This window comes from Rhinatrema bivittatum, chromosome 3 (assembly GCF_901001135.1).
Source record: "Rhinatrema bivittatum chromosome 3, aRhiBiv1.1, whole genome shotgun sequence".
In the NCBI taxonomy this organism is placed as follows: domain Eukaryota; kingdom Metazoa; phylum Chordata; class Amphibia; order Gymnophiona; family Rhinatrematidae; genus Rhinatrema; species Rhinatrema bivittatum.
Window position 1 is genome coordinate 260,328,757 of NC_042617.1, and position 138,294 is coordinate 260,467,050.

At 45.2% G+C, this 138,294-nt stretch overlaps 2 protein-coding genes across 5 annotated transcripts; both read right to left on the reverse strand.

The window, feature by feature from the left end:
* Positions 1 to 16,341: 16,341 nt before the first annotated feature.
* Positions 16,342 to 45,821, reverse strand: GRASP (general receptor for phosphoinositides 1 associated scaffold protein). Of its 2 annotated transcripts, none has more exons than XM_029594521.1 (8): positions 45,662 to 45,821; positions 37,949 to 37,998; positions 37,049 to 37,103; positions 25,649 to 25,751; positions 24,527 to 24,620; positions 22,030 to 22,096; positions 21,869 to 21,935; positions 16,342 to 19,720 (listed from the first exon to the last, which is right to left on the reverse strand). In XM_029594521.1, exons 1-8 carry the CDS (start codon positions 45,791 to 45,793, stop codon positions 19,284 to 19,286), a joined length of 1,005 nt encoding a protein of 334 aa, XP_029450381.1. In that variant the 5' UTR covers positions 45,794 to 45,821; the 3' UTR covers positions 16,342 to 19,283. The 2 variants fall into 2 exon arrangements, with proteins under 2 accessions (XP_029450381.1, XP_029450382.1); XM_029594522.1 differs by lacking the exon at positions 45,662 to 45,821 and adding an exon at positions 45,487 to 45,655.
* Positions 45,822 to 66,667: 20,846 nt separating this feature from the next.
* ACVR1B (activin A receptor type 1B) lies at positions 66,668 to 121,527 on the reverse strand. Of its 3 annotated transcripts, none has more exons than XM_029594523.1 (9): positions 121,255 to 121,527; positions 85,431 to 85,670; positions 83,740 to 83,988; positions 78,422 to 78,652; positions 77,488 to 77,655; positions 76,058 to 76,214; positions 75,381 to 75,505; positions 75,066 to 75,196; positions 66,668 to 69,659 (listed from the first exon to the last, which is right to left on the reverse strand). In XM_029594523.1, the coding sequence occupies exons 1-9, from the start codon at positions 121,349 to 121,351 to the stop codon at positions 69,534 to 69,536; spliced, it is 1,524 nt and encodes a 507-aa protein (XP_029450383.1). In that variant the 5' UTR covers positions 121,352 to 121,527; the 3' UTR covers positions 66,668 to 69,533. The 3 variants fall into 3 exon arrangements, with proteins under 3 accessions (XP_029450383.1, XP_029450385.1, XP_029450384.1); XM_029594525.1 differs by having other exon boundaries at positions 121,398 to 121,523; XM_029594524.1 differs by lacking the exon at positions 121,255 to 121,527 and adding an exon at positions 121,205 to 121,226.
* Positions 121,528 to 138,294: the final 16,767 nt, after the last annotated feature.

A 138,294-nucleotide genomic window follows, 5' to 3' on the forward strand; every position in this document is an offset into this window, starting at 1 on the left:
CATTCTCTGGCAACAAATTCCAGAGTTTAATTGTGCGTTGAGTAAAAAAGAACTTTCTCCGATTAGTTTTAAATGTGCCCCATGCTAACTTCATGGAGTGTCCCCTAGTCTTTCTACTATCCGAAAGAGTAAATAACCGATTCACATCTACCCGTTCTAGACCTCTCATGATTTTAAACACCTCTATCATATCCCCCCTCAGTCGTCTCTTCTCCAAGCTGAAAAGTCCTAACCTCTTTAGTCTTTCCTCATAGGGGAGTTGTTCCATTCCCCTTATCATTTTGGTAGCCCTTCTCTGTACCTTCTCCATCGCAATTATATCTTTTTTGAGATGCGGCGACCAGAATTGTACACAGTATTCAAGGTGCGGTCTCACCATGGAGCGATACAGAGGCATTATGACATTTTCCGTTTTATTCATCATTCCTTTTCTAATAATTCCCAACATTCTGTTTGCTTTTTGACTGCCGCAGCACACTGAACCGACGATTTCAATGTGTTATCCACTATGACACCTAGATCTCTTTCTTGGGTTGTAGCACCTAATATGGAACCCAACATCGTGTAATTATAGCATGGGTTATTTTTCCCTATATGCATCACCTTGCACTTATCCACATTAAATTTCATCTGCCATTTGGATGCCCAATTTTCCAGTCTCACAAGGTCTTCCTGCAATTTATCACAATCTGCTTGTGATTTAACTACTCTGAACAATTTTGTGTCATCTGCAAATTTGATTATCTCACTCGTCGTATTTCTTTCCAGATCATTTATAAATATATTGAACAGTAAGGGTCCCAATACAGATCCCTGAGGCACTCCACTGTCCACTCCCTTCCACTGAGAAAATTGCCCATTTAATCCTACTCTCTGTTTCCTGTCTTTTAGCCAGTTTGCAATCCACGAAAGGACATCGCCACCTATCCCATGACTTTTTACTTTTCCTAGAAGCCTCTCATGAGGAACTTTGTCAAACGCCTTCTGAAAATCCAAGTATACTATATCTACCGGTTCACCTTTATCCACATGTTTATTAACTCCTTCAAAAAAGTGAAGCAGATTTGTGAGGCAAGACTTGCCCTGGGTAAAGCCATGCTGACTTTGTTCCATTAAACCATGTCTTTCTATATGTTCTGTGATTTTGATGTTTAGAACACTTTCCACTATATTTCCTGGCACTGAAGTCAGGCTAACTGGTCTGTAGTTTCCCGGATCGCCCCTGGAGCCCTTTTTAAATATTGGGGTTACATTTGCTATCCTCCAGTCTTCAGGTACAATGGATGATTTTAATGATAAGTTACAAATTTTTACTAATAGGTCTGAAATTTCATTTTTTAGTTCCTTCAGAACTCTGGGGTGTATACCATCTGGTCCAGGTGATTTACTACTCTTCAGTTTGTCAATCAGGCCTACCACATCTTCTAGGTTCACCGTGATTTGATTCAGTCCATCTGAATCATTACCCATGAAAACCTTCTCCATTTCGGGTACCTCCCCAACATCCTCTTCAGTAAACACCGAAGCAAAGAAATCATTTAATCTTTCCGCGATGGCCTTATCTTCTCTAAGTGCCCCTTTAACCCCTCGATCATCTAACGGTCCAACTGACTCCCTCACAGGCTTTCTGCTTCGGATATATTTAAAAAAGTTTTTACTGTGAGTTTTTGCCTCTACAGCCAACTTCTTTTCAAATTCTCTCTTAGCCTGTCTTATCAATGTCTTACATTTAACTTGCCAATGTTTATGCTTTATCCTATTTTCTTCTGTTGGATCCTTCTTCCAATTTTTGAATGAAGGTCTTTTGGCTAAAATAGCTTCTTTCACCTCCCCTTTTAACCATGCCGGTAATCGTTTTGCCTTCTTTCCACCTTTCTTAATGTGTGGAATACATCTGGACTGTGCTTCTAGAATGGTATTTTTTAACAATGACCACGCCTCTTGGACATTTTTTACTTTTGTAGCTGCTCCTTTCAGTTTTTTTCTAACAATTTTTCTCATTTTATCAAAGTTTCCCTTTTGAAAGTTTAGCACGAGAGCCTTGGATTTGCACACTGTTCCTTTTCCAGTCATTAAATCAAATTTGATCATATTATGATCACTATTGCCAAGCGGCCCCACCACCGTTACCTCTCTCACCAAGTCCTGTGCTCCACTGAGAATTAGATCTAAAATTGCTCCCTCTCTCGTCGGTTCCTGAACCAATTGCTCCATAAAGCTATCATTTATTCCATCCAGGAACGTTATCTCTCTAGCGTGACCCGATGATACATTTACCCAGTCTATATTGGGGTAATTGAAGTCTCCCATTATTACTGCACTACCAATTTGGTTAGCTTCCCTAATTTCTCTTAGCATTTCACTGTCCATCTCACCATCTGACCAGGTGGACGGTAGTATACCCCTATCACTGTAGTCTTCCCTGATACACAAGGGATTTCTACCCATAAAGATTCAATTTTGTATTTAGTCTCATGCAGGATGTTTATCCTGTTGCACTCTATGCCATCCCGGACATAAAGCGCCACACCTCCTCCCGACTGCTCCTCTCTGTCATTGCGATATAATTTGTACCCCGGTATAGCACTGTCCCATTGGTTATCCTCCTTCCACCATGTCTCCGAGACGCCAATTAAGTCTATGTCATCATTTACTGCCATACATTCTAATTCTCCCATCTTACTTCTTAGACTTCTGGCATTAGCATACAAACACTTCAAAGTTTGTTTTTTGTTTGTATTTCCATTCTGCTTTTTAATTGATAGGGATAAGTTCGAATTTTTTAGCTCAGGTGAATTTTTAGTTACAGGCACTTGGACTACTTTTCTAATTATTGGAACCTCACTGTCGGGATGCCCTAATTCTAATGCATCATTAGTATCCTTTAAAGATACATCTCTCCGAACCATACGCTGCTGAGTGACTGTCGGCTTTCCCCTTTGTTCTAGTTTAAAAGCTGCTCTATCTCCTTTTTAAAGGTTAGCGCCAGCAGTCTGGTTCCACCCTGGTTAAGGTGGAGCCCATCCCTTCGGAAGAGACTCCCCCTTCCCCAAAAGGTTCCCCAGTTCCTAACAAAACTGAATCCCTCTTCCTTGCACCATCGTCTCATCCACGCATTGAGACTCCGGAGCTCTGCCTGCCTCTGGTGACCTGCGCGTGGAACAGGGAGCATTTCAGAGAATGCTACCCTGGAGGTTCTGGATTTAATCTTTCTACCTAAGAGCCTAAATTTGGCTTCCAGAACCTCCCTCCCACATTTTCCTATGTCGTTGGTGCCCACGTGTACCACGACAGCCGGCTCCTCCCCAGCACTGTCTAAAATTCTATCTAGGTGACGCGCGAGGTCCGCCACCTTCGCACCAGGTAGGCATGTTACCAGGCGATCCTCACGCCCACCCGCCACCCAGCTATCTACATTCCTAATAATCGAATCACCAACTATGACGGCCGACCTAACCCTTCCCTCCTGGGCACTAGGCCTTGGGGAGATATCCTCAGTGCGAAAGGACAATGCATCACCTAGAGAGCAGGTCCTTGCTACAGGATCCTTTCCTGCTACACCTGGTTGGTGCTCTCCCATTATGAGACCTTCTTCCTTCAAGGCAGCACCAGGGCTGCCAGTCTGAAGTTGGGACTTGGCTACTATGTCCCTGAAGGTCTCATCTATATACCTCTCTGTCTCCCTCAGCTCCTCCAGGTCTGCCACTCTAGCCTCCAGAGATCGGACCCGTTCTCTGAGAGCCAGGAGCTCTTTGCATCGCATGCACATGTATAACTTCTCACCGGTGGGTAAAAAATCATACATGTGACACTCGATGCAAAAGACTGGGAAGCCCCCCTCTTGCTGCTGGACTGCTGCCTTCATCTCAATTTTGATCAGTTCCTAGTTAAGTTTTAGGTTGCTATGGGAGTAGGAATGTGTCTAAGTTCCTTTAAATGTATTAGTGAATTCACTATATGTCTGGTAGTGGCCTACTGGGGTCTGATCAAATTCTCAATAAAGTTTTTGTTGATGGGTTTTTTTTGTTTTTTTTGTGCAAGTGGCACCTGCCTATAAATTAAGGGATGAGCTTGGGGTGGGTGGGCGAGGGGTGGGAAGGTTGGGAATTTAGTTAGTCAGCCTGAGTGACTCACAGCTCCCTTGATTAACAAATGTTGTTCCCTATTCAAACCTAATCACACTACCCTCAACACCTTTCCAAGGTGAGTAACTGAGCTGAACTATTCAACTTTTTTACTTAGGTATACACTGCTCCTAGCTTATTTCTAGCTTCTGGCTACTTTTTTGTGGTTGGTTCTTTTTTTTTTTGTGGTTTTTTTTGTTTTTCAATACAATGCACTCAGTTATTATTAAATAAAACACTTAGCTCTTTAAAAGTCTGGAGGACACTTTAATAGTCAGGCAGACTTTTAAAAAATAAACACACTACCTACTGCTACCTTATTGACTGACTAAATACAAAGGGGCGGATTTTCAGAGCCCTGCTCGCGTAAATCCGCCCAAAACCGGGCGGATTTACGCGAGCAGGGCCCTGCGCGCCGGGAAGCCTATTTTACATAGGCCTCCCGGCACGCGCAGAGCCCCGGGACTCGCGTAAGTCCCGGGGTTCTCGGAGGGGGGCGTGTCGGGGGGCGGGCCCGGTCGTCGCGGCGTTCCGGGGGCGTGTCGGCAGCGTTTTGGGGGCGGGTACGGGGCGTGGCTACGGCCCGGGGGCGTGGCCGCACCCTCCGTACCCGCCCCCAGGTCGCGGCCCGGCGCGCAGCAGGCCCGCTGGCGCGCGGGGATTTACGTCTCCCTCCGGGAGGCGTAAATCCCCCGACAAAGGTAAGGGGGGGGTGTAGACAGGGCCGGGTGGGTGGGTTAGGTAGGGGAAGGGAGGGTAAGGTGAGGGGAGGGCAAAGGAAAGTTCCCTCCGAGGCCGCTCCGATTTCGGAGCGGCCTTGGAGGGAACGGGGGGAGGCAGCGCGGCTCGGCGCGCGCAGGCTATACAAAATCGATAGCCTTGCGCGCGCCGATCCAGGATTTTAGTGGATACGCGCGGCTCCGCGCGTATCTACTAAAATCCAGCGTACTTTTGCTTGAGTCTGATGCGCAAGCAAAAGTAGGCTGATCGCGCTTCTTTTAAAATCTACCCCAAACAGTCTAACTTGTTTATTCACTGCCAACCAACTGCTACCTTATTGACTGACTATTTAAAAATGCAAACAGTCTAACTTGTTTATTCACTACCTGACTATTAAAGGCACAAACACACTAAATAATATTCCCAAATAGTTAACTTTGCCCCAATACTTTTTAAAAAGTCAATGTCAATGTCCCAAGCAAAAACTTACTGATTCCTTTCAGCCACCAGCAAGGTGATCCTCTCCTCTCAGTAATATGAAAAATAGCCATCTTGGCGAAAAACAACTGGTAAAACTCAACCTGATTAGTGTTAGGTCCATATACATTAATGGAAGTAAGTGAAGTACCATTAAGAGCTCCCTTAAGTATCACAAATTGGCCATGTGGGTCACATTTGACTGGTGTATCTTTAGAGGCAGTGAGTGGTGGATTAAAATACACACCCCATGGCTTTTTCTCTACCCAATTTAGCATGTTCCACCTGGGAAAGGTGTGTCTCTTGGAAGAACCAAATTTGAGCTTATTGCTTCTTAAAATAGTGCATAATTATTTGCCTTTAATCAGAGAGGAAATACCCTGAACATTTAGGGAAACAATATTCAGCTGCATCCCTATCTAATAATATCAGAAAATGTAGGAGAGAGAGAGATATCCTCCCTATGAATGAAGGGCAGTAACTGAGCATGCCCAGACAACCTAAGTACCCCTACATTTTCACAACTAAGGATTTCCACTGCAGACCCCAAGTCTTCGTACACAAATCCCTATTTGCCATATACTCATATTGTGGAAAATCCCACATACATCCTGAAAAAAGAAACAAAAAACCCCCACAAACAGAACAATTGCAATCCACAATCGAACAAGTGACACTTGAAGACACTTTGCATCCACTAAACCAAGTACCCTATCAGAATAAAAGGTTGGTTGGTTTGTTTGTTTGTTTATTTATTTAAATGGTTTTATATACCGACAACCGTTTGCACATCGTGTCGGTTTACATGTAACTTACAACCAATGTATATATAGGCATTGCCTTTACATAGAACAGTAAACAGTAGAACGCAGTAGCAGAGCAACAACTAGATAGATTATTGTAACTCTATCTTACTAGGTCTCCTGTCCTCATCCATCAAACCACTGCAGATGCTCCAACATGCGGCAGCTAGAATCCTGACAAATTCCAGAAGAAGAGACCACATCACCCCCCTTCTAAAAAATTTACACTGGCTACCTATACAATTCGGAATTCTACACAAGTCCATCACCATCATCCATAAAACCATCCATTCCCAAGCCCCGCTCAACCTCCAAATTCCCCTCAGACTACACCTTTCATCCAGACCCATTAGAGAAGCCTACAGGGGTTCCCTGCTTGTCCCACCAACTAAATCTACACACCATCTAGCACTCAGAGACCGGGCCTTTTCTACAGCGCCTCTATCTGGAATACCTTACCACCCGATCTCAGACTGGAACCATGCTTATTAACATTCAGAAAAAGGCTTAAGACTTGGTTATTTAAACAAGCCTTTCCCGAGCCTAACTGAGTCCCTAATATCCATTAAGAGACCTTACTGCATAATGTAAACTATTTACTTCTGTAAAGATATTTATTATTCTTTTCTCCTCCTCCCCTAGTTCCACAAACCCTGTTATAATGTAACTTTTGTTTTTGTTTCCTCTGCACTTGTTAAATGTACAAAGTTATTGCACCCCCCTGTTATCTGTAAACCGGCAGGATATGATTGTATCATGAATGCCGGTATAGAAAAGTTCTAAATAAATAAACATAAGATGTGGCATGCTAGGTCAAACCCAGATCCATCAAGCCCAGTAATCTGTGTCCAACAGTGGCTAATCCGGGTCACGACCCAAAGATTAAATGCAGCCCTTGTTGCTCACTGCCAGAGAAAAGCGTAGCTTTCCCAAGTTTTCCTGGCTAACGATGGTTTATGGACTTTCTCCCCAGGAACTTGGGTGAACCCTTTTTAAACCCTGCTATGCAAAAAGCCTGGACCACCTCAGCCAGCAACAAATTGCATAGCTTGATTGTGTGTTGCTTTAAATCTGCTCCATGTTGGTTTCATGGAGGGTCCTCCGGACTTGGTACTATTTGATCATTCCCTGTTTACGTGTTCCCACCCACTCATGATTTTATACCTCTGTCATATCCCCCTCTATCGTCTCTTCTCCAGGCCGAAGAGCCCTACCTGTTTAGCTTTTCTTTGTATGAGAGCCATTCCGTCCCCTTTATTGCTTCTGCTGCCCTCTTCGGCATCTTTTCTCATTCCACTACGCCTTTTTTTTGAGATGTGGTGACCAAAACTGCTCGCAATACTCAGGGTGCGGTTGCACCATGGAGCGATACAGAGGAATTATGATACTTCCACATCATTTTCCATTTCTTTCTGAATAATTTCTACCAATCTATTTGCTTTTTTTTTTTTTTTAATGCCGCTGCACCCTGAGTTGAGGATTTCAATGCATTGGCCATAATGACTCCAACATCCTTTTCCTGGGTGGAGACTCCATCCAATTGGACCTGTTCAGTTTGGGGCTACGATAGCTGAAGGTTTGCTGATGGAAATGTGCACAGCTTTCCTTTTCTTTAAAAAGAAATCAGTGGGTTTGCCCTGTTATAGTATCTTCAAAAGCTTGCAAGAGAAAAGGAGCAGATTTCATTCTGTCCAGCCATGGAGCATTTGCGTTCCCTTCCAATCCCCTGCAGCCAGGGCACGCATAACTTGATGTATGTTGCTGTCTGTGTAGCTGAGGCTTAGTCAGGGGTTAGGAGTTCATAATAATAAAAAAGAATAATATTAAATAAGTTAATAAAGCAATGTTTAAGAGGCAGGGCAACAGGTTAAGGAGGGGTGAGGAGTAATCTGGAGGAGGAGTGAATTTAACAATTGGAGGGAAATTTTGAAGAGAAAAGCAGTTAGGAATTTGCCTTTCAGGTTCAGTGTGTGAAGGAGTGGCAGCATGGGCTGGTGCACATATAAGGAGGTTTCGGGCAGGTCCCAGCTGTCTGTTGCAGGGACCCTGAAGCTTGGTTTTGGCGAGGATAGGAGACGGAGCTCATGCAAAGGTATTAGACATTCTGGAAGAATTGCGGGGGTAATTTTCAAAAGGATTTACACACTTAAAACTGGGCTTTTGAAAATTGCTACAGTATATGCCATTAAATTGTCCATGTTTTACACACACAAGTGCACTTTAAGCTCGTAAATTAGCTTTTGAACATTGCTGCAATAGTATGTTACATTTCCACATCTAACTCCATTGAAAATTATCTCCTTATAGCCTTACACCCTTCCCACCACCCCCAACATTCATCCCATCTCATGCTGCCTGCCTTCCCTCAAAGCATTCATCCTCTCCTCAGATCCCCCTCCAAAGATGCACCCCAGGCAATAGGTATCTCCTCCTTCTTCCTCTGGACAACCCTTTCTCCCCATCCCCTTAAAGACTGGTAACATCCTGTGGGACACAGGACACCCCCAAGTGGGTGCCTCTTCTGCCTAATTGGAAATTGGGCTCCGGGTGGCTCTCTCTTCCTCTCTTTGCGAGCAGGAGCCCTGGAAGTACAGAAAGTTGCTATCATGTCTACGCCAGCTCTTCCCTCTCCTCTCTCCTGTCCTCCCGGAGCATCAGGTGCAGCCCTGCTAGGGACAGGAGTGGGCTGGAGCAGAGCAGCTCTTCTCTGCTCTGCTGTGCCTATATGCACTGGGGAAGAGGAGGAGGCAGGGTGCATCAACCACTTCATTCCACCTGCCATCTGACCTCGCTGGCTGCGCCAGTCCTGCAATTAGGTTTCCATTCACTATAGGAGGCAAGCACTAAGCACAGCAGTGGGGTAGAGTCAGGGCACCCAGCGATTGTGCCATGCAGCATCAGTCACTGAGGGGAGGAGTGGCTGGTCAGCTGTCTAGGGAAGCAGCAGCACAGTCAGGGAGCATTATCTCAGGGTGGGTCCCAAGTGCCTGGCTCGTGCAGCTGACAGCTGATGACCTTTGAGTAGGGGCATGGGAGGGGGCTGGTAAACTGGTGACAGATATGACATTTCCCTATGACTACGTGATGTTGAAGAATTTTTTGGGTATCATAATTTGGCTTGTAAACTCGTTAAGGAAAGCCCTCTGCTTTATTTTGTTCAACCTTTGTGGGAAAGAAATGGGGGGAGCAGTATTGTAGGTGCAGGCTTACAAGTGGCCCTAGCTTACGTGAGAGCAAAAAGAATGCAGGCCGACTGATCCGCAGGCAGCATCTAAGCCCTTTATTCACCTCTGGCAACCCTAAAACCTGCACAGCTTTATTCCTGCTCCAGGTGGTGCAAGTCCAGACTTGAGCACGGCTGCTGGCATATGGCTTCCATTGCTGCCGCACTTAAAAGCATTGTTATGCTTTGGGAAAAAAACCCTCTTCTTTTAATTCATCAGTTACCAGCCCTTAAAAGAATAAAAAATGTACATGTTTATGTACACATGCACCCCACACTTTCTAATAGACAAGATGACAGTAAAGACAGTAAGGCACAAAAGGAGAAGAGAACTGCTGCATGTCTAATCACAGAATCTTCTACCAAACATTTCTGCTTTTGACTTAAGGTAATCGCATTTTCATGCAGAAAGTGGTTGCAACAGAATTAAAATGTGCTTTAGCACAGTCGTTCTCAAGCCAGCATGCAGGGGATTACCCTTCCAGGCTGGGTTTCAAGCCATCCGTAAGCAATGCACATGAGATGTATTTGCATGCACTGCCTTCCCATATATGCAAATCCTTCTCATGCCTATTCATCATGGAGAGCCTGAATATTAACTTGGCACAGTACCAGGATGAGAACTGCTGCTTTAGCACACAGGTATTTGTGTGCCAGGATCGAGCACAACTCTGGTCCTGGAGTGGCACAAACAGGCCTGGTTTTCAAGAGAGCCACAATGAACATGCATGAGGCATATTTGCATGTTGTTCCTCAATTTATAGATCTGATGCATCTTTATTGTAGAGCCTATGCAAATCAGAACCGTTTGAGGCACTCCAAGCTCTAAGTTGCCTACCTCTGCTCTCTCACCATCCTATTTGCTTCACCAGCTCCCATTATCCTCTCCAAAATCTAGCACGAGTCTTGCCTCTCTCCATCTTTGGCTAGAGCAGATGGTGCAGCGTGCTGATCCACAGAGCCAGTTAGAGTGGTTTGGCACAGAGAAGGATGAAAGGCAGAATGAAAGTTTGAATGTCTGAAATCTTTCTGTATCCTATCTAAAGATATATTTAAGATGCACAGTGTCCAATTTCCCCCAGCTAGAGAGGCAAACTGCAAAGCATCCTTCCCCCCTGCATCTAGATCTTGTGTATTTTGTGGCTGTGCTAGGTTTGTGTTTGAGTTTATTAGAAGTTGTAAGCACGTAGATCTCTGCAAGTGCAGCATAATGCAGTTTAGCTGAATAATTCAGACAGCATAAACCTACTCAGATCAGAGGCAAAATAGTACATTTTGAGCAGTCTGGTGGCTCTTGCACTGCCATGCCGAGGGAGCTGGCTTTGATGCCTGGCAGGGTAGCATGGCACCATGGTGACCCTGGGTGCCAGCACTGTGGGTGTAGTGAGGGCTCGAGCCCCCCCACTATCAAGTAGAACTCCTCCACTCTGATTAGGGTGGGGTAATTTGTGTTGCGTTTAGCACCCCTTATGACGGTGATGCCATCAGGAACCACGATTTCAGGGTTCCGGGCAAAGCACTGGTGCATGGCCCCCAGCTCAGGAGCATCACTGCAAAGGACCAGGCTTAGAGAAAAATCAGGCAGGAGATATCAAATAGGGGCATGGGGAGTTATGAATGAAGGCTTATGAACTGGAGCTCAAAGGAGCAAGAGAAAAACAGCCACCTCAAAAATTAAAAACTGTGAACCCATGCCCATATTTGCTTTTGTCCCCCCTCAAAAAATGTATTCTCCTGAGCAAAGGTTCCTATGTTGCTAGGAATTTAATGTCTCTCTCTGTCTCTATATATATATATTCAGGTTGGACCAAAATGTCTTACTCCAGGCAACCAGACCTTTTTTTTCCCCCTCCACTTGTACATTTGACAAGAACTGGCTCTCCCTTCACTCACCAGGCCCCTGCTGAGCTCTTCTAGCTGTTTCATCACTTTTCTGCCTTCTGCCAATAGCAGACCAAGAGTCAACGGTCGGCAGCTGTAATTCCCACTTGAGCCCATCTGTGGCCTTTACTGTAATAACAGTGGGGAAAGTCCATGAATAAATAAGGAAAGCTGGATGGCGGGGTGCAAGCTCCCATTCACTCCCCTCTCCCCGCACTAAAGGCACCTTGAGGGACACCAAACTCCAAATCCATCTCCACCTATGGCTGAGTGGCACTGTGAGGTGGGGCATGGGCATGCACAAGTGGGCAGAGGGGGAGTATAAGTGTGGGCCTGAGCATGTGTGAGGGAATAGGACAGACTGCGCCTTACCCTCTCCATTCTGCATCACCCTTTCTTCCCCCTAAGCCCCACATGGGTCCCAGCCATTACAGCACGTGGGCCCAGTAGCCAAGCATGGGCTTTCTGTGCCTCTGACTGGGCCTGGCCTCCCAGTCAATGCCATGGCCTTGTTCTTTCAGCACCACAGCCTCCACTGGTGGTAGGGCCTGGACTCGCCACTAAAAGCATTGCCCTTTACCTCCAGCAGACAACAAAGTGCTGTGTGCCATCCTTCTATGCATGTACATAGGGCAGCACAGAGTCAAACAGCACCTGAACCCACTGTTTTAGATGTAGTAGGATAGGCTTCGCCATGACATTGAAAATAAAAGCAGAGAAAGGCAGCCTTTTGTATATTTCTCCCAAGGATAAACAAATCTGAACTCTCCATAAAGTTAGCATGGAGCACATTTAAAACTAATCAGAAAAAGTTCTTTTTTACTCAACGCACAATTAAACTCTGGAATTTGTTGCCAGAGAATGTGGTTCGTGCAGTTAGTATAGCTGTGTTTAAAAAAGGATTGGATAAGTTCTTGGAGGAGAAATCCATTACCTGCTATTAAGTTCACTTAGAGAATAGCTACTGCCATTAGCAATGGTTACATGGAATAGACTTAGTTTTTGGGTACTTGCCAGGTTCTTATGGCCTGGATTGGCCACTGTTGGAAACAGGATGCTGGGCTTGATGGACCATTGGTCTGACCCAGTATGGCATTTTCTTATGTTCTTATCTAAAATAATCCACTTTATGGCTACCAGGAACAATCTAGAAGATGATATTGTTGTAAATATTGTTGTAAAGTTGTAAATATTTAAAATGCTATTAACCTTTTCTTTTTCCTTCCTCTCCCAGTTTAAGCATCCCTGTTTTTGTAACTGCTTTCTTCCGCACTACAGTTCCAGTTTGTTTTTTCTTTCTATGCACCACTGTTTTAATGTAAACCAGCATGATGTGATTTTATCATGAATGCCGGTATATAAAAACCTTAAATAAATAAATAAATATTCATGAAGGGTACCACTGAACCTGTGACCAACCTACAAGACTGATGAACCAGCACAGAAACATCTCATGGACTGGCCCTACCCAGCAGCTTAGTCACAACGTTATTCATACAAGAGGCCACCACAGGTACAGATACTGCCTGAGAGCTTAGTACAGAGGTAGCACTCCCTCACCTATTCTGGGAGTATCCTTATTGCACAGCGCTTATAGAGGGCAACGGCACTGAATTAAAAGACTGTATCCCTCGCAAGCACATAACGCATCAGTGGATGTGCTACAGCGATGGCTTCCAAAGGGACATATCTGGAGAGCCAGCCAAGCTGCCTGGAGACTCCTCTCTGCAGTACCCAAGATGAAATCTTCTTCACCAGCTTCATGCGCTAAAGGAAGGTGGGTGTCCATCCCAACCTACAAGCTGATCCACCACTTACTCCATGCCTTCGCAAGCGTTAGGCAACTCCCGTCCTAGGGAATCACAAACAGGGCTGGTTTTCAGGAAATCTACCATGAATATGCAAATATATCTCATGCATATTCATGGTGGGTGTCCTGAAAACCTGACCTGTTTGTGGCATTCCAGGATAGGACCATTATCAATCAATGGGCCTGAGAAGAGGAATTCATAAATGTTTTCTGCAATCTGACCTAAGGCATGTCATTTGTTTTCTGTAATGCAATGTATCCAATACTGTCAGGCCAATACAGTACAGTGCACTCCTGCAGAGCGCACTGTTAACCTGCGATTGGATGCGCGTTTTTGACACACTAGCTTATTCGGTAAGGGGTAATAGCGCGTCGAAAACATGCATCCAATCCCCCCCCCCCCCCCCCCCCGAACCTAATAGCGCCCGCAACATGCAAATGCATGTTGATGGGCCTATTAGTCATTCCCGCACGATTCAGAAAGCAAAATGTGCAGCCAAGCCCCACATTTTACTTTCAGAAATTAGCACCTACCCAAATTTCTCCAGGCACCAGGAAAGTGCACAGAAAAGCAGTAAAAACTGCTTTTCTGTGCACCCTCCGACTTAATATCATGGCGATTAAGTCGGAGGTCCTGAAAGTTAAAAAAAAAAAAGTTAAATTTTGAAATCAGCCCGTGGCTTGAAAACCGGACGCTCAATTTTGCCGGCGTCCGGTTTCCGAACCCGTGGCTGTCAGCGGGTTTAAGAACAGACGCCAGCAAAATTGAGCGTCGGCTGTCAAACCCGCTGACAGCCACTGCTCCTGTCCAAAAAAAGAGGCGCTGGGGACGCGCTAGTGTCCCTAGCGCCTCTTTTTGCCACTGGCCCTCATTTGAATACAGAATCGCACGCACAGGAGAGTGGCCTGTGCGTTCACCCGCCCGCTCTCCCGCAACTTTTACTGTAGCGGCCCGTGTGTAATTAACTAATGGTTGAGAAACTTGGCTTCTGAAAATTCAATGTAAACTGCTCATTTAAACCGGTAATTTGACTTTTCCCCCCCATTGCATGGATGCTGTGATTATAATCACAATTCTAATATTCATACAAAATTTACCAAAGTTAGATTAAAAAAAACAAACAGAACCCTCCACGTTCTGAAACCAGGCATGTCCACATTTAAGTTTAGGCAGGGTATGCTGCAGCAACATTCACTCCACCAGGGCTCCAGTCAGATTACTTTCCCTATGCCTTGCATCACTTCAACAGTGACACGTCCTGAGATTAAGCTCTGCAGAGCAATTAGGAAAAAAGCTTAGATGAACAGCAGATTCCACCATCATCAATATTCTGCTAGTCAAAATCTGTTTAATAACTAATATGGCCCATGAGTCACTGGCTTTTTCTTTTTTGTTTTTAATAGTTATAAGTACATGTCTGATTCTGACAGCGTGCCTCATAGCTTTATTAACATCTCCCAGAATCTGCTAAGCCCTTTCTTTCCCTATCATGCTTTTCTACAGGACCCTGCTCGCCCAGCTTCCTCTGATAAATTATTCTTTTAATCATTTTTTATTGCTATTCAAAATTTCTGACAGCAAAACAGGGGCTCCTCTGATTTTTCCCCAGGCTGTATTGTTAGATTCATGACAAGGAATATTGCTTAATGAAGCTAATCTGTGCTGCAAATCTACTCAAATAATGATGCCATTATGATTTGCTATTTGAACCTCACTGATCATCCTTGCACCGTGGTTCCCAACCCTATCCTAGGGACCCCCCCCCCCCCCCCAGCCAGTTGGGTTTTCAGGAAATCCGTAATGAATATGCATGAGAGAAAATATGCATGTTATGGAGGCAGTGCATGCAAATTCTCTCATGCATATTCATTGCAGATATCCTGAAAACCTGACTGGCTGGGGAGGGGGGGGGGGGGGGTGGCCCTAGGACAGGGTTGGGAACCACTGTCCTTGCAGGAAAGTACCCTTCAATTAACTGAACCGCCATAGTATTTTCTGTTTCTTTCCTTTTTCTCAGTGCCTTGAGTTCCAAAAGAATTAGAATTTAAAGAGAAATGAAGTGGAGACATGCAGGAAGCTGTCTCAAGAGAAATGCATTACAGGCAACATTATGCAGCAGCTAGATTAGAGTGAAATCTGGGGAACAGATGTCTACAGGGGCCCCGAGAAGTGCTATCATTTTGTGTTAAAAAAACAACCACCCCAAAACAAACCCTGCAAAAACAAAGAGACTGCTTTGTCAGCCATGGAAATGCTTCTTTCTGCAATAAAATGTTCCCTGTCAGCAATTATCTTTTAAATAAGGAGAGTTTTCACAAACGGCCCAAAGGCAGAGGGCTGTATGTGAAAGGGCATCAGGCATGACTTGCACAGGGTGACCACACAACCGCATGTCCTGAGCCAGTTTTAGTTGTATCACATTGCATGCCTGGGCCCTTACTTCCAATTTCCCTAAGAAAACCAAGACTATATACATCTCCCTCCGTGTCATGGGGTAAAACCAAGGCTACCACAGCTTCTTCCCTTTGATACAAAGCTACAGGATGACTAGACTTAGAAGATGATCAAAACAAAAATAAATTTAAAAAACCCAGCATAATTCATGAAAGAATTTAGAAATAAAGATGCATTTGAGATGCTTTCATGTAATTAAAAACTGGCAGAACTTTGCCTTGAAGGCAGGGACAGTCAAATGCTCCCTTATCTTAGCTTGGGTTCCTGTTTGCAAGGACAAAGGCTGAACTGCCAAGTGGAAAGTGAAGCTGCAGTGCTGCAGGCGCAGAGCGTGCCATGTGCTCTGCAGACGGTCTGTCTCTCCCGGTGACGTGCAGCGGCCTTTCTACTCCCTGCCTCTGACGCCACTGTGGTTTAGCCTTTTTCCACTTCCTCTTGTCTTGCAGGTTTCAGTTCCAGCGAGCAGCACGACAGCTGCTGCTAGCGCAGGCTGCTCAGCTGCCTTGTGGGTTCTTTTCCAGCCTGGTTAAGTCACTCTTACTGTTCAGCACGTGGATTCCTTTTTTTTTTTTTTTTTTTTGCTTTTCTGGACGATTTCAACAGCTCTAGTCTTAGAAAATAAAAAAAAACCAACCAGGTTGTCCCGTCTGACAGTAATTACGCCATTGCTCACTCTGCATATATCGGCCCCTAGCTGAAGCTAGGAGTTTCAGAACTGTGGCAGCCAGCCCAGCTCTGCTAATGCCTCCTGCCAGCATTCCCCTACAAATTAAATGAATTGTACTTTTCTGTTCAGCAGATTTTCCCCGAATTATGCTTTGAAAAACACAATTATGAGACACAAGATGCATAAAGAATATATCTTGTATTTTCAGAATTAACAAAATGCAGAAGAGAATAAATAAATAATTGTCTTTATACAAATTTAGTAGCCAACTTTTTTCCAGGTTCAAAAAACTCGACTTTTTTTTTTTTAAACAGGAAAACATTAAGTTAAGGTACCTAAAGACCCGGGTTTTGAGATGAGATTTATTCTGGCTTTCGCCCGCTATCCGGACAGCTTCCAGCTTAGGAACATGAATTTCGGTTTCGAATGGGGGGCCGTCTACTAGAAAAAGGGAGGGGGGTCCCAAAGAAGTGTCTGCCTTTCCTGAATAAACCCCCCCCCCCCAAAAAAAAAAACAAAAAAAAAAACTCCATGCCATCTGGTCCCAACCCTCTCTACAAACTGTGTGGCCCCCAGCTCACTGGGAACACTCTTTCCATTATCTCGGCAGAGAACTTTCAGTTTAATTCTATAGATACATTCTTGTAAATGCACAACCTCTTCGATTTATAGCCTTTCCATATTATCCCTGTTCCCCCCCACCCCCTGCCATCTTTCACCCTCAGGGAGGGTCTGCACCATGCTCAGCTCCCTTTATAACCTCATCTTGGTCAGGGGTCACAGAACCAAGACCTGAACAGCCACAGGTGTTTTGCGGCACAGTCCACATGCACCAGCGAGAGCCCATTGCTTTTCAGATCCCGCCCATGTGCCAGAAACTAAAAGCCAAGCATTCCCTTTCACGGGTGGCGCTTCATTCCGATCCAAGCTATAGACCCCCTCTAGGAGGAAAAATAACTTACTTGCATGTTATGAAGCTGCTGCCTCAACCGGACAACTGACTGAAAAAAATTACTCTGCATTCATCATTCCCCCCCTCCCCCACCACAGGCGTAGGACGGCTTCTGATGTGCCTTTAATTAAGCCATCAAGATCACCGACGCTTGTGGCTCTCCCTATATGCGGCACCGCTCGGCAATTCTAGCACTCACCGAGAAGGCCGCTGGTGGTCAACACTCCCCTTTCAGCAGGAGCCAAGTTAACACAGAGACGAAGACACGTTCACGCTAAACTGCCCACGTTCCTTCTTGGGGGGGACGGGACAGAAAATGTACACGTGGTCATGGTAACGGTCCTTATGTGAACACTGCTGTTTACAGAAGTCTTCAGCAAATGAAGCTAAGAATGGAGTCTGGGTATAGGTACTGACCAGTGGCAAGGCAGCTTAATGTCATCCTACTGTGCTGCATCCTCCCCCAAGCTTCAACCGCACTGACCTGTTTTCCAGATAGGAAATAGAAGAAAAAGATTGTAGGTGGCAGGGGGTGTGTATGGGAGTCGCCGAGCACTCTGCCGTCCATGGCACAAATCTGAATGAAACTGAAATAACTGGTAAAGATATTTGGCAGAGGGGCAGGGCAGTGAGAAGAGAAGAGACCAGACCGATCATGAACTAACAAGGATAAGTTTCCCTACAGGAAGCCAGGCTAAAACCCCGTAACATTTCAAAAGCTGGACAACATTTGTTAAGCTTTTGTGGCAGGTAATCTCTTCATAGTAAGGACCCAAAATAGCTTTTGGCAGGAAACAAAGAGTTGACATTTTGAAAAAGTTGGTCTCAACTAACACGTTAATACACAACATGCAGCAATTTCCACAAACGGGTCTTTGCAGTGCTAGAGGGGTATCGATATCACAAAAAAAAAAAAAAAAAAAAAGGAAACCCAGAAGAACCACTGGTGGCGTTAAAAGGATAGGACCAAGTGGTCCTTTTCTGTCTTCACCTCTAAATACAGAAAATATGTGCATTTCTTTTTGCTGCATCCTCATATTCCCCTCCCCCCCGAGTGCTCAGTCGTGGTGGCGGTGCCACAGTTGGCGTAGAAGAACGAAGGGGGGACACCTGTCGCTGCGGTACGCACAAAAGTCAGATCGGAAAGGGGGGGAAGGCCGAGCAATAAGATATGCCCTACGCGGAGTCAAGCCCAAGAATCCCCAAGGCACTTCAAATTTTCCAAACATCTGTGGTGAAGATAGGAACAGGGAGCGGATACGGCCGTCGCTCGAAAGGTTTCCATTTCTACATTTACTGTTGCTCCAGCCACCTACAACCCCACCCCAAACTGTCGTGAACAAAGCATCACAGTCGCCAGGCCTATTCTGGGAAGCCTGAAAAAAAAAAAAAAAAAAAAAAAAGCAGCAATGCTAGCAATTTTTTTTTTTAAGGTAATTCAATTACCACTTAAAACAATCATTAAGGAGCCCTTTTGTCAGTACGAGATTAGATAAGAAAGAGGATCTAAGCATTTTAATATTTTTAAAAGCTCCTTCTTGGCACTTTTACCATTCTGAAGGGAGATACACAGAGGTGTGCCACTGGGCTGTCATCAGATCCACATTCGAAACATCACACAAAGTGTGAAGAATGAATTGTGCAGAAGCAGCATGGATTCAGAGGGTCCATAAAAAAAAAAAAAGTGTGCCTTTTATAATCAAAAAAACAGTGTAAACAAGAAATTATTAGGTAAAACAAAACCCCTAAATAAAAGAACTCTGGAGAAAATGCTTGAATAGGAAGCTGAGTTGACAGGCAAATGGGTTTCTTTTGTTGCGTGTGTTTAGAACGGCTGTCAGTCTGTGTGGCTGAGGCCAGGTCATGTGAGTGAGTGTGTGTGTGGGGGGCAGGAAGATGGGTTTAAGGGCTCCACCATGAAGATGTATTTCAGGCTGAACTAAAAAAAGCTTCAAGTTTCAAGGGAAATAAGGAATGAGAAAGGCATGTCTATCTTAACACTGCTCACTAGAAAAACTAGAATTTGACCCTTCAAACATTTAAGTAGTTTGTACATGATCGTAAAGTAACGAACAAAGTAGTGAATTTTTTTTTTGTTTTTTTTTTTTTAAACTCGCCCATACTTACGGAAACAATAAATACACATCTTAAAAAGATTTGCAAGACTATGCCTACAAGTGGCTCTCCTCTTCCTCCAGAGATCTGTTCAGTCCAGGAATAAATTTCAAGAGTCTTTGACGAAAGCTTTTGTGCTTGGATTTCCGAGATATCACAAAACTGCTCTGGTGGCTAGACATGTCCCAGCCATGAGAGGGGTCTCCACTGTTTGGGCACTTGAGACTGGCGCTGCGGCACAGTGAGGACTTGTGGGGCTCAGCGCCATTTTCTCCTCTTTCATCCAAAGAGTCTGCGGAATCAAAGAAGCAGGTCTGGTACAGAGAGTCGTCGCTGTCCTCGGCAGTGCTGCTCACACGGCTCGCGCTGCTGTAGGTGCTCCCTGCTGAGAGGAGCTCCCTCAGGGGCTCAGAACCAGACAGTCTCGTATCATAGAGGCAGGACCTCACAGATTCCAGGGTGTCATAAATGCTGGGGTCCTTCGCAACAATCCCTAGGAGGGAAAAAAAAACAAAAACCCCACCATAGGTTACATCAGAACAGCATTCAAGGATTCCCAGAGCAGAAAAACAAAAATATGGAAAACAATATTTTGTTATTGGACTAGCTTTCAGGAGCTACATACCCTTCATCAGTTGGAAAGTTAGTTGAGAAATGTATTAAGTTAGCCCAGTATAAAAGGTATCACCTCCTATATTTGTTATTGACTTGTTTCTGCATATTGACGTGGTCTACAACATGGCAATCACACACTTTGTCCACGTATTCCCTAAGAAATTTGCTCTAGCAAGCACCACCAGCGTGCCTAAAGTTTAGCCAGTTTCCAGGGAAGCAAGTTCTAGACCTTGAGGAGCTTTATGAAGGAAGAGCTGCCACCCCCCTAAGGAGGTAGAGGTGATCCTTCAAAGATCATTCAATTCTCATAGCTCCCAAAACCATTTGTTCCCCAGCCCCAGCTAACCACCATAATAAACACTGTTAACCCAAGGCTGCCTACTTGTCCCACTTAAAAAGGCTGTGATGGAACCAGTTTAAAAAAAAACCCAGGTAGCGACCACAGAATAGGCAATCAACCATCTCCTAGTCTCCAGCCCTCCTTTCCTATCCAAGCTAGTGGAGAACGTGATCTTCTTTCAAGCTCTGAGTTCCTAGAGGCAGCCAGCATTCTCCACCTTGACTTATCTAGCTTTAGGAAAGGCCATAGAATAGAATACACTCTGTTAGCATGAACCACAAGTATCTACCTACATGCTGACCAACGTTGATCATCTACTCTTGCTGTAATGCTTGAGATATCAGTATTGAGGGCTCTGCTCGAATGGTTCAAATCATTCCTGACCAACTGTCATAGCCCATCTCATGGGCCAAGAAACATCCACTCCTAGGGATCTTACTTGTTGGCTGCCCTAGGGGTTCACAGTGTTTTCCCCCAAGCTTCTTCAAACATCTATCTCTGCCCAATCTGCAACCTCATCCAATTTTTCAACATTGAACCTTATCTATTTGCCAACAACATCCAGTTTTGTATCAAAGCCAAGGACTAACCAAACTGCAACAATCTTGATGATTATCTGTCAACATGACCATATGGCTTAAAAAACACACCAGCTAAACAAATCCAAACTCCTCTGGTTAAGCTGACCAGGACACACTATTAACTTTACCCTCCTTATCAAGAACCCCCCCTTACAACGTAAAGACTCTGATATGTAGTCTAGGGGTACAACTTGACCAGCATCTCACAATGGAAACCCAATCTCAGCAATGGTAAAGATTTTCTTTATGCAGATTTGTCAACTATCTAACTACTATCATACACTCACTGGTCACCAACCGCATACACTACTTTAACTCTCTATTCCATGGCATTGCGCAATACAATCTCAAATACCTCCAGTTTTTACAGAGCTCGGCAGCTAGACTTTTGGTAGAGGCCAAATTCGCCGACCAAGTTACACTAATTCTGGGTCAGCTACACTGGCTCCCCGCTTGGAAGCGGGATGAAATTTCACACATTTTGCTTTGTCTTCAAATGCATGAACCCTGAATATCTTTTCCTAACTTCTTCTCTCCTACACCCCCCAAGGGAACTTTGATCTTCCCAACAGCCCCCCCTATCCTCTCCTTCTCTATCTTCAGCTACACCAACATGCATGAGACTCCATGCATTCAGCTGCTCTGCCCCTAAGTTACCTATAATGCTGCACTGGAAGACGTGCTACCTCATCTTCCAAAAAAATAAATAAATAAAGACAAAGCTCAGCTATTTTACCAAGCCTTCTCCTCTATGCCACAACAGACTCATCCTAATCTACCTGAAGTCTTCCCGACTGTGAATCCCACAGAGTTCACCCTCTTCTAGGCATCTCTCTATCCAACTAGCTCTTAACATCTATCACTTCACTGATGTTTCACTTACCTTTTAACTCTATATATGTATATGCAATCTATACCCAATGCACCCACTTCCCTATTCCTACCTAATGTACTTACTTATAAATTTACTTGAGATCTACCCTCCTATTATTACTTATGTACTCAGTGCTTCATTACTTTATGTAACCTGCCTTTAGGAAATATCAAATACTTACAAGTAAATAGAGGAGCTCCCCCACACAAGTATATTGATTTGGTTCCTTACCATGCACCAGTCTCTGCTCCTGGACCATAAGAGATCGATATTCTCCCCACTTCTCATAAAGCGTTTGCTACAAAGCAACAGCAAAAGCTATTAAAGTCTTGGTCAGACACCTCCCTACCCATCCCTATAAATCATGGATTAGTCCTGGACTTTCCTCTCACCTTAAGGAACTGTAGGCGGGCCTCCAGCTCTGCTCTTCTAATCGCAGATCCGTACATCGTCTCCAGCCTGTCAAATCATTTTAGAAGATGCTCAACAGGGACGTCAAAAGAATGACCAATGCTACTTGTAGTGAAGTCTTGCTTGGAGTGGACTTAGTGGTAAGAGCAACAGGCTGGGGAGTCAGGGAAGCCAGGGTTCAAAATCCCACTTCCCCCGCTGCCACCCCCCTTGTGACCTGGACCCAGTCACTTTTATCTGCTGTTGCTGCCCAAGTACCCACTCAGGTTGCAACTCTTTAGGGGTGGGGGCAGGGATTCATTGTACCTGAATTATCTGTAATCTGCCTTGACCTTAACTCTGGGAAAGGCAGACTAGAAATATAAAAATTATTTCCTTCGAGCTGCGAGGGACAATTCTCCTAAATGGCACTTTGTGATGAATATTAGAGATGTGCTTCGTGGTTCGCCCGAAGTAGGAAATTGCCCGAAATTTCCTACTTCGGGTTTTTTTCGGAGGCCCGAAACCCGAAAAGAATTTTCCCCGACTTTCGGGGAAATTTCGGTTTTCGGGTTTGCCTGGGGGAGGGGCACACTTTTTTTTTTTTTTATTAAAACCCACCCCAAACATTTACCTTAACTATAGTTCACCACCACCCCCCATCCCGATCCCTCCCCAAGACTTACAAAGTAGATCCCTGGTGGTCCAGCGGGGTCCCGGGATCCATTTGCCCTCCTCCGTGCCCATGTTTCTGCAGCCGTGCTCTTTAAAATGGTGACGCGCAGCCTCTGAACACCATGTCACAGGGGCTACCGGCGCCATTGGTCAGCCCCTGTCACATGGCCATCGGCGCCATCTTGTGCTCCTGTCATGTGACTGGAGCTGACCAATGGCGCCGAAAGCCTCTGTGACATAATATGGGCAAAGGCTATCGGCGCCATTTTGATTACTGGCAGCCGACAACGAAATGGCTCCCGGACCTCCGCTGGACCCCCAGAGATTATTGGCAAGCCTTGGGGGGGTCAGGAGCCCCCCTCCTGACCCCCCCAAGGCTTGCCAATAATCTCTGGGGGTCCAGCAGGGGTCCGGGAGCCATTTCGTTGTCGGCTGCCAGTAATCAAAATGGCGCCGATAGCCTTTGCCCATATTATGTCACAGAGGCTTTCGGCACCATTGGTCAGCTCCAGTCACATGACAGGAGCACAAGATGGCGCCGATGGCCATGTGACAGGGGCTGACCAATGGCGCCGGTAGCCCCTGTGACATGGTGTTCAGAGGCTGCGCGTCACCATTTTAAAGAGCACGGCTGCAGAAACAAGGGCACGGAGGAGGGCAAATGGATCCTGGGACCCCGCTGGACCACCAGGGATCTACTTTGTAAGTCTTGGGGAGGGATCGGGATGGGGGGGGGGGGTGGTAGTGATAGATATGTAAAAAAAGAATTTTAAATGCTTGGGGTGGATTTTTTTTAAAGATTCCTTTGCCGTTTCGTTTTTTGGCCCGGTTTCGGGTTTCCTCATTTCGTTTTTTCGAAAAACGAGACGAGGAAACCCGAAATTTACCACGAAGTATCAGAGTCAAAAAACGACCCGGCAGGAAAAAACGAAGCACATCTCTAATGAATATTGACTTTTCCCATTCATGCCACCGAACGGTACTCGCTTGGTGCACGCTATGTTAACGTCTCCCTCGCCAGCCAGGTGGCCCTAGGGGCAAGAAGCAGGGAACAGCAATCTTGCTCCAGTACTGCAAGATGCCTTTGGCTTGTTCCCTTCTGATATCTGTCTAGACCCCCACTACTCATCCTTAGGGACCTTTCTTTTCAGTTTTTATTTTATTTTCCCCCCAGGAAAAAAACAGGAGAAAATTATTAAGGATAAAAGGGAGTCTTTCCCCCCCCATTGATTTTCTGTAATTTGGTTGGTTATAACCAACACCGATCAATCCCCCCAGGCATCCTCATGTGTTTTAGGGAAGTCCTAGCAGATTACGGCTGCTATGGGAGGTCTTGGATTTGAGGTTGAGAAGGATTTTCACTGACTGCGAAGTCTAGCATGTACCGAAACCTGATTATTTTAGAGAGAATTTGCATTAGGTCTGTACTGTTCTCGCCTTTGTCATCCACTTTGGTTGTGTGTGTGTGTGTGTGGGGGGGGGGGGGGTGGGTCGGGGGTCTGGTGACGTAGCGGAACATCAAACAAATAAAAACGGACAAGTCTTTGTGAATGGTCGGCAAATTTCTTTTAAAATTCCGTGTGGTTTAGCCCCAGCCCCTACATGAACACGCTCTGCCGAGTCCAGCCACGTGGCAGGAAATCCAGAAAAGCATAAGATGGAGATTTGCTAAAATATATTTTTTTTTATTTGGACAGATTGCTAAACTGCCAGCTTACACTGTGTTAGAAAGATAAGATTTATGCAGATGAACAAAAAAAAAAAAGTGTGTGTGTATGTAATCCCCTTCTTATCAATCTTTACAGCAGTCTGAAGGGTTTTCACCTGATTATGTTTCCGGATGCCTTAATTATCTCCACAATCTCTCTGTGTCTCACACCTTCCACGCATATGCCATTAACGCCAGTGATGGTGTATCCTGCAGAGCAGATAGAGGGAAAAAAAAGTCTGCAGGGTGTTCTCCAACACAAAGAAAGTACTACGGCGAGATGAGAATTTCCCTTTCTAGGAACAGCCTATACAAGCTGCACACTTTTAAAGCCCTCTTCCACCTTTCTCGGGAAAGCTGCCCAGTCATTTCCTGCACCGGAAAACTGTCAGAGCACAGGGGGAGGGGGGGGGGGGGAAGGAAGGAAGACGAGCGAGGCCCTTAGCTCTTCCCCCTCCCCTGCAAACAGAAAGACGTAGTCTCTCACTGTACACTACCAGCTACATCAGAGGCGGGAACATAAAAAAAAAATAAAAAAACAATTTCTGAAAAGAGTGAAGCACGTGGTTTGGGGTGGGAAGAGCAGTACTTTGGGGATATGTTTCAGCAAAGATCTCATTGGATTCCAACGAATAACCCCCTATTCCACAAATTCTTGGGTGCGGATTGGTGCTCAGCTCAGACACCGCAGTTGTGGTTCATGATTTCTAGGTTTCATCTCTGAACTATACCAAGGTCTCTAGGATTCTCTACCAAATTAGTTTTTGGGAGGTTTTTTTTTTTCCTGGCAGGGGTGGATGTGTGTGAGTGACATCCTACTACATTCAACAGGGCTTCTCCTGTGCAACACAAGGCCTGTGCCACCATGGCCGCTGTTGTATTGATCAGCTCACCTCTTCCTGGACATTTACTCCTCCCACTTCTCAACAAGTATACAAAACTTCTAATATTTCCATTTTTTTTTCAAAATCTTTCAAATTATGGTTGCGTCCCCTCTAAGACTATTTCCCTCCCTGCACCCCTCCCGTCCACCAGGGTCATTCTTCAGCTGTTTATGCGGCATTCATTCTATGAGTGGATCAGATGCACTAGCGTAAGCTTCTCAAGATGAGCGAGCACACAGAAGCCCGTGCGATACAGACTGAACTTTCAAATCATTTCCACCTGAGGCGCAGTTGTCCCCTTTTCCTTAGGGCCTCAAATCTGGGGCTTTTACAACGTGAAAGGGATTCACTCACCAGGTTTCAACCCAACTAGCTGGGCAGGACTCCCATCATGTACTCTGCAGACAAAAGTGAACATTTCAACAGTGTTCTTGTCCTGACGGTGCAACCCATAAGTCTGGAAAAACAGAACAAACTTAATTTAGAATCTCTCGCCTAGAGTTAATGAGTTGTACATCTACATGGACTTGACTCATCTTCCAGCATAGTTAAAACTGGCCCTCAACCCCGCCAACACAGTCTTCATGAATTTCAACCACCAGAAAATTTTGTACAATTAGACATTATTCTCCTAGCACTCAACTATCCAAGCAACAGTGCGCGCACACATCCTTAGAAAACTGTTACATATGTATCTAAAGACCAATTTCTAATTTACCTTTTATTTCCAAAATCCTTGAAAAGCGTGTACAGGCTCAACTCTCAGAACATCTTGGTTCAAATAACATTCTTTTTCCCTTACAATTTGGATTCTGAAAATATTTTAATACTGAATCGCTATTGCTTGCTCTGTCAGATCCGGTCAATCTTATTTACTAGTTTTGCTTGACCTCTCAGCAGCCTTTGACACAGTATATATCACCAGATATTGATTCATCATCTTTCTGAAATTGGCTCAAGTGTTACTACTTTGCAATGGTTTACATCATTAGCAAGATCGTTCTTTTCAAGTTAAGGTTGGTATTTCATTATCTAAAAAAACCCTCCCTTAAATTGGGAATACCACAAGGATCATTATCATCAGCCATGCTTTATAAGATATACGCTACCACTCTGCCATTTACTGGCTGGCCTAGGAATTACCCATTATTTATACACTGATGATATCCAGTTTTTAGTCCCAATTAAGGATACAATAGAAGATACCCTGAAATTAATAGAAGTTTATGTTTCGGCCATAAAAACTTTGTCGGCTCATATGAAGCTGATTCTGAATGGCAATGAAACAGATTATTTTATTAAATAAAAAACGAGAAAAAACAAACTCCTTTCTTTTCAAATGGATTCTGCAGAAATTGAATTGACTCCACACACACGAGACCTGGGAATAATAATTGACAGTGATATGAATATGAAAAAACATATTAGTAAAAAAAATTAGAGATGGCTACAACAAACTCCAAATTTTAAGACGTTTAAAACTATTCCTCAATCGTGACAACTTTCGCACGTTATTACAAAACACTACTCTCTTCTAATTTGGACTATTGTAATGCCCTTCTATTGGGTTTACCAGCAAAACACTAAGACCTTTGCAGCTTTTATAAAATGCTACTGCCAGAGTACTAACTGGAACCAAAAAGTTCGACCTCATTACCCCAACACTGAGTTCGCTTCACTGGTTACCAGTAAAATTTAGAATTGATTTTAAAGTTTTTTTCCTTTTATACAAGTATATCAATAACAAAAAAAATAGAATGGCTAAATGCGGCCATCTAACTCTACACACCCCAAAGAACCTTGAGGTCAGCTGATAAGGGACTCCTTGTGGTGCTATCCATTTGTACGACCCACATGAGCAAAGTCAGAGAAAGAGCTCTCCCAACAGCAGGACCAAAATTATGGAATACATTACCATTGGAGCGGAGGACACAGGTAGATTTTATTACTTTTAAAAGAAACTTTAAAAACTTGGCTATTTAAAAAAAGTATTTGAAGTATCGGAATGGTAAATGACTGTGGCTGGGTCTCTCGTTTTAGAGCATCTTGTTTATTTATTGAATTCTTTTCTGTTAATTTTAATAATTTTCTTATACAATACACTTATTGTATTTTATGGTTTTATATTATCAATTTTATTTTTTAATTCTTTGTTAACTGTCATGACTGAACCCAGAATGTTGATATATAAAAGCTTTAAATAAATAAAAATCCTAAACTATAACCACTGGGGGGTAGGTGATGGTGGTATTTATTTATTTTATTTATTATTTTTATATACCGACATTCGATCTGAGATATCACATCAGTTTACATTCAGGTACTGTAAGTATTTCCCTATCCCCAGAGGGCTTACAATCTAAGTTTTGTACCTGAGGCAATGGAGGGTAAAGTGACTTGCCCAAGGTCACAGCAGGACTCGAACCCTGGTCTCCTGGTTCATAGCCCGCTGCTCTAACCACTAGGCTATTCCTTAGGTGAAGGAAGAGTCTCCCTCCCTGCCCCCTCAGTGTGCTGTGAACACCTCAATCTCTCCAGCCCCTCATGGCCCAACGGCCAGAAACCAGGTCCAGGAATCTAATGCAAATCTCCCACATGGTGGCCATCAGGCTCGTCTGCCATATTCTTATTTTATTCTTCGTATTCGTTTGTGAGGTACCATAAAAATTCACAAGGCAAACCAGAGACAGAAACCAGGCATGTTACACAGAAACAACGTGACAGCAGATAGTCATCTAGTTTGCATCACAGCAGCCAGGAGCCTCCAGCACCAGGAAACGATGGCATTTTCTGTCACGGCACATTATCCAGTAGGTTTCATAGTATCTGTGTACTTCAGTAGTGCTGGGCAATTAGGTTGGACTATGGGCCTTTGGTCTGCTTCCAACATTGCCCACTCTGTAACCACCTCTTACAGCACAGCAGTGAAGATAGGACAGAAATTTAAATCCATGAGACAAGGTCTAAAGAATTCTTGAAAAGGTACAGGTTTCCATAGCTGACGGAGCTTTCCAGATCTGACAGTATTTGCATATTGCTTAGTGACCGCTAGGAAAATGGATGGGTTTAACATTATTTCACTGTTCATTTCAGCTAATTGAAGAAATGGACAGGGCCTGAATTCTGTCATTAAACCCAAGGGAATCTTGAGTTTTCAAGGACACCTCACCAAAAAGAAAATCGGTCACCTAGTTTTACATTTAGTCATATCTCTCTGAGCATTATTTTATATTTAAATAACCGGCAACTGGAATTTACATAGCAATTTTAAAATAGTAATAAATTTGGGGCTGATGCAAAACAGTGCGCTCAGTTGAGTGCATTGCTTAACCCACGGTTGTATGCGTGTTCACAGCCCCTTATGCTATAAGGGGATTAGCGCATCCAAAACGCGCATCCAAGCCCCCCAAAATTAGTAGCGCTCATCACATGCAAATGCAGGTTGAGGAGGCTATTAATTATTCTCCCCAAATCTTTTTATTTATCCAATTTTTACAATATTTTCAAGATCACACTTGAAACAGGAAATTTAGAGAGAGTATATCACAAAGTAAATATCACACACTTTAAATTATACAATCAGGAAAATTATAATTAACCAACTCTCTAATTACAAGTCCTCATACTGGAGGGGGGCGGATTACTCAACCTCAAGTAATAGACATACAATATAAAGAAAATCACCAGACTTTCTACAGCGAACACTTTCCATTTATGAGGGACCAGGAGTCTCTATACAGGGTTCAATAGGAGTTACCGGTGTTATCGGGGTTTTCCCCAATTAAAAATTGGGTTAATTGCGGGGGATCAAAGAAAACATACGCGTTTTCTAAATATTTGACAACACATTTGCAAGGAAATTTCAGAAAATTATTTCCCCCCAATTAACAAAACCTGTGATCTTAACAATAGAAATGCCTTCCTCCTTTTCTGAGTTTCTCGTGAGACGTCTGGGAAGGCACGAATTCTACAGCCCAGAAAGTTTACATTCCTATTCCTCAAAACCAATTTTAATAGCCATTCCCTATCAGTCTCTAGTGCCATAGTCACTATGAGAGTCGCTGGGACGGCCATCTCCGAATCAGATGTCTCCAAAACTGCGGATAAATCAATCTCAGGCAATTGATCACGTAAAGGTCTTATTATATCAGTATCTCCTCCTTGTTCTCCTCGTGTTGTTCTAGGCTTAGGAAGATAGAATATCTTAGTTATTGGTGGAAGTGCAGCATCTGAGATATTATGTGTCTCTTTTAGGTAATTCATAAAGACCTCTCTAGGAGATCTTAAAGGTAACTGAGGAAAATTTATGAATCGCAGATTTCTGCCTTTTACCAAATTTTCAAGATTTTCAATCTTTAATGCTGTACTATTCTTATCTTTAATCATCACAGCTTGATTTTGTTGGATCATATTTAATTCAGTCCTGATCACGGAGACCTGATTTCCCATTTGCACATATTCATTTGTAGCAGACTCAATTTTGACTTCTTGTTGTTTAACTTGTAGTGCAACAGGTATTAGTTGTTGAAATATAGAATACCTCATATCATTTATAACCTCCCACAGCGTTTCTAATGAGAAAGTCATAGGTCTTACCATAGGAGGGATTTCTACCGTGGATACACCACCGTTTGCTCCCACGATCTCCCTCGATTCTCCAACTTCCAATCCGGCTGGCCCTAGTGTCTCTTTCGGGCTCAAGATTACAGCTGCTGTTCCACTCGGCCCTGCTTGGCCTGCTCTGTCAACACTTCGGTCGTTGGACACTTGCCCCGAGAGCAGAGCTCCTCTTGTAATCGCAGGATTTGCCGGAGGGGTCCTCTCCGCGGAACTAAAAGACGATGTTGAGCCAGGGAGAGAGGGGAGCTCAGCTTCCCCTCCTCCTCTCTCCAACGGCCTCTGTCCCGCTCCTGCCTCGCTGCGTCGAACGTGATAGTCCATTGGTCCGATTACGGGCATCGCCGGGGTCGATGCAGGGTACTGTACCCTCGGTTTTCACTTCCTCCCCATTTAAAGAAAAAATAATTTGCAGGAAAGAAAACTTCTCTCAGCCGAAGAGACTCACGCCGAACAAACTGGTCTGGCGGCCATCTTGGATCCACCCCCCTCCTATTCTCCCCAAATCTAAAAAGAAAACGTGCGCCCGACCAGCATGTTTTTACGCTCAGAAATTAATGCCTGCCCAGAGCAGGCTCCACTCTGAGCGCCCGCTTTCCGCACTCATTTACTGCGTCAGCACAGAAGGATCCCTATTCATGAAAGGAAAAGCCAGAGATCAACAGAGGCTGATGGTGCCGCACCAGAAGTGGGGCCTCAACTGCCATCATATTCTAAATTAATGACACCAGGAGAAAAGATCAGTCTAGCGCAGGGCTTCCCAAACTTTTAGCCAATATGACCCTACTTTAGTGCTTGAAAATTCATAGGACCTAAAGGATAACCAAACCAATTTAGCAGGGGGTTTGGGATCCCCCTCCAAAACTCACTTCACACTCACCCTCTCGCTGATCCCCTCTCACAGTCTCCACCCTCTCCAATTGTTCCTTTCCCAACCTCCATCTCCAACCTCTTACACCCCCCCCCCCCAGCTCCTGTCACTCTCTCCAGCCGTTTTTGCATCTCCACAGCTGATCTTCTCACCCTCAATCCCTTCTTATAAACCCCAAATGATCCTGTCATCCCATATCCCTCATTCCCACCTCACTTTCATCTCCCAACCCCCATCACTTCCCATCCCCTAGCTGATCCCCCTCACCCTTATTCAATCTTATGTCATCCTCTGTCGCTCACCATCCACAGCCAATCTCTCTCTACCTGATCTAATCCTCAAACCTCTCATGCATCCGACTCCTCCCTTCAAACAACCCTTCATCCATACATTTCCCCTGGCCAAAGTTAATGGCAACATTTGGACCCCAGGCCAAAGGTGGATCACAACTGGTGGGAAGAGAAAGTAGGATGGCGACAGAAGAGACGTTTTTCTTTTGGGTTCAGTGGTGGGTGAGGAAAGAGGAGCAGTGGCAACCTCTACCAGCTAACGCACATTGAGACTTCCCCGCCCCGCATGATTGGTCCCAAGCCCAACAATGACCTACAGGTGGCAGCAATATCAGTAATGAAAGTCAACACAGAGCCTCCGAGCCAGTGCAAGCTCACAGGCACTGCAACAGCATAGATCCCTCCTGTTACCACAGAAACTCTTAGAAGAGCAGGCCCACTGCAGGGACTGGGGGTGTGTATGCTGGCTCAGAAGCTCCACGCCGATTTCCACATTAATGCTGCTGCTGGTGTTTTGAAGAGTGCTGATGTTTGAGGCACGCGTGGCCCCATTTGGGGATCCCAACCCACAGTTTGGGAAGCCCTGGTCTAGCACCTTACTTTCTATAAAAGCTGTCAAATAACATGTGGCCAACCCACAATCAAAACAAGCCCAACTGGCCTCCTTTTCTCAAGGTGGTAAGATTCTTGACTGCAATTTCTCTCAGGCCTTGTATTTATATTAGAACAAAAGATTTGCCATTCTGGGTCACACAACGAGGGTCCATCAAGCCCAGTATTCTGCCTGGCCAAGCTAGGTCACAAGTGCCTGGCAGGATCTCAAAAGGTGCAAAAAAGGAGAAGTATGGTTAATAAAAGACCAAATGCAAAAAAGTCAATAGATTCCATGCTGCTCATCTCAGCGATAAGGATTTCCCCAAGTCCACTTTAATAATGGTTTATAGACTTTTCCTCCAGGAATTTGTCCAAACCTTTTATACAACGCAGCTACACTAACAGCTTTCACCATATCCTCTGGCAACAAATTCCAGAGCTTAATTATGCATTGAGTTAATAAATATTTTCTATTTGTTTTAAATGTACTACTTACTAACTTCATTGCATGTTTTCTTTTAGAAAGAGTAAACAATATGCAAATACCCGTTCCATTCTACTCATTTTATAGACCTCTACCATATTTCGCCACAGTCTCTTCCTCCTAACCTCTTTAGCCTTTCCTCATAGGAGATTTGTTCCATCCCCTTTATCATTTTGGTCACTCTTCTCTGTACTTTTTCTAATTCTGCTATATCATTTCTGAGATGCGGTGACCAGGATTGCACACAATACTGAAAGTGCAATCACACCTTAAGAGCGATACAGAGGCATTATGATATTCTGTTTTATCCTCATTACTTTCCTAATAATTCCTAGCATTCTATTTGCTTTCTTTGCTGCTACCACATACTGAGCAGAGGATTTCAACATATTATCCACAATGACATCTAGATCCTTTTCCTCAGTCATGACTCCTAATGTGAAACCTTGCATTCAGTAGCTATAATTTAATTGTTCTTCCCTAAGTGCATCACTTTGCACTTATCCATATTAAATTTCGGATGGTCACTTGATGTGGTGAGCTTGAGAGGCTGTGTTTTCTCAGCGCTCCAGTCGTTTCCCTCTCCAATCTTCTGCAATCGAACTTTGAGAACAGCCAAACTGGAAATTAAACAAAGTACCTGGTGGCTGTGTGTCGACTGACAGTTTTTCACTTAAGGTGCCCAGCAATATGCCCATAAAAGGAGCTAAGGAAGACAAGGAGTTGAAGCAGGAGAGGGGAAGATGGCCGCCATATTTGAGAGCCCCCCTAGGCCTAGCCTGTCCTCTCGATCTCATCACAGATTGCAATCCACAAATTCAGAATTCAATGCCGAGGGGCAAATACCCGTTTTGGAAGAAGGGGTGATCGAGCAAGAAGATTGGAGAAACTGGTCAAATCACAAGAGGAGAAAATAGAGGATCTCGAAAACAGTTCTTGCAGAAACAACATCTGCATAGTGGGTTTTCCAGAGGAGATCACAGATTTAAATATGCTTAAATTCTTAGAAAAATGGCTCCCAGAGGTGCTGTCCTTACCGGAGTTACAAGGCGCCATAATTATAGAGCGAGTGCATCACTTGGGAAGGAAGAAGATCTGCAGCCAAGAATTACTTTGGTGAATATTCTAAACTTTGCATATAAACAAAGCCTGATGCAGGCACACAGGAAAGAGAGCACTGAAATACAAGGATAAAATGATCAGGCTGTTCCAGGATTATTCCATGTGTGTATTGGCAAAGAGACGGTTATTCAATCCACTCTGTTCTACGCTGGCACAAAAACAAATCAAAATTACCCTTCAATATCCTACGAAATTGAGAATCTGGTTTGAAGGAAAGGTGCAACTGTTTGACGAGGTAGAGAAAGCCCAACAGTTTAATCGATGAGCTGTAGGTCTCTTCTACTAACTTTTTAATTTCCTGGTTTGGGCTGAAAGAATTTCTAAAACTTATTAGCAGGAATCATCCCCAGCTTTTCAAGACTGGTGTACCTAATTCTGCAGATACTGGAAGAATTTGGGGGGAACCATTTATGTTTGCTGTGGGGTACTGGTGAGAAGCGAGAGGATTAAAAGTCTGGGACAGACACTTCACTTGCTGGTGACGCAGTCCACATTCAAAACGAGTGATTTGAATGAGACCGGCCAAAATGTTAGTTCGTTGTGTGCATTTTGAACAGCATGAAATTTTTCCCAATGCATTACAATAGGAGGGAAGAAGAAAAATGTTGGTTATGATTAAAACAGACGCAACAGCTTTAAATGTCATCTGCCTTTTGGATGCCCAGTCTCACAACCTTCTTGTGATTTAACTTTGAATAATTTTGTGTCATCTTCAAATCTGATCACCTCACTCTCAGTTCCCATTTCCAGGTCATTTATAAAATATTTTAAAAAACAGTGGTCCCAGAACAGATCCCTGGGGTTCTCCCCTATTTATCTTTCTCCATTTTAACCAGTTCCTAATTCACAATAGGACATCACCCATGACTAATTTCCTCAGAAATCTCTCATGAGGGACTTTGTCAAATGCTTTTGGAAAATCCAGCTAACCTTATCAACTGGCTCACCTTTTTGTTTATTTACACCTTCAAAAATATGTGGCAGACTGGTGAGGCAAAACTTCCCTTGGTTTAAATCCATGCTGGCTCTGTCCCCTTAAACTATGTCTATCCACATGTACAGTAATTTTGTTCTTTATGACAGTTTCTACCATTTTACCTCGCAGTGATGTCAGGCTTACTGATCTGTAGTTTCCTGGATCACCCCTAGAAACCTTTTAAAAATTGGCTTTATGTTGGCAACACTCCAATTTTCAGGTACTGTAAATGATTCTAAAGATAGTTTGCAAATTATTGATATGTCTGCAAGTTCATTTTTCAGTTCTTCCAACCATCTGATCCAGATGATTTGCTACTCTTTAGTTTGTCAATTTGCCTTATTACATCTTCCAGGTTCACTGAAATTTGTTTCAATTCCTCTAAATCATCATTTTTAAATAGCGTTTCTGGATTGGGTAGTTCCCTTATATAAAAACTAAAGCAAAGAATTAATTTAGTCTCTCCACTTCCTTCTCTTTCCTAAACGTCCCTTTCACTCCTTGATCATCTAATGGACCAAATGACTCCCCCACAGGCTTTTTGCTTTGAACGTACCTAAAAAAAAAAGTTATTATACGTTTTTGTTTTTAAAGGAAGCTTCTTTTCAAATTCTCTTTGCCTTCTTTATCAATCTAACTTGCCAGTGCTTATGCTCTTTCCTGTTCTCTTCATTTGGATTCCTTTTCCATTTTTTGAAAAAGATGTTTTTAGCCTCTCTCACCTCACCTTTTAACCATACCAGAAGTCATTTAGCCTTATTTCCACCATGGAATACATCTGATCTGGGCTTCTAAGATGGTATTTTTAAACGTTGTCCATGCTTGATGTAAACTCAACGTTTGCAGCTGCTCCTTTCATTTTTTTCTAACCATTTTCCTCATTTTATCATAGTCTCCCTTTTGAAAGTTAAACACTGTTGCAGTAGATTTCTTTACTGTTCTCTCTCCAGTTATCAAGTCAAATTTGATCATGTTATAATCACTGTTGCCAAGTGGCCCCCAGAACAGTTACTGCTTGTACCAAATCATGCATTCCACTAAGGATTAGGTCTAAAATAGCTCCCGCTTTTATTGGTTCTTGTACCAGCTGCTCCATGAAGTAGTCATTTATCTCATCTAGGAACTTTACCTCTCTAGCATGTCCAAATGTGACATTTTCCTAGTCAATACCAGAGTAAACTGAAATTACCCATTATTACAGTGCTGCTGATTTTGTTAGCTTTCCTAACTTCTGTTAGCATTTTATTGTCAGTCTGTTCATTCTGGCCAGGTTGATGGTAGTACACCCCCACTGCTATTTTATCCCATTTTTCATATGGAATTTCTATCCATAAGAATTCTTTAGTACATTTTGTTTCCTGCAGAAATGTTATCCTGTTTGACTCATTGCCCCTTTTAATATACAATGCACCCCTCCACCAATTTGATCCATCCTATTACTGCGATATAATTTGTACCCTGGAATCAGTGCCCCAGCGGTTATCTTCTTCCCATCAGGTCTCATATGCCAATTTATCTACCTCTTCATTCAGTGCTATGCATTCTAACTCTTCCATTTTTATTTTTTTTTAATTTTAGCATTTCTATACAGACATTTCAAAGTAGGTGTTTATTTGTATTAACAACCTGCTTATCAGCTAAGATGGGTAAATTGGAATCTTTCTATTTTGTCTGCTCATTACTTAATAGAACCTGGGCTACATTTATTGCAATCTTTCTCTCAGGAAGCCTCAACTTCCCTGTTGCGTTAGTATCCTCCAAAGGATACATCATTCCAAACCATATACTTCTGAGCGACTGTCAGCTTTCCCCCATCATCTAGTTTAAAAGCAGCTCTATTTCCTTCTTAAAGGCCAGCAGCCTGGTTCCACCCTGGTTAAAGTGGAGCCCATCCTTTCGGAAAAGCCTCCCCTCCACCCTCTTTCCGAAAATGTTGCCCAGTTCCTAATAAAGTAAAGCCCTCTTCTCTGCACATCATCTCATCCATGTATTGAGACTCTGGAGTCCTGCTTCTGGAATGGGGAGCCTTTCTACGAATGCTACCCTGGTGGTGGTGGGGGGGGGGCGGATGGCCAACTCCGGTCCTCGAGAGCCACAAACAGGCCAGGTTTTTTGGATATCCACAATGAATATACATGAGATAGGTTTGCATACAATGGAGGCAGTGCATTGAAATCTCTCTCATGCATGTTCAAGGTGGATATTCTGAAAACCTGGCCTGTGTGTGGCTCTCGAGGACTGGAATTGGCTACCCCTGCAGGTTTCAACTTTCTACCTAAAATCCTAAATTTGGCTTGCCAGAACCCTCCCTCCCACACCTATGTCATGGGTGCCCACATGTTATCAAGACATTTGGCGCCTCCCTAGCACTACATAAAATGTCCTAGAATTGTTTTCTGACTAAACCTCTATGGTGAGACTGTACCTCCCCTGGCTGTTGTCTGAGTATTTAACCTGCTCCAGTTTTACTGCAGAAGGTGGTACTTCACTAAAACACATTGCAGAATGGACCTTCTGAGATACTGGGAGCCCTTACTTTCCCTTTTACTCCAGGGGCAGTTCAGACAACTGATCTGCATTGCGACAACTAAAACTGCAGGGACGACTCTGGTACGGATGGATTTTCCTGCTTACATAACACACCATCTAATTCCGAGGCATCCTGCATCTGCAGTGGACACAGTTATAACTTATCTTCAAGCTTTTGTGCCATACATGTTTTGCTCCCTTGGTGACAGGGACCAGCAGTGCTGCCCTGTGTATACACACACACACACTAATGGTGTCATCTTTCTCTCACCTGGATCTCAAAGCCAAAGGTTGCGCCAGCCTCTTTTTCCAAGATGATTAGCTGCCTGAAAATTGAAAATAAAAGAAGTTTTAACATGACCAAAAATGCTTTTTCCCTACCGTGCCAAGCCAAATGCTCACAGTGAGGTACATTTAGGGCTCCACACGGCACATCAGTTTGTGGGCCATGTTATTGCCGGGAGAGTCAAATTCCTCTAAGACTTAACATATATTGGGGGGGGGGGGGGGGGGGAGAAACAGGAAATGTCAGGGTTAGTTTGGGAATTGCACTTCAGCTGAAACAGCTGAACCTACCCTAAGATAAAATTAAACAAATTCAAAACACAAGTTGACATTTTGAACAGTCTACAGATAGTCGGGGGTTAAAGTGGCTGTACTCTCTTACTGAGGATTTTATCAGACAGAATGTGGCCACATCTGAGGGCCACTTCCCAGGACTACACTGGGACTGCTAGCTATAGAGGGGGCTGTGAGTCCTATTATGCTGCATGGTTCACTAGGGAAGCACTGCCATGAGGAAGCACCACATGCTGCAGGGATCAAACAGCGGTGGGCAGCTCCAGGCCTCTGGAGTCACAGAGAAGCCAGGTTTTCAGGCCAGCCCCACTGAGCATTCAGACATATTGGCTTGCATGAGGTCTGGGAGCCCAGTTAATTTGCATATTTGTTGTCATACGGAGTCATAAGGATGGCAGCTGACTGCTCTCAGCCCTAGGGAAAGAGGAACCCCACAGCAGGCCCTTCCCCTTTACGCCCAGCACTGCAGGACACCCTTGAGACCACAAGTCAGCTTCTTCCAGGCACATTTTCCAGCAGCTATGCAGAAAACTAAGGAGACTCCTCTACAGCTAGGCCACCCCCACGATATGTGAGGGAAAGATATACTTACCTCTGCTGCTCTGGGGACTCGGTGAATGTCATCCACTTCATTGCACATCCCTGAGAAGAATTCATGGAAGGAAAAAAAAAAAAAAAAAAGTATGTTACAGTAAGATTAGTGAAAGCACCAATTCATTTTTGACAGCGTAAGACACTGATTTTCTGCTGCTGATGCCCATCTTGACTGTGCTAGCCATGCTGTGTCAGTGAAGGAAGGAGGCAGACAGCCTGCCTGAACTCAGAGCCAATATTTACAAAATCAGATTACCAAGAGCCCCCTCTTCAAACCTTGACATTCAACCTGGTATCTTTCAGCTGAACTGGGCACCTGGATAAAGGTGATAAGGATCAGGCCAGTTTCTAAGTACTGCCCTGTTGAGAACACCAAAAGGTGTTGCAGCCTCCCTCCCTCCCCTAAAAAAACAAACAAACTGTGCACAAAAATCCACCCTGGAGCTGACTCACCCATTCTTTATGGCCTGCAGCCAGGTGTGTATCCTAGAGAAAAGGCCACACATTATATCCTATTTATCCCACCTGCAAGCACAAAGCAGGCAGACGCCTTTGGCACACTCTGACCAGTGACAGATGTAGGCCTGTCCAGAGGCAATTCAGCAGCCTCAGTGGGAATGACGTTTCATACCACTATAAATCTGGGAATAACACGGGGCACTCTAGGACCCTGGGCACTGGCTCTGTGTGCTAGTAAGAGCCCTTTCTTTCAGCTGCTGAGGGAATACACAGCAGTTCAGGGAAAGAGAACGTCATGCACGTTTTACACCCAAGAGAGTATCTTAATTTAAAACTTTCTAACACCCTTGGACTGCATTCACGTCACTGGGACAGGCAGTTTGACACTCAGTCTCTTCTTGTGCATTCTGTACAAAATGGAGCAAATCTGAACTCTGTTCTTCCAGAAAGAGCCCAACAAGAAGGCTGCTTTTGTATTGATTTAGAATTAATTTTTAATAAAACCTAATCATTCTCCCCCCCCCCCCAACTCCTCCCAACAATCCCTCTCTTTGTATACATTTTTTGAATAAAAACCAATCGAGCAGGAAAAGGAATTAATCCCCATTAATTAGCATTTATCCCAAATGCATGCAACCATGAGTGGGTGGGCCTCAAAGCCCCATTCCACCCCCACCCAGCAAAATTCAGATACCGGATTATGTCTGAAAGAATTTCAAACATTTTAGGAAAAGGTTTGTGCCTGGGGAATAGCTTAAATGATGCCTGCGAGAAAATGAGGCTTTGTCACAAAACAAGTTCCTGCACTCTCCACCCACAAACTCAGCAATGCAAAGCCATTAAACACAACCCAGCTTTACAACCAGCGCCAAGATGCCTCCAATTCTGTTTCAAGACACTACCAGCTGGCCTTAGGTTCAGCTGTAACAGGCCCACGTCCCAGTCATTAACCATAGGACACAGTTTGCAGTCCTCGCCCGTAGGCTGAGGGGTAACCAAGGGCCCTGATTCAGGAAGGCTTTTCTTCTCATTCCCGTGTCTTGAATCAGACCTTAAGAGTTACATGGTTTGATCTCCCTGCCCACAGAGGCAGGGGTAAACACTTTCCTGTCCCCTCCCCAACCCCCCACGGTTCAGTCTCACTGTCAGGGACACGATGAAGGAGATTGATCCTGGCACCCAAGACCAAAATGGCCAGAGCTGGCCATGGTGTCCAATAAGCCTAGCTTGGACTCACACCTGCAGCAAGTAGAAAAACAGCACATGATGTCAATTACCGCATATAAATTCATTGCAACTGCTCTTACGTTTTGCTGCATGCGTGATCCCAGGAAAGATGAGGATGGCCCACATCACTTCACTGGCTTCCCCATCTACTCCCGGATTAGCTATAAACTTGCAAGGATGGTCCATAAACTGCTGAGTACGGTTTCTTTCCCTTGGGCAAATGCTCTATTCCGACTGTACAACCAGACAGGGTCCCTTAGGTCATCCCAAAGGGGCCTCCGGGATATTACCTCACTCATACAGGCCCATTTGGCTGGTGGCCACTCCGTCTTTATGGGGCTCTCTCCCCGTAGCATTTCTGCTCAAAATCATTTAATGGCACATTAAAAACTGCTCTTTGATCGAGCATGTCAGACAGCAGATGTTCCTGCTTAGCGGCCTCAGCAATTCCCTGTTGGGATGATTGCTTAAGCAAGTTTACAAAAATAGCACTGTGCGCGCCTCACGTGTTGCATGCGATGTTGGATTTTTATTTTTGCATGTGATTCTGTACATCGCTTATGCGACTTTAAGCAATAAATAAATAAATAAATAAATAAATAAATAAATAAAAATTGCAAACCACCAGATAAAAGCTCAAAGAAAAAAAATGCATGGTTCACTCTTCTGCACCTTTCCATTTCCCGTCTTTTCCTCCTTGCCTTTGATCTGTCTTGCTGTCACATCTCTCTCCATCTCCCTTTTGCTTTCTCTACATCATAGTAACATAGTAATGATGGCAGAAAAGGACCACATGGTCCATCCAGTCTGCCCAGCAAGCTTATGGGGGTAACTTGCCACTCCCTGCAATTACCCCCATTTGTCTTGTTCCTCTAGCTCAGCTGCCCATGCCTATTTGCAGCCCTCCATCTTCTCCTCCTTTTTTCCGGTCTTTTGCCCTCCCTATTGCTCCTCCCCATTGCATCCTCTTCCACCATTTCCACGGCTTCTCAAAGACTGCCCTGGAAGTAGGAGAAAAGCTCCTGTGCCGGCAGACAGGCGGTGAAGGGTCTGTGATCATTCAAGACAGAAAAGATCCTGTACTGGTACCAGCAGTGGGATAAGACAGAGGACACAGCAACAGGGCTCGGGAGCCTTCTCCCCCACTGCTTGCATCCTTTAAACAGCAATCACATGGGTGAAGCAGTTGCAGGAGACTCTGAGCTCTAGTTTCCTTCCTCTTGTCCCACAATCCCTTCACCATGCTTTCTTGCTCACCATGCTGGCTGGGGATATTGCAGAGACAGCGTTCACAGCCCCTGGGGGAAGGGAGCACCAGTCGCCGTGCAAAGGGAACACCAAGTAACTGGACCTAGGGTCCATGATTACAGGGATCTGAAGGAAGCTCTGGTGCATTGCCTCTAGCCAAGTACTATTATTGCAGTACAGGAGGGCTAGCTCAATTGTCTGGTGCTGCTCCTTCCTGCAACGTGGTCCTGTTGGTGGGCCTCCTTTGGTGTGCTGCTCCTCCTGCTGGTGTGGCCTGTTTGGACCCAGACCCATGCAGCCGTAGGTGCCAGCTCTGTGGGTCACTTGAAAACACTCAATATTGAACAAACCCCTTCACTGTGTCCAGGAAGGAGTAATTTGAGGCGCGTTTAGAACATCCCCCTCCTCCAATCATTTTGAAAAGTTGGTTCCTCTGCCCGCAGCAACAGTTATGATTGCTACCCCTTAACATCCACAGCTTCAAAGGCCTTCCTTAAGTCTAAAAAAAAAAAAGGAGATAATTTGGCTTCAGTTAGGCAGCCTGGAGATTCCTTCCTGCAAGGGGAGCTCTCTGCAGGACACTTATTGTTCCAAATTCTTGAACCATCAAAGAACACCCGGAAAGAGCAACACAAAAGGGCAAATAATTACATCTGACAATCTAATTTCTGAAAAAGAATGGACATAACACAGGGTCAGAGCTGGGATGTTTGTGAAGCAAAGAAGCAGTTAGGTCATAGCTAATCTAGACTCAGTATCTTCTGGGCAATGGCCAGTGCCTTGGTAACACAAAAAGCATTAAACACCTTTGATGTAGAGAAAAATAAACTTGCAAAAGTTGCATTGCAATAAACAGAATCCAGTGTATTGCAATGAACACAAATTAATTTATCAAAACAATGAATGCAACCAGTCCAGACGTGAAAGCACTTGTCTAGTGCAAAAAAAAAAAAATCCTCTCCTCACGTCAAGACTATTTTGACGCGATATGCCTGTAAGGCCAAAAGAAAAGGTTATGGGAGCGAAGAGGTAATACATCTTCTCCCAAGGCTAGATAAGTCATCCCTTCCCTACCCATCAGCAGTGCCTCCATAACCCATTGGCTGCTCAGCACTCAGCTGCTGCTTTGTCTCAATGACAGGGGGCTAATGCAATAATTGTGCACAGAAAACAGGTGCTCAGTGTTGAACGCCCAGTCACCTCTCCTGGATGCGGATCCAATAGTTAAATGAGGGGTCATGCTAAAAAGGAGGCTCTAGGGACAAATATGCGTCCCTAACACCTCCATGGCCTGGACTGTGTATTGGGCATCTAGAATTTTTTTTTTCAAAAACTTTTTTTTTTAATATAAACTAAATACTGCTTTATTTGGTTCCTCCTACTGGGTATCACTACACAGGATTTTTCTTTTTTATAATGTGCCCTTTTAAGATCATAAGAAAATGCCATACTGGGTCAGACCAAGGGTCCATCAAGCCCAGCATCCTGTTTCCAACAGTGGCCAATCCAGGCTACAAGTATCTGGCAAGTACCCAAACATTAAGTATATCCCACACTCTAATGCCAGTAACAGCAGTGGCTATTTCCTAAGTCAACTTGATTAATAGCAGGTAATGGACTTCTCCAAGAACTTATCCAAACCTTTTATGAACCCAGCTACACTAACTGCCTTAACCACATCCCCTGGCAACAAATTCCAGAGTTTAACTGTGCATTGAGTGAAAAAGAATTCTCTCTAATTTGTTTTAAATGTGCTACATGCTAACTTCATGGAATGCCCCCTAGTCCTTCTATTATCCGAAAGAGTAAATAATTCACATTTACCAATTCTAGACCTCTCATGATTTTAAACTCCTCTATAATATCCCCCCTCCAAACTGCACAGTTCTAACCTCTTTAGTCTTTCCTCACAGGGGAGCTGTTCCATCCCCTTTATCATTTTGGTCACCCTTCTCTGTACCTTCTCCAAAAAGAAAAAAACTGCCCAGACTGCAGAACTGCAGGGTTTGCACCCATCTACCATCTGCTTGGAGACAGAGAAATACTGAGGAACTGCAGGTGGCACATGTGATTTAAGTAGCAGTGTCAGTAAAACTTTCTCTGTCTCCATCTGCTGGAAGAGAGGCAAAACCCAGGAGTCTGGACTGATCTGGGTACGTACAAGGAATGAGCTTTCCTCGCTGCTTCTGCTCCCCCTCACACTCGGTAACCAACAGGGGAGCTCTCCTCACTGCCTGCACTAGCTCTCATACTAACAAATGAGATCTCCTTGCTGCCTGCACGCCCCCTTAAACTCAATAACCAAAACGTGAGCCCTCCTTGCTAACTGTATACCCCTTGAGTGTGCACACCTTCTGCTGTAAAATTTGCCGCGCTGCTAGGGTACACTGACTGCACGGAAAATTTATTGGCTCAAGAGGATTAGCTAAGAGCCTTATCTACATGAATTTACATGTGATGAGCCCTATTAGCTACATGGTGATTTGGACCCGATAATCCCCATGTTGGATCGGGAAGGGGGGGGGAGTTATGAATGTGCATCCAATCGCATGTTAAGCCGGGCACATTAGCTAGCGCACGGTGCTGCGTCGACCCACAAGTATTTTGCCTCTTTCACATCTTAACTGAGGAACTAGGGATGGGAATGCACCTCATGGACCAGATTACTGTCTCCATTGATAATTAATGGTTTAGGAAAAACCTGGGCTCTAAATATGAACCCAGAGGGCAAGTGGCATGGCCTGCGCTCTGGTTGGGAGGGGGGGTGGTGGTAAACTAATGCCATTGTTCAGAACTGCCTCTCTTTCAGTTGGAGATTAGTCTTCCAGGAACAGTAATTATATATAAAGAACACCTACAGGGCATTGAACAGCTGATTCTTCAATAGCTTCTTCCTGAGAGGCCCCAATAGGAGCTAGGAACAAACTGTCCAAGCTTCCCAACGAGGGCGCAGACAGCACAGGCAAATGCCTGGAAAATTCTAAACAAATCATGCAAACCAGCCAAGGTTTATGCAAAGTACACACTTTGAAAGTTAAATCAATGTACAAGCATTTCCTGTGCTGGGAAAATTAGATCAGTTAAAGAAAAAAAAAAGTGTGTGTGTGTCTCACCAGATGGTCTTTTACTCTACCAGTAAAGCTTGGTGAAGTATGGGAAATAGAGCAGGTAGAAAAGGCTGTGGAAAAATGCTCTTAGGCAGCATCAGAACTTTTAATGCAGCAGACAAACATTAATGCAGTTTTGCCAGAAGATTTCTCCATTTAAAAAAAGAGTGGGATATTTTCGTATGGGCACAAACATTGGATAAGCCCATCCCTGTGGAGTTTCAGGATTGAGGAAGTCTTCCCATCTGGAATTTGTATTTATTTCATACCATTTAGAAAACATCACTACATAAATGTTTGCAGTGATTTACAGCAACACGATAAATTATAATTAAGACCCCAATTAAAACTCTGTCCACCTGTGAACCATCTAAAACTAGCACGAACCATAAAATAACCATGCCTAAACATGCAATTACATAATCCATAATAAATAAAAATGTTACTGCCACCTCCCATGAAGACCACTTTCGGTACAAGATCAAGTATCTAGAACTACGGCGAAAAGAAATGCTCCCAAATCGGCTATGACTGCTATTATATCACATCCAAATAGTAGAGCCAATGTAATAAGAAACTATGCTGGATTGGAGCAAGGTGCATCGAGCTCAGCATCCCGTCTCTGACAGTGGCCAGTCTGGACCATAAGAACCGTGCAGATCCCCAAAAAATTGGGGGATTTAAAAGTCATCCACAGAAAACTGGAGGGGAGGGGGGGGGGAGAATGTATACGAGATCCTTTTCTTCAGAAGCCATTCACAGGGAGCAACGAAAGTTAAACTGATAGAAGTCAAAGAATACTACGGTTCACATACTACATTTCCTTTTGCAAAGCAGAGTTCTAATAGCCATAACGATCGGGTGGTGGTGGAGGAATAGATCTTTTGAGGACTGATCCTTTTTCTCGGACCAACATAAAAACTAGCATCTCAGATTGTTACTGTGGAGGAGTTCGCCAGAGCACACCGGCTGCTTTTCTTGAGAGAGTGTTAAATGGACCCACGTGGCCTGGAGAGCTCCTGTCTGTATCACTGGCGACTTTAGAAAACTGTTAAGATTAGTAGCATTTTTAAAAATGCCTCATCTGAACGCAAGACTATACAGTAGCAAATAAAAATGTAAGAAGTAGCTTCCAGAACAAAGACCAATAGGTTCCTGCCTTGAAATCTAGCTTCCTTTTTCTGTTTCTCTGGATTATCAACATGTACCAGCTTATAAAAATCGTTTCACAACCATCAGCCCTAATGGTTGCTTGAGAATCAATTTGCAGTTTAATTTAAAAAAAACCAACTTTATTCACATTACTGTTCGGTTCAAACCGAATACAAAGAGAAGGCGGTTTTTTTTTTCTGACTGCCGAGCTCAGCAGGTTACATCTTAGATATAAAGGAAATATTCTACCTCGAGCAACAGAGATGGCTCTTAACATTTAAACCAATCCACGTGAAAGCAGACAGCAGCAATTCCGAAAGGAGAAGCGATTTATTATTATTACCAGATTATCACTCCAAAAATCAGAACACGAAATGATGATCACACGTGGAAGATCTGACGTTTCTGCAGACGCCCGAAGAGCCGAAGCCAGCCCCGGCCCCAGCCCTGTAGCACGCGAGCGGACAGATCTTTTCCCCGTAAGCACCCCTTCCCCTCTTGTACCTCCCGGCTCTCACCTTCCTGGCCCGGGGCAGGGTGCCTCCGGAGGCGGCCAGCGCTTTGTACATTTCCGCCGCTCTGGAGGCGGGGTAGCTCCCGGCCGCCGGCTCCTCCTTGGGCTGCAGCTTCCTGAGGCGGCGGAACGTCATAGTCCGAACCCGGCTCCGGCTGTCCACGCGCGCGAGTGCGGGCAGGGCCCCGGCGCGCGCCTCCTTTATCGCCTTTGGCCGACGGGCGGGGCAGAGAGAGGGGAGGCGGGGCAGAGAGAGGGGAGGCGGGGCAGGGAGCGCTGAGCCCGCCCTCTCCCCGGCGCAGGCACGCGGACGGGGGAGTTGCTGGTGCTGGTGGTTTTGTTTCCTTCCCCCGTAACACAGAAGGAAGAGGCGCTCGAAGAAATGAGCCCTGCACTCTAGTACTGAGCTTTGCTCACTACAGTTGCCTTGGAAAGAAAGAAGTCAAAACTTGTAGGTTGTGAGTTTGTGTATGTATGTATATATATATGCAAAAAAACTCCAATAACAAAAATGTTTGCGGAAAAGGCACTATTGTTTCTCATATAATTAATTTCAAAAAACTCCGTGATTTCATTAAAATAATTATGCTTTATTGAAAAATATACTTAATATCCATTTAACTCTTTTTTGTAAAACATTCCAACAATAAAAATATTTTTTATATATTAAATTGAACCTTAATAGCAATATCCACAATCATACAATCTTAAGCCCATCTCATATTTACCCTCAACTTTATACTACCTCTAATCTCAATCTGGCCCTCGATTGCCCAAATAACACCAGAGAATGAATTTTTCAATATTACTGTTGGTCTTCTTAAGTGAAAAATTATTTTAATGAAATCACGGAGTTTTTTTGAAATTAATTATATGAGAAACAATAGTGCCTTTTCCCCAAACATTTTTGTTATTGGGGTTTTTTTGCGTATATTATATGGTAAGCACTAATAATAATACACAATACGTTGCCTTATTTTTTTGTTTTCTTATATATATATATATATATATATATATATATATATGTATACATAAACACACACATAATGCAGACACGCTTACATACACACACTTACATAATCCATCTATCAGGCGGAACTGTAAAGTGCGCTCAGCTGAGGGCAGTTTTACTCGCAGTTAGCCGCACGTCCATTACCCCTTATACAGTAAGGGGTTTCGCGCTTTCAAAACCATGCATCAACTCCCCCGCCCCCAATAGCATTCAGCATATGCAAATGCATGTTGTTGATAAGGCTATTAGTAATACCAATTAGTAATACTGAAAAAAATGGGGGGGGGGGGGCCCACACCGCCCAAAAAAAGTGTACAGAGAAGCAGAAAATACTGCTTTTCCAACTTAATAACATAGCAATATTAACGCAGAGCAACCAAAAATGTAGAAAAAAAAAATGTGCCAGCCCTTCAGGAAAAGGGATGCTCAAGTTCACCAGTGTCTATTCTCCTCACCCATGGCTGTCAGTGGGTTCAGCCAACTGATGCTTGTAAAATTGAGCATCGGTTTTCTGAACCTACTAACAGCCACCTCTCCTGGGCCAAGGAGGCGCTAGGGGCATGTAATCGTTTCTAGTGCCTCCTTTTAGCATGACCCCTCATTTAAATACAGGATTGTACGCCAAGGAGAGGTGGCTGGGCACGCTTTGGAAGAGTGGGCGCTCAACAGCGAGCTCCCATTTTCCTGCAGACCTCACAGAATTGGCCTGTATGAGGAAAAGGCTAAAGAGGTTAAAAGTCTTCAGCTGGGAGATGGGCCAGGGGAGATAGGATAGAGGTCTATAAAGTCATGCTTGGTGTGGAACAGGTAAATGTGAATTGGTTGTTTATACTTTCAAAAGGTACAAAGACTAGGGCCCACACAATGAAATTATGAGGTGATATAGTTAAGACAAATCGATAATAAAATATTTTCTCCCAACACATAATTAAACTCTGGACTTCCTTACCAGAGGATGTGCTAAAAGCTGTTTGTATAGTTGGGTTTTAAAAAAGGTTTGGATAAGTTCTTGGAAGAAAAATTCCATAAACTATTATTAAGGTGGACTTTATGTCAGAGGCAAGCAGTGGATTTCTCAAACAGGATGGAATCTATTGAATTTAGCAATCCTGCCAGGTACTTGAGACCTAGATTGGCCACTGTTGAAAATAGGATATGGGTTTGATGGACCTTTAGTCTGACCCAGCATGGCAAAACTTACTATTGAATATCCCTATAAAAGTCACTCTTGAGCAGGTTGGATTTTGGGATAAGTCCGAATAGCAGAACTCATCTGGCTAAATCAATCAACAAAGTAGCTCCTCCCTACTCCATCCACACCCCACCCACCACTTATCCAGCTCTTTATCTGAGTAATGGCAACCAGGGGCAGATTGGCCTATTGGGGATCAGGCATCCCCCGGTGGGCCAGTCGTGCTAGTCACATGGTCTGCCGAGCGTGGCCATCACAGAGCCGCGCTTGGCAGACCATGTGGTATCTCCTGGGTGGCGAATACCCAGGCCGGTCTTCATCGGGAATCTGCCGCTGATGGCAACCACTGATCCAATAAATTAGCATTGAATATTTGCCTCAGCTATATTTTTATTATCCTGTATTTTTTGTGTACACATACATGCATCAAGTTTGCATTGATAAATCAAGCTGTTTATGTTTGTTATAAATTGTTCATTAGTCTTTGAGTCTAGATTGTTTTATACACTGCTTTAGTGGTGGTAATTGTACTACGTTTCAGGCAGGCCTAACAGCCAGGACTACTGGTCTATAATTTTTTTACAATTATGTTAAATATACAGATGCATACACACATACAGCTGTATGAGCAAGTCATTCACTCACTCACGTACAAATATATATATATGTTTATTTGTTGAGTTTTATATACAGTCATTCGGTAAAGCCATCACAATGGTTTACAAGATTCAAAGGTAGTATCTTAACATATGCAAATTAGGTGTATAACAGGATACATATTATATTCAAAAATGAGCAGATAGGGGGGGATCGGAGAGGGTAAGGATTAGAGGGGATAGGAAGGGGTGGGAGTGCTGCAGGGGGGGGGGTGAGTAGAGGGGGGGAGGAGGGTTACAAGGGGGTGGGAGGATTAGTTAAAGTTCTTCTTTTTAAAGTCCAAGATAAGATCATTTTTGTATGAGAGGGGTTTGCTTGATGCTGGTTGTTGTCCTGTTTTTGCATGGTTTCGGTTGGTAATTCTGTTGAGTGTTTGGATGTTGTGATACTTGATTGTCAATATATACTTTGTAAAACAGCCATGTTTTTAGATCCTTTTTGAATGTTTTGAGGTGAGGTTAGGTTGGGTTGGGTTCTCAAATCTTTTGGGAGGGAGTTCCATGTTTTAGGACAGGCAATGGAAAATGCTCTTTCTCCGGTTGCTGTCAGGTGAGCATTTCTGATGGGGGGGGGGGGGGGTGTTAAATGGCCTGTGTTGTTTGAACATAAGTTTCTTTGGGGATTCTGGGGGGTTATGTTTAAACCACTTTGACCTTAATGTTCGTTGTGTAGTAATTTGTGTATGATGGTCATGGATTTGTGATCAATTCGGGATTTTATTGGAAGCCAGTGTAGTGAAATCAGAATTGGCATTATGTGATCATTCCTCTTTGTTCCAGTCAGAATTCTGGCTGCTGAGTTTTGCAGAATCTGGAGAGGTTTGATGTTGGAGTATGGTAGTCCGATTAGTAGGGAGTTGCAGTAGTCGATGGTTGAGAATATGAGTAGCTGTAGTACAGTTCTGAAGTCATAAGGGTTAAGAAATGGTTTCCAGACAGCTTAGGGTTAGTAGTTTGTGATATCCTTCTTTGCTTTTGTTTGATTATATGGTTCTTGTAGGAAAGATCTGTGTCAATAATTATTCCTAGATTTCTGGTGTGGGTGACAGGGACTATTGGCTTCATATAGATTGTGAACCCTCTAGGAACATACCTACAATACATGAATGTAACTCACCTCGGGCCACCACTGAAAAGGTGCAAGCTAAGTATCTATCTTACATGTTACTGGTGAGACCTCAGCTGGAGCTTTCATCTCCAGCAGGACCTAAATGGAGCAGAAGTAGTTCAGAGCAGGACTACCTAAACAAATCCTAGACAGTGAAACTTGAGGACCTAAATCTGGACACAGTCTGTTTCTGTATTGGGGGGGGGGGGGGGGGGGGAACGGACAGACGACTGTCACATACCGCTGGCGCCTAAATAACACGCAGGCATTTTCCAACAGAAAGGAATTTACTAGCATCAATGTGTCAGAATTTTTCAGTTTAATTCATGGATAAATTCCGGCTGAAAATACAAAGAGTCACAAATATCAAAGCTCTCCTACTTGTAAAGAACAATTATGGCTAGCAATGATGCAAAACTTCCTATTTCTTTACAGAAATGCAGATTTCTTTAGTTTTTATAGGGAAACCAGCCTTATGGCTGTGTCCCTTCCTCCCTAATGTAATGCCCTCGTGACTGCTTACCTCACGAGGCGTTCCTGGTTCTGGGACCGATCAGGCAGGAGTCCCCCCAGGACAGATTCCGTCTGTCCTCACGTTCTTGGTGCCTAGTGCCTCCACCTGGGGAAGAAGGTGTTAGTGGGTGGGATTTCCCTCCCTTTACCCCCAAAAAACAAATGGGACTGTGAACAAGGCTGGCAGTATGTACAAATAAAATACAGGTTTATTAGACTATAGAAGTATATACATTTCTACATGACTACATATATCACTACTAGGATGTCAAGCAGCACACTTTTCTACTCATGGTTAGTAGTCTCAGTCTACACAACTATATAGATTTCTACAAGGTAGTAAGAATAGTTAATATTTAGCAATTTGGAGTTGTTAGCCCCACAATATACCATCCTATAGAATAGAAGGGCCCTAGCGTTCCTGCTTACTCATGCAATTGGGCTGGTAGGCAGTGTTGGCCTGGGGGGGTCCACTATATCTAAACTGTCTCCTTCCACTCTGCTGAAAGATCCATACCAATGCTGGGGCCTATGCTGTCCTGGGGGACCCCACTACCTCCCAGTCTGCCACTGGGGTCTCTACCCTTCTGGGGGACCGGACTCTACCTCATGGACTGCTGCTGGGGTCCCCTTGCTCAAGGGGGACCACAATCTCCAGATTTGCTACTAGGGTTCCCTTACTCAAGATTGGGGGGGGGGGGGGGGGGGGGAGACACCACTCCAGCTCTCGACCTGCTGCTGGCCTTCCATTCTCCTCCCTCAGTAGGAAGGTTTTCCCTGGCTTGGGTTTACAGCTCCACTAGGCTCATGGCTGTTTTAGCATTCAGTGGTTCTGGCCCTACACACTCAGCTTTCAGTGATTTTAGCTCCGCTAAGCTCATGGCCAGTCATGTGCTGTTACCCAGCCTGGACAAGTCACCTTCTCTTAGCCTGGCTTTTGCTTTACCTGTTGTCTGACCCTATATGGGTCACCTCTCAGCCAATAGGCCCAGACCCAGGCAGGATCATGGAGAAAGACCATGTGCACACCCCTCGCTCCTGCCTGGCCATTGCCCCTGTTGTCTGGGATCTCATTACCCACCTGTCTAAATACCATTGTTAGGGTAAAAATCTGTTTGCTTCCTAGGACTGCTTTCTAGTACATTTCTCTCATAAATCAACAATCACGGACAGAGATTACAGATAGTTATATTACTGATGACGATAACCCACTGTATAGAATTTTAAAATGTTAACTATTTACTGATGGCGATGCATTATGTTACGATGTTGCCGTTTATTTCTTTAAGTTGGGCTATGACCAATTCGATTATGTAATCATAACATGCACATATATATTGTCGCACCAGTTATATTGTTATACCATATATCCTGTCACGCCAGTTATAGTGTTATACCAGTTGTTACTCCTCTTGTAATACGTTGTTTTACCTGTAAACCGGAGTGAAGGCATCTAGCTAAACTTCGGTATATAAAAACACACAAATAAATACATAAATAAATCCCTTCCCTAGTCATGGTTCTGTAATTTAGGAGTTTGAGTCCTCTGATTTTTAGTGATATTTCCTACAAATTTTCCAGCAGAAGTCCAGGGGGCTATGATATGCAAATCCCCTACCTGAATATCTGACTTATCTATTCAAGTCAGTTAAGTACTTTCACACTAAAGGGTCTGCCAACCTTTTCAATTTCATTCTGTGTTCCCTGGGGGGGCAGCTTGTGTTACCCAGCTGCATTGTCTCTCCCCCCCCCCCCCCTTTTTTTATTTTCTATAGTTTACTTAAATGGGAGCATGCTCAAACCTCCATCTCTTTTGTGTGTGGGTGTGGGAAGTTTACTAATAACCGTTGAACCATTCCTTCCATTTAACTGAAGTTTGGACCATAGAAGATAGGGCATCCAGTGAGCCCTGGCTTGCGCTTTCCATATGCTCTCAACATCCCGAATCCCTTATTTGGTATGGGAAAGCAGACCAGCTCCATGGATAGCAAATTGCAGGGAGGTAAGAGCTCATTGTGATGCTAATGAGCATTTCTAAAGTTACTCTGCCACTGGTTAATGCTCCTGAGCACCTGACGATTCCCTTTCTTCCTTACTTTCCTATAGGGTAAGGGTGGCCGACCAGCACCTAATGAGTCACATGCAGTGGCTTAAAAGTTAAAGTAGAGCCCTTTGCTACCAAAGGCAGCAGAGTCTACCACAGGTCCCCCTCATGGGAAAAACAACTTTCAATTTCTGCAATTTATTTGTATTCCACAACTGCAGGCACTTAAAAGTGGATTACATTCAGGTACTGTAGGTATCGCTCTGGCTGCAGAGGGCTTACAAACATAAGGCCTCATTTACTGAGCATTTTTGCCCAGAGTAATAGAATGGGAGAAAAGCCTTAGTACATCAGGCCATATTTGTACCTGAGGCAACAGCAGGTCAAGTAACTTGTCTATCATCAGCAGCACCCTTAGTAGCTGCTGTTTCCATCCCAGCATCTCCTTTGCCTGCCACTTCCAGGTTTGCTGCCCTCCAGGGGCTCCATTAGCATCAAGAGCCTGCTGCTACTACCAAGACAGCACAGCTTCTTTGGGCTTTAGCCTTGGTGGGCAACTCCTAGGATAAAAACAACTGCCAGGCTGACCAGGCCCTGCACCATTCAGCTGAAGGGTGTTAAAGGTGCCTCACCCCCACCATGTAAATAAACAAGCAGGATGTTAGTCCTCACACATCGGTGACATCATTAGATGGAGCCTGGTACAGAAAACATGTCAAATGTTCTAGAACTTTGACTAGGCACACTGAGTCTACCCTATTCCACACGTCCGTGGAGGGTCCCGCCAGTCTTTTTTTCCCACGGAGCTCTAAAATTTTGGCTTTTGGCTTGTGGAAAAAGTTTTATTGTTCACATTTTTTCCTCTTCATTCCATTGCCAGGTCCCTCTTACTGCCTTCCTGTAGTATCACCAGTCAGGGGTTTTGGCATTTTGGTAAGTTTTCTTTCATGGTCCATTGGCCCCGTGTAGCAGTACCTCAGTACCCGCCAACCATCGATACCCACTGCTATCATTCATCTTAAGCCCCTTTTGTTTTGCCTATCATAGCCATGGCTATGATAGGCAAAACAGCAGCAGAATGAAAGGCATATGGAAAGTTCTCACTGATGGCCCTAGTGGCTGAGGACCATTCCATCACTGATCCTCATGAGGTCTGTATCCTCTGCCTGGGGGCATCACATGAGGTCCAGGGTTGCCGCTTGTGCACCCAGCTGACGCCAAAGAGATGTTATCTTAGACTCAACAAGATGGATTAGCTCTTCAGTTCAAGGAAGTCCAATCCATCAGCAGTGGCGGACCTCAGAGCTGTACCGATGGACACCACGCCAGCGGGGGGACCGTTGGTTCCAACGAGGTCACTGGTGGATAGTCGGACTGGAGACCGACTGCTGTCAATCTCCTCTGGGCAGAGGTTTGTCTTCGACCTCAGCACTGGGGAAGGACCAGGTCGAGCAAGGAGAGGAGTAAAAAGCATTGGCACCGGTCCCTGTCAATGCATGGTGGCAGGCACAGGGATGCTCCGGCTTTTTCTGCAATGCCCCCCAGGGGCACCATAGCAAAGACTGCCCATCCTCCACCGATGCCCATGGTCCGCAATGGTCACCATCGGCACTGGTGCCAGTCACCGATCCTTGTCACGGCTCCAAGGAAGATCTGGCCACCCCTCCTTCTTCCCAGTGTTGGCATCTGCAACGTTCAAGGAGGATTTGTAGCGTCAAGTGCAGTTGGCAGGGAAGCAGGCACTGCAGGGTTTCAGGCCTGTGACATAGACAGCACTGGAGCAGATGCCACCAGTCCTCATACTGCTTCTGGAGAAGTTCAGTGTGCTCATCGGTGTGTTACCAACCCAGCTGGCATTGGCTCCTGGGACGGCACCAGTGCCCCTACCAAGATGGTGGTCATCACTGGATCCTCCAGGGAGGAAACGCCACCAAAGCCTGTAGTCACCTGTCCAGTTCCTCGATGCCTGTTCCTCTGGGCACAGGCTGAGCACCTAGGGCCCCATCCCCTGTGGCATACAGTGAGGCTAAGGGTCCCTATGATCCCTGGCAGAATGATCAAATGGAGTCCTCCTCCAAGGACTCAGATGGTCTCCCATCAGACCCTTCTCTCCTCCACATAAGCAAAGTCTCCGCCTGAAGAATTAACCTTCACAGGTTTTGTGAGGGTGATAGTGGAGGCCATCCCATTCCAGCTTTAGAGAGAGGAGGATGACAGGCACAACATGCTTGAGATCCTTCAGTTCATGGAGCCTCCTAAGGACATCATGGCAAGATCCTTAAGGAGTTACTGCTGAGGATTTGTGAACACCCCCTCATAGAGTCTCCCTTTAAGAAGGCAGACAGGATTTACCTCTACCAGCAGGGTGCCAGATTCGATAAGCATCAGCTCCCTTACCAATGTCTGGTGGTTGAATCTGCCCTCAAGAGGGCCAAGCACTCTCAGACCCATTCCTCGGTAGCCCCGGGGGAAGGACTACAGAGCAAGGTGTAGGCAATAAGCATGGTACCTTTGAACATCACTGCCTACTAGCTCTACATGACCCAATACTCATAGGACATCTGGAAGCAGGTGCAGGAGGTGGCTGAGCAGCTGCCTCAATAGCAGCAAATCACCTTCATGTCGCTAGCGCATAAGGGTCTGGCGTGCAGGAAACACGAGGTCCATGCGACCTACGATGTTTTCAAGACAGCATAGAGAGTCTCTGCAGCAGGAATTGGCGCCCGCAGAATAGCATGGATGCGGGCCTCAGATCTCCATCCAGAGGTACAGGAGCAACTTGCTGACGTGCCGTGTACAGGACAGAATCTCTTCAGAGATAGGGTGGGGGATGCTGTGACCCAGCTCCGGGACCATCATGAAACCCTCAGACAACTCTCTGCTGGTACTGCAGACCCGCCCTCCTCATCCAGGAGGCCGTCGAGGCCAGGGCCAAGGAAGTACTATCCTCAGTCTCCTCACTCCCAACAACACCATCAGAGCTCCCGCAGCCATCCCAGGCAGCAGAGAGCTCCCAGTGCCCAGGTGGCTCCTCAGCCAAACCCAGGGACGAGGTTTTGACTGGGCAGTAGGGAGTGTAAGCCTGTACCCAGGGTGATGGTCGGGAGCAGGCTGCGGTTCTTTGTGAACCAGTGGCCTAGTGTAATCTTGGACCAGTGGGTTCTGTCCATCAGCAATACCAATTGAACCTATTGGATGTCCCACCAAATTGCCATCCATGCCCATATTGGGGACTGGTAGCGCATCACGAGGTACTACTAAGGAGCTCTCTTCCCTCTTAATGGCCAGAGCGGTCAAGCACATAACAGAGACAAAGAGGGCAGGGATTCTAGTCCAGGTACTGCCTGATTCCAAAGAGAACAGGTGGTCTCCATCCCATCCTAGATCTGAGGGGCTTTGAACAAGTTTCAAAAAAAAAAAAAAAAAAAAAAAAGTTAAAGATTTATTTTTTATATTCTGCTTTCACTGGGCACCTTTATCCCACTTTTGCAAAAAAAGGGGACTGGCTATGCTCCTTCAACCTAAAGGATGCATACATTCATATCACGATCTTCTCAAGGCACAGGAAGTAGTTCAGATTCATGTCCAGTACTGGGTGTTGCCATTTGGGCTTGCATCTGCCACACTGGTCTTCACAAACGGCCTGGCCAAGGTGGTGGCACACTCCGCAGACTGGGAGTGCATGTTTTCCCATATCTGGATGATTGATTGCTCAAGAGCCATTTCAAGGGGGGTTCATCAGGCCCATATGCTTGACCATCTGGGTGGTGGAGTTACTAGGTTTGTTCTCACCTACCCAAAGTTCCATCTCAGACCATTAATTCAAGTGGACTTCATAGGAGCTCTGCTAGAGATGGCTTAGGCCAAGGAATTTGTGCCTTGCCAGAGGGCTGTCACCTTTGCGACCCAGGGGCAACAGAGCCCACAGGTATCAGCCTGGCACATATTGAGGCTGTTGGGCCATAAACATCCATGTCACGCCCTTGGCATGCTTGCACAAGTGCAGAGAGCAATGGACCCTGAGGTGAGTGTGGCACCAGGCCACTCAAAGCTTCCAGGATTGCATCTGAGTCACCCAATCTCTCAGGGACTCCTTTGTCCTGGTGGTGGGTACTTTCCAATCTGGAACAAGGGATTTCCTTTCAGAGTCTCCCTATTCAAAGTGTACTAACCCTGGATGCATACAGCCTGTGGAGGAGAAGAGCAGCTGCCTTTTGGTGAAGTGGAAAAACAGACACTTTGATCATGGGAACAGAAAGACAGACTGGTGCAAGAGATGTTGGGGAAGACAGAGGGGAAGTGGGAGAGCGCACTGGTTGGGACAATTGAGAGAGACTTGTTGCCTTAGGAAGCAGAATGGGAGGTCCACAAGGGCCATGACTCTGGACCCACTTACCCAATTGCTGTGGGTAAGCAAAGCTGGGTCTGGCAGCAGCAAGAGGAAAGCAGCGTCTGGAAAGTGTTGTTGTCTTCCACTCTGCAGCTCGGGGCTTGACTGCTACTTTGCACTGTACAGGATGCCCATACAGCTGTACCATTCAAAGCAACAGCCAGGTCATGCAGCAGAAGAGGATGACAACACAGCTTGAGGAACCAGTGCTTTCCTCCTACTGCTCAGTATGTGAGGGGGCATGGGCAGTGCTTGGTTGACTGGGCACCCCCAACCAAAATGGTATTCTGCTGCCCCAGCCTGGTACAGATTTGGGGGGGGGGGGGGTTTGAGAGCTGGCTTTTCTTTGGTGAGAAAGGAGGTCTCTCCCCACCCCATTCCTTAAAGGTAAAGCTCTCTGCTACTGTGTATTCTGGTGTATGTGCAAGAGAAACAGTGGCTACCCCTGCGCTATAGAAAGACATCTGTTTAGTGATCTACTTAATACACAGAAATTCACATAATGAAAGTTCTCATGACCACCCACAAATTTTCTGTACCAGAGAAGAAAAGTGGACATCAAGTGTTCACACATTTCTGTCTTCCCCCTTTATAGAGTTAGAAAGGAAACAGAGGCATTCACATACAGAAGGTGCAACATTTCACATTTGATGTTTTCAACAAAAAGCAGAATCTCATATTTGATGTTTTCCATGTCAGTGCAGTCTGCGCTTCACTAACGGCCATTGCACAACTAATGCTCTTCAAACAATAGTTTGCATGTGATGATTCATTGCAGTCTGCAGGGAGGTAGCACCCCCTGCTGTCCAGTCTTTTCTGTTAACCATCTAGACCACACTAGGTTTCAGACATTATTTTCATTGCAGGGTAGGGGTAGCAGTTACGTTTTTTGGTTGGGGGGGTGTGGGGGTCCCTCCCCAAAGTTTCAATAAAAGTCAATCAGCTGACATGAATTGTGAGAGGGCAAGGGAGGCAGCCGTAATGTGCACAGAACTTTGCTACAGGCTAGTCCTTTTCCAAAACATGGTAAATGATAGCACAAAGAGCAAACAGCACAGCGAGTTGGCCCAGGCAGCTGTTTAGGGTTGTAGCTCCAGCTCCATGCAGCTTACCCACATTCAGAAACGTTACGTTTTACACCAGTGCTTCGTTTCTAGTCTCTTAGCTCTAGGGATCTTCTGTGTTTTTATTTCATCTTCACCAGCTCCCTCCAGGAGGCATTCTAAGCATCCACCACCCTTTTCTGTGGAAAAATCATATTTCCTGATATTGTTCCTGAGTCTACCATGCTGGAGTTTTATGTCATGACCCCTAATTCTGCAGCTTCCTTTTCATTACATTTGTTTCTTGTACATTTCTAATACTTTGGGTATTAAAATTGCAAAAGAAAAAAAAAAGGGACAGCCCCAAGCCACAGAGATTTAGTCAGAAACAATTCTAGAAATACAAGAGCCAAAGGAATGCCAAACATCTCCGAAAGGAAAGCAGGGGATGGTGCCATAGGGTAGACCATCCACATCGTAGGGCAGAGTATACAGCAGGCAGGTACTGCATTCCTCATCTTGCCAAGCACTGTTCACTCTCGGCGCTCCAGGTACCTAGCGATATGCTACCCCCCCTCCCATTTTTAAAAGGCAAGTAATGGAACCTACTCAGCCTTCTCATGCCCTGGATCCCCACCCCAGCACTGCTCACTAAACTCCCACCCCACCAAAAATAGAAGAAACAAACAGGGTGGGAGTGAAGTGGAAATGTTGGCTTCGCCACCCAAAAAGGCATGCTGCAGCCTTGCCTATTTCTATGCATCCTCTTATGCATCTAAGAAGCTCATTGGCTTTTGTCACTGCTAATACACAAGGCGGAAATATAGTCAGCATCTCACTGAACAAATACTTGATTTTTCATTTTTACACAGTGAATCTGCGTTCAACCTTTAACCTGTCACTTTTTTTTTTGTTTTTCAGCTCTCTTGCAGCTCAATACAGTAAAGTGCGGCCGCGGTTACCCTGCTCCTAACCGGCTTTCTACTCACTTTTCGGCCGCGTTAGTCCAACCCGCGATACACTATCCCCTTTAATCCATCCTTACCGCCTCTTTAAATCCCGGGGTAACCCCTTCCGCACGCGGCATGTATGTCAGATGTAAACGATCGAATTAGCTATTCCCTCCCATACAGTAACGCGCGCCCCGACTATCGCCATTTTACCCTGCCATTTTGCCCCGCGTTTAGCCTGCTAACTTACCGCCTACCCCTGCATTATAGGCAAGGGTTAAGGGTAGACGGCAAACTTTCCCTCAAAAGAAAACCTTTAAACCATTAAATATATGAAAGGGCAGCTTTTAATCTCTTATTTACTGTCCATGTCTATTTTATTATTGTCGGCTAGCCCCCCCCCTTTTTTTTTTTTTTTTACATGATATTGTGAATCATTGCACTACACATGCGATTCCTTACTTAAATGAACTTAAAACAAGTTGTTGGTAAAGTTGTTATAAATACCTTGATGTCACTTTCCGAATCCCCCCATCTCCACGCGGGCGGGCATCGAGGCGGGAGCCGGCGGGCGCGCATTCATCCAGGCGGCGGCGGGAGCCGGCGGGCATGCGTTCATCCGGCAGTGAATGAATGCACGCCTATGTACGCCTGTGCAATTTCGGCGCTCAAGGCAGTGCATTAGTGAACGCCGACGTCACATGCCGTGACGTCAAGCGTCGTGACGTCACGCCTTGAGCGCCGAAATTGCATGGGCGTACACAGGCGTGCATTCATTCACTGCCGGCGGGGGCTGCTGGAGGCTGCTTTCGCTGCCGGCTCCCTCCGCCTGGATGAACGCACGCCCGCCGGCTCCCGCCACCGCCGCCTGGATGAACGCGCGCCCACCCGCCCGCCCGGATCAACGCGCGCCCACCCGCCCCCGCCTGGATCAACGCTCGCCCGCCAGCTCCCGCCTCGATGAACTCGCTCCCGCCGGCTCCCGCCAGTAAGTTTACTTTTTTTTACACTTTATTCCCTTTTGTTTTAATTTTCGCCCTGCGCCTTGCTTCGGGAGGGGGGGGGGGAACCATCCACTTTCTGGTACCTGTCATTTCAAATGTCAGTTGAAATGACAGATACCAGCGCACCCAGGATACTGTATAGGCGCTGTATTAAGCGCCTATACAGTAAAATGGGTTGCGCGGGCCTAACGCTTCGCAGACGCGGCTTGCATTTGCAAGCAATTTAAATAGAGTATTGAGCGGTATGTGAGCAGGACTGTGTGTGCGGCAAACGAGGGTGCGCCCGGCACTGCCGCACTCTAACGCGGCCTTACTGTATCGACCTGTTGGTAACTAACTCATTATAGATTTGTCTCTCATTTGCAACATTTCTTTCTAATCTTTTGGTGCCATCAGACAAAGATGTTGGAAAAAAGTATTGGACCCAGCACAGAGGACATGACGGTTACAGCCATGTTCACTAACTTATCAAAAGCCACAAAAATGAAATCCCAGCGGCTTAGCAGGAGAAACGGTGAGTATAGCAAGGTAATGTTTTGTGTCATTTTAATACTAAATTTCTAAACAATTAGCAGAGCTCTCAGCAATCAGATTTTAACTCATTTTCCTTCATAGTAAACATGGGTTTCATCCCACACAAGCAAAAAACAAAAGATTCAAACTATGTGCATCAACATTTAAAATATAGCAGAAATTGGACAACCTTGTGCTAGATCAGAAGCCTTTTTGGCTTTTAGAAGGAAAATAAAGACTTTTTTTTTTATTCACACGGACATTTGCACTTACCACTGTCTATTAGAGCTTGCTTAGCTGGGGATAGAGCATTTAATTTAATCTTTCCTGCAATTGTTTCATATTAGATTATCCTGATTTGCATTTTCATCAAAGTTCACAACTGACAAACTTATATTATAATCCACCTAAAACAACTTGTGTTGCGAATGGCAGAATACAAACATTTTAAAATAAGCCAAAGTTTACAAAGATTCTGACTTATAAACCATTTTCTTCTACATCATGCTGATGGGGAAAGCTCAATGCATCATGATTTTAAGAGTTAAAGGGTTAACCACCCTATGGCAAAAATAGGGTGGGTAACTGTACATCCATGTCATTGTAAAACTATGAAACTTTTGATTACAGAGACCTTGATATTTCCTTGTGGATAATGTACTGCCAGTAATCAGAGGATTCCAAATGTATAACTGAAAGGAACAATTTACTATTACATTTATCTAAAACAGAAATCTTGTGTTTTTCAAGGAAGAAGTTTCCTCTTGACCTTGCTAATAACCCAATTATGGTTAAAAAAAAACTTTGATTCCTGTAAGGTCAGTTAAGAATTTGGGAGTTTTATTCGATTCTCACTTAACATTTTTACTACAATTAAAGTACATTTTGAAAACAGGGTTTTATAAATTACATACCTTAAGCCATTTTTGACAGATCCAATTTTCGAACCCTGGTTCAGTCTTTTGTTATGATCTCTATAGATTACTGCAACACTTTATATATAGGGCTCCCAAGTTCTAGCATTCAGGCTTTAAGGGTTTTACAGAACTCAGCCATGAGATTAATGCTGCGAGGTTTACCCTGAGATCACATCACACCAGCGTTGTAGGAATTACAGTTAACCCCTCAGCAGCAAATTCAGTTTAAGATGCTGGTTTTTAATTTTTAAATCTATTATAATGAATGGTCCCCTATTACTTTTCAAATCTTTTATGACCCCTATATCCCAGGTAAAAACCCTTTATTCCCAATTTTGTTTTCCTTAGTGTAGACAGATGGACTCAGGACCAATTGGTTATTTGCTCCCCTGCTAGCAAATGGAGACTGAATCAGGTTTCAAAGCTGACGTCACCCTTAGATATACTCCTGAAATGAGCACAGCCCTCCAGTATTCTCTTCAAAAGCCATTGTGGACATACTATTGAAAAACTTGATTCAAATTTGATTAGAACTTGATTAAAACGATTAAAAACGGATAACCGTAACTGTACTCAACCAAACGTTAAGCACTGAATCCCAGCAAGATTATTGATGCCCTGATCTAGGGATTGGGTGACGGCTTACCCATAACCTCTTGGGATCGAGATTCACTTCATGGGCGATTCCCTGGCACTGTTCTTGGACAGCCGTGGGCGGGATGCCGAGTCCATCTGTCTTCACTAAGGAAAACGAAATTATCAGGTAAGTAATTTCTCCATTTCCTAGCGTGTAGCCAGATGGACTCAGGACCAATAGGATGTACAAAGCTACCCCTGAATGGGGTGGGAGGCTGCCCTCGATCTGGTTAGCACAACAGCCCTGCCCCTCAGGCAAGAACTTCCATGCACGAAGCAAGGTGGAAATTACTGCTGCCGAATATCCATGCTTCATCAGGCAAGCCCTCTCAAGGGTCATACCGTAAGACAAAACAGAGTCGGGTCCTCGTGAAGGATTGGACCTTGTTGGAGCAGGTCCCCATGCGGAGGAAGGCATAGGGGGGTATCCACCAGAGGCCTCCGCATGTCTGCATACCACAGGTATCCGGGCCAATCCGGAGCCACTAGAAGCACTAGTCCCCTGTGGTGCTCGATCCTGCAAATGACCTTGCCCAGCAGGGGCCAAGGAGGGAAGGCCTACAACAGGTCCTCCTCTGGCCAGGCCTGAACAAGGGCATCGATCCCCAGTTATCACTGATCTCTTCTGCAACTGAAGAATCGAAAGACCTTTGCATTGTGAGATGAGGCCAGGACGTCAATAGATGGGAGACCCCAGCAATCTACCAGCAGCTGAAAGGCTCTGGTTGACAACGTCCATTCTCCTGGATCCAGACTCTCTCTGCTAGAAAGTCTGCTCTGACTTTGTCTTTTCCTGTGATGTGGGAGGCCAAGATCATCCATAGGTTCATTTCTGTCCATTCCATAAGGGGGTCTATCTCCAGGGAGCAGTTGATGAAGGCCACCTGCTGCGTTGTCAGACATCATGCGGACCGCCTGACCCTGAAGCCTGTGGCTGAACCCTAGACATGCTAATCTGACTGCCCCGGCTTCTAGGCAGTTTATGTTCCAGCATGCTTCTTCCTTGGTCCAACGCCCCAGTTCTTGACAGTGAGCTCCCCACCCCCAGAGACTCGTGTCCATCATGAGAACTAGCCATTCCAGAGGAGACAGGCTTATACCCTTGCTCAGTTGTCCTTCCTGCAGCCACCATTGAAGCCGGGAACATACTTCCATTGGCAGGTGTAGGTGAATTGCATAGTCCTGAGACAGTGGATTCCAACATAACAGGTACTACCTCCAGGGTCGATGCCATCAGACCGAGGACCTGAAGATAGTACCACACCCTGGGGCATATGGTATTCATCAACCGGCACACTTGACACATCATCTTCCTTATCCTCATGGGTGGAAGGAAGACCTTGTCCTGTTTGGTGTTGAACCGGACCCCCAGATACTCTAAGGACTGGGAGGGCTCGAGACTGCTCTTGTCCACGATCACAACCCAACCAAGCTCCTGAAGCAAGGACATCACCCTGCAGCTCTCCTCTAACGACTTTGCCCGGATCAACCAGACGTCCAAGTATGGGTGCACCAGAATTCCTTTCAGTGCCGCCACCACGACCACCATAATTTTGGAAAGTGTTCTGGGAGCGGTGGCCAGGCCGAAGGGCAGCACCCAGAACTGATAATGGTGGCCTAGCACCGCAAAGTGTAGGAAATGCTGGTGGTCTTGTTGGATTGGAATGTGGAGGTAGGCCTTCGAAAGGTCCAGGGAGGTTAAGAACTCCCCTGGTTGTACGGCTATTATCACGGAGCATAGAGTTTCCATGCAGAAATGAATTACTTGTAGATGACGGTTGACGCTCTTGAGGTCCAGGATGTGGTGAAAGGTACCCTCCTTCTTGGGTACAATGAAAGATATATAGGGCGCTATTCTTTTCCTGGGACACAGGTATTGGAATTATAGTCCTCAAATTGAGGAGCCTTGTCAAGGCAGATTCTACTGCTAGCTTCTTGTGCTGGGAGTGGCACCGAGACCTCATGAATATATCCCAAGAGATGCTGCAAAACTCAGCACATATCCTTCTTGTATGATATCCAGTACCCATTGGTCAGACGTGATCTCAACCCACCGCTGATAGAAGAGGGATAGTCGACCCCTTATCTCCTCAACCCGTGGATGGGTCTGCAAAATTTAATTTTGGAGTTCAGGCCGAACCTGAACCAGCCCCTCTCTTCGGTTGTCGACTCTGAAAGGACAGATCTTCCAGAGGACTGAAATGTCTGAAATGACTAGTTCCTGTAGGGCTGAAAGTGCTGGGGGCCCCTGGCCCGACTCTTCATAGGTGAGGGGCACTAAGACCTCCTCCTCATCTTCTGGTAGCCGAGGCACTGGAGATTCACCCCACTTACTAGCCAACTTTTCCAGTTCGCTACTGAATAGGAGGGATCCCTTAAAGAGCATTGTTGTAAGGTTTGCCTTAGAGGTCGCGTCCGCTGACCAATTCCGCAGCTATAGCTTTCTTCTGGCCACCACCACTAAGGCACTCCTCTGGCCGAGGTATGGACTAAGACAGAGCCCATATATGCTAGAAAGGCAGCAGCAGGCTCCACAGCCTCTCTTGAAGGTGTTCGAGTTATCTGCCTCTCTGAAGAGAAGTCACAAGCACGCCACCAGGGCACAATGGGAAGCAATCTACAGTATCATTGCTATCGTGTCAAATGCTTGTTCAAGGATAGACTTCAGCTGCCTATCATGTGCATCCTTTAAGGCTGCTCCTCCTTCCACTAGGATAGTAGTTTGCTTCGAAATGGCGCAGACCAGAGCATCCACTTTGGGGAAACACAGGCGTTCTCTGGCTGCCGGATCCAGAGCTTCCAGTGCCTGTCCTCCTTTAAAGCTGGCTTCCTGGGCGCCCAATTCCAGGTCAATCAATTCCTGGATGTCTTCTAGCATCGGAAAATAGCAAGAGGCTCCATAGAGACACCAGGATGGGGTTCTTCTTTGGTTCCATCATAGAGTCTGTTCCAGGAACTCTCAGAGTCTTCAGGGTTTGGGAAACCAGGGCCAGCAATTCATCTCTATGGAAAAACTGCAATATGGTCCAATATGGCTCCATGCCTGGAGGGATTTCCCCATCCTCCAATGAGTCTGCATCCCCTTCATCATCCATGGGGTCTGGGTCCCTGTCAGGGAGACCCTTGGTGAGACTAGGCATGCTGATAGGGCTGAGAGGGTGAGGCCTTCTTGACTGGGGTTCAGTCCGGATAGGGGCAGAAGAGAGACTGCACCTGTATATGAAGGATTGAAGTCCTTGGAAAAATTCCACCCAAGAAAAGGCTGCTGGGTCCATACCTAACCCTGGAGGAACTGGGGTAGGTGCAGCTGAATTGCCTTCTCCTGAGGTAGACCCAGCCTGGGATTACTCAGATCTGGGGTGCTACTGGACAAGATCATGGCAGACCCATCTTCTGAATAGGAGGAGCCTGGCTTGGAAAAGTTCTGGGAGTCCAGTCCTTCCTGGGCCTCCTCACAGTGCTGACACAGGAAGGACTCCAGGTCAGACTGTGCGGTCCTAATATGGCAGGCAGCACAAAGAGTATCGCTTGTGCTTTGCTGCAGGAGCCATAATCCATGGTAATTTGTGCATTCAGCCAGCAGATGCCTGAAGTTGAGTGCACACACATTCGGTCCCGGGGCGCTTACGTAGAAGCGCATGTATGCATGAACATATGTGTGTATGCGTATGTGTAACATTAGGCGCACATCGCGTGTGCAGAGCCGGCCCACACCACGCGTATTGTCTATGGAGGGCAATGGTGACATACAAAACTGCACGCAAGATGGTGGCGCCACAGCCTGCCATGTGGGGTGCTCACCGAGCCTGAAGCGGGGTCTAGCCAATCGGGGGGCTGCTCAACCTGCTCGGAAGCCCCCTACCCTTGCCCCAACGGGATCAGGAATGTCCTTGGTATGGCGCGCTGAGCAAGGAGAATGGAGGAAAGAGACTTACCGAAGCCCTTCCTCGTCTCTGAATCGGGAAGAATCCTTTTCTCGCTTTACTTACCTGGGCTCAGCGCTTACCAGCTGAGTACAGAGATGTTCTCCGGCTGCAGGGGGAGAGGGCTTTGGTCATTACCGCCGCACTCAGCTTCCTGCATCCATTGCCTTTCAGCTGCTTCAGCAGCAAAGTCTATGCCGGGAACCGGATCAAGGCACACCTCTGAGGGATCTCTGAAATCGCCTCAGGAATTCTCAACTGGAGGAGGGACCTTAAGGTATCACCGCAGGAGAGTGGGGCTCAATCTTTTTCCAATTTAAAGGTAAATTTTCCTCTTCTAACAAGTACTGCAATCCCGCTATACCACCAATGCTGGTGCAGGGAAAGCATGTCCACATCTGCTAGGAGATGGAGAGATACTGGAGGGCTGAGGTCACTGCAGGGATATATCTAAAGGTGACATCAGCTTTGAAACCTGACTCAATCTCCATCTGCTAGCAGGAGAGCATATAACCCATTGGTTCTGAGTCCATCTGGCTACACACTAGGAAATTAGAGATTCCTTCTTTAAAAACTATTCATTATAAGGAAACTCAATCAGGCTTTTCTGGCAATAGAGCTGGAAGTCTGAAATAGGTTACCAGTTGCTCTGTTATGCTATAAGCAGGCTAAGAATGTTTTCAAATAAAGTGTATTCTCAGGCCAGCTCAGTGACTCAGCAGCAGTTCTGTGCATTGCTTTGCATAGGACCCAAGTTTGAATCCCAGACCCATCTTCTCCTGGGAGAGAGGGAGTCACCATATACTGGGTAGACTTTGTTTCTCCTTCCAGAACATGTAGTGTGCACCCTGTGGTCTTTCACCAAGCACCATCACTAGTGGGGGAAAGGTTGGGGAGATGTAAAAACCTCCAAGTAGGTGCGAATGAAAGCTCATGGTTCCATAGCCCTCTAGAGCTGAGCTGGAACTCCATGGAGTGCGAGGAATTGACAGACTTGGGGGGGGCACACACGACATTCTCTATATTTAACTTCTCATTTTCCCCTCATAGTAAATATGGGTTTCATACCACATGAGCAAGCAAAAAAAAAAAAGAAGAAAGATTCAAACTGTGTGAATAAAACAACTTTTAATATACAGCAGAAATTGGACAACCTTGTTTTTATATTAACAAAAGATTTTCTATATTACAATTTATTTACATTTGCATACTGGAGAGGTAAAGTGTCTAAGTGGCTGTTTTACAGTCCTTTCTAATAAAATGTACAAAAATAAACCTAACCAAAAAAAGTATCACAAATGAGTTTTCATGGAACCAGAGATTACAAACAACTTGAAGAGTTTTTCTTAATGCCTGAGAGTCACATATTTTATACAATGATCTGGACATTTTGTTTCCAAATGTCTGCTCACCATAAGCTTTAATTTAACTTCCTTTCACTACCCAGCAATGCAGAAACCCTTAAACTTGGTGAACATTTATTGATAAAAACTGGTTGGCAAATCAGTCTTTGTGGACACCACTGGATTTCTCCCTCAGTCCCTCTGATGCTATTTGGCCAAGCAAGTTTTTGGGGTGCCACTGGATTTCTGCCATATAAATTATCACTGATTTATCTATATAGATCTATAGCATGTGGGCCAGCACAAAATATCTGTATCCCTATGATGGGGAGAATCCTTACAAGGGTTAAGCACTGACGGTGTCACGAGGAACAATGAACAATGATTATGTTCTGTTATGAGACTAAAAATTATTATGTAGGCATAATTTACATAACAGCCATGGACTGTGCACTTAATAGGGCATATTCACACTTATTTTGTCTTTATGTTCCTTGTGGCATCCAATGGAAGGCTACCAATTAAACCACAAACACAGTCACATTCAATCTAAAATAGACCAGTCTATCTTTAAAATACCATCACAGGGGACTTTACATTCTCATTAAGCATTTAATATGTTGCAATAAACATGTGCAGTAATTGACTGGGAAAATAATTTGAAAGAATCAGGAGGAGGGCAAAAAATATTGTACATTCATAAAGCCCCAACTCCATACTGATCCCCCCAAAATATAACCCAAAATATAACTCAATTAATGGAAGAGAAAACAATCCAACCTTTCCAACCCACACTGAGGTGCAGGGGGTTGTTTAGACTTCAAACTCTGGTCAGATGATTGGAAAACTAAATCCAGCTCTACACACAATGCAGAAAAACGCCTCACTTTGTACATATTATGAAAACCCTGAACAGACGCAAGCTGCAAAGTGGAGAAGTTCTGAATACAGACAGTGAAAATGTGAGTTTATAAAATATGAATCATGTGAGTATAGCTCCAATCCAACCTCTAGAGCATGATTCAGATACAAAGAGTTCCCGTGTAAATACAGATTGCGCATTTGGTTTTGTAGTGATTTCTTTACAAACAATAGGCTGAGAGGTAATAATTATACACATATATATATTTTTTTGTCTTACAAAGACAAAATATTTCTTAAAAAAAGTTAAAATTCAGACCATCCCAAAAACATAAAAAAATAATCAAACCATTCCAGTTGAAAGTTATGGCTTCAGAGTTATTGTACTATGCACAGTAAACTAAAATGTCTTTCTTACCATAATGGAGCTCAAGGTTTAGTTTAAAACCCATCTCCCTGCATTTGGGTTTAGACACATCAGCCATAAGTCCAAGCTCAGGCTGGAACTGTCTCAGAGTAACTCCCCATTCTCAATCGTACCTTTAAAAAAGTGAAATTCGTGCATCGATCCCCCGCCCCTTAAAAACAGACAAGGATGCTTCCAGTCTACAAGCTGGAAAAGGATAACCTTTCAATCCCATTTCAGAAGCAAAAGCTTCCTGTGCTCCTGCCCCAGATGACCGCTACCTACCTGAGATTTGTCTCCACTGGCTAATATGCAGGTTTCAGTCACACTGTACCTGCCCCCTGGGTACTGTAAGCACAGTTTTACATTTTGTCTCCACTATAATTTTGCTTCACTAGGCAAACTGTTCTTGGAAGGTAAATGCTCAGCATTATGGCAGCACAAGCTTAAAAATAGAAACCTTAGAAATGGTAAGAGGTAAAATGACGGATAATCCCAAAAGAAATCCAGATCAGAAAGGAATGAACCCCATACTGGACAGCAAAGCACCTCCTTAGCAGCTGGTTAGCTAGTTATCGCTCTGAGTAGGACAATGAGCGCACCAACACGTACACTTCTAAAGTGGAGATTCTCTATTTTCACATGTACATGAGCTCACATGAAATGTGGACACTATCAAACATACACAAATGCGTGTGTGTGGAGGACACACTTCCACATGTGCATGGGTGTGTGCATACAAATGACATATTGATCTTGTTTCTTAGATTCCAAGAGAAAGTGAAAAGTTTCAACCAAGATGAAGCGAGGTTACCAATTCTTGTTGTAGGGAAGTTCTTCTTTGCCTCTTCTGCTTCTGTGTGTAGTGTATCAGTCCTTGGGAAAGTTCAGGTTAGTTGGCATGGCTATAAAATAATCACCCAGGTCCAACATCGCAGGTCCCAAGCCAATTCTGATTTTACCCTGAACTGGTTCTGGACTTTATCCTGAACGAGCATGCCACATAACTGAGATTTATCCTGAACCAGTAGCAAAGAGCACATGGACTTACATCCTAAACCCATGTCAAATGAGTGTCATAAGCAAAGGCTTTCAATTAGGAAATAAAAACATAGCCAATGCTGAGAGAACCCAAGGCATATCATTCCCAGGTATTCATGCTGTTAGAACACTAAAAAAAGGTTTCAGTCAGTTTCATACCCAAACCTGAAAGAATATGTAGTGTGCTGATCCATTCCTGGTGGCCTCAAGCCTCACTGTCCAATTGGCAGTTATCTGGGCAGAAACATGAGGTAGGCCTCATTGTACAAATCTCTTATCTCATGGCAGCTTTGATCAACTTGCGTTACCTCACCAATTCTGCATTCATATTTTCACATCCTCGTGTATGCTTAGCTGCGACAGTGTTTTCTTAATGCGAAGAGATGTTAACCTCGCTGCACCATTGGCATACCAGCACTCGCGCATCATCTTCCCCATCACTCTTAATGCCTATTCAGGAAACAAGAAAACACGGGTCTAACCCTTGTGGAAAAAGAACTCAGCAAAAGTATAAAGAGAGTTGGAGAAATTCCTCGCCACCAGACCACCTAAAAAATTTGCCTGGGTCAGACAAGAGCCACTGCACAGTCCCAGGCCAGAAAGGAGCTGGAGTTGCTGTGGCCTGGGGTGTCGGCCTCCCTGTGCAAAAGAGGTGAGGCAGCTGGACAGTAGGAAAGACAGGGGAGAGGCTGAAGGCACAAGATCAAAAACTGAAATCCTCCCCACTAGCAGAATAGATTAAAAAAGAAAAAATTCTAACATATTACATAATGGCAGATAAGAATCAATTAGCCTATCCAATCTGCCTAGTTGCTTTGGTTTAACACATTGAAGTAGAAGAGTATATACATTCTCCCATTTGAGCCAACACCAGCTCCATTTTGCCCAAATTCTCCACCCTGTTCCCAATATATCTGTTCTAAGCATGTCTGAATTCTGTTACAACTCACCTACCACTAGTATCCAATTAGAGAGAGTGCTTGTTGTTTTCCTTCTTTGTTGCTTACAACATTCATATTTAATCTACTACCCAGGCCCACCTCCCAGGTCTTACCTCTAAGCTTTGTAATATGCTAAGCAATCACTAAAACTAATGAAGCTGTTGTCTGAAATACATAGCTATCTTGCACTCTAATATGAGGGTTGTAACCACGGCCACTCCATGCAAGTAACCCCAGTCTTTTTGGAAGCCTGATGCAGCCACACTACCATGTGTAATTGCTTGTATTCTTCACACTTTGGCCCTCTAAATCTTCCATTTGACTGAGCAAACTCTTAAGCCCTCATTTCCTCTAGCTCTTACTACTATGTTCGGTATCTTAGTAACACAACAGAAGATGGCAGAAAAAGGCCAGCTGTCTCATCTAGTCTGTCCAGTTATTCCTGTCTACCCTCTCAAGGATATATGCCAGCTATATGGCATAGCCACTTGCAGGACATCACTCCTTAACCAGGGCAGTTTTTTTTCGTCTTCTTCCTCCATTGTTCTCCATCCACCTGAGTAGGTGAGAATGCAAGATCTCCTTTTTAAGTTAATACCTAGTAGCCCTCCCCCAACCAGCCACACCAGCCCAGCTGTTACCTGAACATCTGGCCTCCAAGTGTCACCAACAACCCACCACACTGAGCTGTGTCAAACCTGGCACCAATAAAGTCCGGCTGCGGGGACGGAACAAGCTGAGTCTTTGGGTAATTGATCAGAAAGCCCAGGGTCTCTAACACTGCAGCACACCCTGTCTGGTGGTGCTCTTGATGAGCCAGTCATCCAGGTAGGGAAAGACCTGTAGTCTCCTCAAGTGAGCACCCACCACCGCCAGGTATTTTGTGAAGACTTGGGGCACAGATGCTAGGCCGAAAGGCAGCATTCGGTCCTGGAAGTGGTCCTCATCTACTACAAATCAGAGGTATTTCTGATGGATGTGGGAAATCTCGATGTGGGCATAGGTGTCTTTTAGATTGAGGGAGCAAAGCCAGTACCCTCTTTGAAGGAGGGAAATTACGGCACCCAGCAAGACCATCTTGAACTTTTCCCGCTCCAGGAATTTGTTCAAGGCCCTCAGGTCCAGGATAGGACGGAGGCCTCCTGTTTTCTTTGGAATCAGGAAATACTTGGTAGTAGAAGCCGCTGCCCTGCTGCTTTGGTGGAATAGATTCGAATGCCCTGGCCGTTAGAAGGGCTGATTTGCTGAAAATCCCCATGAGGGGCACAGAAGAGAATCTGAAAGAACCTGCTGGAAATGTAACTGGTACCCCCGAATGATGGATAGGACCCACCGGTCTGAGGTGATAGCCTGTCAACAGTAAGGGAAGAACCACAGCCGGCCCCCAACTGGGGAAATCAGCGTCAGAGGTACGGGTGGCTGGCTTACACTCCCTCTCATCCAGTCAAACCCCGTGGCAGGGTGCTGCTGGGGCGCTGGCTGTGTCAGAGGAGCATGCGCTGCCGAAGGCAAATCCTAGGTTCCACCCGTTGAGGCCTTGGCTCTGGCTGTCTGGGGGGGGGGGGGGGGGGGGGTAGGGGGGGTTGTTTTAGCATTTCCTCGGGCAGTAAAAGGGACATCTGGGTCCTTGCCTTGAGGACTTCCTGCCAGCGGACTGTGGGTTGGATGTGCTGGCCAAAAGATATTAAAGGGACTCATGATGATCCTTCAACTGTGCAACTGCCTCCTTAATCTTATCACCATAGAGATTCTCTCTGGTGCAGGGCAAGTCTGCTAGACCCTCCTATACCTCTGGACAGAAGTCAGAGGCCTGAAGTCAGGTTGCACACAAAGCACCTATGGCCACCACCGCCACTGTCTTAAATACATCATAGGCGGGCCGGACTTCATGCTTATCACACTCAAAGCCCTGCTGTACCACCTTTAGAAAGTCCTCCTGCAGCTGCTGTGGGAGGCGTTCCACCAGATCTTGAACCCGCTTCCAGAGGATCCTGGAGTACTGGCTCATATACAATTGGTAACAAGCAATACGAGTCGCCAGCATGGAGCCTTGGAAGACCTTCCTTCACAGGGCATCCAGGGCCCATGTTCACGGTCTGGAGGAGCCAAAGAGTGGGTCTGAGACCTCTTCGCCTTCTTGAGGGTGGATTCCACCACCACAGACTGGTACGGAAGCTAATGCCGCTCAAACCCCATGGTAGGCTGCACCAGGTACACAGCATTGGTCTTCTGGTTCACTGGCAGTATCGAAATAGGGTGCTCCCAAAGCCAGACAAACAATTCCTTGAAAATGTCATGTACTGGCATAGCCACTATCTCCTAAGGTGCATCTATAAATAGGAGGACCTCTAGCATTTGTGTCTGGAGTCCTCCTCCGTCTAGAGCCGGAATGGGAATGACTGCCATGGCATGCACAAAACCAGTGAATGTCAAATCCTCAGGAGGAGATCCATGCCGTTCCTCCGGAGGAGACTGCTCAGAGGGCAGGTCCACATGGACGCCTCATCCTCCCAGGGGTCATACGGTGCGTCCTCCTCACTCAGGCTGCCTAGGGAATCCGGTGGAGGAGCACTTAGGCCTGGACCCTGAAGGCACCAAGAGTCCGAAGGGCATTGGGGTACGAAAGGCACCAGTGGCCCAGCAGGTAACGGGTGCCTCGAGGAATTCGAGCAACATCAGCTGTGGAGCCTGCCATTGAGGCACCAAAGACTTTTCCTCGTCTGAGGAATCCATCACCGGAATAGCCTCCACTCAATCAACCATCGGTGTTCCCAGTGGCATTGAGGATGCCCGGGGAACTGGCAAGGGCTGCGGTTAGCAGCATACCTAAGAGCAAATCTAAGAACATAAGAAATTGCCATGCTGGGTCAGACCAAGGGTCCATCAAGCCCAGCATCCTGTTTCCAACAGAGGCCAAACCAGGCCACAAGAACCTGGCAATTATCCAAATACTAAGAAGATCTTATGCTACTGATGCAATTAATAGCAGTGGCTATTCCCTAAGTCAACTTGATGAATAGCAGTTAATGGACTTCTCCTCCAAGAACTTATCCAAACCTTTTTTGAACCCAGCTACACTAACTGCACTAACCACATACTCTGGCAACAAATTCCAGAGCTTAATTGTGCGTTGAGTGAAAAAGAATTTTCTCCGATTAGTCTTAAATGTGCTACTTGCTAACTTCATGGAATGCCCCCTAGTCCTTCTATTATTCGAAAGTGTAAATAACCGAGTCACATCTACTCGTTCAAGACCTCTCATGATCTTAAAGACCTCTATCATATCCCCCCCTCAGCCGTCTCTTCTCCAAGCTGAACAGCCCTAACCTCTTCAGCCTTTCCTTATAGGGGAGCTGTTCCATCCCCTTTATCATTTTGGTTGCCCTTCTCTGTACCTTCTCCATCGCAACTATATCTTTTTTGAGAAGTGGCGACCAGAATTATACACAGTATTCAAGGTGTGGTCTCACCATGGAGCGCTATAGAGGCATTATTACATTTTCCGTTTTATTAACCATTCCCTTCCTAATAATTCCTAACATACTGTTTGCTTTTTTGACTGCTGCAGCACACTGAGCCAACGATTTTAAAGTATTATCCACTATGATGCCTAGATCTTTTTCCTGGGTGGTAGCTCCTGATATAGAACCTAACATCGTGTAACTACAGCAAGGGTTATTTTTCCCTATAAGCTCTCCAATAACTGTGCCAGCATAGACGGAGCGGGTTCTGGCGGCAGTGGCGGCCCAGATGGGGCTGGTGGCTCGATGCCTTGTAGGGCTCGGCCAACTGCCAACTAGACTCTGTGCTCCAACTCCTCCTTGAATGCTGATGAAAACAAGACAGCTTGAGGAAGAAGAGGCAAACCAGGTCCACTTCAGAGCCCCGAAGGGAACCAGTACCCAGCACCTGAACTGGTGGGGATCACCTTGGGCCCTCGGCTGTGACAAAAGGGCGACAACTCCTCTGCCTGGGGCCACTTTGGCCAATGAAGGCCCGGTGACTGTGCTTGGCCTGGTCTTTCCCCGGATCCTGACAACGCCATTGGGAAAAACAACCGGTGAGCGGTCGATGGTCGAAGGCCACCAAAAGATGGCACAATTGGAAATCGACCGCTAGGAACATATACACTTACCGCAATGCCCACTAACTAGAGCCAGGAGATCGAGAGACCCAGCATGATGAAACAAGAAAAATATTTGTACGACAGAGTGGTTTTCCAGAAATTTTTTTTAAAAAAAATCACGCGAGCTCCACATCCATGAGAGAAAAGCTTTGCAGAAAAAAGAGAGATTGAAGAGGGACCCCCACGTGGATGCGTGGATAGTGGCATGCTGGGCATGCTCAATGTGCCTAGTCAAAGTTCTAGAAACTTTAACAAATGTTTTCTATGCCAGGTTCCATCTGATGTCACCGATATGTGAGGTCTACCACACCCTCACTTTTCAAAAGAAAAGGACTTTTAGACTCTTGAGACTAACAAAGGCCCTCTTAGCTTGTTGACATTTGAAGGGATCTATATGGTCTGAAATGTTCAGGTATTACTACATCTTTTTTCATTGGTCAAAAAAAAAAAAAAAAAAAAGTTATCATAACCTAATAAGCTGCCTATTAACTTTGTTACACAAATACTTATAATTGTGCCTTGTGTCACAGGAGAAATGATCTCCAGTCATTCTGGAACACACGAATGCAACAGAAGTCTAAGCAGGTAAAACTGCAACCACTTATCCAAAGCAGAGGGCGAACTCACTGTATAGATCCATCACTCCTGAACATCAAGTGACACAGGTCAGAGAAAATCAGAATTGTAAAGTAGGCTGAGAAACAGCTGGACACTGGGCAGGCTTCTCTTTTCTTTCCATGGCAAGATAACCACTTGCACATAAAACCTAAAACTAATGCAGTTTCATACCTCATAACTTTGCCACCAGTTGGGGATGTTAGGCCGCAGCGTCTGGTCACAAACCACTTTTCGCATCTCTTCAATGGAAGGGTCTGAGGGCACAAGGTCATAATATGGGAGCTGATATTCTTCATGGACTCCTTGGATAGGAAGGAGAGAAGTCTGTTACAGATAAAGAGGGCCTAAACGAAAGGTCTGTACCATATCAAAACAAAATGATTCCAGTTATCAAAGTTTTTACTAGTGCTTTTTCATGTCGCTAGATTGAGGTCCGTGGAGGTTACTTTTTTTTTTGGCATGGGAATACAATAAATAAGCACTTACCTCCTGCACTACAGCGTCGCGCAATCTCCCAGTAAACCAACCCCAAGGCATATATGTCTGCACACTTGAAGGAATCAAAGTGTTTCATGTTAATTGTCTCATCCAACACCTCAGGAGCCATGTACCTGAATTGGAGAAATAGAAAAATTAGCTTATTTTCTTCAGTCACTTTTAAGATCAGAAGCTATGTGTTGTATGAAAACATTTCAGCCTTATGTTCTCAAGGTCTCAGAAACTTCAGTGACATAAGCTCTGTACTAGGTGAGGACACTCCAGTCCTTAAGAGCCACAAACAAACCTGGTTTTCAAGATACCCACAATAAATATGAATGAGCACATTTGCATGAAATGGAGGCAGCACATGCAAACCTCTCTCATGCATAATCATGGTGGATATTCTGAAAACTAGTCCCATTCGTGGCTCGAGGATCAGAGTTGGTCAACCATGCTCTAAACAATTATTTCACTATTCTTTAACCTTCTTCTACTGTCTGAGACTAATCATGCATACACAGCTAGAGCTGTACAGCCCTCTACTTAATCTTTCAGGAGAGGGAAAGGAGAAAGGACGAAGAGGGAATGCTAGAACACACTTTCAGTGTAAATCTGGCAAACATTTGAATTTTCACACCACACTATCATTCACTGCTGGAAGTGTAGTGTAGTGTCCCACATACCGTTTGGTCCCAACTCTTTGATTTGGCGCAATGTCAATGGTGTCCGTAACAGAATCATGACGCACAGCAAGTCCAAGGTCAGCAATAGCACATGTGCCATTCTTCTTTACTAGAATATTCTTAGATTTCAGATCTCTGTGTGCAATTCCAGGCTTTCCTATAAGAGAACACCACTGATTCACTGCTTGGAATTTTCTTCTGTGTGAGATTCTCTTTTTATTAGGGATGTGCTTTAGTTTGTGACAAAATAGGAAATATAGACGATATTTCCTATTTCGTTGTTTTTTTTTGGGGGAGGTGTGTCAACGAAACAATAGGAAAACCCATGAAATGTCATGCGGTTTTATCATCTTTTTTTGGGGGGGGAGAAAGAGCACATAAAAAAAAACAAAAAAAACCCCCAAACCCACCCCAACCCTTCAAATGTAGTTAATTGCAACCTCGCCCCCCCCCCCACAAGACTTACCTAAGTCCCTGGTGGTCCAGCAGGGTCCCGGGAGCGATCTCCCCTTCTCGGGCCATCAACTGCCACTAATCAAAATGGCGCCGATGCCCTTACCATGTAATGGGCAATCAGTGCCATTGGTCGACCCCTGTCACACGGTAGGAGCAATGGATGGCCTGCGCCATTTTTTAAGATGGCGCAGGCTGTCCATTGCTCCTACCATGTGACAGAGGCTGGCCAATGCACAGATAGCCCATCACATGGTAAGGGCAAAGGGCTACCGGCGCCATTTTGTTTACTGGCAGCTGACAGCCTGAGAGATCGCTCCTGGGACCCCCCCGCTGGGCCACCAGGGACTTTTGGTACATTTTGGAAAGGTTGGGAGGGTGGTGGTGGGGGGGGGGGGGGAGGGTTGTAATTAATGAAATCTGAAGGGTTAGGGTGGGGGTTTTTTTTAGGTTCGGGACAGCCGAAAAAAATTGGCCCAAACTGCGGGGAAACAAAATTTCCCGCGACGGGCCAATAATGAAGGCTAAACCAAAAGGGTCGGCCGAATCACATCTCTACTTTTTATAAGTATCATGCATGAATGATGAGAAACAGATAAAGGTACTAGAATGAAATTAAGCCTCTTACTTAATCACTGTGACAGTCAAAATGTCTCTTCTCTTAATTTGCAACATAGATTAACAAAGCTCATTAACAGTTTACAGACAACTATTAGTATTGTGACAGCTTCTAATTCAGCTTTATAAGACAACTGAGCGGACAGAATTTGCTGTTTTCTGACCTGACAGTTATACCAAGTCTCTGTTCTGAAGAGTCTTATGATCCCTATATATTAGTCTATTCTTCCCTCTACCACTATAATGTAAGATAAAATAGCTGGAGGAAAAGTAGCAAGGTGAATATTTTTCAAAACAGAATCTCAAGGGCATACAATAAATGCGTCTGAATCATTGCTAACCTCACAGGTCCTTCTTACCCTGAGTGCCAACAATCTCCATGTGCAGGTGTGCAAGCCCACTGGCTGCAGACAAGGCTAGTTTAATCATCCCCTCAATAGCAACAGAGTAACGATTGAGGTAATCGAACAGGGAGCCATGCTCATGATAATCAGAGACAAGCCATAGCTGAGTCCAGGTGCCATTATCTGCAACAAAATAGATACAGAAATAAATACTCAGGGGGTCAGCAACAGACAAAGGCTTACTCAGGGGCAAGAGGAGCTGCTTTTGAACATATCAAAAAGATGAAAGGCAGGAATTCAAAAATCCCTCCAGGACTTACCTCACCAGGGATGAAATGCCTTCACAATGTGCTAGGCTCTCACCAATAATTTGTTAGGTGGGGAGGGGGCATGGTGTGATTACATGGTGAACAGACCCCTACCCACGCCATCCAGTGCAGCCCTCTCACACTCCCTCCCCAACTCTACCTCAGGGGTCCCCTTTCTTCACCTTCTCCCAGGACCCAATCTCTCCTTTAGGACCCTGATTGAGGGTCGAAGATACTGCTGGTTCATGCGTCCTAAATGTGAGCCAAGGACAAATGCCAGTTATAAAAATCCATTCACCAACCCCTGGGTGAAAGGTGTGCCCAGCGTTAAGTAGCACAGGCAAATGTTTTAGCTAAACAGAAAGCAAAGCTGGGCTCCCTACTATGGCAGTACCACAGGAAAGGTGCAGCCCGTGGGAGAGGAGGGGGAGTAATAAGCTCGCCTTGCAACTGGTCAATGAACTTAACTTTAAAGGGGAAAGTACTTATAAAGTTGGTCGGAAAGACAAAGGCCCCATCTGAGTACATTTCAGAAAAAGGAAAGCACAATTATTGTAAATGTTTACCCAAACTGATCCTAGACTGGAAGATATTCCTCGGGATAACAAAATCCCCGCTGTAAGCAAAGCAGGTGTTTTTACCTTTATTGTCGGCTGCAATGAATCCCAGGATGTTCTCATGCCGTAACATGACCGTCTGATAAATTTCAGCTTCCCTAAACCAAGAGCGCTCCTCACGCGAGGAGAATATTTTCACAGCCACATCACCACCACGCCATCGGCCACGCCACACCTCGCCAAAGCGCCCCTTGCCGATAATCTCCTGCAGAACAATGGTTCTAGCTACAGTTCTCTGAACAAAAAGGGGCAATCCTGAAATTCAGGAGAGAGAGAGATAAGAAAAGAAAGTTAAAGATTCCAGCGTATATAAGGATCCGATTAAATCTATGTAATTTTGGTAACAGCAAATCCCATGAGAAATGGCTACAAGAAAAGAATGTTAATGATCAGAGAAATCCCAGAAAATGCAATTTTATGTTAACCTGAATACAATCTTTTCTGCATTATAAAAAGTTAACTATCAGGCCGATACAGTAAAGCCGTGCGAAAACGGGCGCTCAACACTGAGTGCCCGCTTTCCTAGCACGTGCCCAGCCACCTCTCCTGGGCCAGCAATACAATATGTAAATGAGGAGTTGCACTAAACAGGAGGCACCAGGGACAACAGCACACCCCTAGCGCCTCCTTGGCAGCGGACACCCAGGAGAGGTGGCTGTCAGCGGGTTAGGAAAACGGACGCTGAATTTTACGAGCGTCCCTTTTCCTAACCTGTGCACAGCCATGGGTTAGGAAAATGGGCACTCAGTAATTGAGCGTCCCTTTTCCTAATCTGACTGCCAGCACCTTTTGTACACTTTTTTGGGCCACTCAGAAATTAAATGCCTGCTCTAGGCTGGTGTTAATTTCTGAGCGTACAAATGTGCGGATCGGGCATACTTATTTTTTGTATTTGGAGTGAATAGCTAATAGCCTCATCAACATGCATGCCTGTGAAGAGCGCTATTAGTTTCGGGGGGGGGGGGGGGGGGGGGGGTATGGACGCGCTAAACCCCTTATGGTATAAGGGGTTGTGGACGTGCATTTTCACTGTGCTCAGCTGAGCGCGCTTTACTGTATCAGCCTGTATTTTGGCCAATAAAATGAAGCATCACTGACAAGAGCCATGCTGTCTGTTGACCATGTAACCCTACAAACCAATTCTTACACTACTGTTCATATTTTAAACCAGGGGCGGTTAGCCTTTCACCCACCAGGAACCACGAAACCAGAATGCACAGCAGCAGATCGTCTCATCTTTGAGGAACAGGGGGGTAGGGAGGAGAGGAACATCCTACCCCACCCCCCCCAACCCCTTCTTAATGGTTAACTCTCAATCTCCTCTTAGACACCAATCTCTCCTCTCTTACAATCCCCCCCCCCCTTCCAATCTGCTACATCACAGTATACCCTCTCCTCCAAAAAAAAAAAATCTGTTTTCCTGAAAAATGCCACGCACTTATTTGGATTTGCATACAAGAAACGTATGCAAAAACTTCCAAATTTGGAATAGGGGTTTTGTATTTGATCTACATCCCCTGAGGGCAAATAAGGCCAATGCAAGAAAGATTTTGCACCATGTGCAAATATTAGTTCTTGCTGCAAATCTGTCCAGACATATACTACTGTCCTCTGGATTCTGCCATCTGTTTGCTTTACAAAGGAAAGGGAAAAGTACACCATATATGCCTGCAGAGAAGCCAGTCAATCCTGACTACTATGAGTAAAACTAAAACAGCCTCCTCTCTATCGGCAGCCAAAGGGCCCCCAATCTCCACTGCTTGCACGCAGAGCACCTTCTCCCGCCAACATGTGCAGGCTTAGCACCAGGAAGAGAGCTCCAACCTGGATTGGACACACCTAGTTCTGATCCTTTGGAGCTGCAAATCCATCCAAAACCAGAACGGTAAGATTTAAAATGGGTGGTGGGGAGATTAAGCATAGAACAGGGGAGTGTGAGGAATGGCGAGAAGTCCCTTGGTATGCCTTTGCCTACGACCATGTTCAGAACTTATACACCACCATGACCTGAATGCTCATCTTATGCATCATTGCAAGATCAAGCATACAGGAAGCATCGGCCTGCGAGTTCTGAACATGCTCCCAATGCTGGCACAGACAGGGAGCAGCAAAATTCAAAAAAGACTGGAGTTACCTGTAACAGAGATTCTCCAAGGACAGTAGATGGCAGTCCTCATACATAGGTGATGATATCCAATGGAGCTCAGCTTGGAACTCTGACACTAAGCTTCCAGAAGCTTGGAGTATGCTCCACTGGGCATGTGCAGCCTTGGCCACTCCCCCGCATCCCATTCAGAACCCCTCCGTCCATCATACAGCTAAGACTTGGAGAAACCAACTCCAAGGGGACATGGGGGGGGGGGGGGGGTGTTTTGTGAGGACTTGACTTCCAGCTGTCGTCAGAGAATCCCTTACAGATAAGGGAACTTTGAGGATGAGCAGGATGGCAGTTCAGTCTAGCCTGAACACCCCCCCCCACCAAAAAAAACAAAACAAAACCCTCAAAATAGTGTAAATGGACAAGACTGTTTTGGTAGCAATAGGAAAGGGGTGCTCAAACCAGTCCTTGGGCCCACCCACCCAGTCAGGTTTTAAGGGATATCCCTAATGAATATGCAAGAGAAATATTTGCATACATTGAAGACAGTGCATAAGTCTCATGTGCATTCATTAAGGATATCCTGAAACCTTGACTGACTGGGGGGGGGGGGGGGGGGGGGGGAGACACGAGGACTGGGTTTGAGCACCTCTACAATTTGCCACACTAATGTCTATTTTTTTGTTCTGTAATGGCAGTCTGAAACCTGGATTCTACACCTCATACATAAGAACACAAGAACATGCCATACTGGGTCAGACCAAGGGTCCATCAAGCCCAGCATCCTGTCTCCAACAGTGGCCAATCCAAGACATAAGAACCTGGCAAGTACCCAAACATTAAACAGATCCCATGCTACTAATGTGGCAACAAGCAGTGGCTGTTCCCTATTGATTAATAGCAGTTTTATGTACTTCTCCTTCAGGAACTTATCTAAACTTTATTTTAAACCTAGCTACACGAGCTGCCGTAACCAAATCTTCTGGCAACGAATCCCAGAGCTTAATTGTGCACTGAATGAAAAATAATTTTCTCCGATTTGTTTTAAATGTGCTGCTTTTTAACTTCATGGAGTGCCCCCTAGTCCTTGTATTATCCGAAATGGTAAATAATTGTTTTACATGTACCTGTTCAAGTCCTTTCATGACTTTATAGACCTCTATCATATCCCCCTCCAGCCGTCTCTTCTCCAAGTTGAACAGCCCTAACCTTTTTAGCCTTTCCTCATAAGGCCCCAACGCAGAGGATACAGACCTCATGCGGATCAGTAATAGACATGGTCCATGGGCATCGGTGGAAACCAGACAACATCATGAAAAATAACCAGTGAGCGGTTGATGGCTGGCGGCCACAGAGGAGCAACACAAAGGAGACTGACCACAAACAAGGGGAAAAAATGTAATCTACCGCACGATGACTGGGATACCGATCGAAGGAAGAGGGACTCAGCGAGGAACAGCAAAAAAAAACAAAAAAAAAACCACTGACCGGGAAAGTGAAAAACACGTTGAAAAGAGCAGAGCTCCACAAACGGCAAGGCAAGTACTTTGCGGAAAAATCAAGATTGAAGAGGGACCCTGCGTGGACGCGCAGATAGTGGCATGCTGGGCCTGCTCAGTGTGCCAGTCAAATTTCCCGTGCTGAGCTCCACCTGAAGATGTCACCCACATGTGAGGACTACCATCCTGCTTGTACTAGGAGAATTAGTTCACACCCATCGTCTTTTCTCTCCACTAAAAACCTGAAAATTTAAAGAAGGTAAGGAGCAAGTTCTACCTGGCTAGAAAATCTTCAGTTACCCATAGGTGCTGGTATTAGTGCTAACTCACAGGGAAAGTGCTGTCTAACTTGAGACTCCAGTGACATACATATTTTCTCATATTAACTATAGCTTCAAGCAAACAGACAAAAAATCCCCCTAAAGACTCCTCTTTGTGGGAATTAAACCCATCCTGGCCACATTTAACATACATAACTGGTTAGACAATAGAGCTGGCCTGGTAGCTCAATGGCACTGCCAGGTCGAGGGACCTGGGTTCAATTCCCAGCTCGGCTGGGGCTGAGGACGCTGCAGAGCTCACCGTCCCAAGGTTACTGCGCAATGGCAACACCTAATGGTCAGATTTAGGGCCCACGATTGCAGGGTTAGGGAAGGAGCACGATTCCCAGCCATAGACAGTTGCTGCAATAACTAGACTAAAAGGAAGTTGGGAAGGAAATAAGCTAGGCAAACCATCTCCAACAGTTGCAAATGAAGGCTCAGGGCACCAGCATCCCAGCCCTGGGTCTGACTGAGCAGGAGACTGCTGGGTCCAAGACCACAACATTAGAGATACTCCCTCCTTGCAAAACTACAGAACACAAGGCTTGTCAAAGCTCTAACTCGGGGGACAACATCTGTTCCGACACTGGTAAAAATGTAACAGTTCTGCCACCCTACATTTATTACTGGTTTTTTACATGCCTCACAGCCAGTTGCTGGTCAGTGCCTTCTATGCATTCATGCATGCTTAAGCAATATCCAAATGTTTGAATTTCCAATTTTACCATTTGTTTGATGTTCTGCAGGACGCTAACTTTTTGACTGTAAAAGTAGAAAGAAAGGGAGTCAGCTTGCTGAGCAGGATTTTAAGCCTTCCAGGTCTTGGTGTCAATTCTTTTGAGCCGTGGCTCCTTCGCATTTTAGCATGCAGCTGGGTCTTTCCAAGTACGAGTCTGTACCAACAGACTATACCATCACCAGTGCAATTAACTGCACAGAAACTAAGCAGGCGAATGCAAATGCCACAGAGGTGTTCTGGTGACACCACAAAATAGAGAGGGGGCATTAGGGGTTCATCAGTAATCCTAGACACCATAACATAGGGTTTATATTGACATGCATTTCACTTTTTTCTCTAACCTATAGCATCTTAGGAATGCAAACAAAGCTGAAGAGAGCTTAACCAACCAAAACTAGATTGCTTACAGACTTAAAAAATATTGGCCTCACTGAAGAAAAAGAAACACAAGGACTGATTTTTCAACTGTTTCTCATACAAATGTTTTACAGTAAAATCCTACCACAGACAAGCCTCTTTCCTATTCAAAAGTATAGGCAGAAATCAGACACCAATGGAAAACTGCCAATAATCTGTCTGCGTGAATCATCATAAATGCATCTTTCAGCGTTAAATCAACCTGGGCAGCACCTTCAATAAATACAATTGTGACTTCTGGCAAAAATAAAAGCAGGAGTTTCTACCTGAGCCGGATCCAGATGTCGAAAGGTCATAGACCAGATCTTGGAGCGTTTTGTCTTTGGAAATGTACATCTCACATGAGGGATCCTCCATATCCAGTCTTTGTCGATTGTGATACATGCGCTGATGATGATGGAACAGGAAAACTATCACTATCAAAACCACACAAAAGAGGAAAACGGGTCCCGCAATTACAGCCACCAGCTCCACAGGGCCCCAGCTGGAAGCGAGCTCCTCCTCCTTTATGAGGCCTACAGCAGTTTAAGGTCATGGAGTGTGGGCAAAAATAAAAAACACAAAGGAAAGAAAAGACAAAGCAGCCATTAAAAGAAACGGAGCGACTTCACTGTGGATGCATTTAGTTTCTTTTTCAGACATATGACGACAAAACAGTCCGAGACAGACTTGGAGCAGTTGCTATTCCTGGTTTGTTTTGATATTAGTTTAGTGAGTAAAATGTTTTTGTACGATGTTAATTATATAATCATTTTAGAGGTTTTTGGAAGCATTTGTTTTCCATCTTCCCTTGGTTAGATGACATTGCTTATTTGATGCAAAAAAATAATTGCAACCAATTCTATATATATCTTTTCCAAAATACAGAAACCAATGTTAACTTTATAACACACATTAGGAAATGGTTTTCACATGCATCAATCTAATACTCCTACAGAAAATCATACTGCAATGCAAATACCTCAAAGTGTCTTAACTCAAACTTTACAAGCTACAAGTACCACTGTGCCATACGCAGTCTGCTCCAATCACTCCAGCAGCTGCTGGATGTACCCAGTCTCTGCTTCGTCCAACTGCACTTTCTAACACGATCAACTCTTTTTCCCTCCCCGAGTTCCCAGGTAATCTTATTCTGTGATGGACAGGAGTTCATTAAGAATAGGTTAAGAAACAGGAATCGTGTAAGATTTGTCCAGTATATATGTAGTCCTTCTACCAATGTGATGACAACCACATTGTGTTGTTTAAACGATCATAAAGAGATACTACTATCTGTGCTCCTTTGTGACAGATCCAAGGGTCTAAAGTGACCATTACAATATATTGTCCTTCCCCCTCCACCAAATATTAACCCCATCTTATTAATCATGGAGGGCAAAATATTTAGAACATTAAGGCACTAGCCAACATTCCTTTTTTTCAGGCTGCACTGCTTGTGGGGTTTTTTTTTTTTTTTTTAATGCTTTCCTATTTTGTTTACCTAAACTTTTTTTTGTTGTTTTCTCTTTTCTGCTTTTCTTTATTTTTGGGCGGTTTTGCTTCCTCTCTCTCTCTCCTACTTCCAGGCACCTTTCCCACCATTTCCAGCTTCTCCCATGTTTACCTATGTCTTCATGCACTTTCCTCCTTGACCCACAATCCCATCTTCCTCCTCAACTTTTTCTAGTGCTTCCAGGAACTCACCTCCAAGCTTTTGACCTTGCTACCAGGAATTCTTACCCCCTCCCCACCTCCTTCTCATCTTCTTCCTCTCTTCCCTCTACTGAGCTATATAAGCTCAACAATGGTGGCAGCAGCTGGGTCTCTCCCCAGCCTGGAACCAATTGGCAGGATTTTCTTTTTCAGTCCTCTTAATTAGTGTTCACCCAAAAACTTCTACCAAAGGATTTTTTTGAATTCCATGTGGCAGATCATATTCTCCATGAGGTATAACAAAGGTTTGTTATCACATGCTTACCACTGGGCGGCACTAAGTTGACACTGTTGCACATATTAGCAGAACAGCAATATGTATTGCGCAAAGCCTCTAAGCCGAGGCAGTAGAAGGGTTTTCCGGCTGGAATCAGTTCATCTGATGGGATGCATGCCCGGACGTGGTGCATCATCCCCTGGAGATTATAGATGGAAACCATGCAAGCACCATCTGTTTCACATGTGAAGTTTGTATGGACACAACTTGAGCAGACACACGTAAAAACTGTGAAAAAGACAAGAACAATGAGTTACTACAGTAATGCCCCATATGACAGAACTTCACCAAAGCAGGAAACCAAGAGAGACCTGCAGATATTAATGTTAGGAGTTTGGGGGTGGGCAGGAGCTTTGCTGAGACAGCAGATGCGGAAGCCTGCTGCTGCTGCTCTTGGCTAAGCTAACTATACTTGTTGAGGTGTAGTTAACTTTCTTAGGCTGAATACAAACTGAGTGGTAAATCTTCAGAGGGGTAGTTAGTCTGATGTAGCAAAAATGACAAGCGGTTGGCATCTTATAGACTAACCAATTTATTGAGGCATGCGCTTTCGAGAACCAGCTCATGCTTTAATAAACTACTCTATAAAGGTGCCATCTGGTTTAATGTGATTCATATTAATCTGTTTTAATATTAATGAGCTGATTTGCATGCAACATAGCTCATTAATATTTTTTTTTTGTGCTACACAAGTTTTTTCACATTATCAGTAATGTTTAAACAGGTGTTACCACTAGCAGGTGTTAAAATACCTTAGTAAATAGGGGCCAGAAATATAACAAACAGTGGGTAGCAAAACAGACCTATGGAACTTCAGCAGCCAAGACATGTTGCAGACTCTGCAAGTATCTGTTCCTTCCAAGTGTCAGTGAATTATAGGAGGCAGTTTGTCTATATAAACACACAGTGATCCTCCCAGTCACACAGCCCTGGTAGGAGGGAGAGCTAAGCAATATTAATATATCTGATGTCTTCCTGGAGAGCAGCACGAGAAACAATCTCTAGTTTCCTGCAACAACTCAGGAATAATTATGCGGTAACAGTTAAAATTTCTGAAATACTGTGGCAATTCTGCCTGTCTGCATAAGCTGAATAATTCTGCATATAGCAAGTTTGCTTATAAACTGTGTTTTCTGTAGATAGCAAGATGAATTAGACATTACATGTGGGTGTTGTCATCCGGTGGCCCTGGAATTCTCTCCTAGCTAGCTCTACTAAGCAAATGCAGGAACATCCACATGGCTGTTGCCTTGTGAAAGCCTCTTCAGTCAGTATTAGAACTATATCTAGCCATGTAGCTGATTTCCCAGGGAGGTGAGAAATGCAGCGAGCAAAAACATTTTGGATACATTACTCCGTGAGCACTGGGCACTACTTTCCTTTGATACAAAAAGCCCATCCATTTTATGCTCACAGAAACCCAGTTCTTGGAGGAAGCATTAGCTAAGTCCAGCCCTTAAAATAATCAGAATCTACTAACAGCAGTTACAATAAAATGTGTATAAAAAATATTTTCTGCAAGAACATTTAAAACTGCTTTCTGCATGCAAATGAAATAGGTAAAGAGCACACTTCTGTTTAAAATAGAAATGAGGTAAAGAGTTAACCATAATGGCGTAAAAGCCAGTTATAAGTACCATCATTTTCACAAGAATTAAAGTTTCACAATAACTGGACCTTTAAAATACATGCAGACCCTCACCAAATACAGAATAGAAAGGCCATAAAGTATAAATAGAAACGTGCCAACAAAATCTTTACTGGAATCCACAAAACTGACTGTATAATACAAGGCAATGGAAAAACAGAAATACCATCATTCCTTGTAAAAAAATAAAATCGATATATAAAGCCATATTAATAAAAAGAATGACAAAACAGCCAATAGATATCCAATAATTTAAAAATACTTGCATAAATTTGTTTGAATATTTCCCAAATACCAATTTCAAAACATCTGATGAATAAAACATCCAATAATAATAAAAAAAAGGTTCTAATATTTCCCAATAAAATTTTGAAACATCAAATTACACACAATAATTAAAACTAATAAGGATTAAAACATTTCCTGCTCTCCATACCTGGGATCTTTTGATTTCTAGTCACGCTGAGAGTGTTGTGGATTGAGGGAAGCAGGGCTGCGCAAACTTTATCTTCTCTCTCTCTCACACGCGCGCACACACACACATACACGTTCATTCTCTCACACATATGCCTATGTTCTCACACGCTCTCCCTATATGTGACACATAGGCTCTCACAGGCACTCACACAGACACACGCTCGGACTCCTCTTCAGGCCATGGGAGAAGGGGGGGGGGGGGGGGGAGGATGAGCTCCACCGTTGCCCTGCTGTGCGCACTCACGACTACAATAAGCAAATTTGCTTTTTCTATCAATAAACAGGCTGAATTAGCCATTCCATGAGAGGAATCCCAAGCTGAGGGCTGTTTTTTTTAATAGGCCGATACAGAACGGTATGCTCAGCCGAGTGCACCATTTAGCCCCCGTTTGGTCAAATAGGAAGAAGGGAGGAAGCCTTTGATTGGCTGGTGAGGCAGGCAACAGAATGCCCAGGGGTGGGGTGAATAGTTGAACTCCAACGAAGCAAGGCCGCCACAGCCCCTGGCGGTGAAGAGGAAACCCGACCCCGACCGAGGCCACCACGTGAGCCCATTCCTGTGCTGGCGCAAAAAGAAGGCTCGCCGGAGTAAAGCCACGGCGGAACCGGAGCCCATCCCTACAGTGAAGAAAGAATACGTTTTTGGTGAGAGCTTGTGTGTCTGTGTATGAATGGGTGCCTGGGTAAGAGTTGTGTATGTGGGTGTGAGTGGAAGCCTGGGTAAGAGCTTGTGTGAATGGATGCGAGAGCATTTGTGTGTAATTGAAAGCTTGTATATAAAAAGACCATGAGTGTGATTGAGACAGAGACCGAGACTGGTCGTGGGGGTGGGGGGGGGGGGGGGTGTGTGGTGTGTGTGTGTCTCTCTCTCTCTGGTTGTGGGCGCTAAGGAAAAGGACTGCGAGGCCAGAGCTTCAGTAGCCCTTGCTGCTTCTGGTGAGTGCTATTGGCCTGGAAGGGAAAGGAGTAGGAGAGTTGCTGGAGAGGGTAAGTAAAGGTGACTTTTTCAATCTATTTTTCTTGATTGACTGCCATTTTAATTATTGGGTATTATGCGATGTCTGCTGTTTTGAAATATTTTATTGATATTTGGACATGTTTTAATAATTTTTATGAGTTTTTAATTCTTGGATATTATTTTGTTCAGCAGTTGTTTTGTAACATTTTTAGTATAACTTTACAATTATTTCTGTGTGGGGCTCTATAGCAGCTTGGCTTATTCTGTTTTCCCAATAGGAAATGTATTAGTGTTTAGGGCCTGGTTTAATAGTTGTATTTCTTAGATAGGGTTGTTACTGTTTGAGTGTGTTCCATAATGCAGGTGTAACTTTGTGCGGGTTAATTTGTGTGCATTATTGCAAATCTTGAGAGTCTGTTAGGTGCTATATTTCTCTTTCCATTTCTCCAGGTTCGCACTGCATGCAGAGTGGCTTTTTTGGTTTTCCATTCCAGTTTCTGTCTCCAAATTTATAATTTGTGTTTTTTCTGTACTTGGTGAAGGGTGTGTGACCGAGGTGAGGTATTTTACTAGCATGTAGGCATTTGTATCAATCTTATTTGTTGTGTTTTCTCAATAGGTTATGCATTAGTGGTAAATTACTGTCTTTTCATAAGGAAGGCTATTTTGCCGGTAGTACAAGGAGTTTGTTTTGCTTTTACTGGGATGTCATCAGAACCAGAATATCTTTTTTTGTATGGCGAGTTGTACAGGGTAATGCCCTAGATCTGCTCTGTACTCATTGCTGGGGGTTGAGGGGATTCCTGTGGATGCAGAGTGCATGTTTACATTTAGCCCCTTGATGGTCACATGTTCAGTGTGTCACGCATGTGAGAGTCATCTGTCAGGTGTGCCCTGGCCAAAAAAAAGTTTGAGAACCACTGGTATAGGGCATGCTCAGTGTGCCTAGTCAAAGTTCTAGAAACTCTGACATAACTTTTCCACATCTGGGCTCCATCTGATGATGTCACCCATGTGTGAGGGCTACCATCCTGCTTGTCCTCGAAGAAAATAAATTACACCTAAGCATGGTTTTAAACATATCCCACAAGTGTGAGAGATACAGATCTGGAAGATGCAGAGCATCGATAAGGGTATCTCTCACTAGAGCTCCAAATTTCACATCGCCAATTAATGATAAATTGATTTGCCATGTTCTTATTCCACTGGCAACTCAAAAAGACAGCAAGAGAAATAGCCTGGTAATCTGAAATTCAGCATGGTAGTATATTACAATCTCGATCATAGCTGAGGCTACAGAAGAACATAAATAGATATACAAGACAAATTTACTGATTCAGGAACAAAACAAAAAATTCTGGCGCATGCTTTAAAAAAAAAAAAAAAAAAAAGCTGCCTCCACTATTAATAAAAGTAGAAGTCCGAAAGGATAATTTAGATAGTTTCTGAATTTCAAAACTACTTTGAAATGTTATATGTAGAGCAGAAGAAGTTTCAGATCAAGAGATTAAGTTCTTTTTTTATAGCACTTCACTTCCTAGAGTGTCTGAAGAGCATTCTGAAGCTTTGGCTGCCAATATTATACATTTTGAAGTCTCCCAAATTATTAAATCTCTCTCTCAAGTTATTAACTCTCTCCCCTTAGGCAACAGTCCAGGTTCAGATGGCTATCACCTGTTTTTATGGGCCTATTTTCTTGAGGTTCTATAGACTTGGGTCTATAGGAAAAAATGCATAGTAAATAGGGTCCCTTAGGAGGCGTATTTATCAAAATGCGCTAATGCATACTGTTAGTAAACAGGCTCCATTGAGATTAATGGCGCCTACTAACATCACAAAATTTGATAACTAGTCCTCTTAGTGAGCTATTTAACTTCCTTATGACTCCCCCTGCTACCTTTGGAATGATCCACAAACAGGGATAAATTAGAATGCAGCTCCTATCAAGCAATTTCACTTATTAATACAAATATAAAATCCTAGCAAAGGCTCTGCAGCTTAGACTTGAATGTATAATAAAATATTTAATAAACCATGATCATATCAGTTTTACAAAGTAACAGATCTTCTGCCCACAATACCCACAGGCTAAATATTTTGCATTTATCTAAAGAACAACCTAAACCAGGGCTATTTCCTTTGATGTTGATAAATACCCACTTAAGGCAGTCAAAAGTGTTACGTTTGAAATACTGGACAGGTTTGGCTCTCTTTCAAGCCTTATTGCCTGGGTGTAAGCAATGTACTTTAATTCCAGAGTTAAAATATTAACTAAATGATGCCATCTTCCCTGTATTTCCCATATATACCGGCTTAGGTTGTCCCTTTTCTCCCTTATTATTCAATTTAGTTCTGTAACCCCTGACACACTAAGTTTGAACTTGCCCACTTTATCTGAGTTCAAAATTTGATATTCCATGCACAAAACTTCACTGTATGCCGACGACATGCTATTTCTTACAAACACCAAAACATTCAATGCAGAATTAAGACTAATTAGCAGCCTGTAATGGTTAGGTATAATGTCTACTGCCCAGTAGACACCACATTGGAGACCAGTAATAATTTAATTCTGCTGTAATTGGAATTTGCCATTTCCACATATATACACACACACAGAAACATATTCAGGGCTTAATTTGTAGATAAAAAGGAAGTGGAAAAGTGTTGAGTGGGCAGGGGGAACAGGGAGAGTTGGACAAGGGCAGGTGTGAACTCTTGTCTCCTAAACAAACACACTCCCTCATCCTTACTCCAGTGCTCAACCCTCAGCTATTTTTCCATCAATGCTCAGTAAGCATTGATCGGTGAAGGACAACAGAGGTTGAACACTGTTGGGGGCTGCGGATGGAGGGTCACTGAGGTGAGGAAGAGGGAATGGGGCCTCACTCCTTACCCTCCCCCTCCTGTGAACCTGGTTTTCCATCCCAAGCCCCCACCCCCTATGAATATTAGAGGGGTTCTAGAGCCTCCAATTCTCACCCAGAATCCCTGATGTATTGTCAAAAAGGACTTTCAGGGGATCAACAAGGTCTTAGCTAAATTCTTGAGGCAGGGGCATAAACCAAAACAGACTACAAATCAGTTAACGGGTACCTGGGAAAGGGATGCTAAATCGGACTCTCTGATTTGGAGCAATATAATTGGGCACGTCAGATACAAACTCATTAAGCATTGGCTTTAGGGTATGGAATATTGTACTCCCTTGGATATAGAAAAAGCGTTTAATTTCACTGCTGCATCTTTGCTTTTTATTGCATGCAAGAGGTGTGGACTTGCAGCCCTCTGTTAAAGATGGGGAAGAAATCTTGGCTGAATCTTTGTTAATAATTGAGGCATTCCTCTGCAATTTCTCTTTATCTGCCGATTCAGAGTAATCAATCCTTTTTGCCAGGGATGCAATATAGAGTTTCTGATTTGTGGCGGTCTAAAAGGTATCATGCTGCTTAGGCAGGTAGTAGGTACGGCTGGACAAATGTTATCCTTTCAAGATTTATGGTAAGAATTTGATTTAATACCCAAAGACAATTTTGCTTACATGCAGTTTCAACACCACGTTCATAGTGTGGGAGCCATATATTTAAAGAGTTTTTGTGACTGAGTGGGGAATTTTTTCAGATTGAGGATTATAGGAAAGTACGGATTTATAGGGTACATAAGTCTTTGCTGAATATTCATTCACCCCGGCTTTGAATTCTCTACTTGATAAGTGGAATAGAGAGCCATCAATTGTGCTTACATCAATTGTGCTTACAATTGAACACAAGTTTCAAACATTAAAACATTAAGAGAACATTAAAACAGGCTTATATATTTCCAGCTAGAGCCTATAGTGCCAGTTTTGTAGACACCGATGTTTGTCAAAAATGCAAGAAGGCTTGAGGGACGCTGGGTCATGTTTTCTGGGCATGTGATGTAATTAAATTCTGGGAATGGATTAAAGATTTGAGCAAATTCTTGAACAAAACATCTTTCCTACCAGAGTGGGGTCCTAGGTGATAACCCCACTTCATTCAAAATCCAAGGTAAAGGTAATAGGCTTTTACGTAAAGCTTGTTTGGTGGGGGGAAGAGAGTATTATTATTATGATGTGGAAAGATGAGAAAGCTCCTTCCTTTTGGGGTTGGAGGAATTATGGGTCAAATTTAATGTTAATGGAAAAAAACAGCAATGGGTTGGCTGATTTAAACGTCAATGAGACTTTTTGGAGGTTTGGGATTCATATCTTCAGATTTTGTCTGTTAGGGTCCACAGTGCTGAGTTAAGACTATTCCAAAGGATAGAACATTTAACAGCTTTATTATATTAGTGACCGGGCATTGCCAAGTAAAAGTATTATCATTGGTTCGAACTGATGCTTTTCTTAGTTATATTTTATTTTTTCTTTTAATATGCCATCTCCTCTTGATTATAATGGTAAACTAGTTGGAAATGGGTGTGTTTGGGAATGGGAGGAAGGGAGAGAGGATACAGTCGTTCTTTTGTGTGTGTATATGCTGTACTTGATGACAATGGGGGGGATATTAAAATGTATATATTGTTTCATATTGTATGCAGTGAGTGCAAAGGTTACCACAAACTACATATACTGTTGATTTCTCTAACAAACAGTTTGAACATTAACAATGGAACATTCTAACTGTACATGAATCCTTACAAACATGTCCAAGTTTTGCTAAAACAAGAAGCTGGAATCTTAGAAATTTTTTTTGTTAGGAAATTGATCCCTTACCTTCTGGCCAGTTCCCCTGCAGAAAATGTGTGGTATGTTTCAATGACTTACAACTTCATCAGCGGCGGATTCACGATGATGTCGGACCGGCTCAGGTATTCGCCGCCCAGGCCACATCACATGGTCTGCAGAGCGCGGCTCTGTCACGGCCGTGCACGGCAGACCACATGACTGGAGCGATCGGCCCACCAGGGGATGCCTGATTCCCCGATAGGCCAATCCGCCCCCTGAACTTCATCAATTTAAGCATCCCAGTCTACCTATTATACATGACCTTCATGGTCATTTCACTTGCAACACAACGCAAGTGATTTATGCAATTCTATATCCTTGTTTAAAAATCTATACCGACATACAAAAAGGTCTATTAAGACATGCATCATTCAAGACGCGAGCTGTATTCGCTAAAAGAAATTTGAGGCACCTTTAGTGCAGCACTGGGCACAATATAATTACACTACCGAACAATTAACTTTTTTTTTTTTTTTATAATTCAGTGGATTGTGCTCAGTAGAAGAGGCAACATATCACATCTTTTGCAAAGCAGAGAACAGTATATTTAAGTGGAATACAATTTACCCCTGGGGTCTTAAAGCAATTGAATGGGAAGCTTTTTATTAAAGAAGCCTTGTTAACCTAGATTGTGTGCCAATACAGCTGGGTTGTTTGAATGACCGGTACAATTAAAGCGAGTTTCCGGTCATTTAAGTTGCTTGACATTGTGTTTGGAAATGCTGACAAGAACCACTCTGCATTTGTGGTAAGAAAAATGTTTACAGTTTCTGTTCATGAGTGTATGTATTTAAGTTAGATTTCAACAAGAAAGTATATAATGCAGGAATATACGTTTCCTTTATAGTGTCAACATGCACTCTAAGGACTAAAACCGCTCTGTGTAAATGGCATGCTGTGATACCACATGAATACTGTGATACCACCTTACTCTTATCAAAGGTTTGAATTTAATACATTAATTAGAACATACACACACACACCCCTGCATGCAAGAATCCATTTTTTTTTACACAGAATGTTGATTGCCATAACCCAGATCCTTCTTGTTCTTGCCTTTTGACATTCAAAAAGAAGCTAAAGACTTGGCTATTCACCCAAGCCTTCCCTGAGAGCTAAACCTTTATGTAGCAATAGACGGTATCCCGACCATTGTACATATGTTTCACAGTTTGTATCTTGTTGCAGTTAATCGTGTTTATGATTGTCTCCATAAAAGTTCTTTGTAAACCTGTTCCAATGTAACTCGCCCCTGAGGCGACTGTGCAGTTCCATGTAAACCGGTGCAATATGTATTGTATACAGGAACATCGGTATATAAAAACTAAAAATAAATAATCACTAATCACTCCCAGTTCTCAATTCCATACTGCATTTAGATGGGATAGTATCTCCATAAAGCATCAAAATCACGGAACATATAGAAAGGCATGGTTTAACGGAACAAAGTCAGCATGGCTTTACCCAAGGCAAGTCTTGCCTCACAAATCTGCTTCTCTTTTTTGAAGGAGTTAATAAACATGTGGATAAAGGTGAACCGGTAGATGTTGTATACTTGGATTTTCAGAAGGCGTTTGACAAAGTTCCTCATGAGAGGCTTCTAGGAAAAGTAAAATGTCATGGGATAGGTGGCGATGTCCTTTCGTGGATTGCAAACTGGCTAAAAGACAGGAAACAGAGTAGGATTAAATGGGCAATTTTCTCAGTGGAAGGGAGTGGACAGTGGAGTGCCTCAGGGATCTGTATTGAGACCCTTACTTTTCAATATATTTATAAATGATCTGGAAAGAAATACGACGAGTGAGAATCAAATTTGCAGATGATGCAAAATTGTTCAGAATAGTTAAATCACAAGCAGATTGTGATAAATTGCAGGAAGACCTTGTGAGACTGGAAAATTGGGCATCCAAATGGCAGATGAAATTTAATGTGGATAAGTGCAAGGTGATGCATATAGGGAAAAATAACCCATGCTATAGTTACACAATGTTAGGTTCCATATTAGGTGCTACAATCCAAGAAAGAGATCTAGGCGTCATAGTGGATAACACATTGAAATAGTCAGTTCAGTGTGCTGCAGCAGTCAAAAAAGCAAACAGAATGTTGGGAATTATTAGAAAGGGAATGGTGAATAAAACGGAAAATGTCATAATGCCTCTGTATCGCTCCATGGTGACACGCACCTTGAATACTGTGTACAATTCTGGTCGCCACATCTCAAGAAAGATATAATTGCGATGGAGAAGGTACAGAGAAGGGCTACCAAAATGATAAGGGGAATGGAACAGCTCTCCTATGAGGAAAGACTAAAGAGGTTAGAACTTTTCAGCTTGGAGAAGAGACGGCAGAGGGGGGATATGATAGAGGTGTTTAAAATTATGAGAGGTCTAGAACGGGTAGATGTGAATCGGTTATTTACTCTTTCGGATAATAGAAAGACTAGGGGGCACTCCATGAAGTTAGCATGTGCACATTTAAAACTAAATCGGAGAAAGTTTTTTTTTTACTCAACACACAATTAAATTCTGGAATTTGTTGCCAGAGGATGTGGTTAGTGCAGTTAGTATAGCTGGGTTTAAAAAAGGATTGGATAAGTTCTTGGAGGAGAGGTCCATTGCCTGCTATTAATTAAGTTGACTTAGAAAATAGCCACTGCTATTACTAGCAACAGTAACATGGAAAAGACTTCGTTTTTGGGTACTAGCCAGGTTCTTATGGCCTGGATTGGCCACTATTGGAAACAGGATGCTGGGCTTGATGGACCCTTCGTCTGACCCAGTATGGCATCTTCTTATGTTCTTAGCATTTGATAAATTGTAGACATTGTCTTTCTCTGTGTTATGCATAAGCTTCCAGTGCATTATGATTAATGTTATGAGCCTTTATAAAGTTAAAAAAAAAAGTTCCAAAATTCGTGTCCCTCTAAAGTGTGGGACCCTGTGTGATTGCCCAGCTAGTCACATCCAAGGCCACCAGTGCTAGAAGTGGGGGAAACCCGGAGGCAACTCTTAACCATAGTTCATGCAGTACTTGACTACTATATAACAAAAAAGTGCAAGAAAATAGAAAACATTACACATTAATACACGTCTTCATCATGAAAGCTGCCAATATATAGGAAGCATGATCTTTCAGGACAGGATAAAAGGAAATAAATAAATGAGGCAACATAAAAATATACAAAGGACCCATTTGTAAAGGCAAGAAATGTGACATTGTCAGAGATGTTAAGTTTCCCCATCTCTGAGGAATTTACAAGCATGTGCATGCATGCCTGCAAAGTGAAATTTTGAATAGCATGTAAAACATTCTTTACAGGGAATCCAAGAGTTGGAGTTACTATATGAAACTATTCCTGAAAGTATACACAGAGCACTTTGTCTATTGTATTTGCCCCAATGCAAAAAAATAAGAGGCATCGCCCAATCAGAATGTCCTTACCCAAAACATACTGGCTGATCCCTATGGGCTCTTTGGCCCAAATCCTTATATACACACTCTCTCTCTCTCCACTAGGCATTAGCAGTCAGATACAGAATGCAGCACAGTCAATTTTTCCATCCACTTCAGCTTGTATGTTTCAAAACTGGATAGGTATAGCAAGTTTGCTTACCTGAAAACAGGGCTGTCCACAGTCATCAGAATGAATCAGCCATAATGCATGGGCAATGTCAATCAACAGCACCAACATGGACTCAGTAAAGGTTAAATTCCACACTGCTTTGTAAGCCCCTCAGTTTATTCCAAAGTTTAAGCTATAGCGAGGTAGTCAACTTTAAGGAGCAAGACAGGTATTATGTATGATTGATTATTCTACTGTCTACGGAGAACCCTGTTTAAATGGTAAGCAGTCTTGTTTTCTCCGTTGATTAAGCAGGCATGAATCAGCCATAACAGGTGGGGAGTCCCAAGCAGAGTAATTACTGAATAGACAACTCTGACCCCATCAATGGAAAATGGACTATGCTGTGAACAAGCTGTGCAAAAACTGCTTGCCCAAAGTTACTGTCTTTTCAGGATATGCTGTCTAGACAGCAGTGAGACGCAAAGGTGGGCACTGACGACCAATTGCCCATGTCTTCAATGGAAGTACTCTCAGATGAGTCACTGACATCACCATGGCTCTCATTTGATAAACCTTGACAGAGTAATCTATAAACCAGCTAGCCATCACATACTCTGCAATACAGTCCACTAGTTAACTGGAGTTTCCGATCTACTGGGATCAAAGGAAAAACAGTTTAAAGTCTCAATGGTGTGGATGTGTCCTCTTTAGGTAGTATGCCATGGCTCTCTTGCAGTCCAAGGAGTGGAGAGCCCATTCTGCTTTGTGAATACAGAGTCTTGGAATGCAAATACAACTTTTGGAAGGAACTTGGTGTGAGTTCACAGAACCATGCTATTGTGCAAAAAACTGCAGGAATGGCAAATACATAATCAGATCCTGTTATCTGTTTATTATCCATGACCAGGCGATAGCCACGAGAAACACCACTTTCTAGGTGAGGAACTTCAAAAGTCCACAGACTCAAGAGGCTCAAAGGGAGGTTTTAGGAGTTGAGCTAGGCCTATGTTGAGATCCCAAGGCAGTGGAGGTTTACTAGCTGGAATGTCACAGGCCTTTCATAAAACTTAGATACTAAGAGGGTGAAGGAAAAAAAAAAAAAAGAGCCCCCTCCACCTGCTGGTGATACACTAATGGTGCAGAGATAAACCTTGACTGAAGAGGTGCTAAGATCTGAGGATGAGAGGAATAGCAGATACTGAAGCAAGTCTAATTAGGCCACAGGAGAAAGGATCCACACCATACAAAAAAAAACAAACCCCAGGAACACAAAAAAAAACAAACAAAAAAACTGTAGGATCTTCTGGTTGAAGCTTTCTAGCTGAAATCAACATGCCCTCCACCTCATTTGGAAGGAGGATACCACTACATGCTCAACATCCACACAGTGGATGCCAGCGATGATAGGTTTGGAAGTCAAGCCTGCCGTCTTCCTCTGCAATGAGAGTCAAAGACATTCCTAATAGGGTCAAAGACTGAATTGTAAGACATATGAGATATTATACTTTCCAGTGCTATAAGGATTATCTTCACTTTACCCTAAAGTGCCTTCTGAAAATGAGAGGAATTGGCAGGTACAGAGAGTAGACTGCCACTCCAGTCTAGAATCAGGAGCAGATCTATAGTTGCTCAGATGCATGAAACAAAACTTCAACCTGTTTAGTCTGAGGAAAACATGTTGCTCACCAGCAATTCAACATGTTGTCTGTGACTCCTTGATTCAAGGATCGCTCTTGCGGTCACAGCACTGCTGACGCAGTCTGCCCAAGTATTCTGGATTCCTAGAAGATAGGTCACTTGGAGATGAGGGTTTTGATGGCTGGCTCATGACCAGATTTGAAGGGTCTTCTCGCACTGGGCACACAAGCATGTGTCTATTTATGCAGAACACCTGGTTGTCTGTCTGGATTAATATTCCCTTGCCTAAGAGCAGGTAAGAGAAAGACCATAGAGCATATCAGAAGGCTTGCAGCTCCAGAAGACTGATCTGCAGATGATTCTCTGCTACAGACCATGTCTCTTGGGTCTACACTGCACTGGTGTATACACTCCACCCCTTGATGGAGGCTTCTTTAGACAAGGTCACATGATGTGCTGGGACATGCAGAGAAAGACCCACTTTTAGAATTTCTGGATTCATCCATCACTGAAGGGATGCTCTATTATTGGTGGTTGCAGATATCTGGAGGGGTAACAATTGGTTGCAAATAAGTTAGAAACTACATGTACTGCTTCAGCAATTTGACCCAGAAAGCAAATGTTGCTTACCTGATGTAACAGGTGTTCTCACAGGACAGCAGGATGTTAGTCCTCACAAATGGGTGACATCGATGATGGAGCCCACCACGGAAAAACTTCTGTCAAAGTTTCAGAAACTTTGACTGGCCCCTACTGGGCATGCCCAGCACGGCACCAACCCTGCAGCCAGCAGGGGTCTCCCTTCAGTCTGATTTTCAAAGCTACAGGCAGTGCCGAAAAATAAAAGAAAACGAACCCAACACCGCGGGGTGGCGGGCGGGTTTCGTGAGGACTAACATCCTGCTGTCCTGTGAGAACACCTGTTACATCAGGTAAGCAACATTTGCTTTCTCACAGGACAGGCAGGATGGTTGTCCTCACAAATGGGTGAGTACCGAGCTGAGGATGTCCTGACTTGCACCAAATGCACCCAACAATGTGCAACAGGCACAACAACTGGGGTGGAATTTGGTAAAGGACATCCGCACCCTACCGGGAAGGTGGAAGGGTGTTAGTACATCAAGTTGGAAAAAGGTTACGCAAGACAGATTGGCCGAAGATGGAATCCTGTCGTCCAGCTTTATCCAAACAATAGTGGGCTGCAAATGTATGGAGAGAACTCCAGGTAGCAGCCCTGCAGATGTCAGGAAGCGGCACCGATCGAAGGGGTGCTACTGAAGTCGCCATGGCCCTCACAGAGTGTGCTTTGACACGGTCTTGGAAAGGAATGCCAGCTTGCTCATAGCAAAAAGAAATGCAGTCCGCCAACCAGGAGGAAAGAGCCTGCTTACCCACAGGTTGTCCCAACTTGTTAGGGTGGAAAGAGACGAATAATTGAGTGCTCTTTCTGTGAGAAACTGTACGGTCTAGATAAAAAGCTAGAGCCCTGTTTACAGTCAAGGGTATGCAGAGTCTGTTCCCCGGGATTGGAGTGGGGCCTGGGAAAGAAGATAGGTAGTATGATGGATTGATTAATGTGAAACTCCGAAACTACCTTAGGTAAAATTTAAGGGTGAGTGCGGAGCACCGCCCGGTCCTGCAGGAGTTTAGTGTAAGGTGGATAGGTAACTAGGGCCTGTAATTCACTAACCCTGCGAGCTGAAGTGATAGCCAAAAGGAATAACATTTTCCATGTGAGATATTTTAGGTCACAGGAATGGAGAGGTTCGAAAGGCGGCTTCATCAGGCGACCAAGAACCAGATTAAGGTCCCAAGACGGGGCCGGAGGACGTAAAGGCGGTTTCAAATGGAGCAATCCTTTAAGAAAGCGTGTTACCAGGGGTTGTACTGAGATAGGGACACCCCCGATACCTTTATGGAAGGCGGCTACCGCACTGACATGCATTCTAATGGAAGAGGTCTTTAGACCTGATTCTGAGAGATGCCAGAGATAGTCCAAGAAGTTAGAGATTGGACAGGAAAGGGGATCAAGGGACTGAGAAGTGCACCATGATGTATACCTTTTCCATTTGTATGAGTAAGATTTTCTGGTGGAGGGCTTTCGTGAAGCTATCAGGACACGAGAAACGGAATCTGAAAGGTTGAATGGCTGAAGGACTAACCTTTCAACATCCATGCCGTCAGGGACAAGGCTTGGAGGTTGGGATGGAGGAGGCATCCGTCGTTTTGAGTGAGCAGATGCAGGTCCTTTCCCAGGGGAATGTGCCTGCGGATGGAGAGATCCTGAAGTATGGGAAACCACACTTGGCGTGGCCAGTGGGGTGCTATCAGGATCATAGTTTCTCTGTCCTGGCGTAGCTTCACGAGAGTCCTCGACAGAAGAGGAAGTGGAGGGAATGCATAGAGCAGACCGGTCGTCCACTTGAGGGAGAATGCATCCCTCGGTTGAGAGTGCTGGCTCCGAATGAGAGAACAATAATTGTCCACTTTGCGGTTCTGAGGGGACGCAAAGAGGTCTATGCGGGGATAACCCCACTTGTGAAACAGAGAGGTCGCTACTACAGGATTGAGTGACCACTCGTGTGGTTGGAAGACACGGCTCAGCTGGTCCGCCAATACATTGTCTACTCCCGGCAGATAGGTGGCCTTGAGGTACATGGAATGGGAGAGAGCTTCTGCCCAGATCTGCGCAGCTTCCTGACACAGAAGGAAGGAGCCTGTGCCTCCCTGCTTGTTTATGTACCACATTGCCACCTGGTTGTCTGTCTGGATTAATATTATCTGATGTGATAAATAATCTTGAAATGTCCGGAGAGCGTAGCGTATTGCTCGTAGCTCCAGAAAGTTGATCTGGTGTTTGGCTTCCTGTCGTGACCAGATTCCTTGAGACTGTAGATTGTCGACATGGGCTCCCCACCCTATGTTGGAAGCATCGGTGGTGAGGATTACCTGGGGATCTGGTGGAAGAAAGGGTAAGCCCCTTAAAAGGTTGACTGGATGCGTCCACCAGGCAAGAGACAGACGTAATGCGTTTGTGATTGTGACAATGGAGGATAGAGGCTGAAGAGCTTGGATCCATTGGTGTCTTAAAGTCCAGTGTGTAGGCCTCATGGCCAGACGGGCCATGGGAGTTACTTGAACCGAGGAAGCCATGTGTCCCAGTAGAACAAGGAACTGGCGAGCTGTGGCTGTGTGTTGAAACTGCAGCTGGCGAGCTAGGGACACGAGGGTTTGAACCCGTTGATGAGGAAGGAAGGCCTTTGCTTGTAAGGTGTCCAAGTCTGCCCCAATGAAGGATAAGGTTTGAGATGGGACCAAGCAAGATTTCTCGTAATTTACAAGAAATCCTAAGGAAAGGAGAGTCTGAATTGTCAATGCTAGGGAGGATTGAGCAAGTAGTTGAGTTGGAGCCCTGATTAGCCAATCGTCCAGGTAGGGGTAGACGTGGACACCTTCTTTCCTGAGGAATGCTGCCACTACCACGAGGCATTTGGTGAAGACTCGTGGTGCGGATGCTAGGCCGAAAGGTAGGACTCTGTACTGGTAATGGTTTCGGCCTACCAGAAAACGCAGGTATTTGTGATGAGATTTTGTAACCGCAATGTGGGTATATGCGTCTTTTAGGTCTAGGGAGCATAGCCAGTCCCCTCTTCGCAACAGTGGGAGAAGCAAACCCAGGGTTACCATCTTGAACTTCTCCTTGAGAAGGTACTTGTTGAGAGCCCGCAGGTCGAGGATGGGACGTAGGCCCCCTGACTTTTTTGGAATCATGAAGTACCTGGAATAGAATCCCAGTCCTTGTTGTAAGGGAGGAACGGGTTCTATAGCATTTGATTGTAGGAGAAGGGATACTTCGTGCTCTAAAAGAGCAGAATGATTGGGAAGACTCCATGTTTGTAGAGGTGGGGAGTCTGTAGGAAGAGTTGTGAAAGTGAGGTGGTAACCCTGTGTAATTATTGCTATCACCCACTGATCTGTGGTAATGCGAAGCCAGTTGTGCAGAAAATGGCACAGTCAACCTCCTACTGGGACAGTTGGAAGAGGGGTCTGGTAAGTGCTGTCTATGTGACGGTCAAAGACCAGCCGCAGGGCCCGGAGGTGGAGCTGTGGCAGGTCTTTGTTTACGCGGTTGGCGTGGCTGAGTCCTGTGCGAGGTACGTGCAGGCCGGGACTTAGCCGATGGTGGATAATATCGCCGTGGCCTAAAGAAGGGCTTTTTAGGGTCTTTCTTAAAAGGCTGTTTGGAGGGTAAATCTGAAGGAGTGGATGAAAGTTGTTTCAGCGTCTCATGATGCTCTTTCAATTCAGCTACTATTTGCTGAATTTGCTCTCCAAACAAATTATCTCCTAGGCAAGGTAAATCTGAGAGTCTGTCCTGGACCTCCGGCCGAAGATCGGATGATTTAAGCCAAGCCCAACGTCTGGCTGAGATGGCTGTTGCTGAAAGCCTTGTGGAAGCATCAAAGACATCATATGAAGTTCTTATTTCATGCTTTCCAGCTTCAAGACCTTTGTCTATAAGGGCTTGAAGCTGTGGTTGAAATTGTTCAGGTAAAGTATTTGAGTAGTCCTGCATTTGTTTGAAAATGGCTCTGTTATACTGAGTCATATACAGCTGATACGAGGCAATTCTTGATATCAGCATAGCTCCTTGAAAGACTTTTCTGCCTACAGCATCTAGGAATTTATTTTCCTTAGTAGGTGGTGTAGAAGAATGAGGCTTTAGTCGTTTAGCTTTCTTCTGCGCTGATTCCACGACTACTGAGCGATGGTCCATTTGAGGTTTTTGAAAACCGGGAGCTGACTGTACCAGATATGTCGAATCAGCTTTTTTATTTACTGGAGTAACAGATGCAGGCGATTCCCAATTCTTTTTAAGAAGATCTTGAAAGACCTGATGGATGGGAATGGAGGTGATGATTTTGGGAGCATCCAAAAATTGGAGTAATTCCATCATCTCATGTCTGTCATCTTGTTCAGAGTGGAGCTGAAAAGGGACTACTTCTGACATCTGTTTCACAAAATTTATAAAAGACAAGTCCTCAGAAGGAGAACGCTTTCTACTCTCCGTAGGAGAAGGTGGTGAAGGTAAATCTGTGTCAGAAGAAGTATCATCACCCCAAGAGTCATAAGGATCAGGATGACCGGTAAGACCAGGTGGAGCCTGAATTCCTGAAGGTCCTGGTTGAGGCTCTGGGTAACTGGAAGAAAGCACCGAGGGCTTGGAGTATAACCTCGATGGGATCGGTGCTGGAGCCGGTGATGGCATCGAGGGCACCGGCGCCGGTCGCCGTGGAATCGATGCCGGCATCGGAAATCTCGGTGGAACCGAAGAATATATCGGTGGCGATGGCCGAGAAGGCACCGATGGAACCACCCCTGATGGGGGAATCAAATACGATGTTTCTCCACTCGATGAAAGGTCTGTCGGTGACAGAGGTCTCGATGGTACTGGAATCGCCGGTGGAAAAGCTGATACGAGCTTTTCCATCCGGGTGAGAAGCGGTGCTAGGGCTGCAGCAATCGGCTCGGTGGCCGGTTCCCTTCTCGGTGCCGGAGTCGGTGCCGGTGGAGGTTGGAGCTTGAGCATCGCTTTCTCGATGGCCTCCTGGACCAGCCAGTCCAGTTCTGCCCGGAGACCAGGGGTAACAAGACCCGGCTCAACGGGAGAGGGAGGCTGAGGCTGAGCCGGAGGGACCACCGTGATAGGTGGAATCGCGGCTCCCAAACCCCGAGGGGGTGAGGGTTGCCTCGGTGCCTGTGAACCAGAGGTGGACGGTGCCAGATCTGATCTCGGCTTCTTAGTCGGTGGCTCGGTCGGAATAGAGGTCGATGACGATGGATCCTCGACAGGCCGAGACTTGTGACGTCGATGACGATGCTTGTCCTTCCGGTCCCCTCGACCATCCGGGGGAGGGACTGGAGTCGATGGCGGACGGTCACCGGAGGGCTGCCGATGGTGCAATCTCGACGGTGCCGGTTCCGAAGACGTCGATGCAATCGATGGCGTTGGGGTACGAGCATGGAAAAGGAGTCCCATCTTCTCCATCCTGGCTTTGCGACCTTTTGGCGTCATTAAGGCACATTTGGTGCAAGTCAGGACATCATGCTCACTACCTAAGCACAAAACACAGACGCCATGGGGCTCTGTGATGGACATAGTCCGGGTACAGTCCGGACATAGACGGAAACCCGACGCCATGGCTATGGGCCAAAAATTTAACTGCGGGACTGTCGACTGCCAACAGGCCTCGAGATGGAACTCGACAGAAGTCGACGAAAACGACGGCAAAACTTACCGAGGGTCCGCGGAATGAAAAATTAGTCGAAGGAGACCCCTGAGGGGCAAATTTTTCTTTAGAATAGGAAATTCCAAATTCCTGTCAGGAACGTGGTTAAGAGCTCTTTCACCGCGTGGCTACTGCTGCGCGGAAAAAAGAAGACTGAAGGGAGACCCCTGCTGGCTGCAGGGTTGGTGCCGTGCTGGGCATGCCCAGTAGGGGCCAGTCAAAGTTTCTGAAACTTTGACAGAAGTTTTTCCGTGGTGGGCTCCATCCTCGATGTCACCCATTTGTGAGGACAACCATCCTGCTTGTCCTGTGAGAACCAGATAGACCTTACTGATGCTCAGTCCTGCTGTAGGAAAAAAACCTTACTAGGCACACCAGTAGTGCACCTCTTTCAACAGGGAGAAATGCTTTTTCTTGGAGTCTATCCAGGCTCCTATGAACTTAATTTTTTGAAATGAGATCAAACTGGACTTGGAAAAGATGACCAGTAAACTCAGAGAAGCCAGATGATTGTATCGAGGGACTCCAGAACTCGTTGGAGATGGAGCAGTCACCAATTGTCCAGGTATGAGAATATGCAGATTCCCTGTTTACTAAGCTGTGCAGCCACAATTACAAGACATTTTGTGAACACCCTCGGGGCCATCGAGAGGCCAAAAAGAAGCACTTTGTACTGGTAATGCAGGAACATCTGATGGGCATGGTAAATGGGAATGTGCACATAAGCGTCTTTCGGATCCAGATCATACATCAAATCTCCCCAGTTGAATGAAGCAAAGAATCACCTGGAAGAACATCATATTGAATCTCTCATGAACCAACAATTTGTTCAGCCTCCATAAATCCAGGACAGTCTCAATCTCATTGATTTTTGGGGGATTAGAACCCCTGGCCACAATCCTGCAAAGGTCCAAGCTCAATTGCCGTCTGTTGATGGAGTGACTTTACCTCCAGTAGCAGCTGTTCAAATTGAGAAGCATCCGAGTTGAAGAAGGCAATCCACTGAGCTGGAGGAGGCCACCACGAGAAGCATAAGTGGTGCCACAATTTCCAGGACCCACTTGTCTTTGGTGACAGACTTTTCTCCCCCACTGGAGATGGCGGGCCTCAGACATCAAAAACTCGTCCCAGGTTTAAGGCTGCGAATGCTGCTGAGCCTCTTGATGATGCCTTTCCCTCTGTTGACCTCTAACAGGAGCTGCTGCTGCTAAATAGTAGGAGTAGCTCAAAGGCATTGAAACAAAAAGTGGAAATGATGTTTTTACAAGAATGGGTACTTATAGGACAAGAACTGCTGTTGGGCTGAGCCAGCTGGTCCTCCATTGCCCCAAATAAGAACTGCAAAATAAACTGATGCTTCTTAACCCATTGTGTCCCAATTTTTTAAGATGTCCTAAACAGAACACTGGGACATAATGGGTTAATCAGAACCACATTCTCCTCTACCTGGTCTCTAAACAAGTTGTCTCCTGTACACAGCACAACTGGCAGAAGGTCAGGCATATATTCACAAAGGCCATTTGCCTGTAACATGAGTCTGAACTCCTACAGAAGCGGCTGAAGTCCTGGCTGCAGCATTAATTAAATCCTTCATACACAGAGAAGATCAGATGAGATCTGCTTATCACATTCCTAGTCATCCACCCTATGACAGAAGTCCCTGCCTTGGGACTGACACTTCATGTAAATATTGTACCATGTACAGCTGATGAGCTACAATCAAAGCACACAGCATGGCTCCCTAGACGACCTTTTTTCCCCAAAATCATCCAATGCCTTTGAACCCTTCCCAGGAAATGTGACGAGTGATCACAATTGCGCTTCACAAACTTCAATGCCAATTCCAGCACACAAAGTAGCGATAGCTGGACTACCCCAAAGCCTGGTGAAGCCTGAACCTATACTTTAGGTTAAGTTTTCGGGCCACTGGAAGACATTTGGAGTCTGCCACATCCTTAAAGTGTCTATACACCGGAATGGATGCAGAATTCGCTGGAGGTAAAGAAACTGAAGAGACCAAAAAGACATCCGCTCTCAGGTCTTGCTCCTTCCTGACACTAACAGATAATGAGTACATCAGGTGATCCAAGAAACATTTGAGTGGCAGAGATCTTCCAGAAGAGAGGTATGCTGAGGCAAGTCTGATAAGAATCTGAAGGAATCTCCATAGAAGCTTCATCCTCTCTTGACCACTGGAGTATTCTGAGCCATGACTCAGGTGATGATGGTGACCGAGGAAAGGGGCCTCTGTTAGTCTGAGATGGAAACATCTGACAGGACCTCACAATGAACTGAGCCCACTTTTTCCTCTTCTGATCTATGAAGGGCCTCCTGTGGAGGTCGTGAATCTACCACTTGGTGGGTGTGGGGGGGGGAACATGGTGAACTCCCACCACTGGAAGCCCCTAGGGTAAAGTATGACCCTATGGGGAACTTTGAGTAGTCTCACTATGTGAGAAAAATGTCCTCCCTTTTGGACAAGAAAAATTCCATCCTCCCTCTCCAGTCTTCAGAACTTAAGTGTATCAAGGCTGAGGGCCACTTTGTGCTGGGAGGAGAGACATGCTCTTCAGAAACCCAGATTGGTTCATCTCATAAATGGTAGCCAATGTGTGTGGCGCAGTGGGAATTCGGAGCCGCAGTGGCAGTTGGTTCGGAGGCACTCCATAGTTGGCAGCACAAGTGAAATTTCCTTCTGTTCCACGGCATGCATATTCACTGAAGTGCTCCGCTCCAACAGGGAAGATTCTCCATGCTGAAGAGACATACAGCACCCTGGTCCAGTAAAAACAAATGGCTCGGTGCCATGGGGATCTCCTGCACTATGAACGAGATGGCACCTGTGCTAAGGAGTCAACTTCCTGCCTCAGGTTGAGGGCAGCTTTGCACTTGCTAAGCCCCAAGCAGGTTTCTTAGGCACAAAAGAAGACAGCCCCAGAGGGGATCCCTCACAAGTGATCAGCACCAATTCTCCCACCTCAGCTGGCACCTTAGTTTTCTGCACTGTATTCAATCCCTGCCCTGTGTTGGATCCAGGAACTAATGCCATGGTGGATGGGGGCAGGGCAGGCATTCTGTGACTTGCAGGTTGGGGGAAGTGTGTGTGGTAAGATAAATCCTGCCTTGACTTTCTTTTTTAACATGAACAATTTTATTGACACACAGGAGTAACATCGAAACAACAATAAAGTATTGAACACAAACAGAGATGCGTCCCAGTGTCATCATTTCATACCCTCCCAAGATCCTTCCCCCTCCCCTCCCCAAGTGCCTGAAAGGAGCCCCCACCCCTGTTTCCAGTAGCAGTGATATCATACAAAGGCAACAGCTTGTTAAAATAAAGGTGAAGCCATTGACCAATAGGCCAAAGGTCAAGGCAGTGAGACTCTGCTCCACGAGGGTACAGTCCCATAATCAAGGTAGAAAGGCAAATAATCATCAAAAGAGCAAGCTCGTCCTGGGCTTCCCACGGACTCAGACTATGCAGCAGACGTCAAGGATGCCTCGGTAGTCCGCCACTGTAGATAAGGATTCCAGGTTTGATAAAACATTTTCAGTCTCTTACGTCTTTCCGCTGTAAGTTTGTTCAGGGTGCAGAGGTGATCCGTCCTCCGCTGAATCACCGCCAGACTAGGCCCGTTCTTGTCCCTCCACATACGTGCAATTTCCAAACGAGCAGCTATACACACTTGTATACACAGGTCCGATGCCCCCATAGGCTCGATGCTGCCAAAATCATGCAGCAATGTTCCGTCGATGGTAAGGGAGATAGGATGTGCAAGCATCTTGTTTAACCAACATTCAACTTTCTGCCATACAGATTGGATACAAGCCCCCTCCCACCACATGTGTAAAAATGAGCCCCGAGCATCACACCCTCTCCAACATTTGCTATCATGATTGGGATTCATTTTCCCCAACTTTTCTGGAGTAATATACCAACGATATAATAATTTGTACCCATTTTCTACAAGAAGAGAGGAAATAGAAGCTTTACTGATATGGAGATAGATCCGGTCCCATTCACTTGTTGTTATGTCCCGCCTGAGATCAGCACACCATGCTTTGATATGACTGGGTACCACCAGCAGTCTACCATTGAGTAACTTATAAATCTTAGAGAGGAGGCCCCTCGTTCTATGCGGGCTGGAACAAAAACCTTCAAATAAAGTTTTACCTCCCCGCAGATCCGCCGTCACACCATTGGTAAAACAAAAATGCTCCAACTGCTTATAGGCCAAAAATTCGGTAGCCGGTATGTCTACCTTCTCTTGTAACGAGGCGTAAGAGAGAAGTTTATCCCCTCCCCATAAATGCTCCAGTCTAATGATAGACCTGTCCTTCCAAGCAGGAAATGCTGATGTAGGCAGCCCCGGGCAAAAATCAGTATTATGGTATAAACTTGTCATGTAAAAATATTTCTTATTGCCCACCAACTTGGCTTTCCAAGAGGTCCACAACGATAAAGTATGGCGAGTGGTAGGCAAGACATTTGGACATGCCCGCCACGTACTCCTAGGCTGCCAGGGCAAGGCAGCTAACTGCATCTCCGGCACCTGATACTGCTCAATAGCTACCCAGTGTTTCGGGACCCTATTCGCATGCCACTCTATGAGAGAGTGAATTTGACCTGCCACATAATACCATTGAAGATTAGGTACACTCAGACCCCCTTCCAATTTAGATTGGTATAAAACCTGTCTACTAACGCGTGGCGGTCGCCTTCTCCAAATGAAGCTAAAGATCCGGCGCTGCCACGTTTTAAGTGCTGCATTAGGTATAGCTATAGGCAATGACTGAAATAGATATAATAGCTTCGGGAGAATGTTCATCTTAACAGTAGCTATGCGCCCCAACCAGGACATAGGTAATCTATGCCATACATCCAAATCAAAGAAGATTTTCCGGATAAGCGGAGGGTAATTGCAAGCATAGATATCCCTCGGATGACTAGATACATAAACCCCCAAGTACTTGAGTTTTTTTATGAGCCCAGCGGAAAGGGTGAAGAGGTTTTAAGGATTGTACGGTAGAGGCAGAACAGGTAAGGTTAAGAATCTCCGATTTTTCCCAATTGACCAGGTACCCTGAGGCCTCGCTAAACCACCGTATTTCCTGTTCAATGGCCAATAGGGAAGCATGGGGGTCCGTCACTGTAAATATAACATCATCAGCAAAGAGGCAAAGTTTATGGTGTATGTCGCCCACCTGTACTCCTCGAATAGCCAGATTACTGCGAATTTTAATCGCCAGGGGCTCCAGGAAAATCGCAAAAAGGATGGGCGATAGAGGGCACCCCTGCCTTGTTCTCCTTCCCACAGCGAAACTATTGGAATACCCCCCGTTGATTTTGAGGCACGCTTGAGGGTGATCATACAATTTAAGCAACCATTCACAAAAATACGGGCCAAATCCCATTTTACGCAATACCCCAAACAGAAAGGGCCAGTGAACCATATCGAATGCTTTTTCTGCATCCATTGAGAGGAGAAGCGCATCTCCCCGGCGACCATGGACCAACCACAATAGATCTATCAGTTTCCGAACATTGTCCCCAGCCATTCTCCCTGGGATAAATCCCGCCTGGTCCTGATGTATGATGCCCGTGATGTAATTATTCATGCGACCGGCAAGTATTTTAGCTAGTATCTTAAGGTCCAAATTTATCAGGGAGATGGGACGATATGAACCACAGACCGTGGGGTCACGGCCTGGCTTGGGGAGTACCGTGATGCCCGCTAGATTAGCTTGAGGACCCAGTTTGACTCCCATTCTTAAAGAGTTATATACTTTTTGTACATGTGCTACCAAGTGAGGCCCAAATTGCTTATAAAATTTAGCCGTTAACCCATCAGGTCCCGGGGATTTCCCCACCTTCAACTCGTGAATACTATCAAGTATCTCTGCTGCCGTGATCTCAGCATCAATGGCCGTTTGCGCCTCAGCGGTGAGGCAGGGTAACCGTATATCAGCTAGATAACCATCTACAGTGGCCTGGGAGATAGTATCATTAGAAGCATATAATTGAGCGTAAAAATCTAAGAAACGCTTCCTGATGTCAGTATTATTAGTTAGAATGGCTCCTGTTGAGGATTTAATTTTGGCAATATTATTTTGATATTGTATGCGTTTTAAACGTGAGGCCAACTGCTTTCCAGCTTTGTTGCCCCCCTCAAAGTACTCCTGCTTCGCCAACAGCATAGAGTGGGCAATCTTATTAGTTTCCAATCGGGTAAGATCCTCCCTGACCCGTGTAAGCTTCAACCACACCTTCCCCGAGCCACTAAGCTGATGTTGTTGTGACAGGTGGCGTATAGTGTCCCTCAATTCCTGAGCAATTTTTGAGTCCCTCTTTTTAACAAAAGTGCCGCGAGAGATCAATAAACCTCTAAAGTAGGCCTTAAAGGCATCCCACACTATGGGCGCAGAGACATCCTCCCCCATATTTAGGGAAAAAAACCTTTTGATGTCTTCAGTGAGGACGGAAACATAATCTTCCTCGCTCAGTAGGGATTCGTTTAGATGCCAGAACCTCACCCCAACATCATATCCCTGTAATGATACCTCTAGTGTCACTGCATCATGGTCCGACCACACCACCGGGCTGATATCTGAGTGACGGATCTGGTGAAAGAGCCCCTTATCTGCAAGAAAGTAATCTATTCTTGAATAGGAGCAGTGTGGTGTTGAATAAAACGTATAGACTCTAGATGTGGGATAATGTGCCCTCCAGACATCCATTAGCTGCCATGTGTCCATTAGGGTATGGAGCTTGGCTCTGTGATCATGAGAAGAGGAAACACTACCCTTAGAAGCATCGAGTTGGGGCACCCGTACCACATTGAAATCCCCCCCCCAGCAACAAAAATCCCTTGCTATGCAAGAGGAGCAGGGTGCTAACCTGATCATAAAACCTTCCCTGTTCCTTATTCGGTGCATAGATATTCATTAAAGTATATAACACCCCATTGATAGAGATAACTAGTATAAGATAGCGACCCATGGGATCCTTAATACAACTAAGACATTCAAAGACCACATGTCTACTAAACAAGATTCCTACCCCTGCATATTTCGCTTTGTTAGAACTAGCTGCATAGTATTGGTGCGGATAATTAGAAGATGCCATAAGCGTTTCATACCTTGCCCTGAGATGGGTCTCTTGAACAAAGACGATATCAGTTTTAAGACAGCTCAATTCCCTGTAAAACAAGCGTCTCTTATAAGGAGTGTTAAGCCCCTTAACATTAAGAGAGGCGATACGCAAGGTTGTCATTTATCCAATCTGACATGGCCTCCGCAGTACTATTTGAGCCGTGGGGTCCCATCCCCCTCACCGCCTCCGTTGACCCCCGTACAGAAGTACCAAAGCTGTGAGCCTCACCCGAGGTCAGTGGCGTTACCATGAGGTATTGAGCTCCTCTCTGCACCCCCCCAAATCCCCCCCTCCCTGTCCCCCTCCCCTCCCGCACGTCAGATCTACATGCTCCATCCTGTAGATCCATACTCTCAGTATTTATGGAGGAAGATAACTGACTTCACTCCCCCTTCCCTAATAGCATGTTAATAAAGCAGTGACAATCTAGAATTCCCCAACTCTGAACTTATGCAATTTTACATGAAACTAGATAACAATTAAACAGCGAGCGCAGGCTTGCTTGGACATTGGGCTCACTCAGCCTGAGGCAGGTAATATAAACAGATATCCAACTCTATGAACTCTTAACAGTTCAGGTTTTCCCATCCACGCGCTTAGTAGCGTCGGAGTTCCTCTTCAACCGGCTGTTTCTGGTGCTGGCTCTCTGCCATCTGGGGTGTTGGCCTTGAGGGAGAGCTTGCCGAGGTGGGCCAGATGTCTGTATCGCAGGGCTGAACCCCTTTTCTTTCAAAAGTGCAGTCGCCGTCGCCTCCGCCACCGTTTGCAAGTGTGATGTCTGTCCTTCCCACGTGAAAGTCAGCCCAAACGGGTGCAGCCAGCGATATTTAATATTTGCGCCCCGAAGAAACTGTGTGACCTCCCGGAACTCGTAGCGGCTCTGTAACGTGGCTTGGGAAAGATCTGCATATATAGAGATCTCCTGGGCTTCCCACACCCACTTCTGCTGTTTCCTCGCCGCCACCGCTATTTTCTCCTTCTGTGAGTAGCTGTGGAAGCAAACAATTATGTCCCTTGGTACATTCGCTCTCGGGGGACGCAACGCTCTATGCGCTCTGTCAATCTTTATTTGCACCCCCTCCTGCGGCGCATCCGAAGGCTCACCGTTTAATAGATATGTGCAAAAACGGGTAATCAAAAGCTCACAGTTCTCGTTGTTAGGGTTTTCTGCAAAGCCCCTGAAGCGTAGATTTCCCCGTCTTGCTCTATTCTCCAAGTCAGCCATTTTGGCCCGCATGGCGATATTTTCTCCCTGCAAGTCATTGCAGATGTCCTGGAGCTGCTTCGTTGCCTCCACCTGTTCATCCATTTTGCCCTCACAGTCATCAACTCGCCTGCCCACGGCGTGTAATTCCTCCTGAAAGTCCTCCATCATTTCGCGAATCTCCTTCTTGTAACTTTTTAGGTCCTGCCTAATGCTGCAGAACCAGTCGCGGAACTCTGAGCGCGTCGGTGCCACATCAGATGTAAGATTAAATTCATCTGCGCCATCTGGGGATTCAGAAAGCATGTCGGAAGTCGTGCTCCCCGTCGGTGCCTCTGCCTCCTCTCCGCCCGATTTTTGGTAAGAAAAGCAGCGGAAATCCACGGATTTTCGCTTCGTCGCCATCCTGGATGCCTGCTAGTAATATTCGCCGCTTGTGAAGCAGAAATTTGCGATTTGTCGCCCGCAAAAAAGCGTTTGGTAGGGAAGGTGGCGGGAGCTCAGGAGTTAGGCAGCCATCTCATCGGCTGACGTCACTTCCTCCTCCTGCCTTGACTTTCTGTGCTGCGAGTCCTCAATTCGCTCTGAAAGGAAAAGCAGCTCCAATACGCCACTTTGCGCCATTACCCAACAGTGTCTTATGCAAAGACTCCATTTTAAAGGCAGCGTACTATGTGTGCCCCCGGGGACACCCTACCAGAACTGTAGTAAGCTAGAGGTAACATAATCCAGACCCAGGCAACAAACAGAATGTGTATCTGTAGTGGACATCTGGCGTTCACAGCTGCAGGTCTCAAAAATGATGGCCACAGTCTTCTTGGTCTTTTCCATTTATTTTTTTTTTAGACCTCAAAAGTTCTGTTACAGGCCTGTCAAGGCAGTTGCCAAAAACAAGAAAGATGCAACAAGGCAGAAACAGGCCTAAAAATGACCCTAACGAAATAGACTGGGAACACGTTTGTGTTGTAGCTTAGGCAAAGAAACTCTGAAAGGCTCACAAAGCAGTACGCATGAACTCCCGCGCATGCTCTTTACTAAGCTCTGACTGCTGGGACCATATTGGTACCTTCAGAAGACATCACCCATGCATTGGGGCAGATTGATGCCCGTTTGCTGACGGGGAAGCATCATCTTCCACATCAGGTGTCTCTAGATGCAGAAGAAAGTTCTCAGCTGTAATGCTATGTCTAGAGGACTACAGGAGCAAGGAGTGGGCTTCTCTAAGATACTACCTGCTTGCAGAGGGCTGAACAATGAGACCCACTGCCCCAAAATGGGTTGCTTAACTTTAGAATGACTTGAGAAGCAGGAATTTCAAAAATCACATTCCTCCTGCCAACCCTATGACTCAAATACATCTGTTCATCATCGAAGAATTTTGCAAGGATGCGACTAAGAAGGAAATAACGTTTAGCACTTTTCTTGCCTTATAAACTGCACATTATTACACTGAGACTCAAATCTATGACTCTGCAATAGAAATCAAATAATGAAGATACGAAATCATACTGCTTCAGCAGAAAAGTTGTTGAATAAAATGAACTCTGGACTAAACTTCACAGGGCAAAAAAAAAAAAAAGGCACAACATTTCGGACACATGAACCAGTATACACCACCAAGAAGTGGCAACTGAAATAACTTATATTTGTGGCCATGCTCCACTACCCACAGAACATAAGGAAGCAATGCGGCTAAATACAGAAGCTATATTACAATTGCTCAAATCCCGGCATTCACATAATAGCTGGTTTAGGTTATGCCAACAGACAATACAGACCTTACACTGAAGCCACAGCAAAAGACTGATGAGAAAAGACAAGATTTTGCTAATTTCGTATATGCTTAAAGCATGTGAGCAAAACAGCTGGGTATAAAAGTTGCCTTTATTGGGCTCATAAGTAGTTTAAAACATGCAAGTTTGTTCAGTTTATTTGGAAAGATTTTCAGCTCCAGCAGTAGGACATTCCATATTATAGAAAGTACAAGGCCAACCACACTGTACTCCTACACTGCTTTCTGAAAGCATCCCAATGTGTGGCACACAACTGAAGCTGAAAATTTATCAGAAAAACTAGAAGGCTGGAAAATGATTTCTGAGTTTTACAACAATGACATAAGAACATAAGAAATTGCCATGCTGGGTCAGACCAAGGGTCCATCAAGCCCAGCATCCTGTTTCCAACAGAGGCCAAAACCAGGCCACAAGAACCTGGCAATTATGCAAACACCAAGAAGATCCCATGCTACTGATGCAATTAATAGCAGTGGCTATTCCCTAAGTAAACTTGATTAATAGCCGTTAATGGACTTCTCCTCCAAGAACTTATCCAAACCTTTTTTGAACCCAGCTACACTAACTGCACTAACCACATCCTCTGGCAACAAATTCCAGAGCTTTATTGTGCATTGAGTGAAAAAGAATTTTCTCTGATTAGTCTTAAATGTGCTACTTGCACAGCATCCAATTCAAGTGAGTACCTGAGGCATTGGGAGGCAAAGAGACTTCCCCAAGAACACTCTTATCCTAGTAAGAGACAGTAATTCTAAACAGTTTTATTTTAACATACTCTCTCTGGTGAACTGATATAACACTCCTCTGTAAATTTCTTTGTAGTTTCTCAATTTAACATTACAATATTCTCACCAAATCTGTGTTTAGAAATAGTAATCTCCATACAAGTTCACCGTTGAAAGTACATTCTTACATATCTAAAGATCTATGCACCTAATTATAGTTTTGTTTCTGGAATAAAAAAAATTCTAAAATGCTCTCCCTCTGGCTTATCAAAAGGGACATCGATACCTCAAACTAGCTACACGTTTTCTTGCTCACTGAAGAGGACCCACTATATAAATTTATATGGCAACAAAGACATTGCACTTTTTGGCAGCAGGGGCAATGATGTTAACCTTTCAGACCTTCAGTGCACCCTCACATCTCCATACCCTCTACCGATGGTATCTAAGTGAAGGACAACTGCTATACACATCAAGGTTCACCCAGACTCCTAAACCGTAAACCAGACAAAGGAACATGAATGCCCTATTTGGAGTGTCTGAAGGAGTAAACAGGACATTTAATAGAGCAGGACATCCAACTACTCTGCAGAACTGAATTCTCCACAGAAAGATGGAAGCTTAGATCTCAGACAGAGTTGCTAATGTTTTCAGATTTTCATGATGGATATAAAACTTTCTAATGAAAAAAAGAATATTAAACATACTTGTTACTCTTACAAAGATATACTTTGGTTATTAAAAAAAAAACAAACCACAAAACCTTACAGCTGCTCTTCGCCCCAACCAATCCCTCAGCATAGATATTTGTAAGTAATGAAAATCAAAGGAATCTGTGATTCTTTACTGACAAACAAAATACACCACATGTTGTTACCTAGTACTGAGATCAAGATTTCTCTTTTTTTTTTTTTTTCATAAGATCTGTACTGTACCCAAAGTGAGCCCACTGAATGAAACCCTGTGAACAGCACCATACTAAAATGACGGGAGGAGAGCAGCCTACAAGGCTGCTCTGACAGAAAGCAGGCTGTAGGGGAGTTGCTCCGACATGTTTCTTGGCAGATGCCAGGGTTCCAGGCAGAGAATGAAAGCTTTGTTCTGTAAATGGGGTTTGTTTTTATGCTGATGAGAATCATCCTTGCAAGTGAACTCCAGAGCTCGACATCTCTTCAGTCTGAATGTCTTTCTTCTACACAGCCAACCACTTAGGACTGCAACTAGCCATGAAAAGAAACACCAACACTGACAGCAAAAGTGGGCTTGCAGAAAATAAAATACAATAACTTCCAACTTTTCAACAAGAGCTGGCATGAACTAGTACAGAAGTTGTCTGGGAAGGGAAAGGATCTGGAGCTAGCAAAGAGGCAGAACTGTCAGAGCACTCTCCCCCCTCTTTTACTGGAATTTATTTAAAAAATATGTATTCCGCCTTATCCATACTATGTTCAGAGCAGATGACAGTAAATACACATTAAAACAGTAAGCAACCCAAAATAAAACAAAAAATAATCTGTAGCAGAATAGACTCATGAATTAGAGCCAATGAACAAGCTCTTCAGCTTTTCCTAAAAGAGAAATAATCAGCTTCATCACAAAGCTCATATGTGACAGAAAAGGCACTATTGCAAGTCTCCTAAATCGGACCACATGAAATGAGTGAACATTCAGTAGTGCCTTTCTGGAAGAACTCAAAGGGCAAGGAAACTGTGCTGTGATAACATTTCCCTTAAATACCATGGGCCATGCCCATTAATAAACTTTGTGGATCAAAGTAAGGATTTAAAATTAGATCCATGTATCAGCTGCCAACCAGCTCAAGTCTCTAAAGTAAGGGGTGAACCTGTCCCGAGGCTTAGCACCACAGATAAGCCTAGCAGCTCCATTCTGCACTAACTGTAGTATCTGCAAGAAGATTTTGTGAAGGCCTAGATAAACACCACTAAAGATGAAGCAAAGAACCAAAGCTTGAACTGTGCAAAAATTGGCTGTACTCAGAATATACTTCAACCACCTTTCTACGCAAAGCTTATAGAAGATGGAAACTGCTACAGTTTGATCTGAACCTCTTATTGTGAAGAATGGAACATGTAATATTTATGCTAGCACTTTAAGAAACAAATTGTGTTTAGTCCTATCAATGTGATGAAACTTGACTAATTCAGCAGAACTATAAAGTAGCTGTTTCATCTAAATGGATATCTGATGGTGTGATAATTACTGATTGTATGACATTGATCATCCAGTGGAAATGGCTGCATGAGTCCCAAACAGGGACATTTACTGTTGGGATTCTTGGAAATTCCAGTAAGAATATTCAATACCCAGTTTCCTACCTGGCTGGTTACAATATAAATCCTCCTATGGTCACCTCCAACCAGTATGCCTTTTACCATGGCAACTGCTATGTGCTTTTTACACAATAAAACCTCTTAACAATCTTCCTTAAGAAAGGATGCAATAGCCAGATTGCTCACAATGTTAACCTGTCAAATTCTTAGTGCCACTGCTACCATATTTTGGGGATGGGGTGGGGTCTTATTCCTGGTAAACAGAATCAACTTTCAGAAAACTTTTTCACACTACCATTCTCTCAAAATTAAAAAAAAAAATTGGCTAATTTCTGTCGTCCGGTTTCCGAACCGGTGGCTGTCAGTGGGCTCGAGAACTGACGCCGGAAAAATTGTGCCTCGGCTGTCAAACCTACTGACAACCGCCACTCCTGTCAAAAAGGAGGCGGTAGGGACACGCTCTAATTAGCATATTTTTCTTTACTGGATCGCACACCCAGGACACTGGCCTGTGCGCTCGCCCGCTCTCCCGCATTTCTTTCTGTATCGGCCTGTTAGTTTGTGAGCCCTCTGGGGATAGGGAAATACCTACAGTACCTGAACGTAATCCACTTTGAAGCGCTGAAAAAAGTGCAAAAAGCGGAATATAAATATAAAATTGGACATAATGGATCCTAATGATTTAACTTGTTTTAACTGAAAACTAAAGCCTAGATTTACTAAGCTGTGATTTTTTTTTTTTTATTTATTTATTGTGGATGGGCCAAAATATTGCCAGTGGAAGAGTGTTCGCACAATAGTTAGCCCCTTCCTGACAATATAATATGGTGTTGTCACTGTGTTCTTCTGTCTCACTGAAAAAGTCCACAATACAAAAAAAACATGACTGGGTCCTCCTAAATTTGTGATGGCAGCCTCTTACGCACAGGGCTGCCATCACTTTAACGAGTCATGCGGCCTGAAACAAACCCCCTGCAAAAGTCAGCAATAAGCCACCAGGGGTATTGCTACTCCCCTAGGCAGCCCCACAGAAAAAAAAGAAAAGAAAAGTACATTAGCCATGCCACGGTACTACTTTCCCTCCCTAAACTCTTCCCTATTAAATCAAATACCCCCTCCTGCCCCAAGACATAGGTCACCCTCCCACCCCAAGATTTGCCCCCAGCTCCCCCCTTTCCATTGATAACCTCAGGTTGCGTCCCCCCCTTCCCCAACACTCACCCTGATGAGCGAGTGCCCCTCCCCTGTTGAAAGGGCAAAGGCCGGTCAGCACCATTTTGGAAAATTAACCCCAGGCCCTCCATTCACCATAAATGAGGTTTTTAAAGATAGGTGCTTATAAATGACCCCCCCCCCCCCCCGCCCCAAGCTACACAATAATATCATTTGGAAGGTCAGTCTGGTGGCTGAGTGTTTATTCCTATGAGTTGCCATGTAGAGGTTTCTAGGTTTAATTCCTGGAACAGGCCTCTGCTCCATGGCTGGGTTCAGGGTCTCAGGGAGGGTAGCCTCACCCATTCCTCAACAGCAAAACCTAATGGCCAGCCTCAAGGTCCACATTCTTGTGCTCCAGTCTTTGGCTCCTAGTCAAGGACTGTCACTGCAGTCATTGGGGTTAAGTGAAGCAGGAGGGAATATAAAAGGGAAAAACATCTTCAGGTAGTTGCAAATAAGTGTGCATGATGCGAGATCCCAGCCCTGGTCCCAAATGAGCTAGAAATACCAAGCAGCAGGAGAAAAATTCCCAATTACCCCCCCCCCCACACACACACACCCCCAAAAATAAAAAAAATATATTAATTATTTGGCACTACATCAAAATATGTTTACTTTTATTTTATTTATTAGTTGCCTGATGCAAAACTCTAGGCAACATACAATGTAACATATATAATCAAAACAAATAGCCAATATACAATATATGCCACAAGTGTATCGATAAATAACTTAACCCAACCATTGAGTAGCATTAATATCCATATTTATATATTTATTGCATTTATATGGCACCTACACCAAGGCCCGAAGCAGCTCATAACAAAAAGTATACAATAAAATGCATTAAAAAATAACACTAGCAAAATCAAATCAGTTACAAAATCTAAAAAATATAAACACTACCATATATGATGTCTACTTGCACTTTGAGTACAGTACCTGACATAATACAGCTTAAATTAAAAAAAAAAACAACTCTCTTAACATGCAAAAAGAGTTCAGGATGACGACTGGAGGAGAAACCTATATGGTCTTGAAAGATCATATACTACATATTTAAATAATTCTTCCACTGGATAAATAGTGCAGTCTAAAAGAATCCTGTTTCTTCCAAGACCAACACAGTTCCCAGAACTCTGCTCTACAAAAAATTATTTAACAAACAGCATGATTCTCACATAGCATAATACATACAATATTTCACAGCCCTGGAAAAGCCCGGCTACCAATTTGTTTCACCGTTACCCATACATCTTGTTCCTCACTATAGCCTTAACAAGAGGCTATTCCAAGGACAAATCTGCAACCCTCGTGCTCACGTTTAGCAAAAATGTTTTAATATGATTCGACCGGCAGTTAAAACAAGAAAAGACATGAGGAACCCCCTTTCTTCCCCTCCACCCCCCGCTTTATTCCATTTCTGATGGGTGGTAAATCTTTATAGCTTCTAAAGGCCCCCTTACACTAAGTGCTACTAATTCTGATCCTCTTCAAAACATCACTTACGAGGCTTCATACAAAACAAAGCCTGCATCTCTACACATCAGAGTGAAATCGAGGGCAGAAAATGTTTACAAAAAACATAACATGATTATGATAAAAAAGGTGCAGAGTTAGTATTCTGAAACAGTGCAAAAATAAAGGATTACCATTAAGACAAAAAAAGGATAATTAAGAATAAACCTCCAAAGAATCAGTAACAGAACCAAAAGCTGACAAGTTGCTAGTTTATTAGTCGGCTGGTCCTGACGCCGAGTGCCCCAGGTCGGGCTACAGGCCCTCGTACAACGCTGTTGTAACAGGCCGGCGCGGTGTGTAAACAACAGGACGGCGAAAACGTGTGCGGGCTCTCACCGGCGGCACAAGGGAACCGACCCACTTAGCTCGCCCCCTTTACCCGAGCGAAAAGCTGGGAGGAAACTGTTCCAGCCCATGAAAGGCGAAACCCCCTCCCTGGCAGGGGGCGACTCTTGTTCCCCATTCCCCCTGGCCCGCCAGCCTCTGCACCCGCCATATTGGAGACAGCTGGACGAGACCGCGCGGGGCGCCCCCTACCTCCTCGGTCCTCCGCCGTACCCGTCCCTCTTCCGTCGCCTAACATTTACCTCGGCTCGGCTGCGGGCCACCGCTCGGCAACAGGAGCAGCAGCAGCAGCAGGAAGGGAAGGAAGAGGCAAGGAAAGGAGGCCCGAATCTCCGCCATAGCAACAGCCACCGAGCTAGCTAGCCAGCCAGCCAGACACACGCACCGCTAGAACCAGCACGTCCAGCACCGCCGCCTCCGCGGGCGCGAGCACGTCCACCGCTCCGGCGTCGGCAGCGAGTAGGGAAGGTGCGAGCACAACAGCGACGGGCTGCTCGCCCGCGGAGGCGCGCACCTGTCACCCGCCCCTACAGTGGAGGTGCGCCGTTCTGTCCAGACTGTCGGCAAGATTCCGTCCCCATTCACCAATAGAAAACAGTCTGCTGGGGGAGGAGGCGTGGCCGCGTCTGTATAAGAGCCCAGCCAATGGATGTCCTTGTTTACTGGCCTGAGAGGCGGGGGCCGGATACGAAGCGTCGCTTGGACCGCGCAAGTACTGGAGTGTTTTGGGTGCCGGAAGGTGGTGACTTTTGTTGGTATTTCAGAGGCGGATCTTAGTTGAACGGTCTGGCTTTAAATGAGTGGGAGCAGCAGCTGCATTCCTGGTTGTAGTCATTTGGAGGTGCGGCTTCAGTTCGGATTTTCTTGATGAAGTAGGACTACAATCCACCCATAAAAAGGGGCAGTGGTCTTCCAAGGGTCTGCGGCCCCCGCAGGGCCCTGCATTTGTGGGCCTCTCTAGGGCCCCCCCCCCCCCCCCCTGCTCTTGTTCTACTGCTTAAGGTCAGAGAAAATCAGTGGCGTCTTTAGAAAGAATAATCGGGGGGGGCAAGCCAAAGTAATATGTTCTTCTCACACTACACCCTCCTCTTTAGGCATGGCCCCCTGCCTTAAAACTGGCTATATAAAACAAAAAATCTCACGATAGTTCGCACTTGGGCTTTTCTGCATAATTTTTAAAAACCCTGGCCAGTTTCACTCTTCTAGTAAACATACTATTAACATTATTGATAGTCTTATTAAACTAATTCTATATGGCTATGAGAGTGAAGTTGGGAATCTATACAGGAAAAGACAATGTTAATATAAATCCTGAACCTCCAGTTCTGTAACACTGCACATCTACAGAAGTTCTCCCAACAATGGAGCTTGGATGTTTCCCTTGCAGCTCATCACACAAAAAATATTTTTCAAAGTCGGGTGCCACCTCACAGTATAAAAACAGCACCCGCATCTGCTACTGCCAGACACATTCAGGCGATACAGTAAAGAGAGCTCCGCTGAGCGCCACTATTTACCCATGGTTGGATGCACATAGTGGATGCATGTTCACTACCATACAATAAGGAGTTAGCACATTCAAAATGTGGTCCAAACCCCCCAAATTTTAATAGCGCTCATCACATGCAAATGCATGTTGATAAGGGCTATTAGTTATTCACCTGGGATACAGAAAAAAAGATGTGCGCCCTGATCTGCACATTTTACACTCCAGAAATTAGTGCCTGCCCAAGGGCAAGCATTAATTTTTGAGCAGCACGAAAAAGTGTACAGCAGAAAATTAGAAAATACTGCTTTTCTGTTACATCTCTCACTTAGGGGCAGATTTTCAGAGCCCTGCTCGCCTAAATCTGCCCGGTTTTGGGAGGATTTAGGCGAGCAGGGCCCCTCCGCGCCGGTAAGCCTATTTACATAGGCCTACCGGCGCGCGCAGAGCCCTGGGACTCGCGTAAGTCCCGGGGTCTCCGAGGGGGGTAGTGTCGGGGGACTAGAGGGTCCGGGTACCCGGTCGTCGCGGCGTTTTCGGGGGTGTCGGCAGCGTTTGGGGGCGGGTACGGGGGAGTGGCTACGGACCGGGGCGGTCCGGGGCGGTGGCACGCGCCCTCCGTACCCGGCCCCCAGGTCACGGCCCGGCGCGCAGGAGGCCCGCTGGCACGCGGGGATTTACGCCTCCCTCCGGGAGGCGTAAATCCCCCAAACAAAGTAAGGGGGGGGTTGTTAGACAGGGCCAGGCGGGTGTGTTAGGTAGGGGAAGGTGAGGGGAGGGCAAGGAAAGTTCCTCCGAGGCCGATCCGATTTTCGGAGCGGCCTTGGAGGGAACGGGGTAGGCTGCGCGGCTCGGCGCGCGCGGCTATACAAAATCCATAGCCTTGCGCGCGCCGATCCAGGTTTTTAGCAGATACGCGCGGCTCGCGCGTATCTACTAAAATCCAGCGTACTTTTGTTTGCGCCTGGAGCGCAAACAAAAGTAGGGCTATTCGCGCTCCTTTTAAAATCCACCCCTTAGTATTATGGTGATATTGAGTTGGAGGAACCAAAGTTTTAAAAAAAGAAAAAGTGCCGGCAGGGTCAAGTTAGATAAACAGACACTTGTAGAATTGAGCGTTCATTTTCCAAACCCGCTGACAGCCATGTCTCATTTAAATACGGTATCGTGCGCCCAGGAGAGGTGGCTGGGCGCATGTGAGGAAAGCAGGCGCTCATCTCTGAGCGCCCTTTTTCCACGCTCACTTGATTGTATCGGCCTGTTGTGAACTAACATAAACCCTGCAAAAAGACACTCAAAATCTATACAGCAAACCTATCATAACATAACAGTAGAAATGCCAAGGACTCCAAGAACAACAATCCTACGTGTAAAAAACCTGCACTGTAAATGTTACACTAGAATACCAATACAACACCTACAAAACAAACCTTATAATTATAGATCCCTACACAGACACTGCATGCTAGCAGAATCTTTCACCTTGGTCACATGTGCAGAACAGAGGCAGACACTTCCCAAATATAGAATAAAGGATCAAAAATTAGAACCAGCAATATGCAGACAAAAACTAGAATGGAAACCCAAAGAAGCCAAACTCTGTCTACAGTGCAACAATGGAAAAACAAAATCACCATCCCTCATAAAACAAACAAAATCAAGAAACAAAATATTAATTATAATAGTAAAACCATATTAAAAACATATTTCAAACTGACAAATAGAATAACATCTATTAATTAAAGTGATTATACATTTTTTAAATTTCTCAAGCACCAATAAAATATTTCAAAATAGAAGACACCCATAATTAAAACTAATAAGGATGAAAAAAGCCACTGCTGTCCATATCTGGGAACTTGATTTCCAGTCATCCTGAGATTGTTCAGGATTAGGGGGCTAAGGAGGTTTACAACTTTATCCTCGATCTCTCATATACACTCGCATGTTCATTCTGTCTCTCACACACATTTTCACGTACACACCCAGACATGCTGTCTTACAAATGCACAACCTCTCTCTCTCACAGACACATGCAAACACACACTCATACACAGGCTCTCAGACTCTCTCTCCCACCTCACACACACAAACTCTTACTCCCCCAGATTCCCTCATACAAACACAAGCTCTCATGGGCTCCCTCACACACAAAGAAACATGTACTCTCATTGGCTCCCTCACACACACACACACTCTCTGGCTTCCAGACACACACACACACACACACACACACACACTCTCTCTCTCTCACTGGCTCCCTCACATACACATGTACTGACTCACTGGCTCCCTCACACACAAACATGCACTCATTCTCACTGGCTCCCTCAAATACAAACACACATGCACTCTGTCACTGGCTCCCTTACACACCACACAAACACTCACTCTCACTGGCTCGCTGACGCACACACATACACTCATTCTCACTGGCTCCCTCACACAAACACTCAAAAGAACATAAGTTATGTCATACTAGGTCTGACCAAGGGTCTGTCAAGCTCAGTATCCTGTCTCCAACAGCAGCCAATCCAAGTCACAAGTAACCGGCATGTACCCCCCCCCACACACACACACCACACACATTCTCACTGGCTCCCTTACACCCCCAAGCAAGCTCCCATTCATTCTCACACTGCTTCCCCACCCCCAAGCAGGCTTCCATTCATTCTCACACCCAGAGACTCCCAGGCAGGCATCCATTTTCTCTCTCTCTCTCTCTCTCACACACACACACATTCTCTCTCTCTCACGCACACCCAGACAGACATCCATTCACATACACAGACCCCAAGCAGGCTCCCAGTCATTCTCTCTCTCTCTCTCATTCACACACACACACACACACACACACACAGCCACCCATTCATTCTCACACACACAGACTCCCAGGAAGGCACCCATTCTCACACACACACATACACACACTGAAGGCAGGACCCTTCTATTTCTTTTCCCGTTAGCCTGGAGCCTCTCTCAGTCTTTCGCTGCCGCTGTCACTGCTGCCGCGTGCTTGCTGGGGAAGATCTGAGCTGATCGCTGCTGTTGAAGCTCTGCTGCATCTTCTCTGCAGGCCCCGTGGTATTAAAATTTTGTGGGGCTAGCACTTCCTCCTTGCTTATCTCATGTATTGTGAAATCAGCCTAGAGAAAGTGCTACCCTCACGAGTTTTTAATACTGCGGGGCCAGTACAGACATTGAGAAGGGCATGGTTTTCTGCTTAATCACCGGTGGGATGGGGTATGGGCCTATGTTGGCCATCAGCACCCCCCTCCCCCCCCCCCCCACTCAGTACTCCACTGCAAGAGGGAAAGGTTTAAACCAAAATAAGATTGGGTTTTACTGTCCTGGTAAGAAAGGAGCCAGGATAATTGGCAAGGACTAAAGTTAGGCTTTAAAGAATAAATCCGAGAGGAATAACTGCACACAGGCTTATGTCCCCTTTTCACCAGTCCTTTCATTTCTGTACCATTATTAATCTTACATACCATTTCTAAGCTGAATAAAATAAGTCACCCATTCTAAAGGAATACTTTCCAGAAGAGGACGAGGATTGTGAGGATCAGTGGCAACCTATGATTCTTGCTTTTTTTTGCACAGAAATAAAAAATAAGGAAATATCTTTTTATTGGATATATGTTTTTTTGTTTTTATTTGCTAACCTTTTTTCCTGGCATTCAAGTAAATTTACCCAGCTGCCAGACTGCTATTTTTTGGTAATTTTATCCCCAGTCCCCATAGATAGCATCCCATAAACCTTGTCCCATATTGATATTTACATTTTTCAAGGAAAATCTTTGGAGCCTGAAAGCCTAGCCATTTCTGATCTAAGCATATTAATGTGAGATATACACTCCATTTTAGATTTTTTTCTTAAGATCATTGAATTATGAATGCATATGACAAATGGACAGTAGCCAGGGTTCAAGTCAATTGTCAAAATTGGTGCTACTGCTCACACATTTCAAGCTTGTGCTAAAGGAAAATTGGTTCTTACCTGATATTTTTCGTTCCTGTAGTACCACGGATCAGTTCAGACTCCTGGGGTTTTGCCTCCCCTCCAGCAGATGAAGACAGAGAAGTTTTGACGGACTCTGCCATAAATACCAGGATGCCACCTACAGTCCATCAGTATTGCTCAGTCACAAAGCAGAATGGTACGAAACCAAACTAGCTATATACAGTAACCTAACAACTTAAACTGGTTCACTAACCCCCAAGTGGGAACAGAACCCATGGTAAACAAAGATCTGTCGAATAAACCAAAGAAAAGCTGAATGAGCGGACTCTCGATTACCTGCGAATGCCAAATGGGAGGGACTCTGGACTGATCCGTGGTACTACAAGAACAAAAATTATCAGGTAAGAACCAATTTTCCTTTCCCTGTACGTACCCGATCAGTCCAGACTCCTGGGATGTACCAGAGCTCTCTTACCTGGGCTGGGATCTGAAGAGGCCCGCTCTCAGCACGCCTGCTCCAAATCCCGCCCCCGCACCTGGGTCCTGAACATCCAGGCGGTAGTGCCTGGCAAACGTATGTAACGATTTCCAGGTAGCCGCTCTGCAAATCTCCTGCGGCGAAATATGCTGGCATTCCACCCACGATGTAGCTTGAGCACAAGTAGAATGTGCCCGAAGCCCTTGAGGCAAAAACTTGCCTTTCAGCAAGTAAGCAGAATTGATAGCCTCCTTCAACCATCGGGCGTTAGTAGCCTTGGATGCTAAGTTACCTCTTTTAGGACCACTCCATAGCACAAGAGATGATCTGAGACCCGAAAACTGTTGGTAACCTCAAGATAACGCAGCAGTGCCCTGCAAACATCTAACTTCTTCAAGTCCCTAAAGAGAGGGTTGGAATGGTCCAGGTCCGAAAAAGAAGGAAGCTCCACAGATTGATTCAAATGAAAAGAGGAGACTACCTTCGGAAGGAAGGAAGGAACCGTCCTCAAAGATATCCCCGAATCCGAAATTCTCAGGAATGGTTCCCTGCATGACAAAGCATGAAGCTCAGACACACGCCGAGTAGAAGAGATTGCTACCAAAAACACCACTTTCAACGTGAGATCTTTCAACGTTGCTCTTTTTAAAGGTTAAAACAGAGCAGCACACAAGGCCGAAAGAACCAAATTTAAATTCCAGGATGGACAAGGATGTGATACTGGTGGCCGTAAATGCTTTGCTCCGCGAAGGAAACTAGAAACATCCGGGTGCATTGCTAATGGAACTCCCTGAACGTTACCGCGTAAACACTCAAGCATTGCTACCTGCACCCGCAAGGAACTACACGATAATCCCTTTGCTAAGCCAGCTTGAATAAAACACAAAATATCCGACATGGACGCTCAAGTAGGCAGAATTTCCCTGTCTATGCACCAAGCCTCAAACACCTTCCATAAGCGTACATAAGACAGAGACGTGGACACCTTACGAGATCTCAAGAATGTAGACACTACCGCATCTGAATATCCTTTGCTCTTCAGACGCTGCCTCTCAAAAGCCATGCCGCTAGACAAAAGCGATCGACCTGGTCGAAACATACAGGTCCTTGATTAAGCAGGTTTGGGAGATCTGGCAACCTCAGAGGACCCTACACCGTGAGATTGACCTTCCCGATTAGAGGCCAAGGTGGGAAAACATACAGTAACACATTCGTCGGCCAGGGAAGTACCAGAGTGCCTACTCCTTCTGCCCCCGTTTCTCTGTGGCGAGCAAAGAAGCGTGAAGCTTTGGAATTCCGGAATGTTGCCATCAGATCCATGCAGGGCGTGCCCCACGTGTTGCAAATGAGTTTAAAGGCACCCCCGGCCAGTTCCCACTCCCCGGGATCGAGACGATGTTGACTTAGAAAATCCGTGTGAATGTTATTGACCCCCGCTATGTGGGACACTGCTATACTGACCAAGTATTGTTCCACCCAGTTGATCAGCAGTCGAGCTTTCAATGCCACCGGCTGACTCTTGGTTCCGCCCTGCCGAATGATATAGGCCACTGTGGTCGCATTGTCGGAAAGAACTCTGACCGATGTCCCCCTGATAAGTGGGAGAAATGCCTGCAATGCCAGGCGTACTGCTCTGGTCTCCAGGCAATTGATGGACCATTGTGACTCCTCCTGGGACCACTGCCCCTGCACCGACTTCCGTAGACAAACCGCTCCCCACCACCCAGATAGACTGGCATCTGTAGTCACTACTGTCCATTCCAGAACAACCAAGGGAACTCCACAGCTCAGGTTGTCTGAAAGGAGCTACCAGTCCAAACTGGCCTGTGCTGTGTCCGGTAGAGGTAACGGCAGATGAAATTGTTCGGAAACCGGATTCCAGCGAAAAAGCAAGGCCGATTGCAACTGCCGCATGTGGGCGAAAGCACAAGGGACCAGCTCCAGGATTGAGGTCATGGACCCCAGAACTTGTAAGTAATCCCAGACCTTCGGCAGATGTTTGGTCAATAAGGCTCTCACCTGTCCTTGCAATTTGGCACTGCAGTCCGCCATAAGAAAAACTCTGCCCAGATGAATGTCAAACAAAGCTCCCAAAAACTCCAAAGACTGGGAGGGAATCAGATGACTCTTGGACAGGTTGACTACCCATCCGAGGGCATGAAGCAGCTGAAGTACCCGGTGTATTGCCTCTTGGCACAGAACCTCCGACTTCGCCCGAATCAACCAATCCAAATATGGATGCACCAAAAATCCTTCCTTGCGCAGTTGCGTCGCTACCACCACCATGATCTTGGTAAATGTTCTGGGAGCAGTGGCAAGGCCAAAAGGCAGAGCCTGAAACTGGTAATGCTGTCCCAGAATGGCAAACCGCAGGAACTTCTGGTGGTCGGCTCTGATCCCGACGTGTTGATTCGCCTCCATGAGATCCAGGGACGCTAAAAATTCCCCCTGTCTTACTGAAGCAACCACCGACGTAATGTCTCCATGCAGAAGTGGGGTATCCGAAGACATCTGTTGACCTTCTTTAGATTGAGAATGGGTCGGAAGGTCCCCTCCTTTTTTGGAACCATGAATTAATGGAGTAGCGACCTCGTCGACGTTCCGCCGGTAGCCCCTGTGACATGGTAGTTCAGAAGCTATTCGGCACCATTTTGAGCAAGGCTGGCAATGGCGCTCATGGGCATGGAGGAACAAATGGCACCCGGGACCCCGCTGGACCACCAGGGATGTTCGTAAGTCTTGGGGAGGGATCGGGATGGTGGGGGGAGTTTGTATGTATGTACGAAAATGATTTTAAATGCTTGGGGTGGGTTTTTTTTTAGCTTCGTTTCCCGCTTCGTTTTTTGGCCCGGTTTCGGGTTTCCTCGTTTCGTTTTTCAAAAAAACGAAACGAGAAAACCCGAATTTTACCACGAAGTATCCGAGTCAAAAAACGACCCGGTAGAAAAAAACGAAGCACATCTCTAAAGCCTAACACAACTGGGTCTGTAGCTCCCAGCCGGGACTCTTCCTGGGGAGTCTCAATACCCAGTTCTCGTAAAATGACAGGGATGAGAGGGTCCAACTCATCCTTACGAAAAAGCCTGATGACTTTAGGATCATCACCATCCATTCCATGAGACCCATGCAGACCTCCCTGCGCTGGATCTGCCTCCCCTTTAACCCCCCTCGGAGGCTGGGAAGGGAGCTGCGGATCCTCCGGATCCTCAGAATCTAAAGTAGTATCAGAGACATCCTGAGGTGCATCAAACCTTAAAGGTCTCTGCAACTGCGGTCGACCCGTCTCTGCCACGGGCTTAGCCTTTTTCTGTGGCCTGGCCACAGGGTCCGACAATCCAGACAATCTTACCTGCTTTTCTGGCTTTGAAAGCTTTGTGCACCAATAGCACATAGTCAGATGTAAACGATGAATCTGAGGAAGGATCATCATTATCTCCTGCCAGGACAACCCCAAGCCATTTGGGCCAGGCCCTCCCCCGATACGCCCCACCTCAGGGGCTATCTTTTGCGGGGATAATCACTGTGGGAGATTCCCTTCCCCCACCGCTGCATTTGCTGCCACGAGCGAATCCAAAATGGCACCCATTCCGTGCTCAGCGGGAACGGGCCGAAATTTGGGGCCAACAGGTCCCGAAGGCACCAGAGACAGTCTGGACCTGCATCTCGACCCTCGGTAGGGTCATGGAGGCTCCCTCTCCTCCTGAGAGGCAAGAGGAACAAAGGCCTTCCTTTGACAGCCGAGCGCGCATGGTGCTGCAAGGCTTACAAGTGGCTCTCCTCGACATTGCCGAACAGTTCAAACCCCAAACTTCGCTTCAGCACCACCCGACAACAACACGGCAAAATGGAGCAAGGAAAGCCCGAAAGCGATCGGAGGGAAAGGAGAGCCCACCAAATGACAAAAAAAGGCAAACTTTGAAAATTTACTTAAATTGTTTTGTTTTTTTTTACTTGCCGCAAAGCCTCGGGGTCCCGATCCTACTGGGGGGAGTGAGCCAGGCTCTCCGGTATCACCCCCAGTACTGTGTGTAGCTGGAAATAGGGTTCTCAAGCCTGCACCTCAGCAGCCTCTAAAACCAGAGAGGATGGTCCCCTCAGGACCTAGCAGCCCTCTGGGAGGCAGAAGACTGTCTCCTGTAGACCAAATATTTTTCTTCTTTTTCTATATATTTTTTTTATACTAACAATTAAATACCTCAGTAAACCGTAAAACTGTCTATGCTAGCACTAATCCTAAGCCAACACTAATAAACTTCACAGACTGTAGGTTTTGCATCCGCCATCTGCTGGAGACAGAGTAATACTGACGGACTGTAGGTGGCATCCTGGTATTTATGGCAGAGTCCATCAAAACTTCACTGTCTCCATCTGCTGGAGGGGAGGCAAAACCCCAGGAGTCTGGACTGATCCAGGTATGTACAGGGAACTCATCCTCTTTATGTGTAGGTCTGTTACCATGTCTTCACTATATGTACACATACGTTTCCAGCAGAGAGAAACCTTTATTTTCATATTTTTTGGGGCCAGGCAATTTTGTCCTGTTCTTTTGGGGTTTCCAGCTCAATTGGAGCTGGTGCTGGGATCAGGGAGCTGGCACTCGCAACCACCCAGGGACTTGTCTCCTATTTTATATTCCTTACCAACACACCTAGCCCAGTCATTGCGGTGTCTATCCTTCCTCGGGGGCCATTCATCATGGCTCCTTACAGAACTTTGCAATCATTTATTTATTTATTTTTAGTTTTTATATACCGATGTTCCTGTATACAATACATATTGCACCGGTTTACATGGAACTGAACAGTCGCCTCAGGGGCGAGTTACATTGGAACAGGTTTACAAAGAACTTTTATGGAGACAATCATGAACACGATTCACTGCAACAAGATACAAACTCTGAAACATATGTACAATGGTCGGGATACCGTCTATCGCTACATAAAGTTTTAGCTCTCAGGGAAGGCTTGGGTGAATAGCCAAGTCTTTAGCTTCTTTTTGAATGTCAAAAGGCAAGGTTCTTGGCGGAGGTCCGGTGGGAGCAGGTTGCAAAGGAGGGGACCTGCAGTGGACAGGGCTCGTTTCCTCAGTGAGGTTTTTGCCGGCTGGGTGTGAAGCATGTTCTGGTATGCACTTCTTATCGTTTCTTGGAAATGTGATGCTGCAATTGAAAAGATAGGTTGAGGGGGGAGATGTTGTGTAGAGCCTTGTGAATCATCATGAGGGATTTAAAATGTATCCTGTATTTTATAGGCAGCCAGTGAAGGTTCTGGAGGATAGGGGAGATGTGTTCCCTTTTTTGGTGTTAGTGAGGATTCTGGCCGTCGCGTTCTGGACCATCTGAAGTGGTTTGATGGTGCTAGCGGGCAGGCCCAGCAGGAGTGAATTGCAATAATCCAGTTTCGGGAGGATGATAGATTGTAGAACCAGGTGGAAGTCTCAGAAGTGTAGAAGTGGTTTTAATTTTTTTAATACTTGCAATTTGAAGAAGCATTCTTTGGTGGTGTGTTGTTTATGAACTTGCTGAAGTTGAGTTGGTTGTCTAAAAGCACACCAAGGTCTCTTACTTGCTGAGTGTGGTCGATCGATGTGAGGGAGAGTTGGGAAGAAATAGGCGGATTGAGCGGGGTGCAGTTGTCTGGAGCTATTATGAGGATTTCAGTTTTGCTGGTGTTTAGCACGAGGTTGAGGCTGGTGAGCAGGTTGTTGATTGCTGTGAGGCAGCTGTTCCAGTAAGACCATGTTTTGTGGAGAGATTCAGCTATCGGGATGAGGATCTGGATGTCATCCGCGTATAGGAAGTGGGTTAGCTTGAGGTTGGATAGTAGATGGCAGAGTGGAAGGAGATAAATATTGAATAGTGTAGGTGAAAGGGATGATCCTTGAGGTACCCCCAGCTTCGATCTGATCGGGAGTGACTCTTTGTTGTTAATCCTAACTTTGTAGTGCCTATTTTCAAGGAAAGATTTGAACCAGTTGAGCGCTGATCCTGCTATGCCGATGTCTGCCAGACGTTGGAGTAGGCACAAATGGTTCACGGTGTCGAACGCCGAGGAGAGATCCAGTAGTGCGAGAAGGAAAGGTTGACCTTTTTCCAGATTAATGAGGATGGTGTCAGAGAGCGAGGCTAGTAGTGATTCAGTGTTCAATGACTTTCGGAATCCGAATTGGTTTGAAGTGAGAATGTTATTTTCTTCTAAAAACTTGGATAGTTGTCTGTTTACAACCTTCTCCATGATTTTAGCGATCATTGTTGTTATAGGAGTTAGCAGTTTGCTAGAGTTAGCAATCTGTTAGCATTTGATATAGTTGGAGACAGACACACATAGTTCTTTTATTAAACAGGGTTTTGAGACCACTAGAGGTGGCAGTAGTGAGCTGATATGCTTGACAAGGCTGTAGTCCCTCAGGTACTGGAACTGGATGGCTGAGCTGTTGAGAAACTGTAGAAAGTGAGTAGGCAGAGTTCAAGAACAGAACTAGATGACAAAACTCACATAAGGTCTCAAGGAAGCTCAGGAGCTGGAAAGGTTTAGGCCCTCGAGGAGCGAGTACCTGGTTCCAGGGAAAGCACTGAGAGAGCGATGGCAACTCACAATTGTTTGTAGCAGCGATAGCTTCCAGGCAGTAGAGAATCTTCAGAGTGATTGATTTAAATGAAACTCAGACACCACTTTCAGTAGAAATTTAGGATGAGTCCGAAGGACCACCCGATCACGAAGAAATTTCGTATAAGGAAGGTATGTAACCAGCACCTGCAGTTCACTGATCCTGTGAGCAGACGTTAATGCTAGAAGGAAAAGGACCTTTCAAGTGATATGCCGCAACTGGCAGGAATGCAGAGGCTTAAACGGAGGTTTCACGAGCTGCGCCAAAACCACATTAAGGTCCCAAGACGGGGCTGGTGGACGAAGAGGAGGTTTCAGGTGAAGCAACCCCTTCATAAAGCGCACTACCAGGGGCTGGTTTGAGATGGAGACATCCCCTGTATCTTTATGGAAGGCAGCCACCGCACTGACATGCACTCTGATAGAGGAGGTTTGTATACCAAACTCAGAGAGATGCCAGAGGTAGTCTAAAAGCTGATTTGTGGGGCAGGTAAAAGGATCTAACCCTTTTAAAGTACACCACAATGATAAGACTTTCTTGTAGAAGGCTTTCGTGAAGCTACGAGGACCTGAGATACAGATTCCGAAAGATTGAAAGGCTGAAGGATCAACCTTTCAGCATCCAAGCTGTCAGTGACAGGGCCTGAAGGTTGGGGTGGCGCAATTGGTCATTCCTCTGAGATATCAGGGACGGGTCCAAGCCTAGAGCAATCTGTGGACACAGGGAGAGATTCCGAAGGATTGGAAACCAAGCTTGACGTGGCCAGTAGGGGGCTATGAGAATCATTAGACCCTTGTACATGCGTAGCTTCACAAGAGTTTTGCTTATGAGAGGAAGTGGTGGGAAGGCATAAAGGAGACCTTTCCTCCAGGACAGGGCGAATGCGTCCAGAGGTGGAACATTGCGACTTCGATGGAGAGAGCAGAAGTTGTCCACCTTGCGATTCTGCGGAGACGCGAATAGGTCGATGGTTGGACGCCCCCACTTCCGGAATAAACTGTCCGCAACTACAGGGTTGAGGGACCACTCATGGAGTTGAAAATCCCGACTGAGATTGTCCGCTAGAACATTGTCCACACCTGCCAGGTAGGTCGCTCTGAGAAGCATAGCCTGGGATAGAGCAAAAGCCAAAATCTGTACCGCTTCCTGACAAAGGAGGTAGGATCCGGTTCCCTTGTTTGTTGATGTATCACATTGCTACCTGGTTGTCCACCTGGATCAGGATTGATTTGTTGGACAAACAGTCCCGAAATGCAGAGAGAGCATATCTGATTGCTCGGAGCTCCAGAAAATTTATTTGATGTTGCGACTCCTCTGCTGACCAGGTTCCCTGAGTCTGCAGGTTGTTGACATTTGCTCCACAACCTAGATTTGAAGCATTGGTCATCAAGATTATTTGAGGTTCTGGAGCTTGAAAGGGCAGACCTTGAAGTAGATGGGACTCCAAGATCCACCATGCCAGAGAGAGATGAAGTCGCCTGGTGATGTGGACAATGTTGGACATTGGATGATGTGCCTGTGACCACTGGGACTTTAATGTCCATTGAATTATTGCATGGCTAGACGAGCCATTGGGATTACATGGACCGAGGATGCCATATGCCCCAGCAAGACTAGTAGATGACAAGCCGTTGTGGTTTGACAAGAACTTATGTTCTACGCCAACGACGCCAATGTGTGAGCTCGGTCCCTGGGAAGAAAAGCTTTTGCTTGGATCGTGTCGAGATCTGCTCCGATAAAGGAGAGGAACTGAGACGGAGTCAGGTGAGATTTCTGATAATTGAGTAGAAATCCCAATGAGAGAAGTAGTTGCACTGTAAGGTGGAGGGAGTGAAGTACTCCTTCCGATGACTGAGCTCTCAGCAACCAGTCATCCAGGTAAAGATAGACATGAATGCCCAGTCTTAAGTATGCAGCTACTACTGCTAGGCACTTCATGAACACCCAAGGGGCTGACGCTAGGCCGAATGGGAGGACCTTGTATTGGAAATGTTGGTTCCCTACAAGGAAGCAGAGGTATTTCTGTGAGACGGGGTAATTGCGATGTGCATGTACACGTCTTTTAGGTCGAGAGAGCAAAGCCAATCCCCCTGCTGGAGAAGTGGAAGCAAAGAGCCCAAGGTTACCATTCGAAATTTCTCTTTTCGAAGATGTTTGTTTAAGGCCCTTAGGTCTAATATTGGGCGAATTCCTCCTGTCTTTTTTGGGATTAAAAAGTATCGGGAGTAGAATCCGTGTCCTCTTTGGGCAAGAGGAATGGGTTCTATAGCATTCGCTTGCAGTAGGGAGGATATCTTTTGATGCAGTTGAAGACAGTGGTCGGAAGAGGTCCATCCCAGCCGAGGTGGAGTATCCGACGGAATGGAAAGGAAATTTAGATGGTAGCCTTGAGCGACGACTGCTTGCACCCAGCGGTCGGTGGTGATGGTTAGCCACTTGGTGGAGAAGTGGCATAAGCGGCCGCCCACAGGAGGAGATGGCTCTGACGGGTATCTGTGGAATCATCCGTCCAGGGATCATAAGGCTGATCCCCTGCATTCCTCGGTGATCCAAGTGGAAAACTTGGAACTTCTCCAGCCGGAGGTCGAGGTTGGACAGGTATCGGTGCTGGCATCAAGGGACCTGGTCTTGGCATCGAGAACTCGAGATCCGGCATTGGTACTGGATGCCCGGGAGCCAATGGCATCAGGGATTTCATCGGTGGCCTCGATGTTGGTATGTCCAACGGCCTCAGAGCCAGCTCCAGCGATGTATCCTCCTCTCCCGATGATAGCGGGATGGGCGTCGATAGAATCATCGGTAATGGTGATTTTCTTGGTGCCCCTGGTAGGGCACAGATGAGCAGATCCAGTTTATCCAGGAGAGGCAACAGCACCGGAGACATTGGTGCCGGTTCCGGCAGAGGCACCGGTGCTGGCGTCAGTGGTTGCAGAAGGCTTTGGATCGCCTGGACCACAGCCTCTTGCACCATCCGGTGCAATTCCTCTCAGAGCGTTGGGGTGGTGAGCCCCAGGTCCAGAGTGGGAGGCACTACCGGAAGGTCCACCGATCCCGGTGGAGTCTCGGTAGCCCCTTCCACCGAAGGCACGGGACGCCTCGGTGCATCCGGCTTTGGAGGGCCCTGGACAGCTCGGGTCTTTTTCATCTGTGGTTCCGTCGATGGCTCCACCGATGTAGCAGAAGCAGATGTTTATGTCGGTGCTTTTCTCAACGGTCCGCTCTCCCGATTCCGGCATCGATGATGTAGACGCCGAGGACTGGGACAGCGATCGGGTGTCTTCAGCCTCGGAGCGATGTCGATGCTTCAGCGAGGATCGAGTCGATGGTACCTGCGGAGACTGGCGATGGATAAAAGTGCCATCTTTTCCAACAGTGCCTTTCGGCCCTTCGGAGTCATTTGGGCACAATCGGTACACGTCTCCACGTCGTGCGACGGTCCGAGGCATAAAACACAGACTAAATGAGGGTCCGGATTGACATAGTCCTTGGACAGTCAGGGCACCGATGAAAACCCGTCGCCATCGTGGCCGTCGAAAATTTAGGCCGGCCGCAGTTGGCGCCGACAAGGTGTACAGAGGTCCCCGCCGGGAACCAAAAAAACGGTGGTAAACTTACTGCACGACCCGGTATTTGACGGCGAAGAAGGGAGACCCCTAGTGGGTATAAACCTTTACAAGTTTTGAAAATAATTTCCTGAGACAGGCTAAGAGAGAATTTGAAAAGAAGTTGGCCGTAGAGGCAAAAACTCACAGTAAACACTTTTTAAAATATATCCGAAGCAGAAAGCCTGTGAGGGAGTCAGTTGGACCGTTAGTTGATCGAGGGGTTAAAGGGGCACTCAGAGAAGATAAGGTCATCGCGGAAAGAGGAAAGATTAAATATTTCTTTGCTTCGGTGTTTACTAAAGAGTATGTTGGGGACATACCCGTTCCGGAGAAAGTTTTCATGGGTAATGATTCAGATGGACTAAACCAAATCATGGTGAACCTAGAAGATGTGGTAGGCCTGATTGAGAAACTGAAAAGTAGTAAATCACCTGGACCAGATGGAACTAAAAAATGAAATTTCAGACCTATTAGTAAAAATTTGTATCCTATCATTAAAATCATCCATTGTACCTGAAGACTGGAGGATAGCTAATGTAACCCCAATATTTAAAAAGGGCTCCAGGGGCGATCCGGGAAACTACAGACCGGTTAGCCTGACTTCAGTACCAGGAAAAATAGTGGAAAGTGTTCTAAGCATCAAAATCACAGAACATATAGAAAGACATTGTTTAATGGAACAAAGTCAGCATGGTTTTACCCAAGGCAAGTCCTGCCTCACAAATCTGCTTCACATTTTTGAAGGAATTAATAAACATGTTGTTGCGTCGGTCGCTGCTCAACGCCCTCACTCCGCCCTTTCTATCTCTCTGGCGACTCCCTCCGGGTCTGATGGACAGTTAGCAGCCAGGGTGTCTTCTTGCCATCTCCCTCTGGCATCCCCAGACTGGAACGACACTGCGGATCCGCCATGTTCCTGATGATGTAGGGCACGCGCGCGCTCAGATTGATGTACCAGCAAGGGTGTGAATCCTCAGGGGCGTCCCCTGAGCTGACGTCATCCGCTTCCAATATAAAAGGTCTCAGTATTCGCTAACTAATCGAGTTAGCAAGGATTCGTTGAAGCTACTCTGGATTTGTCCAAGCTACTCTGCCTCCTCGGACTTACCCGGGTACCCGCTCCTCGGGGGGCCTCACTCTCTT

Excerpts from the sequence above, each read along its gene's own strand:
- GRASP (XM_029594521.1), bottom strand. The coding sequence starts at position 45,793 with ATGACGTTCCGCCGCCTCAGGAAGCTGCAGCCCAAGGAGGAGCCGGCG. Across the intron at positions 24,621-25,648 it reads GCTAGTTGGGTTGAAACCTG|GATACACCATCACTGGCGTT; the intron begins GTGAGTGAATCC and ends TCTGCTCTGCAG. Across the intron at positions 22,097-24,526 it reads GCATCCGGAAACATAATCAG|GCTGGAGACGATGTACGGAT; the intron begins GTGAAAACCCTT and ends ATGATTTGACAG.
- ACVR1B (XM_029594523.1), bottom strand. The coding sequence starts at position 121,351 with ATGGCGGAGATTCGGGCCTCCTTTCCTTGCCTCTTCCTTCCCTTCCTG. Across the intron at positions 77,656-78,421 it reads CATTGCAGCCGACAATAAAG|ATAATGGCACCTGGACTCAG; the intron begins GTAAAAACACCT and ends ATTTTGTTGCAG. Across the intron at positions 76,215-77,487 it reads GGAGATTGTTGGCACTCAGG|GAAAGCCTGGAATTGCACAC; the intron begins GTAAGAAGGACC and ends GTTCTCTTATAG.